Genomic DNA, 144,179 nt, shown 5'->3' with positions numbered 1-144,179 from the left:
TTACAGGGGTGATCTGTTTTCCCAGGAGACTGAGGCCACCTTAGCTGCTCTGTCAAAAAAGCCATTATGTGATCACAAAATCAGAAACCAGAGGGGACTAAGATTTCCCCAGTTGCCTGTGTTAACTTCTCCAGAAAAAGACAATTAATTAGCTAGTGTGCTCTCTTCTCTCTCTCTCTCTCTCTCTCTTCTCTCTCTCTCTGGCTTTTCTTGCAATAATTGGTTCATCAATGCATAACAATTAGAAGCTCCATGTTGCCCCAGAAAGGAGAAAACCAGCCCTGGTAACTGAACTGAGAGAAGGTCAAACATCCCTGACTCAAAGATTAGCCACATCACCACTTACAAGGTCATAGAGAAAACTCAAATAGCCTACTTTTCCTTTAAGAATATCAAGGAGGGCCTCCCTGGTGGCGCAGCTGGTTGAACACAGCACTGTGGGGCTGTCTGCAGCCTCTGCAGCACCGTTCTGATCCCTGCTGGCCTCGGAGCAATCCATATGGTGCGGCAGACCTCTCCTGTGTCGCCTGCTGCTCCCCTCAGCAGTGTATTTCGTCAGTCTGCATGTTCTGTTCCCTGCTCTGTCTCTGGTGAATGCTCTCACCCCCTGCATCTCTGACCTGTACCCCAATTCTTGTATAAAAATAAATTTTAAAAAAGTTTTTAAAAAATAAATAAAAAATAAAAAGCACAACACGAAGTTATGTTTTCCTCTAAGTTTACCTCTGAGTGAAGGAGGAGGGTGCAGGGCAACTGGGTGATCTGGAAAAGTGTTTTCTCTTCAAAGACTCCGCCAAGTGTCATCAGTTTCCTCATCTAACAGATGAAGAGAGAAAAACCCACTTGACAGTACAGAAAATGGGGTGGAGTCTGAATTTGGTACCATATCTTGCATCCAGGATCTTTGGCTACTTGTTAGCGATTTGGTTTGGACAAGGACACCGAAGCTCTATGCTTTTGGTTTCCTTGCCCATGTACATGTGTAAATTACATGATAATCAATACAAAGCTGAGAGCACCCTGTGGTCCCCAAAACAAGGTCACTGGAATTTTGTCAGTGAATGAGCTCTAGCTCTGCTTCCTAGAAGTGGTCCCTCAGGGCGATAGGTTAGCTTTGCCTGTTGAGAGGCCTCAGAGAGACCCTGACTCCTCACCTTAACTAAGGCAGGGGAAAGAATCAAGTCCATTGGCTATAAAATATATACGTCTCAATATCAATACTATTGTTCTCCTGCCACCCACTCCAGCCAAGTTCCACATGGAAATTTCTATTTCCAGACTCTTGCAAGTTCTTTGGAGTATTGACAGTAAGACTGGTGGCTGTAAACACTTTCAGAGAACAGGTTGTGTTTTGCCTGGCCTGTGTATGGTAGACTGGAAGCCTGATTGGTAAGAGCAGGGGTATGCAGGTATGGAGATGGAGGTGGCGGTAGAAGTGTTTAAGAGGATCAATAAGGAGGAAACACTGAGCCAATGAATGATGCCCTGAACAAACTCTATCCCTGACATCTTTACAGACTCTACCCCCATCTCCATGCTTATGATAGCTCAGGCACTGAGGACTACAACTCCCAGCATGCTATGAACCTGATTTCCTTAACAGGGGGACACTGGGAACTGGGGCAGAGTTAAGCGGCCATACTTGATTTATAACTGAATGCCTGATCTTGGGCTCTTGCTTTCCTGGCTTTGACTTGCAACCTGGTACTGTTGGAAGAAGACACATGGAGGAGGACATGTAGAGATACTACAGAGATGTGGGTGAGAGACATGTGGAGAGGCTGCTCTTGATCCTTGCAGAGACAATTGTAGCTGTTATTTTGACGTGGTATATTATAAATTTTAGTTTCTCTTTCTGTTCCAACTCTGGTCCTATCTTAACCCCTTTCTTGTGGTTCCCTGCCAGAAGGGTACTTTAGATTTGTGGCAAGCTTTCAGCCTGAGTCTGGTTGATTGGGCATTTACCCCTGAAGGGAGGGGTAATTTTTGGAGTTGCATTGGGAAACTATTGTTTGAAATCCTTTGTTCTCTCTCTCTTTCTTTATACCAATTCTAATAAAAATCTATCACATTGAGAGCCTGCTTCCTTTCCCTTTGTGTATGTAGATGGCTAAATCTCTTTTAGAGAATGGACTCCTTAGCAATTTGGGGTCCTTGGGTACCCCTCAGTCACATGCTTACAGATGGATTAGAGCAAGGACAGTCAGAGTGGACACTGTTTCTGGATGTGGCCTACTCCAACAGATTCTTTGTTGATGCTGTTTTGCAGTTACTGGCTGTCATTCTCAATAGCATTCATAATAGCCTTATGTTCACTGTCTCCTAGCTTTGCCATGAAATTTTGCTGCAGGCAGAAATCTGGCATGTGATGTCTCAAGCCAAGAAGTTTTTTCTTTTTCCCTTTGGATCACAGTCATTTAGTCAAGGTCTAGGTCAACTTAGATCTAGGAAAGTTATGTCAAAGTAGAACCCTATCCTCCAATCTTCTGGAGGTGAGTTCTAGCACCAGAAACAGCTTTTCCTTGATGTCCTCAACTCTCCCTATGGGAGTTAGCCTTAAGGAGCTTCTTCTACAGCGTCTCCTGAGCACGTTGTTATTCTCTTATGAATGGCAGACATCACTACCTTCCTCTTGGCATCATTTCCTTTTATTTATTCTGTGCCCAGAACTGCCCTGGGAACTAGTGAGACTTGCAGTAGAGACAAACACCTTCTATATAATAAAGAAAGCATAGAAAAAGGAGAGGGGAGAATGAGGAATGCTTGAAGTACTTAAACCTCATATATAATGAGTAATAAATTTACATTTTACTAGCAAAATTTAAGAAATTAAAATGAAATATAAATTTTTTTCAGTGCAGAACTGCAAATCTTGCATTTTAGCATTTGATCAAAGGAAGCACATGGACGAAATGAGAGTGTTTTAAATACAAGGGATAGTACTTTGATTAGAATTAAATTTACTGATAAAAAAGGGCAAGATTTAGTAAAATCAATGCTTTTTGATTAAAGTTTAATTTAGCTCACTGTCTATTCATTTATTTATCCATCAATATTATCAAATGTCTACTATGTGCCAAGTTCTCATTTAGAAAATGTTACAATGTTCTTTGTTTTGTTTATACATGCACTGGGTACAGTCAGAAGTGCGGGAGGGTGAGAGAATTCACCAGAGCCAGAGCGGGGAGCAGAGCAGGCAGAAGGACCGAAGTACACTGCTGAGGGGAGCAGCGGGCGGCAGGAGAGGTCTGCGCGCCATGTGGAGCCCTCCTCTGGTGGCCGGGGAGCAGCCGGGAATCGAACCGGTGCTGCAGAGGCTGCGGGCAGCTTCGCAACCCAGCGCTCAACCACTGCGCCACCGGGGAGGCCCCGTTACAATGTTCTTTTCAAAGTTCTCCTGGGTAATCATGTTGTTTTACATTGTTAAAGCATTTTATAAATGCAATCCTTAACCTTGAAAACTCATTCTCTTGACATTTAAAACTTTTTCCTTTGTACGAAGCTAGAAACACTAGAGATCCACAATGCCAGAAACTAGATTGTATCACTAGGACTAGAGTTGGAACTCTTTGCCTTGACTGTCTGAGGACTATGGTGGAGGGCATGGAAGAAGAGACATTTTACTATGTACCCATTATAGACCAGATGCTTTGCAAAAAATAATCCCATTTAACTTGAATTCTCATAACCCACAGGTGAGTACGATTTCCACCTTGCAGTTCAAAATGTAAATGAGTCCTAGAGGGATGATGATATCTTTCCAAAGACAAATAACCAGTAGGTCTTGGCATCAATAACCCTCACCACCTTCTAACACATCATTTCATCAATACATAATTTTACTGAGTGCTGACCGAGTACGAGGCACAGTTCTAGACACTAAGGACATAAAGGTGAATCAAACAAAGTCTGTTCTCTTGGTATTTCCAATGTGGTGGTAGAGAAGGCAGTTAACAAACATGGGAGGAGATGTTGGGCAGTGGTGGGGAGATGAAGAAAAGCGAAGCAGGGGAAGGGGATGGAGAAGGTGATGGGTAAGGGGGACTGTCATTCTCAAGCATCTGTCCCTTGAGTGTCAGGCATGTCTCCGTAGCCTGTGCCATGTTGCCGGTCTTTCCCTGGATGAGGAGAGAATATGCGAAAGTGACTGTGGGCACAGGAATGTGCCCCTGCAAGCCCGGGAAGACTAGGAGCCAGGGCATTGAAGAGTGAGGAGGAATAAGGAGACTCCAGTCCCCAAAATGTGTGTTCCTGGGGCTTCAGTCCATTATGTTCTCTTTCTACTCTTGAAAGAGCTCTGGGTGTACCCAGTCTTTCTCATCCAGGCCATGACCTTTGCCTCATCCTCTACTTCCAGGTCTGATAAGAAGAGGTAGATAACACCTCACCTCCCTCCAATCCCCTCAGATGACACCATTTCCTGTGACCTGGCTTTATCTCCTTCATAATGCACACATCTTGTATTTCAATCCTCCGGGGCACATTGTGACCAGATAAATTTTTCTAAACAAAATTAGCTGATTTTGCATTTGTATTATATTTTAATAGACTGTCACTATGCCTTCATGCTGAAGTGCCCCAGGACTTTTCTTATCTTTGCATTTACTTTGGTGATCTCATCCATTTTCAAGGTATTAAATACATTTATAAATAGATAACTTTCAAATTTATTTTCCATGCAGATGGCCTCTTTGCCTATCTTTCTTTTGCACTGGAAAATCTAATAGCTATCTCAAAATGAAGACAGTAGGTCGAAATCTTGCTTTCCATCTGTTATCTTCTCCACTTAACATTTCCCCAGATGCTCAGGACAATAAACAGGGGGCAAGGCCTCAACCGTTACCATCTTTTATTCTTAACCCAGAAAAGGGTTGATTTACCTTCAAATAAATCCAGAATTTAGCCTTTTCTCATTATTTCCTCTGCTACCACTCTGACTTAAGACACTATCACCTGCTGCTTTGGCTATTCTAATAGTCTTTTAAACCTTTCTTCCTTTGATCTACTCTGAACTCAGCATCCAGAGTAAACTTACTTAAAAGTGTCCAAGCCTAACTGTAATCTCCACGAACAGGGGAGGTTCCAGATTCCCTGCCCCACCTAATGAAGGGTATCTCTGAGAAGCAAGGAGAAGCTAGAGAAGACTTGGAGGAGATATGTGGAGGAGACATATGGAGAAGCACCTGCTTGCTTCTCAGCTTTGGACTTGCACCAGGCACTTGGTGGGGGGACATGGAAGAAATACATGGGTGAGAGACACATGGGGTGGCTGATGACTGCAGCCTTTAACTTGACTTGTACTTTGATTTTGCTCCTTTCATCCCACACTTTCTTTCCTTAGACTCTTGGCAAATTTTTGGGCCTCAGAAGCCCCACTTAGGGCCAACCCTGTTTGGCTGGGCATTCATCCACATGGGTATATTTTATCGAGAAACTTTTTTTCTCTTCTATTGGTATCCACATTAATCTATTAAAGTTCTTTCACACTAAGAGTATACTTTGTCTTTATGCAGCAGATGACAGAACCCATTTAGAGCATGCATATTTGGGGGGCCCAGGAAGCCCCTCAGATTACCCACCTAACACAACGGAGTGGATCAGAAAAATGTGGCATACATATATACGCTATGGAAACTCCTCAGCTATGAAAAAGGATGGACTCTTGCCACTGTGACAGCATCACAGTGCTTAGCATTATCGAGAGCGTAATGCTAAGTGAGGTGAGTCAGAAGGAGAAAGACAAATGCAGGATGGTCCCATTTATTTGTGCTATAGAGAAACAAAACAAACGGATAATAAACTCTTAACATCTGACTGCAAACAGCAACCAGAAGAGAAGAGCCCAATGGAACATGGTGGAGTACAATTGGGGCGCTGGTGGTGGGCTGGGTGTGAAAATACACATTCTCAGAGCTTGAAACCTATAACCCCTAAAGATATAATGATGTAAACTAACTTTACTTCAATAAACATAATTTGGATAAGATAAAGCAAATACATTCTCCATTGGCTCCCATCTCTCTCAGAGGAGGCAAACTGGAAACCCTGCTCTCTTCAGCTCTGCTTCTCTGAAAGCAAAACAAAACAGCAAACCCTGCCAGTCTGGGCCCTTCCCTTTTGCTCTCCTCCCTCCCTGGTGGGAGCGTCCGTCCACAGCAGCTGATATTTCCAAAACCACACCCTGGCTGCAGAATTACCCGCACAGTTAATCAGCGGGTCCTACTAAAGTTGGTCAAGGTTAGATATGGTAGGAAATCTTCCCCAGATTTCTGCCTCTAGCCCTGGAAGATAAGACCCACCAAGCTCTCTGAGGAGAGATTGTCCCTCAGTCTCCACCCTTATAGGAATCCCCACCCTGCCCCAGAGCCCACACCCACTGGAAACGCCTGTTTGTTTCAATAACATTTCACCCTGCAGCTTTCTTCTCCTTGGCCCTTGAACGACTTTTTCTTTTTTTCCCTTTAAGAAAACTAAGTCCATTTTAATTTTATGGGCTTGACAGAACTAGGACAATAGGACAATGTTTGCTCAGATCAAATTTTTTTGTGCGAATTTTTTTGGCAGAATCAGTGTTTGCAAGAAGCAGATAAAACTTGACTGTTAGAGAACCTCGCCATAGCAAGCAGCTGCCTGCCAGCAAATCTCCAGTTAACAACAGAGCTGGAGTCATTGTTAGCCAGGTAGGAGAGATGGGGGAAGAGAAAGCCCGAGAGCTTCCTTGTTAGGCTCTAAATGAATTGGTTGTTTAGCAATTACTGCCAGACAGCAGATCTGGGTACATGAGCTCGCTAAAGATAACATCTCAACTTGGTTTGCCCTCCTTACACAACACGGGTGCAAATGCATCCAGGAGGCCCCATGGCCCCCAGATATTTTATTCACCTCACACTCGGAGGAGTTCACTGACTGGAATTCAATAGAAACTGTTCTCTGTGTGAAAGTAATTTCAGAAAGTAATCTAGTTTATGGAAATGAAAGGCATCAAAACACAAAAAAACACTGTTTCTCTACAAGTGCTTTGCCTCAAATATTTGACATGGAAATTTGTATAATCCCTCTGGGGGGCACGTGGGTTTCACCAGTGTTAACATCTTTTGAAATGAATTTCACAAATGTTTATTTGCCATGCCGGGCTGACAAATAATTTAGAATATGGAGGCATCTTACTGGAATCAAAGTTAATGATATGGATCTCAGATGATTGTGGAGGTTAAAAGATGCGAATTTTAATTGGGTGTTGGGGGTGACGTCATTTTCAAATACTGCCCCGTGGGGGAGGGAAGAGGCTAAGGTGTTGCTTCTCTGCTTTGGGCTCCCCAACCTCCTTGCACCTCAGAAATGACAACGGATCATCCTCTGCCACATTCTGCTTCATTTCTCACACAGAAAACATGTCTTACTGCACCTTCCTTGTGCGAAAGGAATGGGAAGAAGCTGAAGCAACAGACAGATTCAAGAAATAGAATCAGTGCAGGTCAAAAGAGGGAAGCTTATGTTTTCCATCATCTGCTGGACTTGAGTGCCCATGGAACCCCTCTTTCCTTCCTTTGGGAGAGCACTGGCTTGGTATTTTAGAGCCCCCTCTCCCCCCCTGTGGTCCTGGAGAGTCCCTTTCTTTCATGTAGAGGCCCTCAAGCCTCCATGATGAGGGTTCCCTGGAGCCACCGTCCCTGGTCAGAGATTTAGAGAGGGCATAACCTCAGGGCCCAACCAGTGGCTCAAGGAGCCCTGTTGTGTGGCAGGTCAGCAGCCTGGCTGAGACTCCCTGGTAGGGGAGAAGCAGAGCCAGTTGCAGATCAAGGTCTGCTGCTCCCTGGCTCAGAATCTTTCCTGCCCTGCTGTCACCCTTCTGAGCCTCCATGATCACTAAATGTTGACGGCAGTACTAGGCCAGAGAGAGCCCTGCTGGAGCCAGGAGCCATGAACCTTATATAAGACCTACAGCAGGAGGTATACAGAACCCCCCCAAATCTGTGCCTGGGACAGTGGGGTTCTGCTACAACACCTTCCTCCCCACACGCTCTGCTGACTTGTGTCCTTGTTATAGGACAGGGAAAAGGGTCAGCCCAAACCCCGCAAACCTGCCTATTCTAAATGGGTTCTGCCATCCGCCGCATCAACACAAAACATAGGAGACTTTAATGAAAAGGAACTTTAATAAAACTAGGAAACAATACAGGTGAGGCAAAGAATCTAGTTTCTAAATGAAGCACCCAAAGTTACCCGTCCCCTCGTGGGTAAAAGTCCATCCAAATGGGATTGGCCCAGAACAAGGCCCCAAAGCCTGCTACAAGTCTAAAGCATCTTCCAGTGGGAACCCACAGAAAAGGGTCACAAACAACTGGACAAGCCCGGAAGGAAAAGAGCAAAATCAACATCAAGATAAAAGCTGCCATTGTCACCTCCCCACGGGTCTCACCCACATCTGTGTCACCCAGTCCACGACCAAAAGACAAGCGCAGTTTCTTCACGTGTCTCTAGGCTCCATGTGCCTCCTCCAGGTCTCCTGGCTCCATCCTGCTTCCTTCCTTCCTCAGTCTCTTCTCCAGCTTCTCCTCTTCCTGCTCAGCTCCACCCTCCCTTGGGTGGGGCAGGGAACCTGGAACTTCCCCCTTTCCTGGGGACCACCCTGTTACATCCTGACCTCCATCCTGCTGTCTGTGAGATACCTCCTTTTGGAAGTCTCAAGAGCATCTCAGCTTTCACTGCTCCTCTTCCAGAATTTCTATCTCTGTTCATGATTCCAGTCATCAAACCTCAAACCTCAGCACGGCCACTGACTCGTATCTCCACCTTTCTCTACCTCCAGTCACTTGCTGAATTCTCTTGACTCTACCTGGTGGTAGTATTCTATCTACTGGTATTTTACAACAGAGCAGAATGGACATGGTAATTTTTCAATTGGTGAAACTATCCTATGCATTGCACATCCTTTCTGACCCTTGCCCTCCAAATGTCAGTTATGCCCTCCAGTCACTGTGATCAGAATCATCTCTAGACAGTCCCAAATGTCCCCCAGGCATCACGCCATCCACATTCAGAAACATGGATGCTTTCCTTCTGGTTTTCTTGTCAATACCCTGGATCCTGACAATTTTCACCTGAGATGTTGCATTTCAGATGATCTAATTGGCCTCCCTTCTAATCTTACCTTTCCCCAATCCATTATGCACAAAGCTGGTAAGTAATGTCTCTAAAGCATAGCTCTGGTCACATTACTCCCTTTTCTTTACTTCTTTTTAATTAAAAAATATTTTATTTTATATAATTCTTACATCATTTTTCATTTTTGCACAATGTATGCATATTCATTTCGGTTATATTTCCCATACAATTACACCCCCCCCCCTTATTTTGACCCTAGGCCTTCCTCTCCCTGGCCCTCCCCCTCCCCCCGTGGTGTGTCTCTGGTTTATAGTTGCTTGTTGATTTTGATTTTTACTTTGCATTGATTAGTCTTTTTCCTGGTCCCTTTTTTAGGTTTTCTAAATTCCTGCTATGAGTGAGACCATCCAGTATTTTTCTTTTTCTTTCTGACTTATTTCGCTGAGCATGATCCCTTCTAGATACATCCATGTTGCTGCAAACTGCATGTGTTTATCTTTTTTGAATGCTGAGTAATATTCCATGGTGTATATGTACCACATCTTCTTGATCCAGTCATCTATTTTTGGGCATTTGGGTTGTTTCCATAGCTTAGCTATTGTAAACAGTGCTGCTATAAACATAGGGGTGCATGTGCCCCTTGGAATTACTGTTTGTGTCATTTGGGTAAATACCTAGGAGAGGAATAGTACATTACTCCCTTTTCAAAACATTTGGTGGCTCTTTACTGCCTATATAATAAAATCAATCTCCTTGGCCTTGAGTTCAAAATTCTTCACAAACTGGCCTTAATAACCCTTATCCTCTGCTGCTTCCTTTTCAAGGTCTGATGTCCCCAAAGGAATGGTGAGGGACTGAGTGAATTTTTGGTCAGATTGTTGGTGTCTTCCTGAAAATAAGAGCTAACAGAGGATTATTTATAAGTTCTCAGGTTAACCAATGCTACAGCAAAAGCTGCTACAAACGAAGTAGCTTTAGACATCAACTGTCTTTATTTATATTATAAATCCCTAGGTCAGCAATTTTGACAGGGTGCTCCCGGGTGATCCTTTTGTTCCATGTGGTGTCAACTGTGGTATTTGGTGGTTATTAGTTGGTGGCTGGTCTGGCCTGGAGGATCCAAGATGGCTTCTTTGCAGTGCTGGCTCCTCAGTGCAGATAGCTGCAGTTTGGGTTCCACTGGTCTCCTCTCCTTCTCCATGGAGTCTCCAGACTCTCCATGTGCTCTCCCCAGAAAGTGGAATATCTTCTGTGGTGGCTCACAGCTGTAGGGAAGGAGGCAGAAACCACTAGTCCTCTTAAATGCTGGACCCAGAACTGTCAGAGAAACACAGAGCTGCCTAGATTCAAGGGAGTGGGGTCTAGGAGAGGAGCATTAAGAACTGACCACTGACTCCAGTCCTCCACAAGAGGGGAGATTAGACTGTGTGGAGGATGTAAGAGCCCAGGTGTCAATCTTTGACTTCTCCTTTTACAACACTACAAGTTTCTTTCACACATTGTCGGTGTAGCCCTGAAATGGAAGCACCTCACTTCTGCCCTTATTCTATCTCTCTTCTCTATATTGTCTCCCTTAATCTGACCTATTCTCACCCCCTGCTCTGGAAAAGCTTTAATCATGGCCACATCCAGGACCACAAGCAGCTCTGTCCGATAGAAATATAATGTGAGCCCAGATAAGTCACTTCAAATTTCCTTGTAGTTTTAGTAAAAAGTAAAAGAAACAGGTGGAATTGATTGTATATCTTATTTGAACCAAATGTAAATGTATGAAGACGTGATCATTTAACATACAATCACCAAATTAAATTACTGAGGTATTTCACATTCTTTTCTTTGAATGTGAAGTCTTCGAAGTCCAGTGTGTATTCTGTCCATAGTGTGTGTACATTCATTTCAGTCCTGTCCTGACGCCGCATGACAAGTGCTCAGTAGCCACACGTGGCTTGTGGAGACCATGTTGTTCGGTATGGTCTAATGGTCCAAAGTGCTGTCACAGTTCTCTGCACCAACGCCCAACCCAAACATCCCCACCAAAAAGAAAAAAAAAAAAATGCCCTGCAAATGAGCTCATGCTAGAGAAAACGCTCAGTCATCCTAGAAGGCAAGAAGCTACTCAAGGATGTGTTACAGAGAGGAATTGTTACAGAGAATCTCCTCCATAGAAAGGAGAGGTTCCATGCTCCCTGCCTCACCTGAGGAAGATAGAGCTGTGGGGTGAGGGGAAGACTAGGAAGAAGACTTGGAGGCACTTGGAGCAAAGACTCCTGACAAAGAAGTCCTGCTTGCTTCTCAGCTTTGGACTTGCCCCAGGGACTTGGGGGACATGGAGGAGACACATGGTAAGAGATAGGTGGGGGGCTGACAATGGCAGCTTTTATCTTGATTTGTGCTTTGATTTTGCTTCTTTCATCCCAGACTTGTTTGGTGTCTTCTGCCCCTTTCCTATGGTTCCCCTCCAGAAGGTACCTTAGACTTGTGGGAAGATTTCTGGCCTCAGTGTCCTTGCTTTAAGCCAACCCTGTTTGGCTGAGCATTTTCCCACAAGGGGATGTTTATTGAGAAACTGTTATCCTTCCTTCTCTTCTCTCTCTATGCACATGAATCTATTAAAGTTTCTTCACATTGACAGTATGCTTTGTCTTTAGGCGCTGGATGGCAGAACCCATTTAGACCGTGCAAGTTTGGAGGTCCTGGGGTATCCCTCATTCTTCCTGATTACAGATTTATGGATGAAGGAGACCCCCCCGTTGTCACTTTGGTGGGGGTAGAACATAGTGAGATCTATTGGTACATTTTCCTGCAAGGTGCAGATGCACGGCCTTCTTCATGATTGTCTTTCCAAGTCAGGCCCTCAGTCAATCTTAAGCAAAACACCGTATAAAAATTCAGATTTGCTAAGGAGTTGAGTGACTATTTAATTAATATGAGTCTACTTTATCAAAGGATTTGCATCAGAATTGCTGAGGCCTCAGTATTTCTCTTGTGTATTTAAAATACACACATTTATTTTTATTTATTTATTTTAAAAAATTTATTATTTTTTTAAAAAGATCTATTTATTTATTTATACAAGCACTGGGTACAGTCAGAAGCATGGGAGGGTGAGAGGATTCACCAGAGCCAGAGCGGGGAGCAGAACAGGCAGACTGAGGAAGTACACTGCTGAGGGGAGCAGCGGGCGGCAGGAGAGGTCTGCACGCCATGTGGGACCCTCGCTGATGGCCGGGGATCGAACCGGCGCTGCAGAGGCTGCGGGCAGCTTCGCAGCCCAGCGCTCAACCGCTGTGCCACCGGGGAGGCCCACACACACATTTATTTTTAAAAGATTTCATCACCTTCTACCAACATCACTGACTGAAACAAATTATTCCCAGACACAAAGGCTTCCTGTAAGTTGAGTTTGAGGATGAACACGACCACAGAGAGGAAATACTCACAGAGTTAGAGCTGCAGGACAACGTCAAGCTCATAGAAGTCAGCAAGGCAGACAGGTGGGCCCTCACTTCTCAGGGGGACAGTATGGGGGCCTGCCTGCCACAGCCCCGTGCGGTCCCAGGCCTCTTCTCTACCCCTTTCTTCAGGCAGCTGCTCCCAGTACTCCTGCAGTCTCAGAGCAGGGACTCTGCTATCTCTTACAACACAGAGGGCAGCTGTGGATTATCTGTGGGCCCCCTTCAGTACTCTGAGATTCACCTGGGCCCCCCTTATGAGCTGATTGGTCTAGAGTGTGCACCCGACCTGATGTGAATCCCTTCTGGGATTTCATGTTTAGGAAACCAGGAATTCTTCTGTGGGTCCTTATGGTGGCTGGAGCTGTACAAAGGAGCTTGTGGGTCTTGTTTTTTTCATCAGGCAAGAGCACAGAGCTGCTGCTCTCAGGGGAGCAGAGGTGAGAAGACAGCATCTGAGTACCTCATTGCAGTTGAGTCTAAAGTGCAGCTTTGGGTCCTCAGTTGTTCAACTCTCTCGTGGTTTCCATGGCACCACATAACCCTGTATTAATGTATCTTTCTGCAGAATGAGTGTGTCTTGGCTTCTCTCACTTGTAAGGCTAGTGTCATAGTAACATGCATGGGCATGAAACCAGGGCATTTGCATAGGGGCCTGTCCTTAGGAGGGCACTGTGCTTGGTTTAATGTCTGGGGCTACCATCTTGAAATTCTTAACTTCTGAATAAGGGGCCCTGCATTTTCATCTTGTATTGGGCTCCACAAAATATGTAACTGAATACGGTTAGTCCCTCCTTAGCCATAATTTCCTCAGCTTCAGTTGACAGTGGGTAACTGAGTCTATCATATATTATATACAATGAGATATTTGGGAGACCAAATTCACGTAATTTTCACTACAGTGGTCTGTTATTGTTATTACTATTAATCTGTGACTGTACTTGATTTATAAATTAAGCATCATCATACGTATGTATGTATAGGAAAGATCACGTTAAATGTGGGGATGGATACTCCCCACAGTTTCAGGATTCCATTGGGGGGGTCTATTATAAAGCTTCATTTCAAAAGAGGAGGGAATTGAGACTGAGATGAAATAATTCATTTAAAGTTCCAGAGGGGGCCTCCCCGGTGGCCTAAGGGTTAAGTCTCAACGCTATCACCATTAAGGCCTGAGTTTGATCCCCAGCCAGGGAGCTGACACACATATGGCGCAGCAGATCTCTCCTGTGTCGCCTGCTGCTCCCCTCAGCAGTGTATTTCAGTAAGTCTACTGTTCTGCTCCCCAGTCTGTCTCTGATGAATCCTCTCTCACACACACCCCTTCCCCCAGCTCCTCTGGCTTACACTTGTTCTTCTAGGCAAAAATAAATTTTAAAAAATTTAATTAAAAAAAGTAGTTGCAGAGCTGGGCACAAAATCCATTTTCAGTCTACCAAATTCTGGAAATTTGCATTTCCAGAATGGGACTGAGAAACTGCAAAAAACAGGCGAAAGGGGAGGAGAGAATTTTATTTCTGTTGCTTCTTCTATGACACAGTCACTCCTGAACCCCAGACCTTAATGGCCATTGTTTTGCTTCTCAATTTTTCTATGAATAAGTAGGAGAAAGGGTAGATAGAAAAAGGTTAGCTGGTGTCACAGACCAATTGTTCTGAGAGAAGGGCACATTTGCCATGTCGCCAAAGCTGACCTCATTTCCCAATTTCCCAAAGACCCAATTTCCCCAGCTGCTTTGTTGACATAGCAACAGTGACTTCTGAAAGGGTTGTTATAATATTAATATGTATTTCATGGTGGGCTTGCCCTGTGTTCTTCTCTAACCTTGTGATCCAGGTCTGAAAAGAGGTGCTTTTGGCATCTGGCCACTGAAAATGAGAAACGCAAGCCCCAGTTCTCCGAGTGGGATGAGAAGGAGCAGGTGCCTCCCCAGCACTTTCAGACAATGGGTAGAAAGGTGGGGTACCCCGGCCCCCCAGGCTTCTCAGCCTTCCCCAGGGTGAAGGGGCTGACTATGGAGATATTTTAAGTAAAAGCTGCACCTTGGGATACATTTCCATCCTCCTACTACTCGGGGTGTTAAATGTAGCACCTGTGAGCCATTGTGCAGCGAATCAATTATACCTCGGGCCCAGTGATAAGAATTCTTCCCCCTGAGCTCCATTTTCAAAAGGCTTCAAAAGGCCTCCCACCTCTTTCCCTTTTTCCAATGCAAATGAGCAACATTCAGGAAATTTGCATGCCAAATTCCAACAAGGGTTTCTAGCGAGTAAATGGTCATATTTATTAGTAATAGCGGTAGTAGATGAGTAAGAAGTATTTAATAAATGTATGTTGAATATGTGGCATTTCTATAGCACTTAACAGTTTTCAAAGCTTTTTATCCCCCTCCTATTACATCATTTATTTGGTTCTTAAACAAGCAAACAAACAAACCTCAAAGCCTCGTGATGAGGATGGAGGGGAATTATCCTCATTTTCCTGATGAAGAAAGTAAGGCTCCAGAAAGATTTTATCTTGTCCAATGTCACATAACTGATGCATCAGTGTCAGAGCCACGGTGAGAAGATGAGCTACCTCCTAGCTAGGGCTACTTTCTGCTGCACTACACTGCCTCATGTTTTTCTTTCTTTCTTTTTTTTTTTTAAAGATTTATTTATTCATGCATACAAGAACCCGGGTACAAGCCAGATGCATGGGAGGGTGAGAGGATTCACCAGAGAGAGAGCGGGGGAACAGAACAGGCAGACTGATGAAATACCACTGAGGGGAGCAGCGGGCGAGACAGGAGAGGTCTGCTGCGCCATGTGGGATTCTTACTGGCCTGCTGGTATCGAACCTGCACTACAGAGGCTGTGGACAGCTTCACAGGACTGTGCTTAACCTGCTGTGCCACCAGGGGAGGCCCCCTGCCTCAATTTTACAGAAGGAACTGGGGGACAAAGCTGGAGCTGCAGTACATGATGGCAGGAAAGTGCAATCCATAATAACTAAAATGCCAAAGGCTTCCTGTGTGTCTGCCACGGCTATTAACTCATTACTTACACTAAACTTTTTCATTTAGGATAATTGTAGATCCCCATGTAATTGGAGGAAATGAAGAGCATCTGTCATTGTGGGGACATCGTGCAGCAATAGAACAATTTCATAACTGGGATACTGACACTGACAGTCGAGCTACACAGTAATTCCGTCACCCAGGGTCCCTCAAATTTTGTCCTTTTACAGCCATAGGCACTTCCCTTTCATTTCCACCCTTCCTTAACCCTTGGCAACCACTAATCTGCTCTCCATTTCTATAAATTTGTCATTTCCAGGATGTTATTTAAATGCAATTATACAGCATGTCATCTTTAGTGGGGTTTTTTTTTTACCACTTAGTATAACTATCTGGACATTCATCCAAGCTGTTGCATGTATTGGAGTGCATTCCTCTTTACTGTTGAGTAGTGTTCCCTGGTAAGGACCCACCACAGTTTGTGTAACTATTATGTACCTGTGGGAGGAATGCTGTGCTATTTCCACTTCAGGGATCTCATGAATGAAGCTTCTATAAATATCCATGCACAAGTTTGTGTGTGAACATAGAATTTCATTTCTCTGGGATAAATGCTCAGCAGTGTGTGATAACTGCATGTTTAGTTTTCTTAAGCAATTGCCAAACTATTTTCCATTCCTACCAGCAATGTATGAACAATCTACTTTCTCCACATCCTCACCAACATTTGGTGTTATCATTTTTTATTTCAGTCTTTCTGATAGGTGTGCACTGATGTTTCATTGTAGTTTTATTTTGCATTTTCCTAACGACATTAGTCATCTTTTTGTGTGCTTATTTATCATTTGTATATCCTTTTCGAAGATGAAATATCTCTTCATGTCTTTAGCCCATTTTTCTGTTGGATTGTTTTAATTGTTGAGTTATTGAATTTTATTTAAATTTTTATTTTTTATGAAGACATCTTTATTGAACACCATGATCAGACATTTAGCAATCAATGGCATAGATACAAAAAAAATTATTAAATCCCTTTGTTGGAATATTTTGTTTTCCACAGAACAGAAACTAAATAGCTTGTTCTTCAATGAGTCACAAATACAGTCCTTGAGTTTTTTGCCCATACACGTGAGTATTGTCTAAAACATGTCTTTGTAGCTGTGAGTCCCTGCCACCCCTGTGCTTGGCTCAGTTCACAAATCTGTTGTGACCTGTAGCTTCCCTGTCACTTCCCTGACTCTCCTCTCCTGCTAAGCTTTGTTTCCTGGCAGTTAATTAAAACCTTCTGTTACTGCCATAGCTATGGCTGCTGCTGGAACCACCACAGCCAACTTGGTTCATGGTTTGGCAAAGTATTGGGCTCCACTACCATAGGGGCCAGAGTTTCAGCCTCTAAAGTTTCCTCCTTTTTTTTTTTTTTAAGAATTTATTTATTTATACAAGCACTGGGTATAGTCAGAAGCATGGGAGGGTGAGAGAATTTATCAGAGCCAGAGCGGAAAGCAGAGCAGGCAGACTGACGAAGTACACTGCTGAGGGGAGCAGCGGGCGGCAGGAGAGGTCTGTGCGCCATGTGCCATCACCACAACTGCCACCAAAGCAACCTGGACCACTGAAGTTTCCTCCATGACCACAGTGGTCATTCCCACCAAAACGACCTCCATGACCACCACCAAATTTCCAGAACCACTTTGACCTCTTTGGCTAGATGAAGCACTGGCCAAATCTAGCTTAGATGGGGCTTGCCTTACTTCACAGTTGTAGTGATTCATAGTACGGTATTTCTGAAAACAATCTTGTCTATAGAATCATGGTCATCAAAAACAAAGCCTCTCCTTTTGCCCCTGCCTCAATCAATCATGATTTTAATTACTTCAGTTTTCCCATAGTGCTCAAAATAATCTCTTAGGCGATGTTTTTTTAGTGTCTCTTCAATGCAACCAAAGAAAATCTTTTTCATAGTTAAGTGAGCATTGGGGTCTTTGAGGATCTTCTCTTGACACAGCCTCTTTGGTTCCATAGATCTTCCATCCACCAGTGTGGCCCTGCATTCACTGCTGCATCCACTTCCTCCACCGTGACATATGGGACAAACCCAAAGCCTCTGGATGGTTTGGTGTTTGCCTCTCTCCTACCACACAATCCATGAGCATTCCCCATGGCTCAAAATGGCTTCCCACATGCTAATCATTTATTTCAAATCATAAACCTTTGACAAAGAGCTTTTGTAACTGTTTCAGCTCTCTCTACTCCCTTAGATGTGATAGTGGTGCAAGGGGAGACTTTTGCAATGCTTACTCGATGGCATCTACAGGCAGAAAGGAGTAATCTAACTAATGTAACTGAGTTTGAGTAGGATAAGCATTAGGTCGTCTTTGAAGCCATCTGGTCCTGGCCTTTTGTTCTTAGGGATACATTTTATTACTCTTTTAATTTCTGTATTTAGTATTGTACTGTTGTTTAGAAGAATTTTGTTTTGTCGCCACATATTTTGTTTTATTCCAGGATTCTTCCTGTGACTAATTTCTAGCTTTACTCCATTGTGATATGAGAAGATGCTTGATATAACTCCTATTTTCCTACATTTTCTGAGACATGTTCTGTGTCCCAGCATATGATCTATTCTGGAGAATGTTCCACATACAATTGAGAAGAAAGTATATTCATTTCTTAGGGGACGGAAAGCTCTGTAAATGTCCCTTCAGTTCATCTGGCCCAATATATCATTTAGTGCTTTTATTTTGTTGTTAATTTTCTATTTGGATGATCTAACCTTTCATGCCAGAGGTGTGCTGATGTCTTCGACAACAAATGTATTTTTGTCAATATGTTGTCTTAGGCCTGTTCATATTTGCTTTATATAACTAGGTGCCCCTGTGGTAAGTATATAAATATTAATGACAATTACATTTTCTTAATTGTCCCCTTGATCATTATGCAGTGTCGAACTTAGTCCCAGATTACCTTTTTCGACTGAAAATCTAGTTTATCAGGTATGAGAACAGAGGTTCCTGCTTTTTCCACTGCTACTGGTTTGAAGCATCTTGCTCTAATCTTTCAGTTTACCTTTGTCTTTCAGTTTTAAATGGATTTTTTGCAAACAAAGTATAGATGGTTAAAAAATTTTTTTTTAAGATTTAGGGCCTCCCCAGGTGGCGCAGCGGTTGAGCGCTGGGCTGCAAAGCTGCCCGCAGCCTCTGCAGTGCCGGTTCAATCCCCGGTCACTGGGTGAGAGTCCCACATGGCACACAGACCTCTCCTGCCGCCCGCTGCTCCCCTCAGCAGTGTACTTCGTCTGTCTGCCTGTTCTGCTTCCTGTTCTGGCTCTGGTGAATTCTCTCACCCTCCCGTGCTTCTGACTGTATCCAGTGCTTGTATAAATAAATAAAAATAAATCTTAAAAAAATTTATTTATTTATGCATATAAGAGTTGGGGTACAGTCCAGAGATGCAGGGGGTGAGAGGATTCACCAGAGACAGAACAGGGAACAGGACAGACAGATTGACCGAAGTACACTGCTGAGGGGAGCAGCGGGCGAGTCAGGAGAGGTCTGCTGTGCAAGGTGGGTTGCTCCCTGGCCAACCGTGGATCGACCTCGTGCTGCAGAGGCTGCAGATTGCTTCACAGTGTGGTGCTTAACCCCTTGCACCACCCGGGAGGGCCAATTGCTGAAAATTTTTAACCTAACTTGTCATTCTGTGTCTTTTAATTGGTGGGTTCAGGCCATCTACATTTAGGGTGATTACTGATAAATCCTGTTTATTAGCAATCATTCTGGTTTTTGATTATTTTATCTTTCTTTTTCCATTTTGTTGTTTTAAAATCTTTGTCTGATAGGGCCTCTATTTCTGTATCTTTGATATATGTCCCAGAGCTTCCATTCTTCTCTTTTTGCTTTTCCATCTTGTGTTCAGCTATCCTTTGCTCCCTAGGCACATGTGTTGCTTTATTGCCTTTTTTTGTTGAGGTTCTATGGGTTTAGTTTTTTGTTTTCTTCTCTTCTTTCATTACCTTAGTGTGAGATAGGGAGGCTAGGGCTTAAAATACTCAGTCTCAGTCTTGTTGAAGAATGAAGGTGGTCACCTCTGCTTCCTCTCCCTTCTTTCCACAGCCAGCTCCTTCAGTGCTCTAGTTAATAGAGGGGGCTGTGTGCTTAGATAGGATTCTAAATGGTGACTAAAATTGTCTTTCTCCTTTTCTCTGATGAGTAATGAAAAGTTGGATAATCACTACATTAGCAATCCAGAATGAGCTGCTCTTTGATTTCTGTGTCAATTTCCAAGAATCAAAAATGTTGATATTTGTTGTCTTCTTAATCTTCAAATCACCTGGTGTAGACTTATGGTTTATTTGCAAACATCCATCACATCTTAAAACAACCTAATCTTATCCCACTGCTCTTCTGACACCCTCACTGGTCTGGGCTGGGTGGAGTAATGTAGATGTCCCCACACCATCCATATCTGGTTTAACTGTCCTGCCCCAGGCCATAAGAAGATCACATATCTCCATTCACTTGCAACTGGATGGGCCATATGACTAATGGGCCATGAGCAGAACTCACAAGTGTCACTCCATGATTCAGCATTAGATTATTGCAAGATACTCCACCACTCTTCCTCTGTCACAGTGACTGTGGAAGGATGTTTGGACATGCAGAGGCTCACGATATTTCTGGGCCAACTCCTGGAGATCACCATCCTTGAAAATCTCTGCATTCACAGATTTCACACAAAGCAAGAAATAAACCTTTGTTGTGTGAAACCACCAAGACTTATTTCTTACCAGAGCATAAGTTGGCTTAGGCTATTACCCTACTCTAGATATGAGGTGAGAGATCAAGTGTAATGGGAGGGGTGTTGTAAAATGTTTCAGCTCTCCTAAAAGATAGTATCTATTTTTCTTCAGATTTTTCATCTGGGCATGAGGCCTGGACTGTCTGCTATGACTATCTCACTCCCAGCCCAAGGGCAGAGCTAACACTTCAGATGGCAGAGTTTAAAAAAGAACTTGTTCCCTGGATGGTATCTTTGAGCTTCTGAATCAATCAGCCCTGGAACTCACTGAACCTCTTTTCTTTCTATTATAGGTGATAATAAATCTCTTTATTGTCCAAATTTGTTTGATTTGGAGTTTCTATTACTTAAAACCAAAAGCATCCCAACTGGTAAATCATTGTAAGATTAGACTTACTGCAGTTTGGGTAAACTACTACTCTTGTAGCAGAGACATTGCTAAAAGTGCAATGACTCATCTTATTAAATGGGAAATAAAGTTTAAAATAAGATGATGTGGGCCTCCCCAGTGGTGCAGAGGTTGAGCGCTGGGTTGCGAAGCTGCCCGCAGCCTCTGCAGCGCCGGTTCGATCCCCGGCTGCTCCCCGGCCACCAGAGGAGGGTCCCACATGGCGCGCAGACCTCTCCTGCCGCCCGCTGCTCCCCTCAGCAGTGTACTTCGGTCCTTCTGCCTGCTCTGCTCCCCGCTCTGGCTCTGGTGAATTCTCTCACCCTCCTGCGCTTCTGACTATACCCAGTGCATGTATAAACAAACAAACAAACAAACAAACAAACAAATAAATAAAACACGCCTCTATAAAAAAATAAAATAAGATGATGTACAAACTTGCAATTGTTCTAAATGCTTTACAGTAATTAAGTCTTTACGATCGTACTTAGTTGCAGGGATGCACACAGAGGTACAGAATCTTCTTGGCTGCAGGGTGGTGTTCATTCATAGAGCAATTGTCTCTCCTAGAGGTCCTGCCTCCTGGCCTGCATGGCTCAACATCTTGCAAATGGAATATATATTCTGCAGAGAAAATTCATCTCAGTGGCACAGAATATTTCAGATGGAGGATAAGATTAGAAATTGTTGGCATCCTGGGATACCTGTTTAGATGAGTTTCTCTTATTGGCACAAGCTTCCTAAAATGGCTTATTCTTTTATAATGGGAAATCCAGGTAAAATATGTGCCTTATCACTCCAGCTCTGAATGGTCCAAAAAACTCACAGAAAAGACTTGACATACTTTGACATGATTCCCTTACAAAGCCCCTAGAAGACTCTTAGGGGCAGATCCAAGTTATACCCAAAGGATCATCTGGGAAGGCAGAATTAAGGGATCAAGATGGGACCAGCAACTCATTGTCCAGAGCAAGGAACAACAATGATAACAGAAGGGGCACAGCAGAAAGAGTGTGTGCAATGACCAGTGTTCTTTGTGGATAGGAGGTAGTAATCATGACAGTTTGTTTCTTTTGTCTTACCCTAAGAATTAACTTAATTCTGTTTTATTATTTTTGTGCTGTATTATGTTTGTATTTGGGGGGACATAAGTGGAATTTAAGTGGAGCAAATAGTTAACTATGATAGGTAAATGAAACAGCCATGGTTCTCTTGCATTCACTCACTCACCTATTTATTGATCCATCAAAAAAATATATATCAAATACCTACTGAAGCCCCGTCAAGACAGTACACATACGAAAACGGAAAGAATAGTCGCTGTTTCTCAATTCAATGTGTGTGTAGGGGTGTCAAATGAGGAGGCCACACACTCTAACACAACAGTACCATGGGCGACTGTGCCTGAGTAGCTGTGAGGGATAAGAGGAAGAACACTGTCTCGACAGAGCCCCACACACATAAACTCCACCCATGGACATGCACCATCTTAGTCTTAGTCTCCCTTAGATTAAGGGAGACTTCTTAAGCTAGAGGGAGGAGAACGGTTTGGGGGTGGTGGGTAGTAGTGGAGGAGAAGACCCACAAGTCTGCCTCAGGTCATCAACTACCTGGGGAGAGCCTGAAGAAAGAAGTCCAGAGTCCCTGTGGGAAAGAGGAGAGAAGCACCAAGGCGAATCTCTCAGCTGTTCTCAGGAGGCCTCCTTTTAGGAGGAGCTCAACTGAAGATGCTTACTTCAGCTCAACTGAAGGCAGGAGGGCATTGAACATCAAGGAGGGGTGGACTGACAAGCTTCTGAGAGGTCTGAGAAGCCTGAATCCTTAGCATATTTTCAGAAGTAACACCACATTGCACACTCAGGCCATTACGCATGTTTGAAACATAAGATGTGTTTCCCCAGAAGGCGAGGCCAGTTTCTATAAAGATTGGTCACGATGAATAGCCTTCTCATTGCTTCACCAAACTTGGGTTTCATTGGAATTGAGTTACACCATTGCTGCTTTGAACATACAATACTCCTCAGCTGGGAGCGAACACGCCACCTCTGTGGCCGTAACTCTGCACTATAATAGAACAACTGTCAGAACCACTAGGCATCAGTTCTGACTCCTCTTTCCTTATTGGTGTTGGAAAATACCTTAGATGTTTAAAAATAAATACCCAAGTGTTTTATCCCAGAAGACAGACACAGCTTGGAATTCCTCAAGCAACCTGGGCCCCACATAACCCAACTTGGCTCCTTTTTGCACAGGCCAATCTATCCATATGCATGACTTACAACTTCACAACCACAAGAGGATAAAAGACAGAAAAACAAAATAAAACAGTTAAAAATTTTCAGTCATAGATTTAATTAGAGGTACAATTTCTCGTGTGCTTGCTGTGTGCCTGCCCCATGCATCACAGTCTCCTTACTATACCCTTACAGCAAAGGCACGATGAAGGTGCTGTTTCCCCATTGTTAATCCAGAAAACTTAGTAAAGCAAGTTACCCAAGATCACACAGTGAAAGGGAAGGGCCAAGACTCACATTTAGGTCTGATTCTGAAGCCCAAGCTTTCGATATTCAATTGGGTCAAAATAATGGATGAACAGAATAAAAATATCCCCCATAAAAACATCTCTCCAGAAGAGTTAAGTTGTTTCTAATCATTTGCCAAAATTGCTCTGGGTTCTTGGCTTCTTGGGCAGACATGGTACCCTTTCTTCTGGATTGTTCTGCAAAACCAGGCCACCTCCTTCCCCAAACCACAGCCAATTAGTCCTACACACGCTTGCTAATTAGGACATGTTATTCAGGCCTTTTTAGAGGCAGGGGGAATGATGGGGCCAGTGGGCCATGAAATATCTTCCTTCCATGAATATTCCTCACTGGGGCTGAAGACTATTCTTGGCTGCCCAGGGCTGGGAACATAGTAATGTTTCTGAGCCGAGAGGAGAGACTTTTTCTTCTTTTTTGACTCTAAAGGATGTTTGATTGCATCCCGTGGTGCTGAGAGGAGACAGGACTGGGTAGATTAGTTGTCAATTTTGACTTTCCTCTATGTCAGGCTATGGAATGATTGATTTGCTTCTCTTTATTACAGAGACTTCCTCTCTCACACACATGGATGCCTACTGAACCCTTCAGAGGCCACTTGTCAAGTAAAATGAGGCACTTGAAAACAACTGAATGAACTCTCTCTCTCTTTTTAAATTTTTAATTGATTCTTTCATTTTGTCCCTTGCTGGTAGTGGGTGACAGCATTTTAAATGCACACCTTTTCTCCATTATTCCCTCTTACCTGCTTGCGGGGGCTTTCACCTCCTCCTTGTGGAGTAGAATCAATAGTCTGTTATTCTCTGTCATTTGTGCAAACAGTGTTTTTTTTTTTTTTTAAATAAAAGAAAATAATGTCAGGAGTTCTGCTGTCTACACAAATCAACAAAAATGAGAAACAAGAAGTGGATTACTACCCAAATCCTTTTTGTTCTAAATTGTAATCAACTATATTGGATGCGAGGTTTGTCCATTTAAAAAATTTAATAATAGGTTTTGGTCCTGTTGGTTCTATAAAAAGGGCATTTATAAATATTAATATGGAATACCAGGGAAAGAACAATACATAACAATAATGAGAATCACAAAATCCCATCACATTTGACACTGTCATATCACCAGCTTAGGGATTAGCAGGTTAACCTTAGAGTTAAAAATACTGCTTCATGATTAAAAAAAAGAACTCAATAAAAAAGCTTCTTGTTGTATTATATATTCTTTTTTGCTTCCTTATTTTTCTTCAGGTTATGGGATCACTGCTTCAATTAACATTTTTGGGGAGAGCAAGCTTAAGGGAAGGAGGTAGGTCAACTTATCTGCATTCTTTCTTGCCCAAGTCCTGCTGAGCTTGGCTTTTGTCTAATTCTAACCCCTGACACTGCTTGAGTCAAAGGCCTGGTGACTAATATCTCCCATTTTAGTTAGGGGTTTTTATCCACCCGGAGCCCATTTTAAATGATAAAGTTACCCAAGGTGTCAGTTTTCACCAGTATTTCTAAATACATCTAGTAAAAATGCAGCAATTTTATAGAAAATCCAAGCTATTGAGATCTAATCACTGCTTAAGCTGTGGTTTTATTCAAATCTGGATCACCAATATGGCTTAAGATGTAAATGAAGTGCAAGACAGAAATAAAGCAAGAAAATCTGCGATGGCCTTTTTCTCTGCTATTTGATGCCAGGGCCCTTATCAGTCAATTAATGCAGCTAAACTTCAGTGGCAGCATCACCGTAACAGCCCCAATCGCTGCTGTCCTCCTCCAGCCTCAGCCAAACAAAACACACTTTCAGTAGCTTTAATAGGAAACGGAAAAAAGGTCAAAATAGACAGGCTTTGCCAAATAAATCCCAAAGATCCATTCTAATTTCCACCCATGGATCTTTTAAGTCATCCTGGATGCTCTTTATGATACGTTGATCCACACTTAGTTTCATTAAAACTTTGTGACTTGGTATTTTTCAACCTGATAGCTTCACTAAACTAGTTCTCAGAGTGTTCGCTAAGCCGCTATGCATAAAACTACTTTGCTGTCATGGTGGCTTCTAATATCACCTAAACGCAGGCAGTGGCAGTTCTGGAAATGAACCTGATCTACATGCATTCCATCTGAGCTTGGGAATTACTTTGCTTTTGCTTTTACTGGATGTCTTATGAGGAAAAGGTGCTGTCCTCTGCAGCCCCCACCCTAAACTCTCCTGAAACCAAATGCTAAATTATCTACCACCCTGTATTTGTTCTGGAAGAAATTTCTACAGAACACGACTTTTATCTGCTAAGGTTTCCAACTGGGATTAACAGATGCTAAAACATTTGGGGAGGAGGGAGGGAGGGAGGGACCGGTAGAAAAGAAGAGAATTAAAATTAAGGCCTCTCCCAACAATGGCATGGCAAATACAGAACATTCAGGTGAAAGTAAAAGAGCAAGAGTTTTCTAAGACAGGAACACCATGTACCTGACTTTACTGACATGAATTTTTTTAAATGGTAAGAGAGGAAATAAAAAAAAAAAAAACCAACAACAAAAACCAAAGGTGAAAACAAACCACTTAGGGCTTTTGGCTATCCTGAAAATTACTTCCGAGCTGGCTGGGTCTCCCTTGCTGATTAGTGCCCCCTCTGCTCCCCTCTGCCCTGATCTGACAGAAGCCTTTATTTCTTTATCAATTGCTGTGGTCAGTATACATTACTGCAGTCAACAGATCTACTGGCAAAGGGTTTCAAAAGAGGTGGAGATCATTTTTCTAGGGGAAAAGGGGATTAAACATAAAATAAATAAATCAGAAGGCAGAACAACAGATTCCCAGTCCAAGCTGAGCCTGCAGTTGTCAGGTTTTCAAGTTAAAATGGCACCCTCAAAGTTCTACCCAACATGACAAGCGGACAGCCTTGCTCAGCACCCACTTACAGGGGTACAGGGTGGGAAGCCAGTCCTCATGCTAGCTGACCGTGCCTTCATTTAAGCTTTATCTCAAGCTGTGGGAAGTATAGGCTAAGATTTGACACCAGGCCTGTATATTTATAAACTGTTAGGTCTTGTGATAGAATCAAACTGGATTGGAAACCTGACTCTATAGGCAACTGGCTATGAGAACTTGGGTACCTTTTCCAAGTCTCAATTTCTTCTTCGATAAATTGAGAAGACAGTAACACCCTCAGAACAGATTAGAGGAGATGACGTATGTGAAGCACCCAGTTTGGTGCCTGGCACGTTCTTGATGCTTACTACACAACAGTTAATATGATCAGATTTATTATTGTTGTATTACAATTTTGTGAGAACTGAGAACTGAACTAGGTCTACTGAACAAAACACATCCTGAAGCCTCACTTCAACCTACACTTGGTAGGGCTGTTGAAAGTCTCCCACTGAACCCAAATACACCTAGGGTCTCCCTATCACTTGGGAAGAAAGACTATTTCATTCTACTCTCTATCCATTACCCAACCCCAGATTGCGTGTTGTGGAAAGATATGACAAGCATGGGTAGGACTGAGTCCCCGGAATACTGGGGGAAACAACAAGGCCTTAGGAGAACCCTTAGCACAGGATGTGGGCTGTGCGTGGGCTGTGGCACCATGGCTCTTCCACAGCCCTCCCAAGATGGCCGCCTTGCTCTGCCTACGACCCCACTGGCCCACAGCTGAAGAATATGCTCAGTTCTGCTTACCTTGTTAAGAATCTTTAAACTCTGGGAACCTCCTCAGAGAAGTGAAGCCTTGTGCTGAGAAACTGATGCATACACAGGAAAGAGGGGTACAGGAGGAAGCAGCCCTGGGTGTGTTTCTTGTAATCTGGAAGAATTTGGCTGAGGTACGGTAGCTTCAGGTTTCCAGAGAAGTATGCTGATCACCTTCATTATACATGAGAAATGGATTAGTCACTTCATTGCTGATGACATCAAAAAGTTTCAGACAGCCCAGGGTGCCCAGAGAGTTTTCAAAAAGGAGTGGTTTCAAAGAGCACTGAGTAGCAAGGTCAGGGACTCCTGTCCCTAGTTCGTCACAGACCTCACCTGACCTCACCTCTGAACCTTAGTGTCCATGTCACCTATTGTCCAAGAGGTGAGTGTTCTGTCTAGTTTTGAAGACAGAATTCAAGTAGCAATGGTTGACACCATTAACAGATGTTATCTCTGAAGGGTGAGATTATAGGGAGCATTTTCATTACCCATTTTGAACATTTCTGTTTGATTAAAATAATTCTTTTCAACAACACATTTATGTCACATTTACAATACAAGCTTTTCACTGAAAATGACACTAAAGTAAAGGGCTAGGATTGATATTCTAGCCCAGGAAATAGTGGCTACAGGCTGCAGAGGTAATCAGGCAGAGCCACAATGTGGGGCAGGTGAGGAGGAAGTTTCTGGGATCAGGAGCACCAAGAGATCTTAGCACCCAGATAATCAGATAAAACTGGACCTAGAAAATCCAGATCCTACCAAGACCTGCTTCTCACAGTGAATAATCATAGGACTAACCTGGCTCCCTCCAAGTCTGCTGGTCCTTTCAAACCTCTCCTGGTATCATAAAATGAGATTCTTGGGAAGAAAGGGAGCAAGTGGGACTGGTAGCGGCCCTGCCATCACTCTTGGCTTAGAGAATGACCCCTGTTGCTCAGGCCAGTATGTAGGATGATTCTTTCGGCAAAGGTTGTTTGCACTTTGCAAACTACAGCCCTGCCTCCTGGTAGCTTTAGTTTATACTCAGGGTCTGATAGATTGTACAGGATTTTTCTCACCCAAGGTAATCGCCCTGGACACCCCTGCCCTTATCCCCAATTTATGCTCATGTCCCTTTGCCAAAAGGTCACCAAATGGTTTAGATGAGTAGCTCTGCATATCAAACCTGGGCAGCCTATCAGAGTCACCTGACTTGTGAGTTAATAACACAAATTCCAGAATCTCATTTCAGGAGGATCTGGTTCAATAGGACATAGAAATATGATTTATTATGATGCACTCCAGGTATTTCGGTGCCACTGTGACACATTAAAGGATGATTTCTTTAGGGCTTCCTCAGTGCCTGAAAACACAATCTCTCACAGACAGATGAACCTACATGCTCACTCTTACCTGCTAGCATACCATGTGCAGGTGGGTGATGGGTGATGGTGGGAACTCCACCTGGGGCCACTAGAGTTGGCTGCCTCTCCTAGCCCATGCACAATCACTGCTTCCCCTCTCTGCTCTCCCTGCTACCCAAGGGCAAGTTAATGCAGATGGAACAAACCGCCAAAACCAAGAAAAGCTCCACATGAAGCACTCTTGGCTTAGGAGATTTCAGAGTCCAATTTGCCACCAGTATCCAAACTGGCTTTTGATTATGTTGATGATAGAGACTGTAAACAAAAGTCTTTCTTTACTAATTAATTCCTTTCGAAGAGCTCTAAAGATCTTTAATTACACAGTTTGAAAAGCAGCAGTTACCCGATCGGGCTGATCAGCCTGTGCACTTCTCTCTCTGCCCACCTGAACGGAGCATTTTCTTGTTTTCCTTGCTTCACACATCTAGGATGGGCTTGCAATAAATCCTGTCTACTAAACGCCTGAAAAAAGTGCTCTGATGTCAGGTATAAAGAATGCCACCTACAGCTTAATGTTTGAAAAAAATTCCGAAGGCTGCAAACAATGAAGGTTTTTGTCTTCTCAAGGCCCAGTAAGCAATGGAGTGGAAATGCTACTTCCATCTGTAATCTACAAATGAAATTAAAGTTGTTGAAAGACACAGGGTAAACCATAAGTCTTTGTTTCTCTGCAGAACAGGAAAAAAATTTAAAGCACTAAATGTTTTAGCAGATTTACTAAATTTCCAATTAACTCATGAAATCTATGATTGCAGCAGAACTCTGAGAGGGCAGTGTCTCTCTTCCCTTCCTTCCTCGTCTCCCTACACACATATATTAGTAAACCAAACTATGTCCCTCCATATTTGCCTTATTCTGATCTACCTGCAGGGAAATTGAGGCATAGAGTGGGGCACACAGGCTTGAACAAGAAATAAGGCCAGCTCAGCAGTGATTTGGGGGCACTGCCTCGGCCAGCCTTTGGGAAAAAATAGCAACTTGCCCCTCCTGAGGGTTTCAGGGTCCCCTAGCCAGCAGAGGTAGCCGGGCCAGAAAGGCATCAGGAGCTGGTCGTGGGGAGGGAGTCAGATCTGCTATACAAGAGCACCCTCTGCCAGTTGGCATAGAGGGCTGGCTGGAGAGGCCTGTGGCCCAGAGTCCGGGGAAAGGGCACGGGACCCTGCGCACAAAACCGGCAGGGCTGGGGGCCAGGCAGGAGATTCTATCTTCAGAACTAGACAGAACACTCACCTCTTGAACAATAGCTGGAGCAAGCAGGGGCGATGCTGATTTTCCAAGGGCTCTCCATGTTAATCCGCCCCACCAAATCCAGCCACCAGGAGCCTGAATGGTCCTCCAGACACCCATTCAGGAGAAAATGACGGGTGATTTTTGCCCTTGTCTCCCGAGATCTCCGGTGAGCACCGCTGCTCTGGCTGACATGTGTTTGTAAAGATAAAGCACCAGCTACTTTGGGGGCCCTCCCAGGCTATTACAAAGAGCAAATGGTGCCAACTCAGGCCCTGCATGGCTTTTTAGAATTGAGCTGTTAATTTTTTTATACGCACCTCTTTCTGAAAAGGATTTGAAGCAACTTACAATAAAGGCAAACACAATAAGGTTATTCAAGTAAAATTAGAAAAGTAAAGCCATGGAAATGAGGAAGAAGCAAGCTCTGATTATGAAGTATAATAGAGTTATTGTAATTTAGCATCACATCAGGTTCTGAGCTTCCTGGTAGCCAGGGCAAAAGAGGATACCCAACTAGATAGTCCATACAGTCTACTAAGGAAGGAAGTAGAACAATTTTCCAAGAGAGGATCCCCTCGCCCCTGCCCCCAGAATTAAGTTTCTTTTAGGAGACTTTGCATAGAAACTCTGAAAACATCATACGGTGTATGTAGCAATCTTCTTATATGGCAAATGCAGAGGTTATTCTGATATAGCTATTTATTGCTATGATCTTTGGCATTTGTCAAGGACATACATCAATCACAATTCAATAAAGGTATATCTTAACAGGAGAAAACAAAGTGGGAAGTAACTAGGCAAATATGATTCAGTTTTTAGCTTCTTGGTTGTTTCATTCATTCATTAATACATTAGATACGTATTTAGTGCCTCCTAAATGACAGGCTCTAGATGTGAGGGATAGAGCATTAAACAAGCAGGCAATATACTGCTCTGGGATTTGATCTGACCTGATACCAAGAAAGAACTCAACATTCTGAGAGGGGTATAGCAAGCAAATTCTCTTTAGCTTAGTTGTTGTGTAAGGGCAGGTATGACATATAGGATGAGTTCAGATATAAATCTCAGAAATCCCAACTCAGATGGACTCAAACAAAATGCAGTGTGACTTCTTTGGTTCATCGCTCACACTGTTTTCTCTATGCTATACCACCTTTCACTACTGTCTCCATCCTTGGCCTGATCAAATGTGGTGCAGTAGTTCTGGGAGTCACAAAGATAGGACAACCTTCAGACCAAGGTAAACTATTTCCTTTTGTGGATTTCACTTAGGATGGAGGAAATTTCTCTTAAGCCTATTCCTCTTTTGAGTCACTGACTCAAAATACATGCCCACCGCTGATCCAGTCTTGGCAGGGGCATAAAGTTACCCTTATACCAATCAAGCCACCTTGGTGGGGCTAGAGCTGCTTCCCCTGTAGTACTTGGCCAGGGAGGGCACTTGAGCAAAAACTTACCCAAATTAGATAAGAAAAGGGACACAAGGTAAATGGATGTTGGAGTAGTCGGCTAACAAGCATTTTGGTCTTTTAATGACAACTCCCTGGGATGTTAAGATTATTGTTGATGGATTGTCATCAAGGCCATAGAAACAGCTTGGTTTCCTCAGTAAAAGAACATCCTTCCTATTTGTCTTATTTCTTGAGTCAGACTTGACATGTCCTATATAAACCAACACTACTGCAAATTAATTAAAATAAATATACATAACAGCACTCTCCTGTTTATCACCTCCTTTGATTTCCTATCACCTACAATATGTTAAAAATCTTAGAAATAACATATAACAATGAAACATTTAAGTATATTTTTAATAATTATGTACAAGATCTACAAGAGAAAAGTAAAAAAAAAGAAAACTAATGAAAGAAATCAAAGATCTAAATGAATGGAGAGATAGTCCATGCTCATGGATAAGAAAACTCAATATTGTTAAAATGTCAGCTATTCTCATTTGGATCTATAAACTAAATGCAATTCCAATAAAAATCCCAGCTAGTTATTTTGTGACTATTAGTAAATTTTTTAGAGGGTATACATGGAAAGGAAAAAAACCCAAAAGAGTTAATATAACATTGAAGGCAAATGAAATTGAGAGATTGATCCAACTTAACTTCAAAACTTACCATTAACTGCAGTAAACTGATAAAGTGTGATACTGATAAAAGAATAGACAAACAGATCAGTGTACAGAATAGGCCCACATAAACAGACTCAAATTTAGTCAACTGCTCTTTAATGAAAGAACACAAGTAATTCAGCAAAGAAAGTACACTTTTTCAACAAATGGTACTAGAACAACTGGACATCCAATTGCTAAAACATGAATATAAACACAGCTTTATACTATTCACAAAAATTAACTAAAGTGAGTAATTGATCAAAATGTAAAAAGTAAACCTATGAATCTTTTTTTTTTTCTTTTTTTCTTTTTTTTTTTTTATTAGATAATAAATTTTATTGTTATATTCCCCATACAATTGCAGCGCCCCCATTCTGACCCCAATCCCTCCCCTCCCGCCCCTGCCCCCCTAAAAGTGTCTCTGGTTCATAGTTTTTTGTTGATTTTGATTTTCACTTTCTTATAGTTATTCATTTTCCTGGTCCCTTATTTAAGTTTTCTAGATTCCTGCTATGAGTGAGACCATCCGGTATTTTTCTTTTTCTTTTTGGCTTATTTCGCTGAGCATGATCTTTTTGAAGGTACATAGGAGAAAATCTAGGTAAACTTGAGTTAGGTGATGACTTTTTTGATACAACATCAATTGATGGTGATAAGAAAAAATTGATAAGCTGAACTTTAATGAAATTAAGAACTTCTGCTCTGCAAAAGACACTATTAAGAGAATGAAGAAACAAGTTACAGAATGGGAGGAAATACTTGTACAACACATATCTGATAGAGGACTTATATCTAAAACACACAAAGAATTCTTAAAACATAAAATAAACAACTATATTTAAAAAAATGGGCTTTCTTTTCGCGGAAGACGCGGGCGCGGTAGCGTCGGAGCTGTAGCTCGCCGGCTCCTGTTCCTGACTCACCGCTGTTCTCTCTCGCCGAGGAACAAGTCGGTCAGGAAGCCGCTCCGCAGCCATGGCTTTTAAAGATACCGGAAAGACACCCGTGGAACCGGAGGTGGCGATTCACCGAATTCGAATTACTCTAACCAGCCGCAACGTGAAATCTTTGGAGAAGGTGTGTGCCGACTTGATCAGAGGTGCAAAAGATAAGAACCTCAAAGTTAAAGGACCTGTTCGCATGCCTACCAAGACTCTCAGAATCACTACAAGGAAAACTCCATGTGGTGAAGGTTCTAAGACTTGGGATCGTTTTCAGATGAGGATCCACAAGCGACTCATTGACTTGCACAGTCCTTCTGAGATTGTTAAACAGATTACTTCCATCAGCATTGAACCAGGAGTTGAGGTTGAAGTCACCATTGCAGATGCTTAAGTCAGCCTTTTTAATAAAGTGATCATCACTTGTTAAAAAAAAAAAAAATGGGCAAAAGATATGAACAGACACCTCCCCAAAGAAGATATACAGATAGCAAATAAGCATATGAAAGGATGATCAACATCATATGTCATTAGGGAATTGCAAATTAAAACATGACAAACACCTATTAGAATGGCTAAACACTGACAACACCAAATGCTGATGAGGATGTAGAGCAACAGGAACTCTTACTCATTGCTGGTAAATGCAAAATGTATAGACACTTTACAAGTTTCTAACAATGCTAAACATAGTCTTATCAGATGATTTAGCAATTGTGTTCAACTAACTTACCCAAATTAGTTGAAAATTTATGTCTACACAGAACCCTGCCTTATTCATAATTGCCGTAACTTGGTAACAACCAAGATATCCTTCAGTAGGTGAAAAAATAAACTAAGCACATGCATGCAGTGGAATATTATGAAATAGAATGAATATTGTGAAAATAAATGAGTTATCAAGTCATGAAAATACATGCAGTAATCCTAAATCCATATTGCTAAATGAAAGAAGTCAGTCTGAAAAGGTCACTGTATAATTCCATCTATTTGACATTCCAGAACAGACAAAACTATAGAGACAGTAGATAGATTGGTGATTGTCAGAATTTCCAGGGGAGGTAGGGAAGAATGAAAACGTAGAGCAAAGGGGATTTTTAGGGCAGTGAATCTGCCCATTACCATACTATAATGGGGGATATAGGACATTATAACAAAACTTAGAGAATGTACACCATCGAGCATGAATTAAGGCAAACTATGGATTTCAGTTAATAATAATGTATCAATATTGGTTCACCAAAATTGTAGGGGGAAATGTGTGGGTTGGAGTGAGAGGTGGGAAGAGGGGTAGTGTGTATTGCTCTATACTTTCCACCCAATTTTTCTGTAAACCTATTAATTGTTCTTTAAAAGTCTATTAATTTATTTTTTTTTTTTTTTTTTTTTTTTTTTTTTTTTATAGAGGCATGCTTTATTTGTTTGCTGGTTTCTTTGTTTGTTTTGTTTATACATGCACTGGGTATAGTCAGAAGCGTGGGAGGGCGAGAGAATTCACCAGAGCCAGAGCGGGGAGCAGAGCAGGCAGAAGGACCGAAGTACACTGCTGAGGGGAGCAGCGGGCGGCAGGAGAGGTCTGCGCGCCATGTGGGACCCTCCTCTGGTGGCCGGGGAGCAGCCGGGGATCGAACCGGCGCCGCAGAGGCCGCGCGCAGCTTCGCAACCCAGCGCTCAACCGCTGCGCCACCGGGGAGGCCCAAAAGTCTATTAATTTAAAAAAATCTCTAGCATGACATGAAAAACTCCTCACCATCAAGACAATACCATGCCCCCCAACCTTAGTTCCTCAAATCCTTGCTATATGTCCTTTGCACTTTTGAACTTTTTGTTGTTCTTAAACATGCTATGTCATATTTTTTAATCTATGCCATTGCACTTTGCTTCTTTACACATTGACTGGCAAATTCCTATTCATTAAAGGATATATTACTTGCATGCCTACTAGGTGTCAGTTTTAGAGAAATCCAGTCTATTAGACAACATCTCAAACAATGATTATAAATATTTTACTAAAGTATTCAGGTTCATTTAACTAGCTGTTAGAATTATCCTCAGAGTTACAGAGCGAATTCTGGAAGTTTCCCTATTTCTTCAGATGGTGATGTTACCACTGATGGTAGAGGGATGAAATGTGTCTTGGAGTATCAACTACCATGTATATTACCAATGTATGTTCCCCTGTAAGTAGGGTTCCCATGCTACAGGGTAGACATGAGGCTCAGGGAAGTTCAGGAATTTGGATTTTGCCAAACTAAAACATGGCAGAGTTGGTATCAAATTCAGGGCTTAGAAGAACAAAATTCCTACCACCTGCTGGTGGTGGAGCCCAGAACATAGCCCCAGTAGGGCGCTCATTCCAGGATGGAGGCTAGGCTATCCAAAATGCCAATCTGAAATCCAACAGGATACGGTCATGAAGAAAAGGTCTGAAAAGATCTTCTAATCCCATGAATAAAGGGAGACACTGGGTTCAGCCTCATCAAAGCCTCAGTGTGTCAGAGGGTGGCTGCTTTAGTTTTTCTACTACAGTATCCTCTCCACTTAGCACAGTGCCTGATCCAGAACACAGCATTTAACTATCTGCTAACCAGGTGAAAACAAACATCCCTAGAGGTATCAGATACTCCTTTTAAGGCATTTCTACCTGCACTATTTCTAATGTGCAGATGAGCCCCAAGAATGGTGGTGGACAGAATTCACAACTCTCATGCTATGACGAAGCAGTCAGGACCAGAACCCAAGGTACGTTGGGGCTCAGTCCAGAGTGCTTTCCTGTGTCTTGGGGCCACCCTAGAATAAGGAAAGGCTGAGTGAGTGGGGAAGGTTAAGGGAAGGGAGCTAATATTTACTGAGCACCTGCTGTTGTATCATCTAATTGAATGCCATTCGATATGGGGGTGGACACCAACATTTCCATTTTAGAGATAAAGAAACTGAAGCTCATCAAAGTAGTCACTCCCTAAGACCACAGAGTTAACAGGTACCAGAGCCTGGATTCAAACTCAATTCCACTGGATCCAAAAGTCATGAGTTTTTTTGTTTGTTTGTTTGATATCAAGGCACCACCCAGTTTTCTAAATTGAGAGACTGTGAAAAAGTTCTCTGAAATAAGTCTCATTTTTGGAAGGGAAACTGGCTTTCTGCTGCTATTTAAGTAAAATGAGGCAGCAGGCATGCTCCAGGCTCTGCGGGGTCAGTGGAGAGCAGATGACTGATGCTGCCTTCAGCCAAGGGAGGGTGGGAGGCTAGTCTCTACACGCTCCGTCTCTGCTCCCATGGGTATTGGCCTGCGACTTGGATCCCTTTCTGGAAGCCATCTTTTAAGTCAAATGTTGGTCATTTACACCCTGGCCTTGGAGGTGATGGCGATAAGAGTTGCAAGCCCAGAAACCACTGTTTTCATTTTTAATGAAGAGATTCTATCTGATCTGGAGCAGCCTGGGGCCATGATATTTGACTAAACATGAGAAGTACTATTAGAAGAGTGGTGAGTTCATCCATTTTGCTCCAAGAGGCGAAACCATGACTGAGGTACAAAAGAGCAAACTGCAGCTCACAAGTGAAAGGAAGTTCAAAGTCAAATCAAATCATGGTGGAAGCGCCAGTCGTGATGTGGTGTTCCCCAAGACAGTCCACCCTCATCCCCCTAAGTCTTCACATTCCTGTCCACTTGTCAGGCAGGTAGGAAAGGAGTAACTGGGTATCATGGCCCAAGTTCTCTAAGTCAGTGCTGTGGGATAGCTCACTGCTGACCCTCTCCTGGGGTGCAGTGTGCCATTCCAGGGAAGCCAAAGTGAGGGAGAAGTGGGGGTTGGCAGGGTAGCTGGGAGAGAAACATGGGGAGTATATCGAGCTGCCCAGAACTTTGTAGCAGGTAGAGCCAATGGCAGAGAGAGACTGTGTGAAGATTGTGTCTTAGAAATTCTCCAGGAGAACAAGAGAATGAACCCTTGAGTTCCCTCCCAACCCTATCTCCCACGGCCAGTCCACCCGTGAGGCTGGCTTCCCTGCACTGTGGTTGTGTGCGTCTTCTAGGCTCCGAGCAGCCACCGGGGAAGCCAGGGCCCCTGAAGTGACAATCTGGCCAGTGGGCTTCTGCATTTGTTCCCATAGTGGCAGCAGCAGTGACCTGGTCCTGGGGCCCTGGGGATGGTCAAGTTGGCACTAGGGTTCTCTGACCAGAAAGCAAGGCAAGCGCCCAGTGATACACAAAGTTCACCCTGTGTTCTGAATGAGAACTCACCTGAGAAAAACAAACAGGCCATCTCAGAATAAGGGAAGGGAGGGAATGAGAGTGAGAGAAGAATCACTGCTAGACCTGGGATGTGTGAGTTGTAACAGCAAAGGAATTAGAATGAGCGCTTAGGATGCATTTATGACGTCATTTAATTCCCACAAACCCCTATGGAGTAAATATGACCCACATTTTACAAATGAAGAAACTGAGGCTCAGAGAGGCTAAATGACCACCTCAAGACCCATTGAGTAAATTTGAAGGGAGGATCCTCCCACTCCTGACTTCCCGCCTCACGCCAGCTCCTCACCCTGACTGGCACTCAGGAAGAACATGACCAGCACAAGGCCTTAGGGCTGGAGTGGGCAGGCCCATCTCATCAGCCAGGGTAGTGTGCCCTAAAGGGAGCAGGCAGCTAGGGCAGTGCCACATGAAGCGTGTTGGGCAACAGACTGAGTGAGGCGTGTTTGAAGGCTCAGTGTGGTTCACTGACCTCCCCTAGAAACATCTACGCTTACAATAAAAATTACATATTTCATTCTGAATGTACAGGTAGAGAACTGTGGGTGGTTTTCTGTTGATTTCCAAAGGGAAAGAAATAGGGCTATAGCTAGAAAGCAGTACTGAGTGTTTGGAAGTGGGAACCATGGAACTGTGGGGTGCGGGGGTGTCCTGCTTGTGGCTGGCAGATGAAAGGGAAGAAGGCAGTGTCCAGTTTGGCATGCACAGGGCAGGGCATGAAGGGCCTGAGGGCAGTGGGCCAGCGCTGGAAACCACAGGCAACCCTGCACTTGGCCTGGAGTTATGAGGAAGGGCAGCAGCATACGGTGATTAAATAGGGAAACAGTGTTGTGACACTGAGGTCTCCTTTTTGTGAGGTTTTATCTAATTCCACCCAGGACACACAGAGCGGTGATGGGAGGTGACTTTGTGTTGGGGACTGCCAATTACCACTGGCCCCTCAGGGTACCTGGTACCAGAGATTCCAAAGGGATCACATGCATTTGTCTGCCACTCTAACCTCAGGCTCCTATGGACAGTATCTGCAGTTTGGAAAGATGGAGGAAGATGAAATATCACCTCCCTCTCCAAATTAGAGATAAACTGAAGATCAAGCCCAAGTTAACAGGACATAAAAGGGAGACTCTGCTCCTTGGCTGCCTTGGGCGGGAGTGAAGAGGGCCTGGCAGTTGTTGCTCTGGCCAAAGCCCAGCCTGGGAAATGCTGTCCTATATCTTGGGAGGTGGTTGGGACAGAGAATCCAGGGGGTGTTGGCAACAGGAAGCTACTAAGCCATCTCAGAAGTCATCTTCCAGGTCTGGGTGGAGGCGTCCTAGGAGGGGAAGTAGGCTAAGGATGGAGGGGCTCTCAGTGCACGTTTAGCATTTGACTGCCATATGGAAGGCTAAACAGCACCCAGGGGGACCTCAAGAACAAATACAAAGGAGAGGTCTTCCTATCCCAGCACAAGGCCCACTAGCTGATGCCTCCACCAGCCACTCCACGCTGTCTCCTCGCCATGGTAGCCCTCACTCTTGCTCATGAGGCCTGCATACCCCCCTTGGCCCTGGACACACACACACACACACACACACACACACCCCTTCCTTCAGGTTGTGCCTTTGCCAACGCTAGTCTCTCAGCCTGGGACACCTTACCTTCTCTCTGGCTTAGCTAAGCCTGGATCATTCTGATCCTGCCTTCCTCTATAAAGTCCTCCATTTCCTCTGAATCCGGGACAATGTGCTGCTGCAGGCTCATGGGGCAAGAACAGCCAGGATAGCCTTTACTGGGCTACAAGTTCCCGTTGACCAGCCTGAGTATAGTACTTGACTGGAAACTCTTCAGGGCCGGACTCTGCCAGGTCCACTAAGCATCCAGCTTCTGGTATGGAGCCCGCTCGTTGGTTGACAAGTGGACACTGAAAGAAACAAATATGTAAACAAAGGCCATTCATAATTCAAGTCACTGCATTTATGTTACTAGGTTTTTTTTTTTTTAAAGATTTATTTATTTATGCATACAAGAGCTGGGGTGCAGGCCAGAGGTGTGGGAGGTGAGAAGATTCACCAGAGACAGAGCGGGGAATAGAACAGGCAGACTGACTGAAATACACTGCTGAGGGGAGTAATGGGCATGACAGGAGAGGTCTGCTGCACCATGTGGGTTGCTCCCCTGGCCAGCCGGGGATCAAACTTGTGCTGCAGTGACTGGCCATAGCTTGATAGCACTGTCTTTAACCACTGCGCCACCAGGGAGGTCCCTGTTACTAGGCTTGAAAAGGGTAACACAAACTCACTTGATGTTTAATCATAGTTCAGAAGAGGGGCGGGAGGAGCTTGGGATAAATTCATGGAAGCTTGCCTTGGTTCCAGGAAACTTCAGGTGAGTGACAAAGTGGTTAAGGAAGGAAAGGTTTTGGGGGAGGCTGAGCAGAATTAGGCTACCCCCAGTGGAAAATAATCTTGGAGAGTGATGAAAAGACACCAGAAAAGGTAGCTTGGAGGCTACAGATATTTGGCCAGAGAATTTGGCTTTTATTTCACAGGTAGGGTTTGGATAGAGGAGTGACACCACGATAATGGCGTGCGAGGAAGATGAGTTTGGTGTTTTGCAGGATCACGTAGAGGCAGGGAGGCTGGTTGGGAGGTACAGCAATTGTACATATAACATAGATGAGGGGATAATCATAGAAAATGATAACTGAGTGCTATTACAGGTTACATTGCTGCCTCAACTCTTCACCTACCCCCATCTCCGTAACAGAATTACATGTTCACAGCTTTTCATGATCTCACAAGGCAGAATGTACTTCCCCAATTCTTGACTTTGAGCATGGCCATGTAATTTGCTTTCACAGATGGATTTTCATGTATGGAATGTCAGCAGGAGCTAGAACTAATGCAGGTTGGGAGAGGTGGCTTTGTTGATTTCTGCCATTGCAATGAGAAGAATACATTTTGCTGCTCCCAGAATAAGATGTCGGGAGTCAAGTCCAGCTGCACCCAACCTAGATCAACTGAACTTTACTTATAGACTGTCAGCAAGGCACAGATTCTTGCTGGGGATATAGTGATAGAGAAAGGGACCAGAAGGGGGACAGGGGGAGCAAGAGAAAGAGAGAGGGAATGAGACAATAATAGAGACAAGAACTGAAAGAGCCAAGTCCAAAAGAAGGCAGCCAGCCCAGGATTCCAGGTGGGGAGAGGGTTCATTTGTGGTGGGAAATGTGTTCAGATATGAAGAAGGGGAAGCGAAGCACAGAAGCAGGTAGGTCTACTTGTGAGGAAGGGAGAAATCCTTTCCAGTGACTTCCATTTTCTCAACTAAATAGAGATAACCAAGAGGTGGAGAAAAGGGGACAAGAGTTTGGAGGAGAGAAGAAAGCTTGTGATGGCTGTCTTAGAGAGTGTTAAGAGCCTATTGAAGGTTTGCGGTTTCTAGAATACACCCACTTTTCTTTGTTCCCACTGCCATTTACCTAGCTCAGGCCCCATCGTAACTTCTACATGGTTGCAGCCACCTCCAATTGGTTTCTCTTCTGTCTTGCCTCTACTTCCAGTCAATTGGTGTCACCTCGATCACTGTAAATTCACATGGCATCACATCCCAATTTAAAATGCTTCTAATAGTTTCCTACTACTCTCAAGATACAATCCAAACTCTTAATGTGGTCCTTAGATCTTTGATGAGCTGGTTCACGGTCACTCACAGCTTCATTTCTTGCTACTTCCACATCAAATTCTGCATTTCGACCTCCAGAATTAGTTCAAGTTCCTTGAAGGTGCCATGCTCTTTCCCCGGTGTGAGGCTCTTCCTGAAACACTCTTTCTCTTCCTGCTCTAGTCCCTTCCTCTTATCTACATGGCTAATGCTCCTCCTTCCTCTCTCAGCCCAGTTGCCGCTCCAGGTAGTTTTCCTTGACATTCTCCCACTTTGAGTCTGCATAACCTGCTATGTTCCACTTATTAAAGCAGTTACCACACTGCAGTGTAATTATTTCTTCTAGTAATTCCACTTCTGGGTATTTATCCAAAGAAAAGGAAAGTACTAACTTGAAATCTTAGCTGTGCCCCCATGTACATTTCAGGATTGCTCACAATACTCAAATACAGAAACCACCTAAGTGTCCACAGATGAATAAATGTATAAAGAAAATCTTTCTCTCTCTCTCTCTCTCTCTCTCTCTCACACACACACACACACACACACAAATATTACTTAGCCATTAAAAAAGAAAGAAGTCTTGGGGCCTCCCCGGTGGTGCAGCGGGTTGAGCGCAGCGCTGTGAAGCTGTCCACAGCCTCTGCTGCATGGGTTTGATTCCCGGCTGGTCAGGGAGATTCCCACATGGCGCGACAGACCTCTCTTGTCATGCCTGCTGCTCCCCTCAGCAGTGTATTTCAGTCTGTCTGCTTGTTCTGCTCCCCACTCTGTCTCTGGTGAATCCTCTCACCCCCCTGCACCTCTGGCCTGTAGCCCAGCTATTGTATAAATAAAAAAATAAATCTTAAACGAAAAAAAGAAAGAAGTCTTGCCACCTGTGCCATCATGAATGGACCTTGAGTATGATCTTATTTATATGTGGGACTCTTGGAAAAAAACCCTGCGCTCATACATAGAGAACAGATTGGTGGTTGCCAGAGGTGGGTGTTGGTTGGCCAAAATAGATGAAGGGGCTCAAAGGTAAAAGCTTCCAGTTAAAAAATAAATGTTATGGCAATAAATATACAACATTAGTTATAATTAATATTATAATTAATAATACTATCTCACTATTTGAAAGTTGCTAAGAATATATCTTAAAAATTCTCATCACAAGAAAAAAATTTGTAATTAGTGTGATCATGAGTGTTAACTCGACTTTTTGTGGTCATCAAGTTGCAGTATATAGAAATATTGCGTCATTATGTTGTACACCCAAAACTAATAGGTCAACTGTATCTCAATTTAAAAAATAATGTGATTGCTTCTCTACTTCTCTTTGGCCCTCATAAAACTATAAATCCCTTAAAGTACTACAGCTATGTTTTTCATATTACTTCATAGTAGATATTTGAAAAATAACTGTTAAGTAAGTAAATGAAAAGATTAAAACAGTTAATGTCTCTGCTGAAGGTCACAAGTAACTCAAAGCTTGAGACCAGTGACTCTGCTTCCCCTCAAGGCACCATGCGATTGAACGCTACGCTGGGGGCACGTAGGACCACATTCTGCATAGCCATCGGCACTCAGTTACCTGTTTGGTGCTTTGGTTCTCAGTTGGATTTCTGACTTTCCAAGGTAAATTGCATGAGGCTTTGTGAGGGCTCCCTGCAGGATAATCTCCACTGTCTTTCTGTTGCTATCCACTGCCTTTCTCTTCCGCAATCTGTGGTCTCTGTTATTCAGCCACAGGTTATGCATTTCTTTACATGGCCTTCCAGTTCGTGAAAGCTTTGGGACCGTGTATATATTGTAGTCTCTTGGGTCATTTGATTTTGAGTTCCCAGAGGTCTTTTTTTAAGCTTTTCTTTTCTTGTAGCATAAATAAGTGTCCTGGTTCCAATATTTGATGGCATCTCCTTCACTGCCTTCCAGCAGCTTCCCAAGGAGGTACCGCCACTTGGGACAACACCCAAGTTGTCCTAACACGGTTTCTCAATGACAACAGAAAAGTAGAAGCTCTGCTTTCTATTTTGCACTTCTTTCCCATTCCTTTTCTTTTTGGAAGCATGTTGATTCTATCGCTATTCACACAGACCTAATTCCTGCAGACAAGTCTTGGCCACTTTACATCTTTAACCCATTTAATTGATAACAGAATCATTTCCCACATTCAGTCATCACAGCAGGAAAGTCCGCACTATCTTCTGACATTAGTCAGTTTATAAGATCAGCAAAAGCTCCCTTTTCTTTTTTGATCCATGTTCCAATCATTCACCCATTTATATGCTGTAGATGTCACATTGGTACACTGTATTGTAGAGGGATGGCTAATTTCTCTAATTCTAGAGGAAATTAAAGAATTCCCATCCCCCTTTATTTTGTGTCAACCTATAAACTCTGGCTGGGACAGTCCTGCATTACTGATTTGCCCATTTCTAAATGGGTACTTATTTTTGGTTCAAAAACAATTTGCTCTCATTCAGTTTGGAAACAAACTTTTTTCCCAAAAAAGTGCTTTTTTGGATTTCGCCTTAGTTGAAGCATAGCAGATTCGGTGTAATGAAGATCCACATTTACTCCAACTCCAACTGCCTTTTAGACTGCCTTCTCTACTGCAGAGGCTGAGAAATGGAAACTGTATCTCCCCTTGCAGCCAGGGTCCCAGTTGTGAGATGGTTCAGTCATTCAGACATATGTGGATTGGAAGGCGGGAGGGAGACACAGCCTTCCTCTCTGTTCTTTCTGATGGCAGGCACAGTCAGGTACATCTTTGTGTATGTTGAAAGCAGTGGTAGGTAGGTCAGCTATTTGCTGATGTGGATTCTTACAGGCACTTGGGTGATCTTGGTTATAGTAAATGCAGGGGATTTCCTCATTCTGGTGTCTTCCTGAGGGTGGCCATGGTGTCTCGGTTCTGGAGTTGGGGGCAGGAACAGTAGCTTCACTTGAGCAGTTTCCTGGTTGTCTAAGGCCACAGCTCTGTTGGTGGTGGATTCTATAGAACAGAACTGAGAGTCATCCTGGAAAGATTAAACTTAGAACCTATCTCTTTAGCATGCCCCAATTCCACCCCAGCCCCTGGTAATTCTGTAAGCTCTCCTGGTAATTCTGTAAGCCAAATGACAAGTTCTGTGCAAACTAGAAGGAATGGACTCTAGTCTTTGCAATAGGACCCTGACTGATGGACCATGGGAGTAGTTATCCACAACATTAAGCATCATTTTTAATTAGGAAGGTTTTAAAGCAAAAGAAGTCATCTGAGAGGCAAGGTTTAGGCTTTTTATTGGCAGCTGCAGCTATTTAGGAACTAAATGAGGAGACTTACCTCATTTAGTTTGGGTGCACATACAACTTTTTGCAACAATATCACCAATAGGGTCATGAGGGATGGATGGGAGGCAAAATTCTGGAGGCCCTAACTTTCACATTGAACTTGAACTCATCCTAAAACTCAATCTCAAATGTTTAAGCCTGCCACTCAAATTCTTCTGCTACAATCTGTCTAAAGACAAATGACTTCTCCTCCTTCTCTCCCAGTTCTTTCTCTTCCCTTTCTTCCCCTTGTGTTGGTGTCCTTCATCACCACCGCATACATACCACCTCACATGCACACAAGGGAGGAGTTTATTTGTAAAGAAACAGTGTGATAGAAACAATCAATAAAAGTTTCAGGAAGAAGAGATAACAAGAGCTACAGTAGAGTACATCCCTGGGAGGAAGGGCCATTATTAATTTTGAAAAGCATAAGCAGTAGAAAGCAATTTACATAGCAGAATAACAAAAACAAGCCTAGAAATTGGGTTGCTAGAGTGTGAATGAGGGGTACCCAGTGACCCAAACTGTTGAGAGGTGCATGCCCTGAAAAGGATTCAGTCATCTGCATACACAAAGGCAAAGGAAGGATACACTTAAGTGTGAAAGATTTTTTAAAAATTGGTGTACACAGAGAGAGGAAAGGATTTCAAATAACAGCTTACCAATAAAATTCCAAAAGATAACCATTCCCTCATGGGCAAATGCACAGTCAAACAGATTCAGCCCAAAGCAGAGCCATTGAGGCCAGAAAGCGTGCCACCAGTCTGAGGTGTCTTCTGGCAGGGAACCATAAGAAATAGCTTAGGCAGGTCCCAGAGAGCTGGGATAGAAGGAGAAAAATATAACAAAACTCAAAATATAACACATAATTCAAGATGAAGTCAAGATAATGGCTGCCATTCTCTCTGCCAAGAACCCAGAGCAGCCTCCCCACGCCTCTCACCCCTTTGTCTCTTCCAAATCTCTCTTTCAAGTGTCTCTACGTGTCTTTCCTCCACTTGTCTTCTTCTAAGTCTTCCCCAAGTTCCCGCCTTCATTCCACCTCCCTTTATATACCCAACTTCCCCGTATTCAGGAAGTCCAGTTCATAGCATGTTGGGATTTGTAATCCAGGGTAGTTGTGGGGGTGGGGGAAGTAGGAGGGGAATGGTGCCTTCCCTTCACAGAGGTATATCTGTACTAGCATGGTCACATAGGTCGACATTCCATTTCTCTACAATTTAAGTTTCGGCAATACTTGTTCAAGGTACAAAATTCAAAGTTAAAAGGGGCACACATTAAATATCCTGCCACTCCTGTGCCTGTGTTTCTGCTTCACCCCCAGAGGCCAGCTCCATGGTACTTCTTTCCTAGCTCAGTTTCCCAGGGGGCTCCTCTGATCTGGGAATTTTGTAGGAGCTTCCACAATGGGGGGTGTGTATGTGTGTGGGGCGGGGTGGTGGGTAGAGTTCCAGATGGAGAAGAGTCAGTGGAAGGGTGGGGCACCTGGAGGACCTCATCACAGGTGGACAGAACATCTTTGATTGTCCATTCCCAAATACTCAAATCTCAGGAGTAGCCTTTTCCTAAGCATTATTGTCTGTTAAGTCTTGTTATGTTGTGGTTTATTCCCACAGCTTTCCTTTCAGCTCCAAATTAGAGAGCTGATGGGTGAATGTTTATATATGCCATGTTGTTTTCCTTTCAGGTCCAAATGTGTGCATCTGGGGCAGGAGACTGCTTGTTTTTGTAAAACTAAGTGGGAATACCAAACTAAGTGGAAGATTATGGGAAGTTGCCCCATTAGGAGTTGGTACAAGAAAAACCTGTGCAAGTTAGAGAGAGCGAGAGAGAGACAGAGAGACAGAGAAAGAGAGAGCGAGAGGAACCTGAATAATCTTTTGCAATTTTGAGTGTGATATAGGATTCTCTTCCTTCTTAGCAATTCTGTGCCTCGTTCCTGTTAATATTTAAGGTCTGCTATGTCTCTTATTACGAGAATTAGCATCGGCAGCTTTCAAAATGACTTACCAGTTAACCCCTCCAGAAAGCTTCAGACATTATTCTTTTCTTCTCCAAATTTCCCATCTCTAAGCCTTCTAATTCTCCTTCAAATTTCCATCTGTAAAGTTAATACAATCCAATAAGAAAATAATGTGCTCTTGAGACACTGACATGCTCAGAGCCATTTTATCCTGCCCTAAAGCTTGGAAAGTTTGAATTTTCTTTAGGATAAAAAAGTAAGAAATAATAGAATAATTCACTGTACTGTAACAATTAAATCCAGCAATTTAACATTGTGTATTGGTAAATATAATGCTCCCAATATCCCAAAGTCTCCCATGTATTGAAAGACAAAAACAAAGTTATAAATCTAAACCTCCTATTCTGAACCACATTCCTAAATGTAAATAAGCATCCAAGCATGTTGCTACATATCTTTACAGAAGCAATTACAAACAAGCCTTATCAGTTGCTAAGTCACTGCTGCACACACGCTTATCTGCTATGCCCTCTACTGGATAGAGTACACAAGGCAAGTCGCATTAGTTCCCATTAATTTTTGGCATCATTTCTCTGCATCTGCTTTAGGAAAGCAAGGCGTGAAATTTATAGTAGCAGGTTTAATATTCCAACCAGCCAAAATTATTTTGCTACAAGGACTTACCTTTGGTGGAATATTTCAGGTTGGCTTTTTTTTTTTTTTAATTTTTAATACATAGATTGCGTCTCCCCTTGCAACCCACTGTCCAAACTCTCAAGCTGTCACCAAACTCAGCACGTGGCAGGAATAATTTCATGCAGAGTAAAATGTATTTAATTTCACATTCTGTAAGAATAATTACTTAGTATAATGCCACTTAAAATGTATTTCTATCTGCAAATGCTAATGAAGCTACAAAAACCTGAATCATCTTTGGAAAGAATGAAGGTATTAAGGGTGCTTCGCCTTCATGCCTCTTCTCCTGTAGTGACTGCCTGAAGAGAGAAACCAGACCAAGGGAATAATCCCAGACACATTCCTACCTGCTGTCTTCAAAGTGGGTGTGAGTCCAGTGGTTTGTGGAGAATTGAATCCCACAGACCTCTCCCCAACTTCCCCGAGATGCTGGAAAGAGAGCCCCGGGCTCCCTGGAGATGCCCAGCCCTCACCCGGGTTCATTGGACAGCTCTGGGAAGGGGCTCAGGCACAGAGCCAACAAGGACCACCTACCCTAACAGCAGGACTGGCTGCGAGCCTGTGGCCTTTGACCTTAAAGAGCTTGTCTCTTTGATCATTGGTGCGCCCAAGAAATAAAGGCCATTGTTCTATCTACTGCTCATCAGAAGGCTTAAAGCAGTTGACAAAGGACAAGGAGTAAAAGGGAAAGGAGTTCTTTACCTTTAAATTTTTTAAAATGCTTTTATTTTTGAAATAATTTTAGAATTATAGAAAAGTTGCAAAAACGGTACAGAGCTTCTTTACCCCACTTCATTTAATCTTATGTGACTGTAGTACGATTAAAACAAGAAGCCAACGTCAGTACAGTACTATTAACTGCACTACAGACTTTCATCCAGATTTCACCAGTGTTCCCACTAATAGGTTTCCTTTCCTACAGGAGCCAACCTGGGATCCCACGTTGCATTTAGCTACCAGGTCTCCAGATCCTTCCATCTGTGACAGACACTCTGTCATTCCTTGTAATTCACAATCGTGACACTTCAGATTACTGGTCAGGTATTTGACAGTGCATCCCTCAATTTGAGTTTGTGTGATGTTTTCTGGTCATTCACCTGAGGTTATACATTTCTGGCATGCGTACAGCAGCAGCACTGATCTCTCCGCACTGCTCTGTGGAAGTGGGGTCTGTTTTTCCAGCAATCAAGTCAAGCAGGGGCATGTGCTGAGGGCTATGGGCAGCGGCACGCTCAAGGAACCTGCTGGTGGTCTTCAAATCGCAGTGAACCTGAGAGCATTCGACAAGCTCTCTTACATTTCCTTCTTTCTCTGTGACCACGGTGGCAATGGGAGAATGAGGACATGTCTTTGTTATACACAGTGCTAGTGTTTTTCTTAATCTGGTGAGATCTGCAGAAGGACAAGCCAGAGCCCAGGAAGTCAGAGTGTTATGGATGATGGTGAGGAGGGTGTGGGGAGGGGGGGCTAACCTGGAAATGTGGTTCAGTGTAGCCCCTTGTTGATTCACCAGGGCTTTAGATAACCCGAGAATGAGATTCAGACATCTACAGGGGCTGGAAGCTTGTTCCTTTGTGTTGAGTGGGTGGTGTTAACATTTCTCAATCAGCTTTGTAACAATGAGGATGCAGGTTTGATGTCTTCGTGGGGTACAATGTAGTGGGATAAAGATCCTTGGGTAGGTTTTTAAGACTTGCTTGGCTTCTTCCCCTCTGGAATGGACATACTGGTCTGCCTGGTTCCCCCTCCCTCTGAAAACCTAGTACGAGCTCAGAAATGCTTATTGATTAATACAATTTTTAAAAATGTGAATAGGGCACTCATTTATAAAATATACTGCTGGATGCTCCACCCATGCTACTTGTAAATCTATGTGTCCATCCCCAGCAATGTTTTGAAGCCCCTCAGTAGACTCCAAGCTCCCTATCCTGGGGTGACCCCCCCTCTCTCAGAACCTGGAGAAGCTGTCTAGGGAGGAGGCTATTCTCTGAGAGGTCCCTGGAACCAAAGGAATCTACATTGTTTGGGGGAAGGATCCAATCAAACGTATAGGTGGCAAAATCCAAGTCTGGTGAGAGGAAGCAAATAGTGGTCATCTCAAAGACTCTGTCCAGGGGGTTTGGGGAAACCAGTAGTGAGAGGGAAGGGTGGTCATGTCCTTTCCCCCTAACAATGATAAGGGGGTTGCATGGAATGGATTTTATTCGTGTGTGTGTGTATGTTTGTGCACACACGCACGCACGTGCGTGCATATTCTTGGAGGTGTAGAGATGCTTCCCTTATTAATAGGGCTGATTTCACTTCTGCATCTGCTCGGTACTTCTTGGTTACTCTCTCATAATTGCCAGTTTTCCATGTCATTTAAATAACACATGATGTATGATTATCATTGTAATTTAAATTGAATCATCTAAATATTTCAGATGCATATTTAGTAAGAACTTTTTTTTTTATACAAGGGAGAAGCAAAGCAGCAAGACGCTCTGTATATTCAGTTGTAGAAACTCAATGAGAACTGTTTTACTATCATATTAATGAAAACAGTCAGCTGAGCAGTTGGGATGTACCAGGTACTAGTCAACACACTTTAGGTATCTCAACCTATTTCACCCTCACAGATACACCAAGCAGTATACCCCACCACAGAAATGAAATCAAGGCACACAGAAACTTGCCCAAGTCTTCCATCTAGTAAAGGGCAGAGCTGGAGTCTAGCTCTAACTCCTATACTTAGTGTTTCTAGTGTGATCTTGTTATGTGCTTTTTGGAGCAGCTTATAACATGGGAACGTGAGTAGGAGAGTGTGGAAGGATGGGGTTTCCATTCTCCGCTCTTGTAGGGATGAAATGAGCACACCAGGCACATATCCTAGTATGAGCCTCTTTATGCAGGCAATAAGAACTAGAGCTGTCCCTCCCTCTCTGGAGGTCATAGGGAATTTCTGCACACCATTACAAGAGCTTTCAGCGCAAGGTGACAGTGTTAAGGTATTAATTAAACCCAGCAACTCCATAATTAAGAAAAGGAACAGAGGTTCTCTATCTTACCAAAGTTTCAAGCAGGTCACATGTTTCACATCACATGACAGTATAAGCACAATTTTCATGAGATCCCATGGAACTGCTTTATTTTTTTATTTTTTTTTTTTTTTGCACAAAGAACTTCTTTTTTTTTTTTTTTTGTTTGTTTGTTTGTTTGTTTGTTTGGTTTATACATGCACTGGGTACAGTCAGAAGCGCGGGAGGGTGAGAGAATTCACCAGAGCCAGAGCGGGGAGCAGAGCAGGCAGAAGGACCGAAGTACACTGCTGAGGGGAGCAGCGGGCGGCAGGAGAGGTCTGCGCGCCATGTGGGACCCTCCTCCGGTGGCCGGGGAGCAGCTGGGGATCGAACCGGCGCCGCAGAGGCTGCGGGCAGCATCGCAACCCAACGCTCAACTGCTGCGCCACCGGGGAGGCCCAAAATAAAGTTCTATTTATGTGTATGGGCTCATATACTTCGCATAAATTAACTCACAGTTTCAACAGGTTCAGGCCCTTTAGCTCAACAATTTAATTGTACATAAGGGGACACGTGAAAGGAGAAAAGTGTTGTCACATAAATGCTAACCCTGTGAAATATAAGTCATCTTTACCAAATGTGCAGAGGCCATGCAGCATGGTTTATGTGGACATGTCAGAAGGATTCTTAGTCTAGTGACACCAAATTTATTTGCTTCCCAAAGATGAAGGGTCAAGTGACTAACTCAGATGGGAAATTTGGGTGATTTCAGATCATCAAAGTCCTTCAATGGATATTCAGTAGGAGTTGTTGTAATGACAGAGACTAGTGGTTGTAACAAAAGTTGTAATTGGGGCCTCTCCGGTGGCGCAGCGGGTTAAGCACAGTGCTGAGGGGCAGTGCGCAGCCTCTGCAGCACAGGTTTGATTCCCAGCCGGCCAGGGAGATACCCACATGGCGCAGCAGACCTCTCCTGTCTCGCATGATGCTCTCCTCAGCAGTATTTTTGGTCTGTCTGCCTGTTCTGCTTCCTACTCTGTCTCTGGTGAATTCTCTCACCCTCCCAAGCCTCTGGCCTGTACCCCACTTCTTGCATAAATAAATAAATCTTTAAAAAAAAGTCGTAATTGTTATTATATTTCTTACAACTCACACAGATGACTCAAGAGTCAAATCTGGAAGAAATTACTATCGTTTAAATGCTGAGCTGGTAGAGTTCATAATTAGGAAACCAGACATTTAGTCTTCAAAAAGGCTTCCACTCTACTGGACAATAATAATTTTTTTTAAAGATTTATTTATTATTTATTTATACAAGCACTGGGGTACAGTTAGACGTGCAGGAGAGTGAGAGAATTCACCAGAGCCAGAGCAGAGAGCAGAACAGGCAGACTGACGAAGTACACTGCTGAGGGGAGCAGCGGACGTGGCAGGAGAGGTCTGCGTGCCATGTGGGACCCTCACCGGCGGCTGGGATTGAACCAGCGCTGCAGAGGCTGCGGGCAGCTTTGCAGCCCAGAGCTCAACCGCTGCGCCACCACGGAGGCCCAATAATAAAATTTTTAATAGTGTGGCTGAACCAAATAGAACAATCATATACATTGCTTCTATATGGTCTTGGTTTCGGGGAGGTTAATTCCCAACTCAATGAATATTGCAGTGAAGCTGGGACACATTTCCTTCTATAAAACATAGAAACATGATCAAGTTTTGAATCCTTCTTAGGAGCGGTAAGAATATATGAGCTAGAACATTTTCCAAATTTAGCTTTCAGTAGCTGATTCAGCTGAAAAGTAATTTATGTTAATAAATTCCTGGAATACAAAGTGACTTTTTCTTATCACACTAAAACCTTTTAATTTGGATATACATTCCTAAACCCAGAATGTTTAGGAAAATCTCTGTCAAAAGCCAGGGATACAACTGGGGCGATCTAAAAGAGAAGGAAAACAAAGAAATTATATCCCAGTGATTTGGAGGAAGGGAAGAAAGATGTCCAGTGTAAAACTTTTAAGCAATTTCCTATAATTCTTGATTTCATACACCATTTATCTGTAGAAAAGTTTACCATAATTTTAATATGTCTGCATTATTTAGGGACTTTAAAGTGACATGGAGTTGATGGTAGAATAGCCAGGCTCACCTAGCTGTGATGCATACCAGATTGAGTTAAGAAGCTCATGGTCCAGTCCCAGCTCTGACTACGCACTCGTGTGATGACATTCACCAGACATTAACCAAGTCACTTGATGTAGGTCTCATATCTTCATTTCTCAAACTAGATTAGTCATGGTAGGTGATCGTGATCCTTTACTAACCTTTTTAAGAATTCAATAAACTTAGCTAAGTTCTCTTAAACCAGTGGCTATCAAATTATTTTTTTACTGTGACCCATGATAAGTACCCTTCCTATTATGACCTAGTATACATAGACTTAGATTTATGTGTATATGTTCTATATATCTCACACACTCACATACACAGAATATGGTGTATGATATACCCACACACACACACACATTCAATGAAACTGAGAGTTTCATGAAACAATACTTACCCTGTAACCTCAGAGGCGTTATAATATTTTCTATTCTATCTCCTAGAGAGGAAGCTGGTCAAATTCTACTACGCTGACTTCCGCCTGTGCATTGAGGAACTTGCTCCAGGTGAATATAGGTGAACTGTATAGGTTAATGGTTAAAAACCTGATCAATGAAAGAAACAAAAACCATGTAGATACCAGTCAACATATTGAAGGAATTTGCTATACTTTTAGTAAAAATCTATGACACACTTAAAAAAAAGGAACCACTAAGTATAATCACTCTGTCAGTGAACTGACCTTTTGTAAGTGCTATATAATTGGGCTTTGGGTTTTCATTCTTCCATTAGCTACTTTTTTTGAGAAACTTCCTCTCACCTGTCAGATGGACTTTTAACTCATCAGTCAAAGGAATCCTAGTGTTTTGATAAGTGGATCATCTTCCATTTACAAATAACTCCCTTTAAAGTTAATGCAGTTTTTGCTAGAGTGTTTTAAAATTACCCTTGATTTTTTAATATTAATCTTTAAAAACACTGTTAATACAATGATTATATGATGTTTTCATTCCACTTTGAAAACATATCTTGAGAAAAGATACTGTAAGACTCTAATTTTTGCATCTTTTACCCTGTCCTCAAATCCTCAGTGCATTCTCTGTTGTAATTTTTGAGGGAGTTATAGGGATTTCTTGTGTGTTAGATGATAGTCATTGGTCAAGGGTAATACATGGCTCACCCCGTGATCCTTTGGGTCTGATTTCCCAACAATATACTTTCTAATCACACATATCTTTGCATAGGATGACAATCACTGGTATTAAGGATGTTTCTAGTGGTTCAGTCATCTAGGAAATATTTCATTTAGATCAGTAAAATCTCAAAATATCTTCTTAAAAAAGTAACAGCACCAAACAACCCTTTTCAGGGACACTCCTAATAGAAGATGATTGTGGCTTGTTTGTGTACTTAAAAAAACAGGGCAAGAACTCCTTTTATTTTTATAATACATAATGAACTTAACGAATATGAAGATTATACTCCATCTATTATACTTTTGCTCTTGATACTACCAAAGACTTATAAAAAGTTGTAAACAATTAAAACTATGAACTATGTTTACTAGCTGTAAACAATTACAAACTATGTAAACTAGTAAACTATGTTTACTAGTTGTAAACAATTAAATCTAAATCTTAGATTTGCTATATTTCTATTGATCTTTTATTAGACCTTTGACATTATCCTCACTTAATGACAACTATGTACAAGGCCACTTGGGTGCTCTGTGAAGTTGGTTCACTGGGATGGGATTATGGCCCAATTATTTGCTATCATGTTTTTAATCTAGATTATTTGCCATGATGTTTTAGTCTTGACATCAGCTCAACCATACCAACTCAACTTTTCTAAAATCACCATATTATCCATATTACTAAAAATTAACCCTCACCAATAACACTAGGATCTGCAGAAAAGATCCAGCTTGCTCTGTTTACAGGTCAGTAATTGCTGGCTTTATGTTTACAGTTGTGGAACCCCTACCATTCCTTTCCCCACACCAGGTATCTTTCATTCAGACTGACATAAACTAATCTTTACCGTACATACAATTTTCAACAAATGTATGTTACATTATTGAAGCACAATCAGAATTATAATTTGCAGAAAAATCCCTTTCTCAAGATGTATTCCTATTAGTTTGCTTTCCTATATCCAGGTAAGCACATTGTTCTATTCCTAAAGCTTTTTTTATGCCATCCATGCTGATCCAAATCAAACAGACCTTTGGAGGGTACTGACAATGACGTCTTCATTGAATATGATCGCTGCTAAAGCTTTAGCTCCTTGTTTACTGTGTAATGCTGTGCCAAGATCTTGGCCTTTAGATGTTCCCAGAATCCCTGGAAACATTACTTATTTGTTCATAAGTATAAGCTTTAGAATCATTTTGCATCCACAACAAAATATGAGATTGAACAAAGTAGTGTGAATCTCTTGCTGGGCTGGATTTTTTTCTTTACCTAACCATAAGATGTCAAGCCAGTTAGAACAGAATTTTAAGTAATACCCTACTTCTGTGCATTTAAAAAATATACCGGAATTAAGATAGAGTAAACAGATTTGCTGTCATGGCATCCATTTTTTTTCAACCTTTGGTATCAATTTTCCCCTGAATATTAGAAGTATTAACATTGTTATGTTCTGTTGGATATTGGTGAGGACTATAATTAAGGACCCACATTGTTTGCTTAACTTTTAAAATACAAAATTTTAAAACTTTTCATTTCCTAGTCTGATGACTTAAGGAAATCATCAAGGAGTGATAAAATAGCCCTAACACTTGAAATGGGCTTTGTTTAAATAATATACAAGCTAAACATGGTTCCATCATCAGAAAATACTAAGAACATGGGTAGGAAAAAATACTTCACAATTTCTATTTGAAGATTTCTAAATCATATGCTAGTAATTGACTCCTATTTTGGCTTCATTTTCAATAACAGAACAAAAGCTTTGTTAAAATGGGTTCTATTCAAAAAGAGAAAAGAAGAAAGTCAATATCAAAAAACCTAGCATCCCTTGCATCAGAGGGAATAGGGCTTAGAAAACATGGCAGCCCCAATCCCCTTCTCCACTTGCCCTCTGGGGTGTGTGCCAGCCCTAGGGCCAGGCAGCAGGGCACTGCAGCATGTGGAGAGGCAGACAGTTTTGCTGGCTCCTATTTGCCCCTCAGGCTGAAGTCCAGGCAGAAGTTGGCTTTGTGGGGTTCCTGTCGTCATGCCAACCCCTGGCACTCCAGGGACACTGGTAGGAGAATGCTGGCCAAATCCTCCATGAGAAGTCACCTCCTTCACATTCTCTTCCGTGTCGGGGGGTTAGACTGAAGGAAAGCCCTTCTGTTAGATTTTATGGTGTTGATGCACTTGCCAAGGAAAAGTAAGAGAGACAAAAAGAAAGCAACTTGTCTCACACAATAGAAAGGAAATATTCTTCCAAGTAGTTGATCTGGGATTGAAGCCCAACATCCCCAAATCTCAGCTCAGTTTGCTGTTTCATTGACTGATAGATTTCAGAAATTTAAATAATTATGATCCCATCTACTTTGGGTCATCATATCATTGATTCCTCTGAGAGAGTGGTCCAAGCCATTGTTGCAGAAACACAGAATATCTATGCACCAGCTGACAGTGCTGTCAGTGCACAAAGCATAGTCAGACACAGATATAGGGCCACCGTGTAGACACAAATTGGTAAGCATATCTTCTCCCAAAAAGGCCGTCGTTTGCCTGAAATTCTTAAAACCATAAGTAGAAAACAATACGTTTAATAAGGTTCTTCCAACACCACATCTGATTATAGATGTTTAAATGAATATTCACATCCACATAGAGAGTTGTTCAGCAGCAAACACGATCATCTCACATCTGCACGCAATCTCTTCTCTGACCAATACAAATAATGCAATTCTAGAGAACGTTTATTTTTATTTTATTGCACATTTTTGTTTACTATGGTAAACAAAAGGAAAAGTAGGAATCATCATCTTCCATAATTTCTTTTAAATGGAGAAACTTAGACAATTTATCAATGCTTCCTTAAATTTTTACACCACACTGAACTCCAACAGGTTTTTGTTTTAAGGTAAACCAGGTTTTTGGTTCTTCCCTGTGGAGAAGTTACTTTCAAGTCAGTGAAAGTTCTTGGCCCATGATTAAAAGTCTTTGCCAATTAGTACTCAACAACTTCAATTCATTTTTTTCTGGTTCAAGATGAGTAGGAGCCTAATAAGGCTGTGATAAAAGGGCAAAAGGCACTGAGAGCCAAAAGCGGATTAATGAGCTCCTCCATTTATTTGTCTTCCTAACAGCTGAACTGTTACAACTATTGACACTCTTCAAAAGGTTCCGCTCTGAACCCTGTCCAGGCACTGCAGGCTCCAATGGACATCTTCAAATCCAGAGAATGGAGGGGCAAGAGCTTCCCCTGTGTGATGCCAAAACCAACAAAGCCCCATGGATCAGGTAATGAAACTTCAGCTTTCCCCCCTTTGAGATTTATTTACTGGCAGCTGACAAGGGGCAAATTCAGCTCGAATTGTGCAGTCAAGGCCCTGTCAAGCTTTTAGAGGCACCCTTGTCTTGAAGCACCTTCATGACTGGCATTTCACTCAAAAGCCCTCGGCACTGGTCCTTAACAGCTTATGACATCACAAAGGACACTCCAGACAGATGCCTACATGGCATCCTGCAGCATTTTAAAAGAGAATTAGTGGTTTTAATTATGGTCGTAGTATGAAAGGGAACCATGCAAGCTCCACAGGAGACCTTTGATCAGACCCTTTTGCTAGTACAATGCCACGGAACTGTGACTATTCCTGGTAAGGGGCCTTTTCTTGCTGAATGACTCACCAGTGATCTTTGAATGCAGACAAGCTTCTAGCCCTCCCTCTTCATTAGTGAGCATTTCTATACAGGAGCCTATATAGTGCTTGGAGTCTAGGAGCTATACAATTGGGGGGAAAAGAATCGCTACAGATTCTGGCCTCTACTTAGGAAGTGCTGAAGGACTCTGAGTGACTTTATTCATTAAAACAGGTTGCTATTAATTAACTGTCATAATAAAATAAAGAACTATTATTTGCATTTCTTACTCTGTTCTTTTTAGTAATATGTATAAAAGATGCTTGTAACAGAAATGAATTTATTGAACCACTTCCCCATCGTCCCCTCACCCCTGCCTGTCTTTGCATTTTGGCCACAGAAGTCTACTCATTATTTGGTCCAGATTTATGAGCCCAACCAGCAGTCAAACATAAATATAAAATTAATTAAGGGAGTACATAATCCTTTTCTCTTGTCAATCAGTTTATGTAGCTGAAAAAGAAAGCAAACTTGTTTGCTTTCTTTTTTTGTGAATTCAGAGAATTATCTAAGACAATAAAACTCCAACTTTTTTCAAAATATCACCCAAATGGTGTTTAGCTGGAGATGTGAAATTATGTAACAACCACAGTTAGTCAAAAAGGAAAAAAAAAACAAACAAAAACCCAAGTATTCTAACTTGAAATATAGCAATTAAAAAAAAAAAAAAAACAACAATATCGCTTTTGGGAAACATAAAATCTTGGGTCCTGTATTAATGTTTTAAGAATTTAACCTTCAAGACCAATCCAAATAAGAAGGGCCCTTAAGATTTATGCTCAGTATTTTCAGTATGAAAATAGTTTGCTCTCTTTAGAATGTAATCAAGCAGTTACCTGGTAAAGGACTGCAGAAGTAGGAAAATTTCTGGAATGATTCTTGCTCAAATACTAATTTGATAACATGGAAAAAAAAGGATTTGCATAAAACCCCCCTCTCAGTCACTAACCCCCCATGAAACAGTACTACTGTACTTATATCTGGGAGACAACTTAGTCTTCTATTTTTTCATAGCTTCTTTTCTTGGAGGAAAAACTTTTGGACTATGGAATTCTGGAAGCTGAATGCCAAGCAGGTTTTTCACATTTTGCTGTCTCAGACATTTTTCATATTTCTTAGAATTTGCAGTTCTTTTCTTAGGTGCTTTAGAGCAACTGAAATATCAGCCAGTTGTGGATCATACTGTGCTTTCTGAGTGTAGAGACGGAAATGTCTGATGGTTTCCGATAACAAGACTTCTGGGTCTGTACCTCGTTCTGGAAGGCGCAGCACCCGCTCGCAGGCGATGGCATAATTCTTGTGCCAATTCACTGGGTGCTCCTTTTGAAAATAGACAATCTCCTTATAAAGCTGGAAGACAGCAAAAATGTTGGTATCCCATTGTTATCCCTTGAGTTTTTTTTTTTTTTCCAAATAACAGAAAACACAGAGGAATAATAACACACACACACACACACACACACACATCCAAGCAGCCTACAGTAGAAATCTAATCGTTGCTAGGCCATGCAGAAAATGCAAGGATGTTACTGTAATTATTACAGTGGCAGGAGGCAAATATGCTTCATCTAAAACTGCTTCTGGGGCTTTTCGGATGTTGCAGAGGGAACCCTAAGACACACTGTGTCAGGACAAAATGCTCTTCCTCCCGAAAGATGTTCTGGGAAAGGGATTTAGTTCTAATTCATGGAAAGCTATTTACTCAACAGGCAGAAAGGTTGGGATTCTAAATTTAGCTGTTGGAGAAAAAAAATAGCTTTCTTTAGAAAACTGTATGGAAAAAGAACTTGAAGGAATTTAAATTTTGTCTAACATTTTTACATAAATTTCTCCCCACATTAAAAACAGCAATACAACAATAACAGAACTCAGACAAACATTATCGAATAGGCTGGGTATAAAAGAATTTGAGACATCCTTAAAATACAGTATTTAAAATCTTCACAGTATACCATAATTACAATTTTGATAGTTAAGACTTTGCCCACAGAATGGAGAATTTTGTTCTTCATCATCAGAGATAGTACTAACGGATAGAATTAGATTTTTATTTTAGCCTTAGAAATTTGGACATTGAGTTTTCCAAAGGGAAAACACTGAAATTTTATAAATAAATAAGAAAGCAGATACAAATCTATAAAATGGAAAATCACCTTGCTAATTTGGAAACTTCACAGCCTTCTTGGGGCTTGTCAAATTAGAGTCAGATCCTTAGGAATGCAAATTTTCCAGTGGATTCCACAAGAACATAGAGCAAGCAATGATGCTTTTTTCAGAACAAGTGCTGTACGAATCAGAACTGTATTCATCACATCACTGACTTGAAATGGACTCAATTCTCTTACCTATTTCCCAAACTCCTACTCCAGCGCAGACAAATGCCTATTAGCATCCCCATGAAAATTCCACAATCATGTTTGACATGTCATTTTGATATGATTAACCCTGTCGTCAAGCTATCTTTTATTTTTTTTTTATTTTTTTTTTATTTTTATTTATTTATACAAGCACTGGGTACAGTCAGAAGCGCGGGAGGGTGAGAGAATTCACCAGAGCCAGAGCGGGGAGCAGAGCAGGCAGAAGGACCGAAGCACACTGCTGAGGGGAGCAGCGGGCGGCAGGGGAGGTCTGCGCGCCATGTGGGACCCGCCTCCGGTGGCCGGGGAGCAGCCGGGGATCGAACCGGCGCCGCGGAGGCCACGGGCAGCTTCGCAACCCAGCACTCAACCGCTGCGCCACCGGGGAGGCCCCCGTCAAGCTATCTTTTAAAGCAATTTCTCCTAGTTTCCTTCATTCCATGCGTTAGAAAAAGTCACCTCACAGTTTGATATACCTTAAAGCTAGTAAGTCTGCCTCCTTCCCTTTTACTGTCTTGGTAAAATCTTCAAATTTTGTCCTCCTTTCCCCACTGCCCTTTTTCACTGTTGATTCCCTGTCTCCTGAGTGTCCCCCCGCACCCCCGCAGTAAGGAATGTATAAATGGCTTGGTGCTCCTTGGCACAGAATAGGCACTAAGAACTCCCCAAGCTCTCACATTCCCAGGTTTTCACCCTTGATCTCCCTGATGGATTGTCCTCCCTCTCCCCTCCCCAGTTTCCTCTCCCACCACCTGTCTGGTGCTCCTTCTGCTCGCTCAGGGTGACACTCCAGTGACACCTCCTCGGGACTCTTCCCTGTTCACAGCATCCTCTCCAGAAGTGGGGCTTCTCTCCCACACAGCACCTCTGCAAACCTCTGCTGTCACCAGACTGCACTTAACCAAGGCCTTTATCTTCCATCTCTCACTCTAGCCTGCCATCTCTTTGATAGCAAGTACAATGCTTGATTGCACCACAATATTTGGTATTAACTGGGCTGCACTCAATAAAAGCTCTGTAAGTGAATGAATTAACAAATAAGCAATGCACCCATGATCACAAAATTGAGGAGTAAAATTAGTCTATTCTGACTCAACACCATGCTATTCTTTCTTAGCTCTAAATAAGTGCCTTGGTGAAGTCAACCTACTGAGGCCTAGTGATAGCAGAAATATCCCAAATTGCTCACACCTTTGGTTTCAGGGCTCTGTTCTCCTTGGTCCTTGCCAAGATGTCTGATTCCTATATGGCAGGCTCCAAGATTATCTCTGCAGATATCTGAAGAGCCCAGTCCTATAATCGTAGCAGGGGCCTGTTAAAACAGTGCCTCTCCTCTGTATGTCCATTACCCATCAGAGAGGACCACAATGCTGTCTCAGTGTGGCTGGGTCTTCTTTGGTTTGACTTTCTGGGGTCATAGAAGACAGAGCCTTCTCGTGACCTTTATCTTTGTTTGTGAAATCTCAACCAGCTATGGCCCCATCAAAGGTAACCAGGGTCATGACTTCTGAGTAGAGGGCAACCTGTAAAAGGCTATTGCTGTTGTGGTAAATCACCACAAACGCAGTGGCTTAAAACAACACACATTTTTTATCTCACAGTCCTGAAGGTTAGATGCCATAACATCAAAGTTTTTGTAAAATGGCAGGGATGCTGTTGTTCTGGAGGCTCTAGAATCTTTTTTTTTTTTTTTTTTTTTGCCCTCTGCAGCTTCCAGAGGCCTCCTACACTCCTTAATATGTGACCTCTTCCTGCATCTTCCTGGCCAGCCATGTAGCTTCTTCAGATCTTTCTCTCTGACCTCTACTGACAATGTGGCATCTTCTTCTCTTATACTGACCCCTTCCTTTGCCCGTCCCCCACCCCCAACCTTGTAAAGACCCTTGTGATTACACTGGGCTCATGCAGATAATTCAGGATAACTGCCCCATCATATTTTAAAGTTACCTTTGCCATGTAAGGTCATATATTCACCAGTCCTAGAGATTGGGACACGGGCATCTTTAGGAGGGACATTATTTTGTCAACCACAACCATTTACTTTAGATATTATTTGTGACACATATAAGTAGTTTCCCATTTATACAGCTTTATAATGCCCAGACAAAGCTGGAAAGAAGAAAATCAAAACTCTACTATGATACAGACACCCTTTCTCCATCCCAAACAATCATCACCACCATCCCACCAAATACATTCCTTTATATTAAAGTATCACATACGTTGTATGCATGAGCGTAGAGCTGAGCTTTCACATTTGAAGGTATATTAGCAGATTCCGCCAGGCTGAATATGAAGAAGGGTGTTTTCATCCTAGGATGGGGGTGGGGCAGGGTGGGAAGTGTCATTTAAATCATGTTGTCAATTTCACAGTCAAAGTTAAATCTTCCAGACTTTTCCATTGATAAGAAACATATAGATCCCTTATTATATTGTTTCTGAAAGTCTTGTATTCATGGACATTTACTGTGAACCAAAGACAACCACTTATTCCCCCTACCATATCCGAATCTTTCAGAAAAAAGCTCATGCTCCTCATCACACCAGATGTATATTATTTTGACACCAGGAAGGGGAACTTGTTGAGTTTATCAGCCTTCCCTGAAGGTGCCCATCACAATAGCTCATACTATGTCTGTCCAGTTCTTCAAAGGTGGCTGGACTCCAACCACGTGGACTCATCCCAAAGTTTTCAACATAGCAGTTCAATCACTACCTGCCTGGATTATGGCCTGCTTTCTTTTTTTAAGTGACTTGTCTCCCAGCTTTCCCAAAATCACAATGAAGAATTGTGCAAACACATGACACATCCTTCACTAGATCTTCAAAACAAGTGTTCGTCTTTATTAACTAGAAAGGTAACTTGAAATATGCCACTGTCTGACTTTTCCAAAAATAGCACTGCACAAACTAGAGTATATTTAATCTTGTAAGTGCTATTCTAGTTGTATTTCTTGATAATTAAAAAAAAAACTCTTTAAACTTACATACACCCTATACACTATAATTGGATCCCAGTGAAGTACCTGCCCCAGAGTGGACACAAATACATTTTTGCTGAAGGAAGTACTTTGCATGTACTTGGTACATCTGTCTGTGCTACTTAAGACTCTACATTAACACTGGGGCCAAAGTCTGTTAGTGTTAGATATTTTGATTATTTTAAAATAATGACAGGGACCAAGAGTCAAGAACATCACCGCTAAGTGTTCTGCACAGGAACAGCAGGGACGTGTAACACCTAGCACATTCACATTCAAATCTCTTCCAACATGTCTGTCTGCTTCTTCAGTCTGTAAGCTGCTTGGGGGTAGAGACTATGTCATATTTATATGTTTGGCTTCCATGCCTAGCACGGTGCCCCACCTCAAGTCAGTATTCAATAGGTGCTTAAATAATTAACTACACATCACACATGGAGGACAGCAAGATCTGTTCAATCAGTGATACACTGGTGTGTTTGAAGCAGGAGAGCATGGGGGATACAAGTGTCCTAGAATCAGAGAGATGCTTGTTTTGGACTCTCGCTAGTAGCTATGTGGCCTCTCTGCCTTCAGTTTGTTCTCTTGTAAGATGGAGGTGATAGTAATTTACAGGTTGTTGTATAGATGCAACGAGATTATTCACAAATAATGATTTGTACAATGCTTCAAACAAAATAATTGCTTATTGACACAAAAATGCAGATTAGTCACCTTGCTTGCCACATCTCCTCATTGGCCACAGATTCCCAAGTAGAGAGATCAAACCTATAGTTACAAGAAAATGTAACATTATTCTGTCAGCTATATTTATTGATAGATAAGTAATCCCTGATTAATAATCACAACGGTTATGAAACAGGGTAGATTTTGATGTATTCATTAAATAATTAACTACATGTCACACATGGAGACAGACAGCAACTTCTGTTCAATCAGTGACACTGATTAAACTTATTATCCTAGAAAAGCTCAATCATTAGGAATTTGGGACTTTTGGTAAATGTGTTCTTGCTCTGCACAAGGAGTCCCAGTGTCTCATGGGAGCAAACAAAGGATTAGTGGAAGAGGCTGGAGGCATTTGGGGAGCCAACTGCTCTAGGAACTGTTAGTTGACAACAGGGCAGGGGTGAGGTCTGGGTCACTTTGGACATAGCTACCAGTAAGCCAGCTGGAGGGAAGTACACTGAAGGGAATTAGTTTGTAGAGAGGGGACTCCTGGCTTTGCAGGAGGGAAGAAGCTACTCAAAATATGCTGGTTAAGCCATTTGCTGGTTTTTTTCCTTTTTTGCAATTAAAATTTCTCTAATTGGACAGAATGGAGATAGTGAGTAATTGCTATATAATTGTGTGTTTCAGCTGTTCAGACAAGAGGTGCTTTTCTAACTTTCCCTTCTGATGTTCACAGAGCACTTTGATACAACCCACTTATCCATCGTGAGCAGGGGCACAATGAGCTCTGCTCACTCGCACTGATCCAAAAAAAACCTCTGTAGCATTTTTTTTCACATGATTTTACCTATTGTTCTTAAATGATCAGCAACAGGTTATCTAATCTTTAAATAATTCAAAATTTTAAACATAGGCTTTAGAGGCACATTTGTTTAGGTAGGGGCTCATTTTTCAAAAGGGAGAGAGAGTCAACCCTGGAGCAAAGCTTCAAGGAAGACTAATCACGCCCCAAACAACACTGCTGACAAACAGCTATGAAGAAAAGGTTGAATTCAAGTCCCAGCTTTCCTTAGAGAAGCAATCTGTCATTTTTTTTTTTTTTGGGGGGGGGGTGCTTTCCCATATCACTTTATTTTTTTTTAATTTTATTTTTTTATGTATTTTTTGCATCATTGTTTATTTTTAAACAATGTTTGCTCCCCCACCCACCCCAGGTGTAGTCCCCATAGAATTTCCTTCACTAATGCACCCGTGCACTATCACCTCAGTCCCCTGTGCTCCTCCCTCCCTCCCTCTGTTCCCTCTCCCTCCTCCTCCCCTGCAGGATATCTGATTTATAATTGTCTGTTTGTTTTTGTTTTGTTGTGTTTTGTATTGTTATTATTATTTTCCCCTGATGTCTTATTATTAATGTTATTTGCTGCCCACAGCCTATCAAAACAGAAAGAGAATGTATCTTTCCTCCGGTTTGAAGGACAATGGAGAAGAGGAAGGGAAGACTTGGTCGAGTGACATGCAGCACTTGAGGCCAGCAACTGCCACTTGCTGCTCTTGTAATGCTACCCTGTCCACCATCCTGTATCTTACACTCTAAAAGTGGAAGAATCCCATTGTCCTTCAAACCTGAGGAAAGGTACATTCTCTTTCTGTTTTGATAGGCTGTGGGCAGCAAATAACATTAATAATTAATAAAAATTAAGATCCCCCAATTAAAGATCCCCAATTAAAAAGCATCTCAAAATTTAGTAAGTTTTTTAGGCTCACAAAACAGTCGTACTCCATGAAAAATATACTGCTCTTCATACCTTCCATATTCCTCAGTCCAGTTATAGATATTTCTGGTAAGTTTAATCCATTCCTCAGGGTTGAATACAATCTCTGAAGGAACTAATTTGTCACAAGAACCCCATGGCCACAGTGCATAATTCTTCTTCCAGGTTGGATCCCCTTCATGAATTCCTATGCAAACAAACGTTTCTTTCCTATTGGAAACAGAAAAAAAAAAACATTTAAAACTTAAAGTTCTAAATGTTAAGTAAATTTAATGTCCTAAGGGTCACTTTTGATTACTTAAACATCTATAAACCATTTGTAAACATTTTCATTTACTTAAAATCTTTCTTAAATAGACTGTTTAACAGCTATATTAGTCTGAAAAAGTTAATTTGGGCTTTTAAGGCTTCAACATTTTGTTCATACCAACATTATCACGCTATGCTATCATTCATCTGTTTCATGTTTAAGGCACCACCTGAAACCCTCTCTGAAAGACTGTAACAGCAGGGATTATGCCCACACGTCTGCAGCTCATAGAGTTGTTGGGACATATTAGATATTGAATATTTACCAAATAAATGTAGGATGAACGGCCCCAGGCAGAATTAATTGCCTCATCCATGTTCCTAGAACACTTGCCTTATGTGGTCAGCCAAAGCATCCATTCAGTAAACACATACTGAACATTTGCTGTGTCTCACACTTCACGAGACTGTGCTAGCCTAATGCCTATCCTATCCTATTATGGCTAGCTACACTCACATTTAGGTACACACGACTAGACTGTGGTCTACTTGAATTTGGAACTGAGTTTCATTTTATTGCCAGGACCTAGTGTATAAGCTGGAATGCAGCAGTCAAAGAACATTTGCAGGGTTGAATTAAATAATTCATAAAAAGTATCTATTTGGCAATATTAATGGTTCTTAATATTTATTCCAAAATAGAACATTTAAATATTACTCTACAAGCTCATATATACCCATTATTTTCATTATTACTTCATGAACCATAGTAAACTTCAGGCTCTAAATACCAAAAGAGCCATATTATTATGTTCTTAGTAAAGGATAATTTACCTTTGGGATTTACAAGGAATTTCTGCAGTTCCCTTTATAGGAGAATAGAAATTATGAAAAAAGTTTTTCTTCATGCTCTGGACCATTCTAAGCATTTCATGGACAGGAGAAATGTTCAACACTATACCATTGAAAGAGTTATTTATTCTTGACCTTGATCATTCTTGAATAATTTTATGTTCTCAAGTACAGAATTCTTATGTTATCTCAACCTGCATAACTGTAGGTGTTTTTCTTATTTATAAAAAGTGTTTTATCCTTTATATTAAAAAAAATCCTTAAGCTATTTTTATATAGTGATTATTCCTGGAAAACATTTGCTTTTACACTTAAAAGGAGGCCATGGTGTTGATGGGAGGGGGGGCTATAATTGCTTCTGATCCACCTGCAATGATTTCAAGTAGGCAGGCACATCTCCAATTTCTCTGAATTGTACTAAGATCTTATTTGCTATTCTTGCTAATCTGTCTTTAGTTTTCCTTTACTCAGAACAATAACATTTATTTCTGCCTGGCCTCATTTATGCACAGATATTCAATTTAATTACAAAGATAATCTCACCAGTGACGGGGAAATAGGTGTAGAAAATTGGTCTTTTGGATGAAGCACAGCTGTACATAAACAATTTTAGAAGAGCTTAAGATTTTTAGAAAAGCTATTATATGAAAAGAATGCTTACTGTTTATTTATTTCAAGAAAATGATAAAGATTAAATGTGACCATTCCACTAGGTAATATTCCTTCCACAGGATTCCACCGGTTCCCAGGAAAGTTGACACCTGGCAAATGTTTTGCCATCTTGGGTAAATACCACTCGTAAGTCATCATCTGTCAGCGAAATAACATATGATGCCATCCTTTTAATATATTTCTTAAAAAAGAGTCAAGTTTATCAATGAAAAGCTCTAAAATGTGAATATGCTATATATATAATTATAGGAACATAACTGAAAAACACATACAAGTGTAACCAAGGTGTGTGGCACAGACCACTCCTCCATGACTCGAATCTTGGATTTCACGTCGTAAGCTATGACTATCATCAGTGACATCAGTACTGAGTCTCATTTTCCCTCCATTCCTCTGGCAGACTACCCAGAAGGACCTTTTCCCCTTCCAGTATCTAGAACATGTGTACCCAACTTTCAGAACCAGCTTAAACATCATTTCCTCATTTAACTAGAAATGACTAATTTTAATCTAGGTGTACACTGTAAGTACTCAAAATGTACAAAATTGGATTGTAATACCTAATAATTTCAGTTCTTGGGGATAGTAGCATGAATTATATATCCACTATAAACTATGATATAATATTCCTCATTTAATTCTCATAATAACCTCACTGAATGAGAATAATGAGAATAATTATACTGTCGATAACCTATTCAATAGTCAGTGCCTTCCTGTTTCTCACTAACATTGCCCCGACTTTGATCAGGTAGCCCAGGTAGTGACATGCTCCTTCTCCTTATCTATGAATAGTTTGGGATGGGGGCATGTGACATAGTGCTGGTTAGTGGGGCTACAGTGGAGAGGTGCTGAGGGTTACTCCCAATGCTTGAGGATGTGATATTTGCAGCAACTGGGTATCCATCAGTTCAAGAGACCACAGGAGCTGCCCCAGAACACTGGCTTCATTGAACTGCTTGTATTATCAAACCTAAAATCCTATCTCCAGACTACTTATTATATTAGGAAAAAATTCCACAATTTAAATCACTCTTTAGTCAGGTATTTGTTTCTTGCATTCAAAAGCATCCTAATTTGTATGACAATCATTTCCATTGATTTGAAAGGAAAAGTCACCATCCCCATGTCACATATGTAGACTTGAACTGAGGGCTGAAATTCATGCTTCTCAACTACACTAGCTGCCATCCCAAATAGTATTTAAAATTACAGTGTGATACTATAATATCAATAAATAATCTAGCATTGGTTAGAAGCTGGACTGACAATCAAATTAATCTGTGTAAATGATGTAAATGCAAAGTGCTTACAGAAATAGGTGTCATTTGCAAATTGTCTTATATGTCTAAGTCTGTTCATACAGTTTTCTCTGAAAAATTCTAACTATTCAGTAATTCAACAAAATTTATAAAAAGTACTATGCTTAATAATGTGCTTAAACTAGCCATAATTTTTTTAAGATTAAGAATTTCTCTTTTCTTGATGATATCAGATAGATTTGTTCACTTTAAGTATTTATGGTTTACATAATAAGTCTTATAAATTAAATATATTGTTCAGTTCCAGAAGATTATTCTAATAGACCTAGAAATTTTCACAAGTCTTCTACAAATACATTTTTGTCCTGAGATTAACAAAGGTTACACAAAAATTTTGTAGCAGATTCACGGTTAATGACTTCTATCTTGAAAGAAGTTTTTACTTACTTGTAGTATGACTTATTTTATAGTCAACCTTATTTTTTATTATAATCCCTGGACCAGCGGGCAGTGTTAATTTGAATGGTTAAGTTGGCTAAATGTAAAAGAACAATTTAAAAATAAATATACAATCCAATATTTTCATGATTTGTCATGTGAACTAGAAACTTGGGATATTATTTGAATTTAACATGAAACTCATTAATACTTAAAACGTTCAGAATAAATGAGAAAGAAGCAACACTCATATCTTATAATAGTAGTTAAAATAAAAGAATGTGGGCCTCCCCAGTGGCGCAGCGGTTGAGTGCTGGGTTGCGAAGCTGTCCACGGTCTCTGCGGTGCCGGTTCGATCCCCGGCTGCTCCCTGGCCACCGGAGGAGGGTCCCACATGGCGCTCAGACCTCTCCTGCCGCCCGCTGCTCCCCTCAGCAGTGTACTTCGGTCCTTCTGCCTGCTCTGCTCCCTGCTCTGGCTCTGGTGAATTCTCTCACCCTCCGGCGCTTCTGACTCTACCCAGTGTATGTATAAACAAAACAAACAAACAAATTAAATAAATAAATAAATAAATAAAAGCATGCCTCTATAAAATTAAAAAAAATAAATAAATAAAAATAAAAAAAATAAAATAAAATAAAATAAAAGAATGTGGTATATATTCTACCTATCATGAAAACTGTACCTATCACTGTAAAAAATAGTTTAAAGACATGTTATTAAATGATAAAAATGTTATAAAAATATTACTATATTTTAAGTATATGTTTTAAGTACTTACTTCCTGATCCACTAATGAAATATCTGGCCTCAGTCCCTCGCAATAATGCATGTAACGGATAGAATTCCCTGGCAAGTCACCTCTGAGTAATATAATTGCATCATGAGGCATAGAGGCTAGGAGATTCTTTGCAAATTTACTGATCACGTAGTTGGTCCTTTGGTCACAAGTGCTAAATAAAACAATCAAAACATTAAAATATCAACAGTTTGTTACAGTTTTAATAAGAAAGGGTTTATTTCCAAACTATTCCTTTCCCATAATACAATCTACATTGAGTGTTTCAAATTATTCTCATTTATAACTTCTGAGAAAATACATGTATCTGAAAAAGGAACACTATCATCTAAAACAAAAGGAACTAATTCTATGGCTTAAAAATATTTGCATATTGCTTTCCTTTCAGATTGTACTCAAGTTCTTTTTTTCCAAAAACCTTATCCAATTAAACTAAGTAGGAGTAAATTTTCTGATTCCACTAGGAATTTAAGGTAATTTCATGTTACTGCCCTTTAGTCCAAAGAGATTTTCAAAAATGCAAAAGGAAATCTGCCAATAACTGTCATAAATTTATATGACATTTGTATGACTCTCTTTCATGCAGAGGTTGATCTTTTCTACTACATCCCTGTACCACAGGTTCTTGTCTAGGCAGAGGAATCACTGGGGAATGAGACAAATAAGAAAGAAAATTTGATGAGTTTTTTCCTCTCTCCAGACACTATTTGCCTTTGACAAAGCAGTAAAAGGTTTTTCAATGATGAAGTGGACTTTCTAACTTCAAAGAATAACTGGAAAGAATTCTAAGCACTTCCCAAGCAAAGAGGAAAAGACTAGAAGGGTAAAAGTATTAAAATATGGATCAAAGTCTTTCCTGTTATTATAAGGCCCACTGCATGTAACAGAGGTGAGAAACACAAGTAAAGGTGAACCAGTGGGTGGGTTAGTAACACTAAACAAACACTTCTAGGAATAAAACATTACCCTTGCCTTTACAATTGATGCAATTGCTTCTTACTATGATTCCCTACTTTACAGGGAGAGGACTCATATTTGGCCACCCAGCAAAGTTGTTATCTAATCCATTAACCTGGGGCAAGCAAAAGAATCAAAAGAAAAAAACCCATCCAGCCAGTACAGGCATCCTTGCTGTTGAATCTGGATTGCCCTACAGAATAACTGAGAGGCCTCCTTGGGGGTGTAGGGTTAAGTCACAGTGCTATCATATTATCACCGCTATGGCCTGAGATCGATCCCCGGCCAGGAAGCTAACCCACATGGTGCAGCAGACCTCTCCTGTCTTGCCCACTGCTCCCCTCAGCAGTGTATTTCATTTCAGTCTGCCTGTTCTGTTCCCCACTCTGTCTCTGGTGAATCCTCTCACCCCCCACATCTCTGCCCTATACCCCAGTTCTTTTTTGTATAAATAAATTAATCTTTTTTTTTTAAGACTAATCAAGATAAAAGTCTAATAAAGTAAAAAAAAAAAAAAAGGTTGGGAAACATAGTGTTGGCTTTGCAAACCCTTCTCAGGCTAGCTATGGATTGTGTCTGGGATGTGCATCCTCCTCCTACCAGGCCTCCTGGTGACATAGCCTTTTAACATTGCCTCTATCCTGCTATAATACACAATGTCGGTTTTTAAAGTTAAGTTGGAAAAGAAATTTTACCTTTTGAAATCAATCAACTTATGAAATCAACCAGTCACGTCTCAGTATAACAAAACTTCAGTGGTCTCTTTACTGCTGTAATACTGACTCAATATCGCTGGAAATAATGCACTATCATCTAAAACTAGGACATCTTTTGTGTTAGGCTGAAATTTGTATTTTATTGGGTATTAGTTTTGAAAAGTACATTAATACTAATAAAGCACAAGGGCTGAGATACTTGTATGACTTTAATTATTTAAGAATAATTAATATTTAAACTACAGAATCAACCAGGTAAGAGTCAGATATTACTCCAACAGAGGAACACACAAAAAGGCCCAAATGACTTAAATGGCATATCTACTCCAGATTCTACAAAGTATACCTAGGGTTCCTTAGAGGAAAATATACACATAGTCTGCATGCACTGCCCTATCCCTTGTTGGCCATACCCTGAAAATACATATCACTCATGCTGAGATTTGGTTCAAAAGTTTTAAGAAGCACCGCATCAGACCAAGCTATGTCACTTTGAACTAAAAGATGAAATAAAGTCCTAGAATCTTAATATTCAAATGTCTCTGACTCGGATGCAAACTTTTCACAACATTTGTGTTACCTGTAATTCGAATATATTTGGTAAGTTACAAAAAGAGTTGCCGAAAGCCATTCCAGACACTGAAGCCCACTGGTATTCAGCAGTCGATTACTCTCAGACACAAGTGCAGCCAAGCCTATGCCAGCTAGGACGGCCACCACTGCATTGCTCTGCATCCAGAATCGTTCTACCTGTGTGAGAGAGATGCAAACAGTGTGTCCAGTGGACTGGTTTACACTGTCAGTTAATTGGTTACTTGCATGTATTGTAAATACTATCATAAACACCTAGTTGCCCGACTGCTGTCATTCAGGTCTTATTAACCGACTTACCCCAGGTCACCTCTATGCATATTTTTTCCAATTTTCCAACATTTCCCAGTTTGACATGTCATTCTTTCCTTTGGACCTACCATTCTGCAACCCTCATGCTGCAGAATGAACTCCTGCAATGTGTGTGTTGGAAGAGAAATGCTTTGGCTTTGCTCCTAATGCTTCCTTGCTTGTGGAGAAGCTCTGCTAGGATAAAACGCCTGGCCCCTTCAATCCCCTCACTTATTTCTTCTGTGTCATATGGTCAGTTAGCGAGCTGGGACTGGGCCTGTATAATTCTCTTTGCCACTCTTTTTCTTTTGGATATGAGCTGCCCAAGGAAGCACTTATCCGGGGACAGATTTATGGTCCCAGTGGGGTGGGGCTAGGGTGAGAGAGGCCCACTCTGTGCAGTGGGTTAAGTCTGGCCATTTGGGGATACAGAGGTGGAAGTCCCCTTGCTCACAGATACAAACCACATTCTCCCACCCATTTTCTGGTTTATCTTGTTTCTCAATTGATTCAGAACTCAGGTGATCTAGTAGGGCATTACCGGTTAGGTCTTTTGAACACACACAAAAACATCTGGTTTCCATTGTTAAAAAGAGCTTCCTACATTTACAGAGTTTATGATACAAAGAGATCTCAAGAGGGGGCAGCTGGGGTCAAAAAGAAATGTGGTTGCTCTTTAACACAGGCCTGGGACTGGTAAGTTTAGAAATAAGGAAATGTGTTGGTAAGAACCCCTAATTACAACTCTATGTTTTTGCTAATTTACAAAATTCTAGGAGAAATGAGGTAGGTCCTATATTGGCAAGCACTCATATAAAGTGACTAACTTAATCTAACTTACATTCATTTTCTTATTTAACTAATGTACTAGTCAGTTAACATTGCATTTTTTTTCCTAAAAAGAGGCCTTCACCTTAGTAGTTCAGTAATTTAACTCTTAATTTATAACAGTGCATATACTATTTCTGAGATAATTTCCTCTTTTTACAAGATTCATGAAAGGTACATTTGTTAATTCTTTACAAACTTTCTGCTCAAAGAATATCTAAGGAAAACTTACCACACCCATGAAAAGAGGTTTTGAAATGTCTAAATTTGCCCTCCAACCAAAGAACAATGAATAAACACAAAGCATTCCAGTAAAAAGCCAGACTAATGAGGGATTCTGTGTGCTCCTATAAAAAAAATTCAAATAGGTCAAAGATTACTTACATGCATGAATATCAATAAATATCACAGTTTTTAAATTATAGAAAAAATATCTGAATCTATAAACTTCCCATTTTTTATGTGGAAACAAAGATCAGGTTTTTAACACCTAAATAGAAAGAGGTAACTAAAACATAGTAAACTATACATACTGTACTAGATACTATGGACAACTTAATTTGGGACTATACAGCAAAAGATAAAAAGTTAGAAGTTGAAGAAGTATAAAATATTAATCTTGTTAAATTTAAGATGTAATTAAATATGCAAAAACCAAAGACTAATTTCAAGCATCAAAATAACAAAGATTTAAAGATGACAAATCTCAATGTTGATGAGACTGCAGTATAGCACATTAGTACAAACTTCAAGGAAAGTTAGTTTAGTAATATAGATTGAGTGTTAAAAATATTCACATTCATCGATCCAATAATTTGAAAAGTAGGCCTAAATCTTTAAGCACTAACTAGAAATGTGGATAAAGATTAATGCATAGAAATGCTTTGGTATTACTTATAAAAGTGAAACAAGTGGAACCAACTTAAAGATTCCTCAAATAGGAGAGCATTTAAATGAATTCTCCTAGGACATAGTATGGAATGTTATATAAACATTTATTTTTTTTAAAGATTTATTTATTTATGCATACAAGAGCTGGGGTACAGGCCAGAGGTACAGGGGGTGAGAGGATTCACCAGGACAGAGAGGGCAACAGAACAGGCAGATTTTACTGCAATAGACTGCTGAGGGGAGCAGTGGGCAAGTCAGGAGAGGTCTGCTGCGGCATGTAGGTTGCTCCCTGGCTGGCTGGGGGATTGAACTCGTGCTGCAGTGGTTGTGGACAGCTTCATAGCTTGTGTCTTAACCCCTTGCGCCACCAAGGAGGCCCAGAATGCTATATAAACATTTAGATGATTTTAAGTATTTTCATGGTATGGGAAAATGCTCACAATATAATGTTAAGTGTTAAGGAAACAAAACTAAGAATGTATGTATATTAAGACATTACATAAAAATACACTCAACAGGCTAGAGAGTAAATGAAAAAATATAAATGAAGGTTAATAGTATAATTTTTTTTTAGGTTTACATTTATCATTGGAAATCTCCAATGAAGATAAATTCTTTTTATCTTCAGAAGAATTAAAATAGCTCTTTGCTTCTTTTGCAAAGAAACAATAATAATTGGCTGTGAGTAGAGTAAGGAGTCAAATCAGAAGTTTAAGACATCAAATGTTAGACAGTAACATACTGTTCAATATTTCAAAACCATTCATTTATAATTTTTAAAAAAGCAAGAAAGTAATACATATTAGCTCTAATAAAACTGGTTAGGGGAGTCATTTATTTGGAATACAAAATAATACAGGCAAGGTTCTACAATGACATTGAAAATATTAACTCAATTAATGAACAAAAAATAAGAGGAAAGGATTTATGTTACTCACTTTCTTGGTAAACATAGATTTGCCCAAACTGCAAGGGCTTGAATGTTGAATGAGAGTTCAGTCCTCATATTTGTTAGCTGAGAACTGAAAAAGACAAAGTAACTTCTTATTGGCAGAAAACAAATTTGGTTATTTCCAAGTAAAATGGTCTTTGTAGAGTACATAATTATGTACTTAACAATTTTCAGGACTGCAGTCAGATTTTTAAATAACTGTCTGCTTTAAATTTGAGGGGGAAAGTACTACAAGAAAGAGTTGAATATTCTGAGATGTTTACCAACTGTAACATTTGGTTACCAATATATAATTTGGGGTAGGCGTGGAACAAATAATTCTTATGTATTTGTGATAGTGTGGAATACTGTGTTGATCTTGTAAACCAATTTATATACTTGACTAGTTTGATAAGAAGTCACCTGAAATGGGTGTTTGAATTTTCTTTTGTTAGCAGTATAGTCATGGTCTCTAGTGATTCAGTTACTGAAAACAAAATTAAATCAAAAGTATTTTTTTTTTTTTGAGATGCAATCATGAAGAAAAAAAAGGGTAAAATAAATGATCTCCAACCATTCTTTTCTTGGTTATCTTCTTCCCTAAAAGGTTTCATTGTTTCCTATATTATTTGGTTCAAAATTATTTAAATAATCAGAGAAATGTATTTTTCCTATAATTAAACTAAATCCTTCCATTAACTTATAAGCATTTTCCAAGCATTATCTAAGTTCTAAAATAGCTTTAGTAGTCTCCAATTTTCTAAAAAAGAAATGACTCTACAAACCATCTCAGAGAACTTTCTTCTTCCTACCGGCAATTTTACTGGAGAAAATGTGATGCCACAATTATGGAAACCACACAATGTATATTTTACTAATGGGGACTCATCATTTATGAGAAGATAGCCTTACTCATTTTCAAATACACTTGAAAAATTGATTCCAGCATGAGGCCCATTTCAAACCATTCTTCAAAAGGAATGAAGTCAGTCTCAAAATTAATTCTTGGAGATCTGTTGCTTAAATGTAAGCTCTAAAACATGGTCACTGCCTAGGGTTAGATTCAATAATTTCCTTGTACAGGATTGCAATTTGGAGATATGCATGGGGAAAGAATTTAATTTGCTTGACTGGAAAAGGGTGGATGAGTAGGTGCCATCATATTGATGGATTTTCTAGTAAGTTAATTATGAGTTGCCTTTCTCAACACTCCTGTCTACCTGAAACAATTAAAGACTAGAAATTCTCTCTCTCAGTCAGAGTGCTAGGATGATGCTGCCATTCTACATTAAGATTTGGCTCCAACAAGTAGTGGGTGTAAGTGGTCATCCCTTTTGTCAAGCTTTTTTGGTTATACAATCTAACTGCTCTAGTTTTAATAAAGGAGACCTTTCATGTCCCCACAGCTGACTTTTATGCTTAACTAATAAAAGTTATCTGTGTGGTCTAGGATTACTCTTGAAAGGTCTTTGGGGTTCATGTGGGATTTACTATATACTAGACATCTGAGCGTGATAAGAACTCCAGAGGTAGGCAAAAGCGAGCAAGCAATGAGTCTTGCAGCATGGAGTGAAGCAGAAGAAAGTAAACGCCCAGAGACACTGGCAAAGCTGCCTTATCTTTAAAAGGAAATCAAGCTTCTTCCTACCTTTCCCCAACAAAAAAAGAAGGAGCTTAATTTAGATATCTCAGACATAGTAAAAAACTTTAAGATCAATTGTGAGAACCATCAAAGTATAATATAAGAATAACTGTCAGTAGGGAAATATTTCCAAGATATAGTATAAAATGAAGAACAGCAGGCTAATAAAACAGTATGCGCCATTATGAGTCTATTTTTTTTAAATAAAATATAAAAGATATTGGAAGGATATACCATAAATGTTAATAGATTAATAATAATGTTTATCTTCATAGGTTGAATGTTTAGGTAATTTAAATTTTATTTTTGCTTACCTATATTTTGTAAGTTTTCTATGACTATATACCATTTTTTTGAGTATGAAAAAAATGACATGTTTAGAAAGAAAAGAAGGATGGATGCAAGGAAGAAAGCAAGCTAGCAAGTAAATTATGAGGACTTATGAACCGCCTCACATGTAGAGTGGAAATATTATCCCCATATTTTTTAAATGATTTCAAATAGTCCTGAGAATTCTGAATTAATAATTAGTTAGGTGACAACTTTTGTGTTATAGAAATCTATTCTTCCCTGATTTTATATTGAAAATATTTAAATATTACAGGATTGTTATAGATATTTTTTAAGTTGTCCTACTCTGTGTAGGTTTTAAAGCAAACATCAACCCATTTTTCAAAGAACTCTAGGAGATAACACAGACAAAACAGATTTGCTTAAGCTGACTCTAATATGGCTGGATGTGAAAAATATGTAAGTCAAGAACAGAATTTAAAGACAACCTAAAAGTCTTGAAAGATTTAATAAATTAAACTCTGAAGAATTAAAAAAGAATAGCTCAATCCAATGTAACAAGAAAATAATTATTCTGATTATGCTAAATACAATGTTATAAAATGTTATAAAATGTATCTAACAGAAAGAAAATAAAATACCAAAACAAATAAGTTATTTATAAAGCAACAGTACATTGAGTAATTTTATATTCAACTTAAAGTTGAAACCTTTTAGTTTTACTGGTTCTACCCTGTTCATTGTTGTATTTATTGCTTACTTTAAACTTTATCATATCGAAGGAAATGATAGAAAATTTGACAGTGTACATAAAAAGCTGTTACTTATCCAGGTGAATATGATATACTGCTTCACAAAGAGATAAACTCAGAAATCCCTAAAATCATTTAAAGGAACTAATAGAGAATTCATTTAAAAAGAGTTTCAAATATTTATACTCACAACAATATTTTAGACATACTGGATCCTATTTCAGTTTTGGCCTAAAGATAAAAGAAAAAATTTATTTGGGCATGCCATGCATTAAAACTGTATTTTAACTATCTTGATTAAATATACAATGCAACATCTCCATTCAAAGACTTACTTCAGAGCCTTATTGATTTTTTTTTTAAAGATTTATTTATTTATACAAGCACTGGGTATAGTCAGAAGCACAGGAGGGTGAGAGAATTCACCAGAGGCAGAACGGGAACAGAGCAGGCAGACGGATGAAACACACTGCTGAGGGGAGCAGCGGGCACAGCGTGCCATGTGGGACCCTCGCCGGTGGCCAGGGATCGAACCAGCACTGCAGAGGCTGCAGGCAGCTTCGCAGCCCAGTGCTCAACAGTTGCGCCACCAGGGGAGGCCCATTATTGATTTTTTTTTTAACAGAAGTCAGTGAAAACTAAACATAGACATCCTTTAAGAAGAATTTCAGGGGCCTCCCTGGGGCACAAAGGATTAAGCACCACACTATGAAGCAATTCGCAGCCTCTGCAGCATAAGTTCGATCCCTGGCCAGCCAGGAGCAACCCACATGGAGCAGCAGACCTCTCCTGACTCGCCCGCTGCTCCCCTCAACAGTATACTTCAGTCAGTCTGCCTGTTCTGTTCCCCACTCTGTCTCTGGTGAATCTTCTCACCCCTTGCATCTCTGGCCTGTACTCCAGCTCTTGTATGCAAAAATAAATCAATCTTTTTTTTTTTTTTTTTTTTTTGCGGGACCCTCGCCAGTGCCCGGGGATCGAACTGGCACTACAGAGGCTGCAGGCAGCCTCGCAACCCAGCACTCAACCACTGCGTCACCAGGGGAGGCCCAAATAAATCAATCTTAAAAAAAAAAAAGAATTTCAGAGATAATAAAAAATTAAACTATGCCAGTAGAAATGATTAACACATTAATGAATTAATAGACATTACACTTCTGTTATAGCCACTCTTAAGCTATTTTTTGTACTTTGATTAGAGTTCATTATCCATTTGTTAGTGTATTTCATAATTATGTATGAATTGTGCAAACTCCAAATCTGGAATGGCCCTCAAACAATATTTTTTGGGGAAACCAATATAAATAAACTACAGCATAAATTGCAACTAAGTTAAAAAAGTCATAATTATCATCTTATTAATCTATTTTATTATGAAATATATCCTACATAAAAACAACATATGTAAAATAATATATATAAGTTGAGGGGATAAAGAGTTTTTTAAAAATCAGTAGATACATCATTCATTTAAGAATAGGAATTTAAGGGAAATCATCACAGTAAATGCCTTTGTCATCCCTCAGTGGTATTATCTTGAATTGTATGTTAATTATTCCCCTACTTTGTAAACACATTTAGTTTTACTACTTTTATCTGTATCCACAAGCAATGGATTATTAAATTTTTGCATGTTTTAGAATTTTGTACCAATTTTGTATATAATGTATACTCTTCTGAGATTGCCTTCTTAAGATACAAAAAAGTACAAACCATGAAAGAAAAATCTGATAAAAAATAAATTAAATTAAAATAAAAACCATCTGTTTATCACTTCCTTTTTCAGATAACTTTTACTGTAAGCACATGTAGTAGATTCTCCTAGTTTATGTCTTAGGGAAAGCAAGGCTCTTTGGAACACACTGTTTCATTTAGTGACATCATATTTAGGAAGTATTCACAGATAGGTCTTATACTCATACTAAATAGAATGCTGTTCATCAAAAAAATGTGATTTGATCAAGACAATTAAAAATGTTTAGGTTTTTGGAGACCAGCAAGATGGCAGCAGAGTGAAGACGGAGGCACACCTCTTCTACATATTCACAACCAAATTCAAATTATGATAAAACTAGGATACCATATGGCGCAGCAGACCTTTCCTGTCGCGCCTGCTGCTCCCCTCAGCAGTGCATTTCAGTCAATCTGCCTGTTCTGCTCCCCACTCTGCCTCTAGTGAATCCTCTCACCTCCCCCCTCCCCTGCCACATCTCTGGCCTGTACCCCAGCTCTTGTATGCATTAAAAAAAAACTAGGACACCAGTTTCTGAAACATAAATTGATTACTACTGTATACATCAGGGGCAACAGCAGAAAGGGATAGACAAAACTGTAACTGAACTGTGTTTGCAGCAACACTAGGCAGTGCAGCCAGGAGAGGGAGGGGAACTGCTGTGCCAAGTTTCTGCTGCTGTTAAGTCAAGGGCACCCATCACTACAGGGACTTTATAAACAGGGCACTACATTGGAGGGGAGGTGCACAGAGTTGCTGTGCAAGACAGAGAATGAGGTCGGAGAACTCTAGGAATAAGGGTGCAGAGTGATGATACTGGTTTGAGCCTGAGGCTCCCTACTAGAACAGCTGGAATCTGCAGCTTTTGGGTGAGCCAGATTGGATCCTCATAGAAGAGGCTAGGTTTGAGGTCTAAGGCTCTGATATGCGAAACACCTACCTAGCTGCCACCTGGGGCCAAAACCCAGACAACCACTGAATGCTCTCACTGAGTTGAGATGGTAGCACCTGGATCTTAATAACAGGAACAAGTGCCCCAGGGTAAGGCTCCATCCTCAAGCAGCAAGTATTTTTCATCTTTATTCAAAATATTTTTAATCATAGACCAAGAGCCAAGAGTGATACCCAGCACTAACAAGATGGAAATGTGTCAACTGATGGCAGCAGAGCCTTTCTAATGCTTGTTATCCAGAAAAATATATCTGGGGTATACAACAGTATAAGGTCAGATGAAGTGATTTCAATCTTTTCCAATGTATGTTAAATGCCCATTCCAAGGGGCAAATCTGTCATATAAATAACTGAATGGGAATTCTATCTATTGTCAATGATAAATGGTGATTTTATTTTTTTCAACTAAGGTTCAGGCTAAAGTTTTGTCACTTATTTCCCAAAAAAGGCATTTTTTTTTAAAAAAATTATAAATTTTATTTTTATATTCCCCATACAATTGCAACCCCCTTATTTTGACCCCAATCCCTCCCCTCCCACCCTCTACCCCCCATAGAGTGTCTCTGGTTCATAGTTTTTTGTTGATTTTGATTTTCACTTTCTTATAGTTATTCTTTTTCCTGGTCCCTTATTTAAGTTTTCTAGATTCCTGCTATGAGTGAGACCATCCGGTATTTTTCTTTTTCTTTCTGGCTTATTTCACTGAGCATGATCCCTTCCAGTGCCACCCATGTTGCTGCAAATTGCATGTGTTTATCTTTAAAAAAAAAGGTTTTTAAATACATACTTACCAGACTGAATGTTCCATATTCTTCCCTGAGAAAATGCGTCAAAAATCCTAGCAATGTTGTCTGGTCTCCCCAGGTCCAACGGGCTTGGTTGAGATAGGATGAGATAGGAAGGTAGACATAGGGCAGCAAACCCATGGAGAAGTACACACTCAGCTTCAACAAAGAGCCCAGGGTAAGTTCCTGCATCAGAGACAAATGTGTTGCATGAAAATGTTTTTTGTAGTCAGTTCATCCTGGAACTTCAAGAACACATCAAGGAAAATATCAAATATGTTTACTCAGAGTTGATCTCTCAATTTATATTAAGTCACCACAGAATACTAAGTTAAACCTTCCAGTAATCTATGGATTACTAGAAAATTGCATCAGCCTGAACACCTGTGCATGGCAGGTGAAATCTGAATGAAGCAAATAACATTAGCAAAGACTCAAGAGTATCGTGTTTATTCCATCTTTCACATCAACTCATGCCATGACATGCAGTATTGTACAGCCAGGACAGCCCACTTTGAAGTGACTGAGTGGGCTGGTTTTGAATATGCCCACAATGTTGTTCTAACACTAATTCACTTCACTACCCTTGTCAGGGATAGACTTATACTATATGCTCTATTACAATTATACACTGACAATATGATTTGTTCTGTAAGGATTTTGAACATTTCATGGGAATACTTGGCATAAATGAAACTAGCTTTTAAATAACCTCTTAATTTATCCAAATGTTCCTCCCCCCTCACTTTACATGTAGGATGGAATACTAAAAGAAATGTGTTGTTGTATGTAATTATATTGGCTTATGAGAATTTACTTCTCATCTGCATATTTCTAAAACAAAGGATATTGAGAAGGTTTTATAATAATTAAGTCCAAAAGAATATGGGATGCTAGGAAGATTCAAATAGTGGTTGCTTTAGTGATTGGAAAAGAGGGTTTCTTATAAATCTCATAATTGGAAGTTGTCAATGTTTCCTTTATATAAAAGGAAAATTGTACGTGCCAATGAATACAAGAACCAAGGTTTATAGTCACCAGAACAAGCAGCTGACTTAAATTAGCATTTTTAATAAATATTCTTAATTGATAATGGAATATTTTTATTACAGCGCTAACTCGCGTTGAAATTCCTAAAGTGGTGAGAAGCATAAAAATGATGGCATGAAGACAGTGTAAGAATAGTCAAAGAACATGCCTTTGCTAGTCTTAAAAGTATTTTTAAAGAAAGTAAATATTTAAATTATGGTAATTTCTGTATATTATAAACTTCAATTTAGAATGGCTAGATGCAATTGCTGCAAAATTTTCCTTTTCAAGCGGGAAATAAATGGGAAGACAATCACAGAAGTGCTATTTCAGACTGAAGGAGACTGGTCTGAGTCCCTGGTGCCCATATATTAGAATCACTTGGGGAGTCTTAAAAACAGTGATGTCTGGACCTCACTCCAGATCAATTAAATCAAAATTACTTTAGGGTAGGATCAATAAACATGTACATACACAAGCACATATACACTTATATACACACCTATACATTAATATATGCATACATACACACTTTCAAAATGCTTCCCACATAATTTAAGTGAGTGACTAGGGTTGCAGCCAACTGACTCAGGGTTTCCTGTTCTGCTTCAGATCACCCGAACAGTGTGAGTCAACTACCTTGTCACTTTATTTTCCCCCCTGGGGTCTCTGCTATTTAAATAGTGGAAATCGAAGGTGCTTGGAAGAGGTATACTTTCCCATATTTCATCATTCACTAGGTAGCTGACCTAAGTACAGGGCACTGAGGTTCTCAGATAAGACCTCCAACTTGTTACTTTGAGTCTTGCATGTTTTCTACAAAATATATAGCTCTCCTTTCAATCAACTAACTCAACGTGTCTCCTTTTAGGTTCTTACCTGAGAATGCACCTATCTGATATTTGCAAGTACCTTTTCTGATGTCAGAAGCATGGTTAAAAAGCCTGGTTACAGCATCAAAATGGCAGCAAAGATTATTCTTGACAGTCTTCCTCACAAAAAAAGACTAAAGAGCAACTACCCATAGATAAGACACCCAAGAATCCAGGGGTGAGGTTGAAGCATGGAGAAAAGAGACTAGGAGGTCAAAGTTGGCTCCATCATCCCTCTGCCAGGCCAGCCAAGCTATTCAATCCAAGAAGGCAGCCCTGGGTTTATGATCTTTCTGGCGGCAAAAGAGTCCAAGTCAGGAATCTAGCTCCTCCAACACTGCAGGGTGCTCCCCTGAAAGCCCACCTGGGTCTCCCCTCATGGGGACTAATTCAAGGGGTTCAGCCACTGGGGATCAGATAGAGATGTAGAATACTATTCAGCTTTGAGAAAAAAGACATACTGCCATTTGCAATAACATAAGGGAAACTGGATGTCATCATGCTAGATGAAGTCAGTCAGAAGACAGAGAAAGACAAATACTGTATGATCTCAATTATACATAGAATCAAAAAAACTTAATTCCTAGGAACAGAGAGTAGATTGGTGGTGTCCAGAGGTGGGGAGAGGGCAGGAGACAGCTAAGGGAAATAAGTGAAAGTAGTTACAGGATACAGAATAAGATGAGCAACTTCTGGGAATCTAATGTCTAGCATGGTGACCGTAGTTAATGACATACTATAGTATATTTGAAAGACTCCAAGAGAATAAATCATAAAAGTTCTCAACAGGGCCTCCCTGGGTGGTGCAAGTGGTTAAGCACCACACTATGAAGCAAATCCGCAGCCTCTGCAGCACGAGTTCAATCCCTAGCCGGCCAGGGAGCTACCGACATGGCGCAGCAGACCTCTCCTGACTTGCCCACTGCTCCCCTCAGCAGTGTACTTCGGTCAATCTGCCTGTTCTGTTCCCCACTCTGTCTCTGGCCTGTACCAGAGACACGCCCCACCCCCCACATCTCTGGCCTGTACCCCAGCTCTTGTATGCATAAATAAATAAATCTTTAAAAAAAAAGTTCTCAACATACACACAACTGTAACTGTCATTATAGTAATCATTTTGTAGTATATACATATATTAATTCATCACATTGTACATTTGAAAATTACACAATGCTAAATGTCAATAATATCTTCACAAATTGGGGGGAGGCAGGACAGAGAAAAACGAAGTTGGGTCGGGGGGAAGAAGCTGGTCTAAGTGGCGTGATCTCTAGCAACCTATCAACTCAAATGAGAAATATGATGGTCCCCTCAGACTTTATTGTATTCCATAGAAAAGTCTTTGTTAAGTTATCCTTTTTAATGTTATATCTACATTTTTTATCAAGTGCTTATATAATAAAAGACCATATAGAGCACTTTCTGTATTCTCTATGAAATCACTATTAAAGATACCGCCTGTTACGTTGTTCAACTCTCCCTTACAAAGGTCTTATATGACTGACTCGACAATTCAGTTCTAAGAAAAATTTGATCTTTCCTGTTAACTGTTATGGTTTCCTTTTATTGATTTTCTAAAATACATAATTAAAATTTTATAATCGCCAATTTACCCTTTTTGTTTTGCTGCCAATTGCCTAAAACTTTGGTATAATTATTTTACTATTTCTATGTATTAATTTTATTATGTGTATTTTTTTATAATTCTGGTTATAGCTAGGTATAAGTAACCTATAATAAAATGATAGAAAAATGTAGCTGAAGTATAATTAACAAATTAGTAATAAAATGACTCCAGCACTGCTTTGTATAGAGACTGTTTTATTCTCTGGGAGAAAGACTGACAGAATAAAGAGTTCTCTTTCCAATCATCACACAGGAAGCTGTGTGTAACTCAGCTCCTTGCCTTCTCTTGTATCTGCATCTCCCAATGCCTAACAAAGTCATTTTCCCATGTTATTTAATACTCCCATTTATATGAATAATCATTTTTTATTTCAGAGAAAGGCAAAGTAAAAATAAATACTTTTTAATTCTAGGAAAATCTGTTCTGAGAATACAGAACTGTTATTTGTAAAAGATTTTATTATTTGCTTCACAACATCTGTGGTGGTGAGTTTTATTGAGAACTGAACCTTTAGTATCTACAGTAGCCTCTGAAACCAAGCAGGCACTCAACAAACAGTTGGATGAATAAAAAAGTATTACTAATAATGCACGAGCCCCTCTCTTAAAAATGTGTGATAAAACAATTAAGGAAATTTGCTTTTGTTGTTTTAAGTCCTCTTAGCCTATTTTCATGAAGGTGTTGCTTAGAATCAGTAAGAACATTATGAAACAGACCAGATGCCACTGCAATCAATACTGCATAATTTTTGTAAATCCTATTTTTTTTTTTAAGTCAGTGTTGTTAGGGCCTAAGGTTATTTATGCTCTATATAAAACTCAATAAATAAATACATCCCTATGTTTTCTAATGCCAAAAATAGTATATTAAGCTTAAATACTACAAATTTTCATTTTTATAAAATTAAAAAACCTACCTTCTCTTTTAAAAGTCGAAAGAGAACCCATGGTATTATGCACAAAACATAGAGTACTATTGTGTGTTGATTACATAAGCTAAGGCCACAGCAGAAAGCACCAATTTTAGCTATCTGAAAATAAATAAAGGAAAAAAAAAACTAAGTTAAAAATTCACCTAAAACTCTAAGGAAGCACAAGAGTAAAAATCTATTTCTTATATAAAAACCAAGCATTTGTACCACTGGTTCAGCTAAAAATCAACCTCTGACATGCTAGTAGTCATTTTTTAATATTTATCATTTTTAATGAAGATTTTCCCATTCTTATCATTGCAGTTTGATCTTAAATGACTATCTTCACACAAGTTTTAGAAAGTCTTGCATGATGACTAGATAACTCCTAACAGCAATAAGATATTGTATGATTCTTATTCAAGTAAAATACACAAATGAAAGCCAGCAATTCTATCTACTTCACTTTTCTATTAATTTAAAGAAATATAACACTTTATTCAGAAACATGGTTCACCACAGGAGGTATGTTTGCTTTTTTGAGCATGTATTAGTGTCTTAATGAAAACGTTCATTTTAAACAAAAAATAAACTCTAATAGCATCACAGATATGTTCAGGAAAACCACAGATTAACCACTGTTCTTTTGTTTCCGTACTCTTTAACACAAGGTTGCCCATCCTAAGATGAGTGGGTACTTTCCAGATTGTAAACTGTAACCACTTAGAAGACAGGATTCCTTCACATCCCAAGTGATTCTGATGATAGTGTTACCTTAAACTTCATTGAAATCTTTTCTGAACCACTTTGTCTTTACATTTGATTCTCGTTTCAGTTTAAAAAATTACATATTTTTTTACCTTTTTTTGCAATCACACAGTAAGTCAATGTACCATAATGACATATAGTTACATGTAACTAAAGGTGGTCAGTCTAAAGCTTGGAATCTTATGATCTCTCTCACTCACACAAATACACACGCACATGCACGCGCACACACACACACATAATGGAATTAACCAGTGCGTCTTGTCTCTCTCATAGGACTCAAAGGGGGATTTCATAATGCTCTCATTCTCCAAACAACTTCTTAACTCTGAGGAGGAACAGAAGTCCCATGTTTTATGTTGGTTATCATGGTTCACAGCATAAGAACTGAGGCTATATTCTCTCTCAACATGCCTAGATTACCTTGACAGTAATCAGAATGGATAAAACAGCATCTAAACCAAAGCTAAAAAAGAAATACAGCATCTGTCTAAAAATTAAAACAAAAAGTGATTTCACTTTGATCAAAATAGGTTACCTTTGATCTTTCTTTTGCAGTTGCTGCCTCCTCAAAATGTACAGTAAGAGCCATAAGCAGCCCCACAAACAGATTGTTTAAGCTAAAAACCTCTGCTGCAATGGACCACTGCCATGTTAGACGAGAAAATGAAAACACCCCCGCAGCAAGGATTCCTCCAGCATATGAGCCAGAAAGCCTGCAAATACAGATAACATGAAATCTTCTTTCCCAATAAAAAGAACCGACTTTATTTTCCTTTTTATAAACTGTAGCAGCAGAAATTATGACAGTCACCAAGCACTATCCCAATACATTATATGGTTGATACATTACTTCATGTAATAATTTCTTTCAACAGATTTTAATTAGAAAGAGTATATATTAACCTATTAACAAACAAATGAACAAACCTATTTGGTATCCAATGGATGGAAAGAGGTTTCGTTCTCAGACGTAACCTCTAGGATTCAGGCCAGTTCAGAAAGCCTGAAGAGATAGTAGCTAGAGAGATAACAAACCTGTGTGATTTTTCTTGTTATATCCACCAAGAAGACAGTAGGTCTGGAGAAGACGGAAATAGGTTTAATTATAAAAATTAATAAAATGGCAAAATATCTATTCAGGAACACTCATTCTCACTTCTTGTGGAATGTCTGGTGTAGGAACTTTCTACTTCTAGTCCCAACCAATATGGCAAAGAATGCCCTGGTCATGATATGTGATGGTTTTAACATCCTGCAAATTGTTCTTAGTTTCAGATGATCTCTTTACACAAAGTTGAAGTTTAAAATGATGTATGTTTTCAAAAAGAGTTATGGGAACATGAATTTGGTGAACACAAAAAGAATCAAATGGTGGTATGCTTGGAAACAATTTCTCACCCCCAAATGCCAACAAGAGTCATACATTTCAAATAAAAAATCTAAATTCCAATGTAGAGATGTGATCTGAGACTGGCAATGTGCTTGAATATACTAAAATATATCAACCAAAACAACTGCCTATTTTTAATTGTGAAAATTAAAAGTTATCAAATATCTAATTCTAATAATTATTATGAAATTCAGAAGACATCACTGTATCCAATAACCATAATATTATATGATTCTAAATAAGAATTTTTTAACAATATTGTTTTGCATGAAAACTTATAAAGTAATTCTATGGCTTTCAATCAACTATTACAGAAAAAAAAAAACTTCAATATCACCAAACCTTTTTTCCTGGAGGTTCTCTAAATAATTTATTTCTAATTTTTTTCTTTCCCCTATAAAACCATTAATTTTCTATTTTTTTATGAGTTCCCCATTCTCCCAGTGATCCTGATTCAACAAAGTTAAGTCATTTCTTCCTTCCAAATTATTTTCCAAATGCCTTTCAATTTATATACATACAGCCTTAGACTCAATTATTTTAATATTTTTCCAGTTTGTTTTCTGATGGCCAACATATTCTGCAAAAAACACCATCAGATTAAACTTCTTAAAACATACTCTTTGATTACTCAACTACCACATTTAAGGACTCTTCACTGTTGTAGGAAAAATTATAAATGAGTCAGCTTGGTATTCCAGTTCCCAATAACCTGGGTGCCAACTAGCCATTAATTACCACCATTATCATCTCCATCAAGCAACAGGGTTCCTTGAAATTCCCTAATAAGATATGCCTATTCCTAGCATCATATCTTTGCTATACCCTCTCTATTCTTTCCTATTTATTCAAACTTGACTTTTCCCCCAAATTTCTCTTTAATTCCCAGGCTTCTATCCTATCTCAGAACATCTATCGCATTTATTTGCCCATAAGGAGTTAAACTTCATTTATATTAGAAGCATCAAGTCCCAAGCACAGAAAGGGAACAGTGAGTAAAAAAACTAAAGTATTAATAACACTTTTGAAGAAACACCTGAGATTCATCAGTTAATAAATATTACTTTGGGCCTCCCCGGTGGCGCAGCGGTTGAGCGCTGGGTTGCGAAGCTGCCTGCGGCCTCTGCCACGCCAGTTCGATCCCCGGCTGCTCCACGGCCACCGGAGGAGGGTCCCACATGGCGCGCAGACCTCTCCTGCCGCCCGCTGCTCCCCTCAGCAGTGTACTTCAGTCCTTCTGCCTGCTCTGCTCCCCGCTCTGGCTCTGGTGAATTCTCTCACCCTCCCGCGCCTATGACTGTACCCAGTGCATGTATAAACAAAACAAAACAAACAAACAAACAAACAAACAAATAAATAAATAAATAACATGCCTCTATAAAATAAAAATAAAAATAAAAATAAATAAATAAATAAATAAATATTACTTTGGAAAGTCAGTATAAGATACATAAATTCTTTCCTCCTTAAAATATAAATTAGCATCCTTGGAGAGATGACTGATTCCAGGGCTGGTGTAGCTCAGGTATAAAATGAATCTGAAACATCTTGTGCCAGGAAGTAAACAAGTGCTCTAAGAATGACTGGGATATAACAAAAGGACACAGGAGCCAGCTTGAGGGGGCTCTCACTGGCCAAATCAAGGATAATTAAAGCATCAAAAATTATAGTAACAGTCTGCAATCCAATGTGTAAATAAGAATCTCTGATGCTACAGTTATATAAATACAAAAATGGGAGAGAAGAGAAACTCCATAGAAAGTCAACTAATCACTAATTACTATAAAAGAAATGAAGGAATTAGAAATTACCACTTGGCGGGCCTCCCTGGTGGTGCAAGGGGTTAAGCATCACACTATAAAGCAATCCGCAGCCTCTGCAGCACAAGTTCGATGCCCGGCCGGTGAGGGAGCAACCCACAAGGCGCAGCAGACCTCTCCTGATTCACCCGCTGCTTCCCTCAGCATTGTACTTCGGTCAATCTGCCTGTTCTGTCCCCCACTCTGTCTCTGGTGAATCCTCTCACCCCCTGCATCTCTGGCCTGTACCCCAGCTCTTGTATGTGTACCTAAATAAAATAAATCTTTAAAAAAACGGCTATGACAACAAAATAAAAGGTATAATCAGGATTTTCCTCTGCTATGAAAGACAATATTGCAACAGTTGCCAAAATCTGAATTAATTCTATAGATAATGATGTTGTATCAATGACAATATTCTGATTTTAGCACCACACTGTGAATATGTAAGAAAATGTTTTTGTTTTTAATCAAGATATCCTGAATCATTTGAGGTTATCATGTCTGCAGCCTGAATCATGTCTGCAGCCTCCTGCTAAATGCTAAATAGAAAACAAATCATTACACAAAGACACAGTTAAGGATAAAGCAAATGTGGTAAAATATTAACATTTGGTTCCCAGTCACAAAAAGTGGGCTATTCCTTCAAGTTTTCTATAAATCTGAAATTAAGTTGAAATAAAAAATTGAAAGACATGAATCAACATTCCTGAGAAAACAATCTGCAAATTACTTTTTGTTTGTTTGTTTGCCTGGCACATGTCAGGTATTATTCTAAATGCTTCCTTCTATTTATTCATTTAATTTTTACTATAACACTTTATCACAATAACCCTTCGTTTGTAAAATGAAGAAACCAAAGCCCATAGGTGACAATTTTTCCAAGGTCCTAAGGTAACTAAGTGGTAGAAATAAATTCAAACTGTTAGTCTAGCTATTTAGTGCCATTATTTTAGTTTTAATGCTAAATAATGTATTCTAGATTAATATTAAATTGCACTTTTATTTGGTTAAATGTGTACCTCTTAGAATGAAGGGTAGAATAAAATGAAAGTTTTGTCAATTATTTGTATTATTAGGCAGTATGTTTTATCTAAACAACACACTACCAGTTTTAATTGCATTCAGTTATCTCTAAAGACTCGTTTTAACCTATTTTTTGAAAGGGCAATTAGTCAAAGTTTAAAACCACCAAACAGTTAATTAAAGAGAACTGAGAAGAAAGTCCTGATATGTATGAATCCTCAGGAAGAAAACTCATGACTCATAATCTACATTGATTTTTTAACACACATTATTATGCTCAGGAAGACATGCTAAGTGTTTGGATTGCTGACATTATTGGAATTATGTTAACTGCTTTTTCAAATATTTCATATGGTTTTAAAAATTGAAGTAAGAAAAAATTATCAACTTTAGTGAGACAAAATTTATCCAGATCACCTTAAACTATTATAGTCACATACATTAGCATTTTATTGAAGATTAATCATACATCAGCAAGGTCTACAATCTGAATTCTCACCGCTACTTGCACACAAGATCAGGAAGGTTTTGCTCTTTTACCTGATTTTCCTTGGTATCAGAGAAATAATTTGTGAGTCTACTGAGTTAAGATTATAGAAGAGGGGCCTCCCTGGTGGTGCAAGGTGTTGTGTGCCAGCACTATGAAGCTATCCGCAGCCACTGCACCATGAGTTCAATCCCCCACCAGGGAGGTGACCCTACATGGCGCAGCAGACCTCTCCTGTCTCGCCTGCTGCTCTCCTCAGCAGTGTATTTCAGCCAATCTGCCTGTTCTGTTCCCCGTTCTGTCTCTGGTGAATCTTCTCACCCCCCACAACTCTGGCCTGCACCTCAGCTCTTGTATGCATACATAAATAAATCTTAAAAAATAATTATAGAAGAGAAAGTAAGCAACTGATTATAAAACCAGTAATGAAATCAAACCAATAGTCTTCATTATTTATTCATCTTAAATAAACTTGCTTAGAAATCAAACTAGGCCTATAGGACGTATACTCCTAGTATAAATTGAAAACAAAAGATTAGTGGAATTTTCTTTTCTTTCTTTCTTTTGGGTAGTGTGGGGGTGGAGCTGCTCAACATCCAGCTTAAGAGGCACAATCCCTTTGTATTATACATTGAAAATACAAGATACTTATTTGTTCAGCCTCTCTTGCAGTTAGAACATGGGCATGCCATCTAGACTTTGTCAGTGACAAAGTACCTGCTCTTTTCTGAATGAAAAAATTGTGAGACAAGCAGCAGGAATGGAGACAGAATCATTAGAAAGAGCCGATGGCCTTTATGCATCATTTCCACAAACAACAATGGCAGCACTATTGGGGGCAACGCTCACAATCCAGGTCAGAGTCAGTGGTATAACATGGGGTGTTTGGTGCCAATAGTGATGGTCTCCTTTGAACACACCTGCCTAAGACTGGATTTTTCCCATTCAGGGTCTGGTATTCCAGACCTGCTAGAAATTCTGCAAGCTCTCCAACTTCCTTTTCTTTCTTTTTTTTCCAATTCTAGACTTGAATGTTTCCTTTTGTAATAAAAAAAAAAAAATCTTTACTATAGAGATATCATTTATGTACCATACAATTCACTCATTTAAAGTGTATGACTACATGTTTTTAGCACAGATTCACAGATATGTACAACCATCAATATAGTCAAATTTACAACATTTTCATCACCTATCCCCATAAGCTATCATCATCACCCTCCTATCCCCAACCCCAGGCTTAAACACAAACCCGTCTACTTTCTGTCTTGACAGATTTCCCTCTTCTGGGCTTCTGTATGAATGGAATCATATCATTGGTGGACTTAAGTGACTGGCTTCTTTAACTTAGCATAACATTTCAAGGTTCATTCAACTTGTAGTATGTATCAGTATTTCATTTTTTTTAAATGGACAAATGGATATACCACATTTTGCTGATCCATTTTCCACTGATAGACATTCAGTTTGTTTCCATATTTTGGCTACTGCAAAAAATATTTCTTTAAATATTTGCGTACAAGTTTTTATGTGTATATATGTTTTCATTTCACTAAGGTATATACCTAGGAGTGGAACTGCTGGATCATACAGCAACTCTATGTTTAATCACATGATTGTTTTTTCAAAGTGGCTGCACAATTTTATATTCTCAGCAGTAGTGAATGAAGGTTCTGATTTTGCCACAACTTTTGGAAAATTTTTCTGACTTTTTGATACTAGCCATCTTTGGGTGGAAAGTGTTATCTCACTGAGGTTTTGATTTGCATTTCCATAAAAGCTAGTGATGTTGAACCTCTTTTCATGTGCTTATTCGCCATTTGTTTATCTACCTAGGAGAAATGTTATTTCAGACCATTGCCCATTTTAAAGATGGATTTAATTTTTTTTTCATTATTGAATAATAGAGTTCTTCTCCTTTAACTACATTTCTTTTCGGCTAAACATAGTCAGAGTCAGATGCTTGCAACTAAGAACTCTGACTGAAATATATTGCCTTCCCTCTTTATTATTTCTATTAAGTTTGCAAAGGAACTGTGTGAGGGAATTCTAAAAATAAATGATGAAAGTGGCTTAGTTCTGTGGAAAACAGAAGAGACAGTAGTATACCCCAAAGCAGAAAGTTTTGTGTACATTCATATACAGGATATGTAGAATATGAAGCATATTGGAGGGCTCATACTATTTATGTTTTTCATAAAATATTTTATATAAGCTAAGCCTCTGAATTTCTTTGACTTCAACAGCCTTTTACAAATCAAGCTGTAAAATGTCTTTTAAGATGCACTTTTTTTTTTTTTTTACACATTTGCCTTTAAAAGTTTGCTTTATGGTAAGTTTCAGAATTAATCAACATTTACTAACAATGTCCACAAGCTGAGGAGAGATACCTGTAAGAATTTATAGTAAGCAAAGAATGCTGGGCATATTACCTGAGCAGTACTTTGAGCATGCTTCATTTCACCTTAATGAGACAGAAATAAATGAATATAAAACAAGCCGAGGTGTCCAAATGATTCCATGAAGGCAAGTCTGAGAGGCGTGGCAAGGCCCAAATTAGCTTCACATTGTCCACCTGTGGCCTCTACCCTCTGTTGTCTCCTGGCACTGTGTGCCACAGCACCAATGACCATGTCACTCAAACACAGAAGGCATTTGGGACCTACGCTGATGACTCCTGGGGACACACTACTGAGTTGACATCTGGGGAGCCCACATCTCTTGGGCTCTCCTTCAATGGCTCCAGGTCTTCTGTGTTTTCTATGAATAGCTCCTCTTCTCCCAATACCTTCTCCAGAGTCAGTGTTTCCTAAGATTTACTCTCAGGCAACTGCTCTTCTCCACTAAAACCGCCTGGTGGTTTTATCCACTATCTTGCTTTCAATTGCCAACCATAAACTGAAAAATCCAAAACTGCCTCCAGCACTGGTGGCTCTCCCTTGGTTTTGGGCTTCAGTATCTCTGACGGACAGTTGCATACCTCAAACCAAAGCCACTCGGACCTGGCTGTCCCACAGAAGCGCAATGCCATCTTGTGGGAAATTAACTTCTCTTCCTCTTCCCTGAAATGATTCCTGCTCAGTATTCCCCATCTTAGTGAGTTTCATTATATGTCTAGTTTGGAGATTTGAGTCAAGAGACCTGTCATCGGCAAAGCTGTCCTACCTCTCTCCCTGTCAAATAGATCACATTCTACCAAATTTACTTCATAACATTTTAAAAAATGGATCCTCTTCCCTCTACCCACACCAGCACTGCCGCTCTGCCCTCAGCAGCAGCTCAGGCTCACACCAACACAGTGGCCTGGCAGGCTGGCTGCCTCACTAGGCCCACCAAAGGCACCACAGCCAGGGTTCTGAAGCTTACCTGATCTTGCACTTTTCTGCCTGCAATCCTTTAATGAAGCCTCTCTGATTATCAGACATTCAAGTTCCTCTTCACAACAGACAAGAGCTTTAGTAACTAATCTCAGCCTCCATGTCACTTCATTTTTTGGACACAGCCCATCTCAAACTCTGTGTTTGAACAAGAGAGACGACTGACTGTCAGCCCCTGTGCTTACCTGTGGCTTCTCCACCTCCACGTTTCTTGGCTCTTGGTTTCTCTCAGTGTGGGACGCCGCTTTGCCTTCACTTGGTCGACCCCACTTATGGTTTACAACTCAGCATGGGGACCACCTTTCTATGTGTCCCCCAAAGTACTTTCACTAAACCGTTCTCCAGTCTCACTAAATTAAGCATATTAAATGAGTACTGAATACAGATTTTCTATTTATTTATATAAAAAAGACGCAACCTTGGGTTCTAGAACATGTTAAGTGTAACTTAATCAAAACATAGTAAGGAAACAAGATCTGAGCAACTTAAAATCCTTTCAAGTATTATAAAGCCAGCAGAATTATTTTTGGACTACAGATAACAATAACACTGTCTAGCTATGTCAGTGTATTATCAGTATATTTTTAAAATTCAGGGTGTATCATTTCATATGTGTGTGTGGCCCTAGAAAAGCAATTTGATTTTTAAAAACTACATGTTTTCACATTATGTATATATATATATATATATATATACACACACGCATATATTTAAGACATACGTTATCTTTAGTTTTTAACACTCTCCAAGTAGTAACAGCTAATTATCTCAGGCTAAGTTCAATCATTTTCAAATAAAGCTTTGTAAAATGACTTATGCCACTTTTAAGAAATTCAGTGTTTTTTAAAGTGCAATAAATTGACAGAAAATATGTTTTGGTGTTGGGGTAAATTTTGCTTGCTTTGAAAACCATGTGCTTTGTCACTGCTTCATTTATTGTTATAAAAACTCTTAATAGCCAATGATATTAAGGGAAAACTAAAGGATTCATTTTTGTTTGTTGCATTTTAAATAAAGGAATATGCAAATGAATATATTTCACAGAAACTAAAGAGTAATCATTTCATCCTTTTGTACTTCAACTCAAGTGTCTGAATATTATTTTGGCAAAAGCACAGAAATAATAATTTACTTAAAATCATTTCTATATTATTGGATTTTTTTCCTATCAAATATTTCAAAGAAAATAATATAATACACAATTTCAGTTGCTCATATTGTCTTTCACATACTGATATATAAAGAAAGTCCCTTATATTTTCTCAGATTTTTGTGAAATTTTAAACAAAATATCTCATATTTTACATCTTACATCTTATTGAACTAAATATCAACAAACCTTCCCTATCAATAAGTCACTGCACATTAAGACATTAAAATGTGCAAAAGGCTTACCTAGGTAATACTGCAAAAATCTCAGACATGAATATGTCTGAAGACAAATTTAGTTTTTAACTTTAAAACAAACTAGGTGATTAAGCAAGCACTTTTATTATTTATTTACTTATGAGTTCTTAAAAAAGGTATTTTCCTACAAACTTACAGAACTCCTAGAGCCTCCAATCAATGCACTATCTGTTTTGACTACTGGGGCCTGTATTATCTTAGGAGTCTGGACAATTATAATCCCTCTCAATGAAGGGTACCCCAGAATGAGGGATTAGACAAGTTAGTTTTAATCTCTTTGGGGGAATATTTCTAACCATAAATACACTCTACACATTTTTTTCCCTGAAAATTCTATATACACACTTAAAATTTTTATTGGCAGAGTTAAATTACATAAACAGAATGAAACAGTATTCTTAAATCTTCCTGCATGTAATTATTATTAAATAAATTGGTAGCCCAAATTTCTGGCTAAGTAATATTTATTTTAAAAATATATGGAAGGAATGTCTAATCTGACATTAGTATGTAAGCATTAGTTTTAAATAAAATTGCTCTGAGTACACAAAAAAAGTTGGTTGTACCATTCATGAAGTCAAATGTATGCATGAACTATAAACATAAGGATTTCTCAAATAGGACAAAACAACTGTTAGCTACTCATATAAGTGATGATTTTTCTTTCAAATGAAAATGACATAATCAAAAATACCACGGTGTTGTCACTTGGTAATCCAGGAATCTTAATTTCCTCTCAACTACACTTAATGTGCTAAAGTGACATCGTAAAACCAGGTCATGCATACATTTGACTTCATGAATGGTACAACCAACTTTTTTTGTGTACTCAGAGCAATTTTATTTAAAACTGATGAAAGTATGACAACTAAATTTTAGAAAAAAGAGAAATTCAAATGAGGTTTTGAATGAAATGAGAACTCTTTTCACCAGAACTCATTAAATTGCAAAATCACCTAAACTAGTTTCCATTTTAAATTAAGAACACCTTGTCATAAATTGAAAAAAATGTTTTCTACTCCCTATCTATTTCTAATAGAGCCTCATAGAAGGAGACCAAGAGACATTTCTTCAAGTGAAATATGTATTTTTGAAATCTAACCTAATTTACAGAAAGATAATGTCTAAATGGGCTAGGATTCCACACTTTAAACACCATTGCTGTGATACCTAATAACACAGCCATGATACTGCAAGTTAGTCACATTATCAATTCAAATAATCAAAATTTTTTACAAAAATCTTCAAGCTATTGGAGAGGTATGCTCAATTTTCTGAGATCTCACATGAAGGGAATAAGCAATGAAAAGATGGTTCAAAATCATCTAAAAGTCATTGAAGTCATATATGTCATACATATATTTTATATATTACATATAAAATACAAATTTAATGTATTTACATCTTTCTAATTGCTGTTTTATTTGGGTTAACACTAAACTCAGGTGATTACCATTCCAGGTAATTCCAGGTAACCATTCCAGTGGTTAGTAAGTAAGGAAAGTTATACAAAGCACATGATAGATACCATGGGAAGGTGGTGAAGGGTTTAAAATTCCACCCAGATAATGTAAAGGACAGAGATTCTCCACTTAGATAATGACTATGAAATGCTATTCAGAGCATCCTCACAAATGTGAGGGTCAGAATCCTATGGGTAAAACACAACTGCCTTCATTTTGGTTCACAAAATCCTCGAACCTAGATAAGGCTCCTGAGAAAGGAACTGATTGTGCAGTAGTTTTCTCACAGATGGAATACTATTCATCTGTTGACACAATGGATAAATCGGGAGGTTACAATTTACACCACTGACACAGGTTTGCTACTGATGATAAGGTATATTTTTCTTTCCGCTACACGGTATTTGATTTTCATGTGTAGTCACATGTTTGTCTAACCCTCAATCAAAAGGCAAATAAGAGAAACCTGAAATTCTTTCAGAACACACATTTGACGTGCCTCATAAAATTCATGAATGTATTTGTCTTCAGTGTCACTTGCATGCAAAGAACCCAGCATGGCAGGCACACTACCCTCTTCCTACACTGAAAACTCCTGTACTTGAAGGAAGTGGAATCAAGCAGGGAGGGCACAGTGCAATACCTGAGCATTATTGCTAAATAAATCACTATTAGTGTTGCCTCACACTGATGACTTAGAAAGTGCAATAGGTTACAGGGAAACCAGGATACAATCAAGAGCAGAATGACCACCCCCCACTCTCCCAAGTTGTTAATCTTTCAGGGTCTTGTTCATGAAAATTATATAAGTGCTCCTTTCTGACTCATTCACATAATCAACACCCACATATTTATCCCTTCACTGCGCCTGGAAATGGTCAAACTGAACATCCACTCTCTTCCAGTGGATGTTCACTTTCTGCAAATACGTATTGAGCATCTAATATGTGCCAGGTGCTCTGTGGGCAAATTATAGCCAATGGCCATTTAAAGAGTAGTAGAATCAAAGTCATTAGTAGAATCAAGTTTAGCTCTAATGAACATAAATCAACAATTTGGGACACAGTCCAATAAAGTTATATTTCTAAGCCATTACTGCCACACTTAAAAAATGCAAAATATTCCATCTTTAAAAGTTTGCACATAAGCCCTTTTCCCCACAATTTGTAAAAATTGTCAGTCCATACAAGACCCTACCAAAGTTAGTTCTATTTTTTGAGATTCAGTCTAAGGAGAACTGTTTCAACTCTGAATTTTCAGCTACAAAAATATCAACTACAAGTACACTAAAAGGAAAAGTACCAAATATTAGTCCTGATTTAAAACCACTAACTAAAATTGGGCAAAAAAAAAAAATTGAAAAACCTTCACAAAGGAAAAAAGCACCATGGAAATGGAGGGGATAGTTATGAATAGCTTCCATAGCCTACTTTAAAATAACATCCAAATTAAAGGTTTTCATCAATCTTGTCTGAAATGTTTAAAAATCACACAAACTCTCAAGTCACCACTGATAGTGTTTTGTTTTCAGTAGCAAAACTAAAGTTGGTTAAAAGTTTATTCCAGCATATAATTCTCAAAGGTCCTGGCCAAGACACAGCAACACACTAAATCCTTTTTAGCTGAAAACTTAGGAGACACTGCATAATTTCTAAAATGTTAAGCTATTAGAGGTATATGAAGTAACTTAAAAAATCCAAATAACTAAATCCAGCAGAATGCAGGTATTAAACTACTTTCATTAGCAACACTGACCAACTCAATATACAAGAAATTTAATATTAAATAGTGTTATTATGCAATTATGAGGTATCTCTCAATTCAACTCATTAACAATGTTTTCTATTTTCACACCTTTGAAAGGCAGTAAGTCTATGAGTTATGATCTATAATTTTATTTGTCGTTTTAAGAAATACATGCATTTGTTATGATAGCCATAATGACTGGTGACTAGTTCCAGTGGCAAAATCTCGGCAGGAAACAGATTTAGCAATTTAAATGTTTTATAAGTTTTTGTAATTGAGGAAACTTTTCATAATCTGACATTTGTTAAAACCACTTATTAGAAATTATGCAGCACAGTAGCTGTGGAAATATGAGCTAGCTTCACAATTATAAAGTCAGCCTATGTAGCCCTTCCCTATTGTATATAGTGGCATAAACCCCACGGCGGCCTATCAGCTAACTGGCAGGCAGGGGGCTGCTCTATTCAAAGTGAGAGATACAAGCTGCAGGGCAAAAACCTGGCAGCTCCCATCTGACCCCACAATCCCCTACTGGTGACAGCTCCAAGCTCCATGGCAAATTAGGCCTTCTCATATTACAATTGGAGAAGACAGATTCCATTAGCAGTATCTGAAATTGAGTGGAGAGCTGCACTGTTATCAGACTTGACTCATAAGCACTGCTATTAATCAGAGCTATGATAGCATTTATATATTTCAAGCTATCTGCTGCCGCTGTGATATTCTGCTACAAAGGGTTGATGGGACTTAGGAAAGTGAACAATAGAGCTTTCTGGGAAAAGCAGAGTAAATCAAGAAAGTCTATGACTTCCGCACATTCTGAAGGGATTGTGGTTTACATAAATTTTCTCCCAATTGGAGATTGAGCTCTTCCTCATCTTACACATGGGATTTAGTTGTCACTCAATGGTAACAGCTGTGAAAAGGTGAAGCGGCCCACCGCTCAGAATATTGCCTTCGCTTTTAAAGCAATTAACCCATGAACAGGAGGATACCTGGTGATATCAAAGGGATTAGGCCAGGCAGTGCATTATTAACATTTCCTTGAACTAATTCTAACTCTGACTAGCTGTCAGAAAAGACTCTACAGTCTTAAGACAGAGTTTTTGCCCTGCTTTTTTCCCTTCAAAATGAAGTGCTGCTATTTGAGTGTAATGTGTCCCTCTACTTATAAGAAAATGCAAATGAACCAAGCTCTTAATATGCTTAACCAGTCTGAGTTGATGCAATTTTAATACAAGTGTGAGAGAAATATATGATCAATTAAGCAGGGATCAAGACAGATATTCTCCTGAATGGAAATTAATGCTCCAGTACTTTCCATTCTTATTCAACTACAAAAACTTGGTGACTATTTGTTACTTATGCATAGTTACCTCTGAAATTAGGAAGATCTTCACATTATTCTCTATGGCAATAATCTAAAATACTCTTTGAGCTGGAAAATCCAGATGTCCCTTAAGCAGGAGATTCTACATTCTCTAAGGTATGGCATTTTAATTTTCTCTTCTTTATTGAATGGGCTTTTAGCTGAGACTTTAAGAAGAGTAGATGCAGTACTCAGAATCAAGTGTGTTTTCCAAAAGTTAAGTCAAATTAATTTTTAGCACCTGCAAAATGTTTAGAAATATATAGTTTATGAAAAATAAAATACTACACAAATAAAATACTGGCACAAAACGATCTGCAGGGTGGTATCTAAACGGTACTAAAATTAGCTATTATATTATTACTAAAATTGGCTATAAGTTGTCTGTGGCAAGTAGGCATAACTTCAACATACCTTCAATTATCATCAAAGTTCATATACTCTAGGTAACCTCCTTGCCATTAAGAGAAATGATTTCTTACTGTACAACGTTAATGGTGTTAGAAGGTTTGTTATGCAAAAAACAGTGCCTTTTAGGAAAAAAAATCTGAAAACCTTTAACAGTGGTTTTGTTTCACTTTCCTTAAAAGCTGAATGTTGATGATAAAAACTAAAATTGTTTTACTCTTGGTTCATATGAATGCTCAACAAATACTTTTGAATGAATTCTCCTTTAGTTCCATTTGGCCCAAACAGTTCGAAAAGGATAAGCTCTCAAGCCTATCAAGCACACGTCCCCTGACCTGTAACTACAAAATAATTGATAGAAGATATGTCCTCATCTGAGGTCATAAACAACTTAAATCTGCCTGAGGTGAAGAATTTCTATGTAATGCTATCAACATACTCCATTCTCTCTTCATGACATCAAAACACAGGACATGTAAGCACACTGATGTTTAATGACAGTGATTTCAGTATTCCTTCTAGTTGGATATTTCTTAGAAAATAAGTTTGAAATTCAAGTAGTAAGTAATGCTAAATGGTGTTCACATGAGTGACTTGCATTATCTATAACTTTCTTATTTTGTATTAGTAGGATTTGTGGATTTCAAATACGATACTTTAAATACCATACTATCAAACTTAAAAATCATTTACTTCAATTGCCCTTAAAAGATAAAATCCCAGTTCCTATAAACCACTAACTGTATTACAGACTCTTGAGTGCACAGATGTACGCATTAATAAAATGAATGCTATTTCATATAAGCGAAATGTATTAAACTCCCATAACATAATGCATGCTTAAAAATATCCCTGAAGGGGACATTACATAAATAAGTACATACAGAATCGACAGCCACAATCTTACTATTTTTAATTCAATAAACTAGAGTGACACATACAGCTTTCAATGTGCTGTTTTACTCATAGGCTTGCTACATTAGGGCAGAGCAAATATAAATGAGTTCTTGCCAACCATTAGGAAAGATTGACAAAAAATGCAGTGTTAATGACATCTTACGGCTTTTAAAAGCAAGAGAAAGATGCAAGGAAAGCAAAAATTACATAGTAATTGGAAACAACGAATAAATTGTTCTTTCAATCTAAGTCATGTTTACTGAAAAAAATGGAGCTTTTTACATCAACACATTTAAACAGAAATTTGCTTTTGAAATACAATCTTTGTTTAAAAGGTACAGAAGGTCTTTATGTCCACCCCAAGAGCTAAATATAGTGAATGCTATGTGAACAATTACCTGAAAAAAAACCTAAACCTGTTAAAAGAATTAATTTACTGCACACCAGTCAGCACTAATCCTTCATGTACAGTAATGTTCTCTTAAGTGATGGAGGAAAAGAAAGAATAAAACTGTTTCCTGGATCAAAACCCTTCAATATTCAACAACAAAATGGAATGATGATTTGGCCTGTAAATGATTATAGTAGTGAAATGTCTCCTAAACAAATTCTGATAAAGGAGTCAACCTGTAAAGGAATACATTTACTGTACGCTGGGACTGAAAAAAAGCCGTCACTGTAATGGCTGGACAAAAACTGTGTCCTGCTGTTGGGTTTATATTCACAGAAGAAAGGTTTTAAAGGTTAAGTTCAGGTCATACAACAAATGAAATTGTAACAAGCCAGCTGACATTGTATAATGTCTTCTTCCACTCAATCAATAGGCTACTGTTAGTCCTATTACCATAGAGATGGCTTGCTCGTTCCTGAAGGGTGTCTATTGTTTGACAAAACAGATTTGCCACTTGAACTAGGTTGTTCCCAAAGGACGTGTACCTTATCAATTATTTGTATTCAAAATAATGAAGTATTTTCATATTAAAATGTATGAAAGAGATAATATCATTAGATTCCTTTTTTGAAAGAAAGCAACTTTTTCAAAGTGCTATGCTACTAAAACCCCTCAAATATGAAGTTTAGTCATATTAGGAGTTTTAATTTAAAGCATGTGTCAGCAAGTATACAAATTTGTCATTAAGAATGTATATTTTTAAAAAAAAGATCACAGGCTAGTGTGCTAATCTAAAACCCATTACAATAATAAGCGTAATAATGAATAAGTTATTTTAAAACATGGACAACTTCGAGGAAAATTATTGCCCAAAGCTATTTGGGTTTGTAAAGATAAAGATTTTAATATATGATTTTTTATAGAGATTTTCATGTGGAATGGCATTAATAATTAATACAATGAAAAAACATTAGAAATTAATCACTTTATTTATTTGCGTAAGAGCTATTTATATCCACATAGTATTTAAATACATGTATATGTTATAGAAGTGATCTTCTAAAATATAGTTGAGCTATCAAAATAAATACAAGTATTAGTTTTTATTAAATGTCTGTCTTAAAATGTCTTGTGAAAATTAGTAACTCATATATTCAATACAGAATGGATAAGTTCTAAATTTCAGCCTAGATATTTAGAAATAAAAAAGATCACTTTTTCTTGCAATGGAAATAATGATAGTCTTAATATAAATAATTCAGAAAAAATAATTCTAATAAAATTACTCCAATTATTTGGGAAAAAGTATTGATAACACTGATCACTCCAAACAAAGATGTTATTTCAAACATTTCATGCTTAAAGATTCGGCTATCATTGAGAAGCTGTTTAAGACTTAAATAGAAATAAATTAAATAATATAACTAAAAATTTAGTAGATAAAAAACAATTATAATATTTGAATCTGAAGACTTTGCATAAGTAGATATAAAAGTAAGCTTTAGAGTCATAATTATGTTAACTTTTTCCTTTCTATAAGGAATTCAAAGGGAATTTAGAAAGAATTTAGTAAAAGGGTAATACTCTGAATAACACAAATAAAAACATTCGTCTCTGGAATGATATCTGAAATTGTTTGAATTATATCTCTTTACATGAAAAGAAGTATTTGTTTTTACAATAAAATCTGTAATCGTCTTTGAATGTTGTGTTTTAATTTGGTTTCCCTTTTGCAGGAATAATTTGTATTTTTCACTACAAATGAGTTTACCAATATCCTGACCTAGTGACCCATTTTTTAAAAGCAAGGTAGCCTGTCAAACTAAGAAAGGCTCCCATCAATGAAGGAAGTAGGATCTAATTTGCTTACCTTCTCTACAGCTATAATGGAACAAAGTGAAACCTTAACTAAAACCACATCCCAAATTGATTTCCTTAGTTAATAGCCTTGTTTCAAAAAGTATACAACATGTGCATATTTAGAATACCAAAATAATTAGGCATTAGCTCTGGATCTGATGGGCAGGTGCCCATCAGCAACAGTGTGAGTAATTGAATGATATTTACTATTTGCCAAAAGATGAACTTCATATTGTTGAATTAAACTGGCCCATCTGCATCTTCATAAAATGACAAACCTCATTAGTTCTGCCTGACCAGAGAATTGTGATAATGAACCGGTGACACCTTCGCTCCATTGTATGAAGCAGAACCAACTGTGTAATCATTTGAGGGGTCAAATGCATATGAAATTACTGTAAATTAAGAAAGTGAAATCACATGAGTGATTAGGAAAGCCATTCAAGAAACAAAGGATCCCCCCCTCAATGTATGTACTTGGGCCCTAAGAAAGTGACATTTCCAATTAGTCAAAATTATGTTAGCTAATAAACTACTTTACCTGAAAACGGTGAAAAAAAGTAATGATGCAGCTACCGCTCCAAATAAGCCACACAGAAGATTGACTCGGTAGGCAACAGAGCCAAAAGGAAACAGTATAATTGCCAGTTTAGCCACCAGAGTAAACAAAGGATAGCCAGGAGGATGGGCAACCTACAGAAAAATTAGCAAACAGTTAGAAGGTTTTCATCTGGTAAAGGAAGAGTCCAGCTGGCTTTAATTGAAAAGTAGCTCTTTTCTCAGGCAAGTCTAAAGATTTAAGTGCCAATGACTAAATGTTTGTGTAGTGGTTTTCTATTGTAATCCTCTTGTACCAATACAAATAAATATTTTCCTTAGTGGATTTGGCGGCGTCTATCGCATGGTGTGTCACTTAGAGAAAGGGTGACATATTTCATTGTCAGTTCTTAAGCAGTTTGTTCTCTGGGTTCACAGTACATTAGGGTCATTTCAAAGGCTATTGAAAAAGAGCAGGTTCTGAAATATCGTGTTGGTTAGAAAGTTGAAAGACCACACTGCTATCGGATTACCGCCATGCTGACAGTCCTAAGGTCTTGCCTAAAGGGATCATGCACCATAATAAAGTTTATTAAATAATAAACTTATTAAAACTGTTAACCCGATTTATTTTATTCTCCACAGCTTATACAAAATTTAGGGTGATAATAAGCCAGCTACTGTATATATAGTAAAGGCTTTGCTTTATAATTTAGTTTAATTGGATTTATAACTTAAAGTAAATTGTCACGTACTGTACTTATAAGTTACTAAAAACGGGGGTTTGAAAATAAATTAATCTACTTTATGCCATGCTTAATTAAACTTTCTTAATTCCTAAAACTGTTAATGAGAGCATTGATTAAACAATAAAACTAATACTTACTCCAAGCTCATGTGCGGCTGTGATCAGTTCCCCTGTGAAAAAATAATGTAAAACCAATAATTACTATTAGAAAATGACACTCCTCCAAAGTTTTCAAAATCCAAATGCTTGCACTGGGGTTTTGCATTAATTTGACTGGATAAAACTGCAAATCTGCAGAGATTTACCAGCATGAAATAGTCTAAGAATATTTTCTCCCTTAGGTCTTACTAAACAAACTGTCTTTGATAATTTTTAATAACGGGTCAGTGGAAACACAGGTGAATTTCAATTTTTAAAAAAATGTTTTCCATCCTGAAGTTGCATATACCTGCAAATATCTAAAAACTGTTAAGGAATATTAGTGTAAGATGCTGAATTATCCCTTAAGAATTTAGTACAAAACTGTATATAAAGATGTACTCTTAAACGTAAAATCTGAGGTTTGGACACTCCATAAAATGTGTCATACTGCCTTAAATTGGCATTTGAATACCCTTTCTACATTATTTAGGTTGGGCATTATTAAATAATTGCCAAATATTTATTGGCTCCAGGTTATTTTATAGAACTTACAGGGTAAACTACCATAACACACTTTCCAAATTATTATTTACATATCCCGTGATAGTTCTTCACCATTGGCAGTTATTTATAAAATAGTAAGATTTTGTTAAGTGATTATTTATAAAATGTTAAGATGTTGTTAAAAATATCCTATTTTGTTAAGATTTTATGTACCCAGAGCACAGGAACTGTTTGACTCACCCCTGTACACCATAATACAATAGAATGAAGAACTCAATCCATAATAATGATTTATTAGAGTTACTGGTACCTATTAGGAAATATACTAATATCCATTCCCTATCTTTTAATACATATCAACACTCTTAATTTTTACTGTCCGCCCCAGTCACAATTTAGACCTTTACTCTTTCTGGCCTAGACTACAGCAATATCTCTGACCAATCTACTATAATCATCTTCATAATGAACTTATTACTGCTAGCTCCCCTCCCAGAGGGAGGGATCCATCATGTAAGCAGTCATTCACCTAAGAAAGGGGTGTTCGAGCAGGAGTGCAAACTGGTCCCACTACTATGGAAAGCTGTGTGGAGATTTCTAAACCCTCTCAATGGTTGATCTCTGCTTACTGAATGAAGTTCGTCCTTCATCGTGACATACAAGCACTCTATGGCTCTGAGGACCCTTTGTTGGACTTATATCCATGGAATCTATGCACACCACAGGCAAATCTGATTACCACAGTTCCCCTGGAATGGTACCTCTTATCATTTTTTTTTTTTTGGCACCTCTTATCACTCATTTTCTCACCCAACATCCTCTCCTAAATCCTTCAAGGCCTAGTTCAATTGCCATCTTCTCATTGACACATTTCCTTAAACACACTCCTTCCTGTCTCCCCCATCAGAATTAGTCTACCCCATCAGAATTAATCGCTATTTCCTCCTCCATAGAACCTGTTTGAACTTCCCCATTTAGCACTTAGACTGTCTTGCATTCTGGTTAGTGTTTTCAAGTCTGGTATTTCCCTAAGTTGAAAATACTAGCCTATCTGTTTCAGGATTCTAGCAAGATATCACCTCTACCTCCTCTGGCTACAACAAAGAATCTAAGTGCTGCAGAGGTTCACGAAGGCTTACCACTGTCATCTTTGCTGCTCAGACACCCCTTTCTTAGGTGAATGACTGCTTGCATGATGGAAGCCCCATAAAGATACCCAGAGACAGATATTGCTCGCTTCAGTCAAATACTTAAGGACATTTTTTTTTCTGGATACATGTGAATAAAAAATGTCCTTAAGTATTTGACTGAAGCGAGCAATATGTGTCTTTGGGTGTCTTTATGGGGCTTCCATCATGTAAGCAGTCATTCACCTAAGAAAGGGGTGTTCGAGCAGGAGTGCAAACTGGTCCCACTACTATGGAAAGCTGTGTGGAGATTTCTAAACCTGCTAAAGATGGAACTTCCATATGATCCAGCAATTCCACTCCTAGGTATTTACCCAAAGGACACAGAAACATTAATTCAAAAAGGCACCTGCACCCCTATGTTTACAGCAGCACTATTTACAATAGCTAAGCTATGGAAACAACCCAAATGCCCAAAAACAGATGACTGGATCAAGAAGATGTGGTACATATATACCATGGAATATTACTAAGCAATCAAAAAAGATAAACATGCAATTTGCAGCAAAACGGATGGAGCTAGCAGGGATCATGCTCAGCGAAATAAGCCAGAAAGAAAAGGAAAAATACCAGATGGTCTCACTCATAGCAGGAATTTAGAAAACCTAAAAAAGGGACCAGGAAAAAGACTAATTATAATAAAGTAAAAATCAAAATCAACAAGCAACTATAAACCAGAGACACACACTATGGGGGCGGGGAGGAGTGAGTAGGATCAAAACAAGGAGGAGTGGGAATTGTATGGGGACTGTAACCAAGATAAAAATGCATACATTATGCAAAAATGAAAAATGATATAAAAATATATAAAATTTAAAAAGTAATAATAAATTTTAAAAAACTGGAAAAAAATAAAAATCTTTAGAATTGGTCAAGGATACCTTATAGTTTTACTCTAGAATGGGTTATGGCTTCAGTCCCAAATTGTTTCAAACAGTTTTTCATTTTTTTATTTCTGTAGGTTTAATAAAGCACAATGAAGATCAAAATTTCAAGGTTACTCTCCTCCACTTAAAATACTCATTATTATACTTAACATTAATAGCGTGTTGTTTCTTTTAACCATTAAAAAGCAAATATAAATTCTTGTTCTTTGCTGGAGTTCTGTTGGTATAAAGGTAAATCTGGAATTTGACAAACTTCCATAAACAACTCTTACCAAATGTTAAGATAAAATTCAATAGAAAAGATACTATTCAAAGCCAATATGTATATCCTTGATAGAGAGCTACAGAGAAATATTACTGTAAAACTGGATGTGGTAAAGGAGAAGGTGAGTAGTGCAAAAAAAAAAAAGCTACTAATTCCTTGCTTTACCCCAACCCTTTACTTTCGGGGTTCCACAATCTAATTCTACTACTATCTGCATCAGCATTACCTGCTTTTTAAAAATGAAGATTCCTTACTCATATCCCAAACCTATCCATACAATGACCCTCTGGGATTGGGGCACAGCTTTTCCAGGCAATTCTGAAGTACATTCAAGTTTGAGAATCTTTTTTTCTCACCTGGGACATGAATGGGTAGCAAGTTGAGATTGCTAGCAGAAGTTTAACTTGTACAAAACCCAGCTCCCTTCACATTATTCTCTTGATAGTAATCGGACAAATATATTGTTTTGTTAAAGCTATTAAAGGCAGTATCCTTAAAACATAAACACATTTTCCCCAAGAATAACAAATAGGATTCTCTTAGAAAGGACCATAAACTACTCATACGCATGAATCAACTAGATATATCTAGTGTTGTAAAAATAATTTTGGTGAAATCACCCAATGTGATGGACTTAGGGAGTATAATTTATGATTTATCAGGAAGAATAACAAATGCTCTATTTTGGTTTTGAGTTGCATTCTGTTTATTGATATATCTCATTAATACATTCAAGGAAAACAGTACATTCAACATATAAACAAAATTATTAAAGATATAAATTAAACAGATTTTACCGCCAGCACGTGGAAAAGCTTTTTTTCAATCCCCAAAAAGGAATCTAAAAATATTAGAGCAACCACTATTTGGCATCAAACTAAACAAACTGGAACACTTAAAGAAGTTTGGTAACTGAAAGTGAATAACTTTTTTTTCTTTAAAAAGATAGTATTAATAAAAACAAGGCAACAAGAGATTTTAAATACTTTTTACATATGTGATGAATTTAACAAAGAATTTTGTGACATTCTTTGACAAAGAGTAGAGGTAAAGACAACATGGTCTCAGGTCAATCTACTTGGATTTTTTCCTTGACTGCCCCTACTTTTCAGTTGAGTGATTCTGGACACAATTTAGCTTTAGTTTTGTTGTTAATAAAAAGAAAATACTGCTAGTACCTCCTAATAGGACAGTAGCTGGAAGGATTAAAACCATAATCCATGTAACGTACTTGTGGCTGCCTGGCACATAGCACATGCTCAGTTAAGTGCTAATTATTCATCTCACCCCCATATTTCACACTCAAACAACTGTAATAAGTAATTACCAATATTTCCTTTTGCCCCCACTCTGGCCAGTACAGGACTACTGAATCTGTGAGTAATGCTCTCCAATGTCAAAATGCTCACAACTATAAAGTTATTTCTATTATTTAATATAAACCTGGGTAACATGTAAGTCCATTCCCCAATGTATTAATTAAAGAGATTTTGCTATTTGTTCAACAGGACCTGGAACAATAAAGGTAATGACCTGAAAGTAGAACATCAGGGGTTCTCATTGTGGCAGGCAGCCTTCAAGATGGCTCCCATGGTCCCCAACTCCTGGTATTCTACTCCCCTTATTTTCATTGTGTATCCTCTCCCCTGAGGGGGGCTGGATTTATTGACTAACTTCCAAGAACAAAACCTTGCAGTAACATTTCACTTTCCAGATAAGATCAAATGACAGAGGTGTCAAAAAGAGGTGCCATCTCTCCGAGTGAAATCAGTTTACTGCGGGGACCCACACAGCAAGAATGGGATTAAGTTTAGAAGCAAAATACTCCCCAATTTGAGCCTTGAGAGGACTGCAGTTCCAGCCCACACAGTGACAGCAACGCCCTGAGTAAGAGCACTCTGCTAAAGTGCACTCTGAAGCCTGATCCACAGAAAATGAGGCAATAAACATTTGTTTTTAGCTACTGAATTTGATGTGTTGATATACAGCAACACTAACAAACACACTCGGTTTCCTCAACCTGCAGATTCACCACCTTCAGTCACAGCATCATTTTGACATCAGTGGCTGTTATTTAGCATTATTGGAATGGGTACTGGATTTTGTTTCTTCTAAACACATGACAACTATTCATGATTTAAATGGCCCATAAGTCTATTCTTTTCTTTTTAATAGAAGCAGTTTGCTTTAAGCTGCTCCTGGCTCCCCCTCTTCAAATGTTCTCCCCCAAATATCTGAAGTATCATCCTGACTAGCGATTCTGAAGGAGCACATACCCATCATCCGCTATCAATCACACATTCCTCTCTCTCCAATAATGTATCCCCACTGAACATGTAGCTGTGTGTTCAGTAAATTGTGCAATCTCTGCCCGCACTAATACTCTCCACACTGGTTCACCACGACTGTTAATCCCTTTGTCCGGAACACAATACGAACTCATTAAGTAGAATTTGTGGACCACAAAAGAATGCAAAAGCAGAAACTCAGATCCAGAAAAGTGATGTGGGGACGTCCCAGTAAGCCCCGACCAGACAGCTCAGAACTGAGCAACCAGAGCTACAAGAACGGAAAGAGGAGCTGGTTCCGCAACGCAGGGCCCGCAGCTGGGCACAGGCCCGGAAGGGGGGCGCGCCCTGGCCAAGCCCCGGGAGGACGGTGAAGCAGGGGGTGGGGGCCCTGAGAGTACTTTACCCGAGTCTCCCCCCGGCACCGAGGGGGGCAGCGTGAGGGTGAACACGGCGGCCACAGCGGCGAACACGGCGACGCCGCCGCGCAAGCCCCCGGAGCGCCGCGGCCCCACTCGGGCTGCCCGCCCCCGGGCCGGGCCCCTGCTGTCGCCATGGACACCCATGGGCCAGTGGGACTCGGGAAAGCGGGTGCGCGGGGCCCAAGGGCCCCGGGGCCGCACAGAGCTTCCCGGGCGCGAGGCGAGCGGAGTCTCGGGGCGGCCGCAGCGGCTTCCGGGTCGGGGCTCCGCGGGTCGGACCGCACCTTTCTCCGCCAGAGCAGGGGGGGGAAGCGCCAGAAGAGCCAGGCCCTGGGAGTTCTCGTGCAGAAAGCTATGGTTTGAGGTTTACACACTTAAAAGAGAAAAACTACAAGCTTTAAAACCATGGAGAAAGCCCTCCCTTAAGAACAAGCTTAGGCACAGGGCCGCCGTCTTTATGGCTACTCCCCCCCTCTCTTCACGCCTACTTGGTCGGGCCTGACAGAGAAGGAAGCAGGGTTGAAGAGCGGGGGTGAGGAAGAGCTGCTTCTGCCCCCTATGGTGCGGGGTGGAACTACACAAAAGAACCCAAAAGTGAAAGAAACCCATAAAAGAAACCCATAAAAGAACCCAAATGTGGAGCCTAAAAACTGAAAACGAGGGGAAGTGTGTGATGAGTGCGTGCTAAATAAGCCTGGATTACATTGTATTTAGTACCATGATTACATTGTATTTAGTACCATGATTACATTGTATTTAGTACCATGATTACATTGTATTAGTATACATTGTATACTACATTGTATATACAATCGTATATACATTGTATTTAGTACATTGTATTTAGTACCATGATTACAAGAGTGTGTGCTAATTATTAAGTCGTTGAGTCATTTTTCAGAGAGATTAAAATAAAGTCTTTTTCTGTTTTGTTTTGTTTTTCTTATGGCATGAGGAAAACTTGGTTGATGAACTAGGAAACTTGAGTTTCTGCATTAATACAAATAAAACACACTATGATAAAGATATCTCCTAGTTTAATGAAGAAGAGGGTTTTTTTTTTTTTTGGTAGATCTTTAACCACTAAGTGGGAAATAAGATGGAGACACTGTTCTTTCCAATTAGCAGCAGTGCAATAAAAAATAGGGACTCTTCCCCACATAGCAGGTTCTTAGGAAGATATTAAAGCTTACTGTAAGGACAGGAATGGGCACAGTGCAGGTTTTCTGATCCCATGCAGACAGGGTAGAGGAGGAGTCAGAATCCTCACTGGCTTTTGCAGGTCTTTTATTGGGGTTCACCAGGCATATGGCAGGCAGGGGTGCTGGGGGGCCCGGAGGCTGGCAGTCCTCCCACCCCCCAGCAAATCCGCACTCTCTCTGGGCTCTCTGATGTTCTCTGCTTCTGCTTCTTTGCTTCTCTCATCAACTTCTTTCTCAGCTTCTGCTGGCGTCCCCGTGAGGCCGCCCTTAAAAGCAGTCTTAGCTCAGCTGAATCCCATCTACCTATGCCCACACCCTACTCCAGGTGCCCGCCATCAGGCATGCATTCAGGACAAGGATCCATCATCTATCCTGATGGCGGGAGGGCAAAAAAGCCTGACATTTTCTTTACCCTACATTTATCTTATACATTATAACAAATATTCTAGAGGGGTAGGGGAGGAGAGCAACCTCTGAGGAATGCATCTCAAAATACACTGAAAAGCAATGACATTTTAAAATGTGTGACAGGCAATCTAACAGAGACGCGGTGTTTCAAGTGTGGTGTAACTAACGTACACCTATATTATTATACAGATACACATGGTATACTTAGATACATAGGTGTATACACAGATTTTTTTTTTTACTATAAGGAACATCAGAAAGTCCTCATCACAGATATTAGGATAATGTTAATTACCTTTGGGGATGAGAGAGAGCTGTGAAGGGAGGAATACGGAGCATTAGAGTGCTGTCAATGTTCCTAAGGAGGTGGCTACACGGATATTTCATTTATAATTACTACTTATAAATGTTTTGTACATTTTCTATCTATATGACACAGCTCACCTTTTTTTAAAAAGCAGATTGGAAGAATGATTATGGAACAGTTATCTAATGGACAGTTTTGTAATGAATGCTACCCAAAATATTACCCTGAGTTGGCATGAGATAATTCAGGAATTTTCCTGCAATTTTTTAGTTCCATGTAATATAAGTGATTGTATGGAGATGTTTTATCCTCAAGGAAAATAGATTCCAGCATGAAATTAAATTTCCTTTCAAAATCTCTTCTGGTGAGAATATTATTCTCAATGGTAAAAAGCTGAAGGTCTTTCCTTTAAGGTCAGGAACAAGACAAGGATGTCCTCTCTCACCACTGCTCTTCAATACAATACTGGAGGTCCTAGCCAGGGCAATAAGACAAGAGAAAGACATACAAGGAATCCATATAGGGAAAGAAGAAGTAAAACTATCACTATTTGCAGACGATATGATAATATACGTAGAGAACTCTTAAAAACTCCACAGAAAAACTACTCAAAATAATCAACCAGTTCAGTGAAGTAGCGGGATACAAAATCAACACACAAAAATCAGTAACCTTCCTATACACAATCAATCTGAAGAAGAAATCAAGAAAACCATCCCTTTTATAACTGAAACAAAAAAAAAATCAAATACTTGGGAATAAACTTAACAAAAGAGGTGAAAGACCTATACAAAGAAAATTATAAAACACTGTTAAAAGAAATAGATGAAGAAACAAATAAATAGAAAGACATCCCCTGCTCATGGAAGATGGACCTTTTGGTAGGTCCATCCTACCAAAAGCAATATACACATTCAATGCTATTCCAATAAAAATCTCAATGACATTCTTCAAAGAAATAGAACAAATACTGATGAAATTCATTTGGAACCACACGCACAAAAAAAAAAAAAAAAAAAAAAAAAAAAAACCCAAAAAAAAAACCACGAATAGCCAAAGCCCTACTGATGAAAACAAAGAAGAAAGGAGGTATCACACTTCTAAACTTCAAGCTATACTACAAAGCCATAATAATTACAACAGTTTGGTACTGGAACAAAAACAGACTCACAGACCAATGGAACCACATAGGAACCCAGAAATAAAACCACACTTAAATGGACAACTGATCTTTGACAAAGGAACAAAGAATATACAATGGAACATGGACAGTTTGTTCAATAAATGGTGCTAGGAAAACTGGGCCACCACAGGCAAAAAAATGAAACTAGACCACTACCTTTCACCATGCACAAAAATCAACTCAAAATGGATGAAGGAAATGGACATAAGACCTGAAACCATAAAATATATAGAAGAAAGTATTGGTAAAACACTACAAGACATACATTGCAATAACATCCTTAAAGACTCATCACCCAAAGCAAAGAAAGTCAAGGAAAAGATAAACACCTGGGATTACATCAAACTGAACAGCTTCTGCACAGCAAAAGAGACATTAACCAAAACAGAGAGACACCCCACTGACTGGGAAAAAATCTTTGTATTCCAGTCAACTAATAAGGGACTGATCACAAAGATATACAAAGAACTCACACGACTCAAAAAAAAAAAAAAAAAAAAAAACCAAAATAAATAATCCTGTCAAGAAATGGGCAAAAGAACTTAAAAGACATTTCTCCAAAGAGGAAATGCAAATGGCCAACAGCCATATGAAAAAATGTTCAACATCCCTTATCATCAGGGAAATGCAAATTAAAACCACATTGAGATACCACCTTACACCAGTAAGAATGGCACAGATCAAAAAAACAAGCAACAACAAATGTTGGCGAGGATGTGGTGGAAAAGGAACTCTCCTGCATTGTTGGCGGGAGTGCAAACTGGTCCAACCATTATGGAAAGCTGTCTGGAGTTTCCTCAGTCTACTAAAAATGGAGCTACCATATGACCCAGCAATTCCACTCCTAGGGATCTACCGAAAGGACACAAAAACATTGATTCAAAAGAACACCTGTACACCTATGTTTATTGCAGCACTATTTACAATAGGTAAAACCTGAAAACAACCCAAATGCCCAAAAATAGATGACTGGATCAAGAAGATGTGGCATATATACACAATGGAATATTACTCAGCAATCAAAAAAGGTTTCATAAATTCATGCAGCAACGTGGATGGAACTAGAAGGAATCATGCTCAGTGAAATAAGCCAGAAGGAAAAAGAAAAATATCAGATGGTTTCGCTTATAGCAGGAATATAGGGGAACCAAATAAGACATCAGTGTAAAAAAAAAATAACAGTACAAAACACAACAAAGCAAAAACAGACAATTATAAATCAGAGACATCCTGCAGGGGAGGAGGAGGGAGAGGGATCAGAGGGAGGGAGGGAGGAGCACAGGGGACTGAGGTGATGGTGCACGGGTGCATTGGTGAAGGAAACTCTATGGGGACTACAGCTGAGGGGGTGGGGGGAAGCAAATATTGTTTCAAAATGAAAAATGATGTAAAAATTTTAAAAATTAATTAAAAAATCAAAATAAAAAAATCTCTTCTGATGATGTGAGAGAATAGACTACTAAACTCCCTTCTGAAATCAATTTACTTCTTGAGAATAAATTTTGTGAATTAAGCTCTAGATCTTTGCCAAAAAATAATTTGGTCTCATTGTCTGGTGCCTGTCATTGGTCTTCAAAGTTTTAATGAACCCGTATTTTAAAATAAAACTCTAAGATATCATGTGAAAAGGGGTATTAAAGATGAAAAAGTCGGGCCTCCCTGGTGGCACAAGGGGTTAAGATGCAACCTATGAAGCTAACTGCAGCCACTGCAACACAAGCTTGATCTCCGGCCAGGGAGTAACCCACAGGGTGCAGCAGACCTCTCCTGACTTGCCCTCTGCTCCCCTCAGCAGTGTACTTCAGTCAATCTACCTGTTCTGTTCCCCACTCTGGCTCTGGTGAATTCTCTCACCCCCCACACCTCTGGCCTGTACCCCAGCTCTTGTATGCATAAATAAATTAAAAAAAAAAACAAAAAACTAAAACAACAATTTCAAAAATAGAAGTGGAGGTGAGGATTGTAGCAATGAAGCAAATCTTCATTCTGTCGGGACTCAATAATGTTAAATTGATAAATCAAAAGATCTGTCTAGTAGCCTATTTAGAGAAGTAATCACAAGAAAAACTAAAATCAGAAATGGTTAAAAGTGGTTGAAGAAGGGAGAAGGATGGGAAATGTTGCTTTCATACAAATTGTTCTGTACTAGTCTATATTTTGCCATGTGTGTTGTATTACTTTGATAAATAGAAAAATCTTTGTAAATGAGCAAACAAGAATGATAAAAAGCTAAACCAGAGCTTTTTAAAATGATAATTACAAGTATATGAAAAGCCTGAAACATAGGAGCTATATGAATGTTTATTCTAATAAATTAGTTATTTCCTGGGTTAATTGCATTTTTAAAATTCTGTTATGGAGCCATTCTATATCCATATTAGTGAACTTAAATTTTGATGTCTTGAAAATCTTTGTTCTAGTTATATGGGGTGTGTGTGTGTGTGTAAAAACCACCCCAAAACTTGCTGGCATACAACAACAACCACTCATTATACTTACAATTTAGTGAGTCAGACAAGTGGACAGTCTCAGCTGGAAGATTCTTCTGCTTCATGTGGCATAGACTAAGGTCACTTGCTCATATTCAGCTGGCAGATGGTCTGCAAAGTTCAAAATGTCTGGGGATGGCTGAATTGCTGGGTTTAGCTGTACTTAAACTTATTACCTGCTTAACTTTCCCAGAGACATATAAGAGGCAAGGTCAGAAGTTACAAACAGTTTTTGTAATGGTCTAGAAGATCCAAAATGTTGTTTCTGCTATATTCCATTAGTCAGACCAGTTACAAAAGCCAACCCAGATCAAGGGAGAATTAAACTCCATCTATAGGAGAGTATTAAAGACTCTTTAGCCATCTTTAATCTATACACCCTCCAATAAGACCCTCGACACAAATATATATGGTACAAACATGACTTTTTTTTTTTTTTTGCGCTGACAATACTTTATTTGCATAACTGTAACAAACTATTTTCTAGAGTGAGGTTTTTTTTTTTTTTTGACTCTTATTATAAATTTTATTTTTATATTCCCCATACAATTGCAAGCCCCTTATTTTGACCCCAAGCCCTCCCCTCCTGCCCCCTACCCCAACAATTATGACTTTTTTGTCTGAGCAAAGGAAACACATATTAGGCAGGATGACTGGGAAATTCAAACCATTAATGCAATGAACAGTTAGGGGGGAAGTGACCCAACACAGGAGAATCTAATAACAAATACTATGGTAGAACTGTCTCAAAATCTGATGAACTTGATTTTGAATATTTCAGCTGGAGTTTTAAATGGTTCATTCTATTTTCAAAGTCTTTTTGTTCTAATTCAGGTACACAGTAAGCACTCAAAAGTTATTTGATGATTGATGGTAGAAGTTGTAGAGGGGATATCAAACTTTGCCAATTATTTTCAGAAAAACCATATCCAAACCATCCACCCTAAGAAAATTCTCTCATAAACCAGATTTGAGAGATGAATCAAATGATGATGGGTATTTAAGAGGCTTATGACTGAACAGAGTAATTTAGAAAGTAATTGTGAACTTTAGATATTAAACATATTCATAATAGCTTCAGGAACAGAGTGTGTTAAAGAATCTACTAATTATCTCTGTGGCCATGAATAAGTTCTTTAACTTCTTGGGCTCTCGGATTCCTCATTTGAAAAATGGTAGGTTTAGCTGAAAAATAAGTCAAATAATTTAAAGAATAAAACTTCGCTCAATGTGAGCCACATAAATATTAGCCCTCATTATTATTGTTGTCATCAAAGTAACACTCCACAATCTGATTTTGAAATAGGACAAGTAAAACATTTTTTCTATTTCCATTTCAAGGTTAATTAATTAGAAATGAAACTATGTGAGAGAAGTCATTCATTTAGAACCCAGTGAGATCTGGAAAGACCCCCTTTTTTCAGATGCTTAGTCAGAGAGAGTTAGATAAAACCCCAATGCTATGCTCTGTGCAAGTCCACACGCGGGTAAAGCCTCACATGAGGACTCCCTCAAAAGGTAGCTGCATCCTAGGGATCTTGAGTAAGGAAACAAGGTGGTAAGATGGAGCCTCCTAAAGAATGCAAGGTCTGGCTACAACTGGAATGTAAGTATAGTGGCAGGAATACACGGTGCAGGATCTCTATGACCCTGTGTAGACAGGTGAAGGAGTCCTGGAGCCCTCAGAGGCTTTTTCACAGTTTTATTGGGATTTTACCAGCTACACGTCAGGCAGCTACCTGCCAGCCTCCCAGCCCCCGGCAAGTCTTCACTCTGGGGTCTCTGGCTTTCTCTCATGGTCTAGTTCTTTCTCTGCTGGTTCTCTTCCAGTCTCTCACTTCTGGTGGTTCCGTTCCTGCTCCCTGGCTTGTTCTCCTTCTTGTGGTTCCATTCCTCTGGTGTCGCATGACGCCACCCTTATGGGCACAGTCTCTCAGCCCAGGTGAACCCACCTACACATGTCCACACCCTACTCCAGGCGCCCGCCATCAGGCATGCATTCAGGACCGCAGGGTTCCGTCATCTATTCTAATGGCAGGAGGGCAGAAAAGCCTGATACTTTTACCTTACCCTACACATGCAATAGCCCAGATTCTAGATCCTAAATTAAAATTGAATCAGAATCAGAACAAGCACACATGGACATATTTTTTTCAAGTTAATATTCATTGAACTACCATATGCCAGACATTTCATCAAATGCATTAGGTAAATTATAGAGTGGCAGTTGAGACCATGGATTCTGAGCCCACCTACCTGGGTTAGAGTCCTGCCTCCGGCTGCAAAATGTGTGTAGAGGCAGGACTGGACACAGTGCAGGTTTCCTGATCCCATGCAGACCGGGTAAAGGAGGAGTCAGAGTCCTCAGTGGTTTTGCAGGTTTTTTATTGGGGTTCACCAGGCATGTGGCAGGCAGGGGTGCTGGCTGGGGGGCTGGGAGGCTGGCAGGCCTCCCAGCCCCCAGCAAGTCTTCACTCTATCTGAGCTCTCTGGAGTTCGTTCTGCCGCTTCTCGGCTTCTCTTTCGGCTTCGGCTTCTACTGCTGCTGCTGGCGTCCCCGTGACGCCGCCCTTAAAAGCCCAGTATTAGCCCAGGTGAATCCCATCTACCTATGCCCACACCCTACTCCAGGTGCCCGCCATCAGGCATGCATTCAGGACAAGGATCCATCATCTATCCTGATGGCGGGAGGGCAGAAAAGCCTGACATTTTCTTTACCCTACAATATGTTACAATGCTGACAACACTGCCTACTGCATCATGCCACTCACAGAATGTTCCAAGAACCCTGTGAGCTAGAAGCTACTTTATTCCCACTTAATGAATGGGGGAAGAGAGCTGTGGAAGGATTGGGAAGCTGGTCCAAGTCACAGCCAGTGAGATGCAGAGCAGGAACCTCAGGGCCACACATTAATCACTAGAGGCAGATATCACTGCTGTGTCCCTTGCTTTGACATTCAGTCCTTGAGTTGGTTTCTGATGTGCTCTTGTCTTGGTGTAGGGTTAGCCTCTGAGTGAATGTGTGCATGTGTAGGCTGTGAAGGTGGATGAGGTGGGTGGGGCTGGATTCATCCTATAAGTGACTTCAGCTGTGGGGATCACGGAGGCTGGAAGGCAGGAGCCAAAGAGTTCAGAATAGAGTGTAGCTCGCGGGGAAAGAGAGAGCCTAGGATGTAGGGGGCGCAGAGGTTTGTATCTAAGGTTACCATGCAAAGAAGTGTGGCATGAAACCCTCTAGCAAGGTGTGAGAAGGTAATAGCAGAGATTGGGGTGAACTAAGAGACATGTCATTAAGCACGGTATAGGATAAATCGTTTTCAGGCTTTTCTGCCCTCCCACCGTTAGGATTGCCCTGCCTGATGGGGCACCTGCATTGTCACATTGTTGTAAGCTGTGTTGTTTACTTCTGTGGGCCATGGGAGCAGTATTGAGATACACCTAAAGAGAAGCAGAGGCAGGAGACAGAAGTGGAAGAGAGGCAGGAGGGAGAAGGGGAGAAAGAAAACCAGAGATGTGCAGGGTAAAGACTTGCGGGGGGGCTTGGAGGCCTCCTGGCCACCCCCACACCCCTGCATGCCATGTACCTGGTTGTTGCTCTACATGTAAAAGCTCCATAAAAGCCTGAGAAAGCTGCCAAGGGCTCCAGAACTCCTTTACCCAGTGTAGGGTAAGGCAAAAGTGTATCAGGTTTTTCTGCCCTTCCACCATGATTGATGATGGATCCTTGCGGTCCTGAACGCATGCCTGATGGCGGGCACCTGGAATAGGGTGTGGGCATAGGTAGATAGGATTCACCTTGGCTAAGACTGGGCTTATAAGGGCTTATAAGACTGGGCTTGTCAAGGACGCCAGCAGAAGAACAGAAGCAGAACCATGAGAAGAAAAGAGAAGCAGAGACCACAAGAGAAGGCCAGAGAGCTCAGGAAGAGTGAAGACTTGCTGGGGGCTGGGAGGCCTGCCAGCCTCCCGGCACCCCTTGCCAGCCATGTACCTGGTAAATCCCAATAAAAGCCTGAAAAGCCACGAAGGGCTCCAGGACTTCTCCTTAACCTATCTGCATAGGTCACAGAGATCCTGCTCTGTGTCCTCCTGTCCCTAACACCCGGTCTGCTAGGATCATCAGAAAACCTGCTCCATCCCTATCCTGCCACTACACAGGGTGAGAAAAGAGGCATGTTAAAGATACATCAAGTTAAAGAGCTGCACAGCAAAAGAGACAATAACCAAAACAAAGAGAAACCCCACCGACTGGGAGAAAATTTTTGCACACAACACTAATGATAAAGGACTGATCACAAAAATCTGCAAAGAGCTGATGAGACTCAACAACAACAAAGAAAATAATCCAGTCAAAAAATGGGCAGAAGAGCTAAAAAGAAACTTCTCCAAAGAGGAAACACAAATGGCCAACAGGCATATGAAAAAATGTTCAACATCACTTGTAATCAGGGAAATGCAAATCAAAACTACCATGAGATACCATCTCACACCAGTGAGAATGGCACATATTAAAAAAACTAGCAACAACAAATGTTGGTGAGGTTGTAGAGAAAAAGGAACTCTCCTGCACTGCTGGTGGGAGTGCAAACTGGTCCAACCACTATGGAGAGCTGTGTGGAGATTCCTCAACCTACTAAAGATAGAGCTTCCATATGATCCAGTAATTCCACTCCTAGGTATTTACCCAAAGGGCACTTGCACCCCTATGTTTATAGCAGCACTATTTATAATAGCTAAGCTTTGGAAACAACCCAAATGCCCAAAAATAGATGACTGGATCAAGAAGATGTGGTACATATACACCATGGAATATTACTCAGCAATCAAAAAAGATAAACACATGCAATTTGCAGCAACATGGATGGAGCTTGAAGGGATCATGCTCAGTGAAATAAGCCAGAAAGAAAAAGAAAAATACCAGATGGTCTCACTCATAGCGGAATCTAGAAAACCTAAATAAGGGACCAGGAAAAAGAATAACTATAAGAAAGAAAAAATCAAATCAACAAACAACTATAAACCAGAGACACACTATGGGGTGGGGAAAGGAGAGATTGGGGTCAAAATAAGGGGGGTGCAATTGTATGGGGAATATAAAAATAAAAATTTATTAAAAAAAAAAATCAAACGTTGCCAGTTTCCTAACGTAGTAGTTTTTAAGCCTGGCTGACCATCAGAAATATTTGGTGGTGGGGCCTCCCTAATAGCGCAGGGGTTAAAGTCTCAGTGCTATCAAGCTATCACCAGCCACTGCGGCATGAGTTCTGCCCCTAGCCAGGGAGCTGACCCACATGGCACAGCAGTCCTCTCCTGTCTCACCCACTGCTCCCCTCAGCAGTGTACTTCAGTAGATCTCATTCTGTTCTCCCCATTCTGTCTCTGGTGAATCCTCTCACCCTCACACCTCTGGCCTGTACCCCAGCTCTTGTATGTGTAAATAAATAAATAAATAAATAAATCTTTTAAAAAATATCTGGAGCCTTTTAAAAATGAGAATTCGTGGCTCCCCTTGGAGATGCTAATTTAGTAGAATCAGGTAGCTCCTCTGGCTGCCCTCAAAGCTTCCTACGTGACCTTGTTGACCAGCTGGTTTGGGACCCACTGACCTAAAGTTACAGCCTCTCATCTTTGATATAAGAAAGACCAAGGAGATTAAATATCTCCCCATAACCACACAGCTAGCGGATGGCAGAACTGAACTGGGCTTTGGTCCAATGTTCTTTCCACAAGAATCTACATTCCTGTCACTGTATTAAATGGGCAAATACTTATATACGCTCCCCAACATAAAAACATTTATGCTTTGGAATGAGATTATGAAGTGGTGTTCAGCATTATAGCTATGTAACCATAGTTATGCATGATTCACTCTGTCACAATCTCTTTCCAACTTCACAGTGTGTGGTTCCATCCCCCAGTGGAGTGTGACTCAGAAGTGGGAACTGTTACAGGGCAGGGAAAGGGGCACCCCAGAACCCCCAAACCTGCCTGCTCTGAATAGATTTTGCCATCTGCTACATCAAGACATAACATACTCTAGTGCAAGATCTTTCATGGGAAGGGACTTTAATATGATTAGTGTGCAATACAGAAAAGGGGAAGAATAAAGTTTCCAATTCAAGCACCCCAAAGTTACCCATCCCCATGTGGGTAAATGTCCAGCCAAACAGGATTGGCCCAATGCAGGGCCTCTAAGGCCGGAAAGCCTGCCACAAGTCTAAAGCACCTCCTGGTGGGAACCCATAGAAAAGGTTCAGAAACAGCCAGACAAATGTGGAAGGAAAAGAGCAAAATCAAAATCAAGATAAAAGCTGCCATTAACCTCCCCACGGGTCTCTCACCCACATCTGTTTCACCCAGTCCAGGACCAAGAAGCAAGTGCAGCTTCTTCACATGTCTCTCTGCTCCAGGTGCCTCCTCCAGGTCTCCTTCTGGTTTTCCATCCTGCTTCCTCCCTTCTTTAGTCTCCTCTCCAGCTTCTTCTCCCTGCTCAGCCCCACCTTCCCTCCGGTAAGGCAGGGAACCTGGAACCCTCTCCTTTTCCTGGGGACTACCCTGTTACAGAACCATATGTATTTTTTATTTCTTTATCTCCCACAGCACACTTAACAAATGTCAATTAAACAATTGCAATGTTTTGTGGGTTTTTTTTTAAGCAACATGATCAGTGGTGAAGGCTCAATGGTGCAGTGGTGCTGCAGGAGGCCTTGATGCCCCAGCCAGATAAGACACTGGCAAGCACCGAAGCCAAAGGGCCTCACACCGTGGGGCTGAAGATTCCTTGTGCCTCACACCGTGAGGTTGAAGATGTAACATTCCTTCACTTTCTGTTCTTGGTCATAAATAAGAAAAAATTTCCCAAAAAGTACATTAGGCACTATATTATATGCATCAGTATATTGCAAATAAACGGCATGGAAAATTAAAAACTAATTATTAAACAATTTGGCCTACTTGACAATGAAAGACAACTTATTGAATATGCCTGACAAGCATTACAATACAATAATCATAGCAGGTCCTTCTATTTTGTTTTCTCTTGAAGTTTCTTGGGAAAGTTTTTAATATAAAGCTATTTGAGTTAAGGAATTTCTAGGTAGAAAAAGTTCTGATAGCTGAACTGCAGCTGGTCTCCGGCTAAAGGTCATGTGAATAGAATAGTCCTTTGATGCTTAGGCTTTAGCTGATAGGGATGCACTGGCGTTTATTCACTGTTTTAAATAATTGTCTGAATGAAAAAATAAGTAGCTTTAATGTTAGGTTTGGTTTATTATCTGTTAACCTTGAAAGCTGCCGTCTAGCTGAGACCTGTAGGGGCCAGTAGTCTATGGGAAACATAATATACTAATTGTTTATGCTTTACACATGATAATGTATTCTCTTATTATTATTACTAATAATGAATAAATAAAGACCTGCTGAGTCTCTCGGCAAAAAATACTAACACCTCACCAAGTGTCAGTGTCTCCTCATTCTACCTCATCCCCTTCCCCTCAGCCCTTAAGTTTTCAGTTCTTTCGTTTTCGCCTAGGCCGTCTCATCCTTTCAGGAACCCCTGACAAGACGTTTTGCTGGAGGCTGGTCCCCGGCACAGTAGGAAAACATTTATTTTTGTGCAAATCTCAGAATTTTCTTTCTTTTCCAGTCTATCAAATCTTTATTGCTTTGAAATGACAGGATATTTGTTGACTAATATAAATGCAAGAAGGAACTATCCACAACTTTCTTTTTGTAGGCAGTTTTGGCAAATTGCTTGAGTAAACCATCTTCAGATGAACTGATTGATTAATGCACTTAGCTTGACCAATTCTCTGCCTGAGTTAATAGCACTGATTTTCACTTTGGGGTAGCAATATGCCAATTCAGCCCCACATCACCTATCTTTCACAATAAAGGAAACTGAGGTCCAGAAAACTTGCATAAACCTCCTTGATCACACCATGCACACATGAGGAGTGTGGGGTCCATGCTTTTTCCCCAGCAGGATCACGCTGCTGCCTGAGTGAGAAGATGACTGGGTTTGCATTGGTTTTTCCTACTCAGAGTGTCTGTAATCACTTGGGCATGGAGACTGAACAAACTTCAAGAGAACAAGAGTAGAGTCAAGGTCAACTTGGGGCCTTTGTCATTGCATAAATCCCCTCCCTGGCTGTGTTCAGTATTCTCTGCCATGCCCAAAGACCTGGTATTTAGGGGCTCCTGGTTCTGACTGAACGTTGGGATCGCAGGAGGGACAGATAGCACTTGTGCCCAGGAGGCTTAGGGTTCTTCAGTGGCTGGCTCTAGGGAGTTTCTGGAAGGAGAATATGAAAGGACTGGTAGCTCAGCAACCACAGCAGGACAACGGTGTCCCCAGTGGGCCACATGGGTGGAAGCTGGAGGGGCCACTCCTTACAGGACTTGGCTTAAAGCTGCACTTAGACAGCCAATGCATGGCTTTTATTTAGGACCTACTTTTCTTTGGTAAGCCTTTGAAAGAGGCTAAGAGGAAATTATTGGGGCGGGGGTCTGAGCTATCTTTTGTATATTGTGCAAAAGAAATCTTTAACCGAAGAGCATTCACTGTGGTCCAGCTGACAGGGGGCTGGAATGCTGTCTGCCCCAAATCCAACCAAGCTTTGTAGGAATAACAGAGCAGTGGGTCCTTACACCAGAGGTTAGATACCTATGAGGGTCCCTCCAGGGACAGAGGAAGCCTGGCACACTGGGCAACCTCAGATGGCTCTCTGGGCTGTGGCCCCCTCGAGGGCCCATCTGCTTTAAGGTGACCCACAGAGCTGGGCCTCCATCTGTCCAGCCACACACTTCTGTGAAATAGCCTTGGGCTACCTTCCTGTCAAAAGGAGAATGTGAGCCCCAGAGGTTGAGGTCGCTGAACTCTGAGCAGAGTCACAGTAGACACCTCTGGAGACCAGCGATCTAGCTGTGAGGATCTGTGCAGACCTTGCTGGAGTGATAAGAGCTGACACCTGGGGAGGGAAGTGATGTCCTGTGAGGTCTGAAGGACAGGACCCCTCCCCCTCACCCCAGGATGTGCACTTTGACATGTGGGCTATTTGGAACCAAGGTCAACCGAAGCCCTGCAGGTTGAGAAGAAACGTCCACTACTCCCTTAAGTACCCAGAAAAATAAAAATGAGGGGCATTACTCTGACTGCGTGTTATCTCCAGAGAAAGCCTTACTATCAGAGACACGGTCTATAGGGCAGGGCAAACATGTAAATACCAGAAAGCATCTGATTTTTTTTTCCCACAAAGTCACCCTTTCCTGATGATGTGAGGCTCTCTCTCCTTGAAGTTCTGAACCCCATCCCATTTCTTAGCTTAGGATAAAACCCCTTCCTTTGTCCCATTTACTTTAGAGTTTATGTCCATGGAGTTTTGCCATATGTAATTAATTAGCTTTTTCTTCTACTAATCTATCCAGTGTTAATTTGATAGTTTGACCAGCCTGAGAGGAGGGTAAGGAAAAATCTGTCTGCTTCTATAGGTTTGAAGCTTTTTAAAAGCCCAAGAGCAAAAAGGACTGTGGGTACCTGAGGGGCCATCAGACTGGGAGAGTCTCAGTGGCCTGCTTTCTGCTGGGGAGGGCAGAGAGGGACGTGGTAAATGGGCCAGCATCAAACTGTGTGCTCCAGCAGGACCAGCTCACAGAGCAGCTAGAGACTGTGGCTCTCATCCCTCTCCAGGGGGCCCAAAGTGGGGTGGGGGGAGGGTCTTTAGTCAGGGCTTGAGACAAGGGCACAGAAACTTAGGGGTTAATTCTTCCCAAGTCACCTGGGAGTCGCCCTCATCAGACATCCATACACTGGGACCACAGCCACACATATTGTATAAACAAAGTGAAAGAGTTGTTGCCTGCAAATACAGCTTGCGGGTGGAAGGGGAAAGCATAATTTCTTACCACTCCATGGGAAGTAAGTGGAGCTAATTCAAACACACAAAAAAATAAACGCCCCCAAATCATGGTCAGTCTGTGAGTATTGACGCTGGAGTCTTCAGTTCTACCTTAATCAGATCCATAAACATAATCCAGTCTCATCACCAAGACACTTAAGGGGACACTCTTGTAATTGATGTAAAGATTTTTTTCTAGGCTTTTCATCCATCTACCTTGCCAACCAGCTAAAGAAAAACATTCCAGATCTAATGGCACGAGAGCACACTCTAGTGGTGGTAAAGCAAAGCAAACACTTCCAAACTGCAGAATATTGACTGCCAGCAAGCAGGAGATAACAACTCCTTATTTGGGCAAGAGGGGAGGCTTGCTTCAAACCAGCAAAAGAAATGAATAGAACATCAGATGATGTCTCCAAGTGTTATAATTCCCCTCTCAGCATAAGGCAAATTCTATTTTATTCTATGCTCACTGCCAAGGGCAAACAAACAAGAATTATTAAAAATCGTAAAACAATCTAAAATAGCATCCTACCCACTGAGGTTTGAGGAAAGCTTTTGTTCCTTCTTTTCTTCTTAAATCCGAGCCATAGTCAGACTTTCCTCCGGGATTCTGTTTAAAGAAGGGAGAGGAAGCCGATAATGGATATAATACCTAAAACAAACTCCCTTCAGCCATGACAGTTATTACAAACTTGAGTGAGTACCATTATTGTGGATAAATAAAAACAATGGACCAGAACCAATTTTACATAAAGAAATATCCTTCAGTTTGTTGCCAGTCTTGGTGAAGACCTTCCCCTGGTCTGTCCAGGGATGGTTACTGTAAACTCAGAGGTGTATATCAGGTTAAAGGCAGCACTCCTAGCAAAGCTCACACATTTATTAACCAAGCAACAACGTTGCCATCTTGTGTGTGTGCCGTTACACCCAAGGAAATATAGTCACTTGATTTGAAATGAAAATTACACTCTTAAAATCAAATGAACACAAACTGTAAGAAAAAAGTCCAATGACACATACATAAAAAAATAAACTTTTTTTTAAAAGCCAGAAGCTTTGTGTTCTATTGTGTTTAGACTTAAAATATGGAACTATTTAGAAAGAATTAAAGAGATTATGTTTATTTGATTTCAAGTTATCTCAGCAAGAAGCACATTTTTCATACCTCTTTGGAAGAACAGCAGGTCAAATGACACATTTGTGAGTGACTGTTTGAAATATTTCAGCCACGCTGCAGGGTCCACCTGACCTGAGCGCCAGAGATTCAGGGAACAAAGGCTTGTGTTTTAAATGTTTCTTTAAGAGCCTTTCTGGGAGTAGCGGAGAGATGCGGGAAGCTGTCACAGGCCTGGCTTTTATTTTTATCCTATGACACTAATCAGTTTAATTATATTTCTAACCTATGACTTCAGCTCACAATTAATTTTCTCAAATGCAAACATATAACATAATTTTGCAATTTGACAAAAATAATAGTTTGTTTCAAAGTCACCCTGACCTTTCAACTCCAAAGTTTCTCAATCTGTGCAAATCCATTCCTTTCTGGGTGTGGGTTTTGTTTTTGAACCTGTTTTTTAACTCTTCATGCTTAAATAAGGAGCAGGACAGGTTTGTTGAAGAGCAGATCTAGGATCTGAGCAGGCAATTCACTTTATTACTTGACAAAATAAAAATCATACACTCATGTAAGGTTCACTGGGACTGTGGTTCCCTTATTAAATGGAATAATTAATATTACAAGTGTCTGAAGATCATGCTTAAGAGGGCTTCACTGAACACTCCCGAGAGTAATTACTCCAGAGAGCTGAACACAACCCCCCGTGCAACTCAATACCAGGGCTTGAGAGTTAAATGTTCAGCCCCTTAGAACTACACACCTGTGTTTGGAGCCTTATTAAAAAAAAATTCTCCCATCCCCAGTTAAAAGGATAAATTGCCATGGCGTAGATAAAAATACCAGAACCTGAACTGAACATTGTTTGACCTCCTCGCTAACCTGATACTTCCCTTACTGATTTCCTCCTTGCTCCCCTTTCTTCACCTCTGAAGGGTAAATGGTTTTCAGGCAATTCTGCCCTCCCATCATTAGGATTGCCCTGCCTGATGGGGCACCTGCAGTTTGTACATTGTTGCAAACTGTCTTGCTTACTTCTGTGGGCCGTGGGAGGAGCATTGAGTTAGTCACCAAGAGGAGCAGAACCAAGAGAAGCAGAAGCAGGAGACAGAAGGGGTGAAAGAAGGCCAGAGAAGCCAAGTGAAGACTTGCCTGGGGTCTGGAGGCCTCCTGGCCTCCTGGCCCCGGGCATCCCTGCCTGCCTTGTACCCGTTTGCCACACTACATGTAACAGCTCAATAAAAGCCTGAGAAACCCACCGCGGGCTCCAGGACTCCTTCTTTACTCGTCAGCCAGATCAGAAAACCTGCTCAATGGCCCTTCCTGCCTCTACAACCTCCTTTGCTCCAGGCTTTCATAAGCGAGAGAAAAATGGATTTTACTTCCCAAATGCCAGAATTGCTGGTGCAGAACGTAACTAAATATCAGCAGCTGTGCCAGGGCACCTGGGGCCATAGAAGGAAACCTGACAAAGGACTTAGTTATGAATAAGATCCCCTTCTCTGCTCATCTTGGTTTCACGTACTTTAAGGAAAGCAGAGAGAATTGCATCTGTGCTGCAAAAAAAGAGTATATGGGAGAAATTCATAGGTAAAGTAGGATAAAACAGATGTTCCTAAAGCAATAAAATGAGACAGGAGTAATGCCAATATTGCTCTTAACCACTGCTTCTCAAACCTCAATGCATAACTGATCGTGGGGGGGGGGGGGTCGTTTAGGGGCAGATTCTGAATCAGTAGGTCTGGATGGGACCTGACAGTCTGCACTTCTAACAAGCCCACACAGGATGTTGGGGAAGCTACTTGAGCAACACATTTTAAATAATAAGGGGTTAGAGCAATTCACTGCCATTCCAGCCCTGCGCCCCCACCTACAACACTGCTGCAAACTAGTTTCATTTCCTATTTGCTATTCAGCTAGAGAGTCCCCGAAGACAAGAAGACAAGCACTTTGTATGTCCCTCAGCTAGAAGCTCAAAGCTCTCCCTGCCCTTATCAGAACAAGAGAGGAAGTATTAATAATCACAAGGCAGCCCTTTCTAAGGGCAGTGCTCCCATGAGGACAGAGACTTAGGTTCAAGGTCGATGATGTGATATTGTTTTATGAAGAATACATGAAAAGATGATCTCATGTCCCTTTCTACCTTCCCTGACAGTATTGGAAAGGATGGTGCTATTTTTCCAGGGAGGCGGCAGTTATAGAGGAAAAGATTGGGTCTGGAGGCAACCAGATTGGAAAGGCCATCTGGGAGCTTGCTTGATTTAATTTTGACGTTAGCTGACTTACTCCCCAAAATGAGATGAGCATACCTGCCGGCAAGTTCATCTTAAGGATGAGGAGGGACCCAAGGGAAGCACCTGCACAGTGTTCGAGGATAGCAGTTGCTCAATAAATGCTGTATGAAACCAATCCTCCTTTAGGGCTTGCTCTAAGCCAGAGGTTTTCAACTTGGCCAGCTGCTCACTAGAATCACCTGAGGGAGCTCTGAAAAATCCTCATCTTCCCCACCCCACCCCCAGGTCACACCCAAGACAACTAAAAGATAACCTCTGAAGAGGTAAGTGGGGCCATTTTTAAAGACCCCAGGTGGTCCCAAGGTTTAGTCTAGGATGATAGAGTCACTAGTATAAGTGTCACTAAGGATAAGCTGATGCTAATGATAGGCATCCGTTAATTAGCCTCTCCCAGGGGTGGTGTGGAGGGGAGAGGAGGGTGAGAGACTTCCACCCCCCCCAGGCACACCCCCAAGGTTTGTCTTCCTTCTTTTTGCCCCTGCAGGGAGAGCAATCTGCCAGCCCTCAGTGCTAATCAGTTTCTTCCTGGTTATAGATCTGCCTGGGACAGGACGGCAGCCCAGCACCATCTCCCAGGATAGCTGAGCTCCCACTATTTATCTGTGTTTTTTGGTTATCTGCCTTTTCCTTTTACCAGTAGGGATTACTTTATTATTATCACTCACATTGTAGGGTAAAGAAAATATCAGGCTTTTCTGCCCTCCCGCCATCAGGATAGATGATGGATCCTTGTCCTGAATGCATGCCTGATGGCGGACACCTGGAATAGGGTGTGGGCATAGGTAGATGGGATTCAGCTGAGTTAAGACTGTGCTTTTAAGGGCGGCGTCACGGGGACGCCAGCAGCAGCACCAGTAGCAGCAGTAGAAGCAGAAGCCGAAGCCGAAGCCGAAAGAGAAGCCAAGAAGCAGCAGAACGAACGCTAGAGAGCCCAGATAGAGTGAAGACTTGCTGGGGGCTGGGAGGCCTGCCAGCCTCCCAGCCCCCCAGCCAGCACCCCTGCCTGCCATATGCCTGGTGAACCCCAAACTAAAAAAACCTGCAAAACTACTGAGGACTCTGGCTCCTCCTTTACCCAGTCTGCATGGGATCAGAAAACCTGCACTGGTGTCCTGTCCTGCCCCTACACACATGTTCTGGGGTTTCACCAACCAGCAAAACCTAATGTTGGTAACATGAATAATAAAACAGCCACCAGATAAAGCTCTCGCGCCAATATTCAGCTCCTCGGAGAACTTATGCCACAGGTGTGTCTGATGTTTCCTGGGGGCACCTCATGTGTGTTCTTAAACTCAGGCAGTCAACTCCATCCCCCTCTGTCACATGGAACCTATAAGATCAAGCTGCCTCAAAGGACTGTGAATAATAAATAACAGGCATAAAGAACAAGCCTGGTGCTTGGAACAGGGTATGTGCTCAATAAATGGGGTTTTTATAATTAATAGATGGTACCTGCCTGGCTCAGTGCCCCTTGCCAGGCACCTCTGCTTTGCTGAGCACCGCTTCCCCTTCCTGATGCTGCTATTTTTTCCCCTCCAGGTGTCTCTCTCAGGGTGTTCCTGTCATTGTCTAATGCCAACAGAGATTTGTGGCCAAGTTGGGCAGAGTCCCAGGTTTGGGTGACACATTCTGTGCCATAGATCCTGGTTAGTAAGGCTTGCATGGCAAAGTCTCTGTCTTTACTTTCTACCTTTTCTCCCACTGACTCAGACATAAATCCGCCCCCCTGTACTCAGTAGTGATCTGCCCTTTATTCCTGAAAAGTTGCTCTGGGTCAGTTTGCCAGCCCGACTCCTCCTTTATGCCCCTGGTGGGCCAGCTGCAGTGGGTCATTAGACATTGCAGGGCACACTGGATTTCTGCAGAGAACATGGCTCATACCCAGTGCTGGGAGATGCATGTGCTCACCTACCACGAGAGGGCCAGAGGCACAGATACAGGTACATACAGGTGCACGGCCACCTGTGCACATTCCCTCCTCTGCTGACTGAGCAACAATTACTGTGCACCTATTAGGTCATTTAGTAGGTAATGGATGCTGGACCCAGCCCTCCCTCATTATATTTGTGGTTGAGCACTTGGCTGCGAAGCTGCCTGCAGCCTCTGCAGCGCCAGTTCTATCCCCGGCCGCCTGCGAGGGTACCACATGGCGCGCAGAACTTTCCTGCCGCCCGCTGCTCCTCTCAGCAGTGTACTTTGGTCTTTCTGCCTGTTCTGCTCCCAGCTCTGGCTCTGGTGAATTCTCTCACCCTCCCATGCTTCTGACTGTACCCAATGCTTGTATAAATAAATAAATAAATCTTTAAAAAACAAAAACAAAAAACCTATAGACTGACATGGCTATAGAAGATCATAGAAGAAATAGATACTCTGAGTCAGCTTAACAAGTGTTCGTCAAAAAGATTTTATAGAGGGCCTCCCTGGTGGCACAAGGGGTTAAGACGCAACCTATGAAGCTGTCCATAGCCTCTGCAGCACGAGTTCGATACCCCCACCGGTCAGAGAGCAACACACATGGCAGAGCAGACCTCTCCTGACTTGCCCGCTGCTCCCCTCAGCAGTGTATTTCAGTCCATCTGCCTGTTCTGTTCCCCACTCTGTCTCTGGTGAATCCTCTCATCCCCCGCACACCTCTGGCCTGTACCCCAGCTCTTGTATGCATGCATAAATAAATAATAAATCTTTAAAATAAAATAAAATATTTTATAGATGAGATGAATTAAGAGCACATTTGAAAGAAGAGTATGTTGTTGGAAGAAAGGCAGGTGATAGGAGTGGTCCCACCCCAAGTGCTGGCAAAATGGAAATGCAATGCCTAGAGAGAATCTGAAACACTAAAACCAACTTGAAGTTAGTCCACTACCAATATCCTGTGCATCAGCAATACTAAACCACAGGACTACTGGGAAGAGGCCTTTACTACCTATGTTCCTACAAAACACTATGAGCTGGGTGCTTTTCATTTATTCTCAGAGAAATGGATAATCTTTTTGTCTTAAGTATTTGACCTCTCTAATCTGCCAAAGTAAGATTTGTATTTTTGACCTAGCACCTCATAGCATTCCTAATACTCAGATGCTCTGGGGGTTCTTTCTTCAAAGCACAGTGTCTGGCGAAAGTTAGGTCATTGTTCCAATTTAGAATGAAAATGGGGACCAGAGAGAATCATGAATATAAATAATATTGGGGGGACAGGCTGTGGGTCTAGAACCCTAGGATTCTGACTGCAGTCTTTATTTCTATGACTCTCTTATATAAAACCACTGTCTGTCCCAAAATTTGTCAGCCCATAGTTTCATGGAGAGCTAGAATACAGATCCCATGTGGGCAGGGGTCTTGGCTCTGTACTGCTCGCTGATGTACCCAAAGCGTAATGATAAGCACTTGACCAGAGGAAATGCTCAATAAATATTTGTTGTGTCAGGGGAAAAGAAAGAGTTCAAGGGATTCAAGTAGAGATTAAAGGCTTTTTTTTGGCTGATGCAAATCTGAAGCGGAAGACTTGGAAACTCTCCTGGAAGCAGTATTGGGGTAGGAGACCCTGTGGTCTGTCCAGTTTGCAATTTTCTTTATCTCTAACTGCTGCAAAATTTGCCTTATAGCAAACAGTTGGAGATTGCTCTGGGTTGTCATGACTCTGGCTTGGGATCACTGGAGGAATTTCATCTGTGTAACTGTGAGAACAGCTCTTTCAAGAGTCATTTTTGTAAGCTTGGGGTTACCTGTTAATCAAGATTCATGGAAAAGTGGGGGGGATAACAAAAGGGGGATAGAGGAGAAAAAATAAAAGAGAAAAATGAGGATAGAACCAAGGAAAATGAGGTTTTATTTACACCCTTTAATAGATAAATGAGTAAATGAATGAATGGAAAACTGCTTTTCTCTCCCCCAGCCATGCCTCTGCACTTGGAAAATTGCTAGAAATATTTAAGTCATGTTATTATTATTATTATTATTATTATTATTATTATTATTATTATTATTGGATACACACATATATCCAAAGCAGCTGCTACAGAATGTCCCCCAAAGAGCTCTGATTTCACATAGGAGATTTGTTACTGCCTTAGTTCCCAATGCCTCTGTTTTAGCAGTCATGGTAAATTAAAGTCAGATTCACCAGAGGCATTTTAACATTTCTTGAGTGATGAGATCAGGATTTGGGGTCCCCACTGAACACTTCAAACATATAGGCAAAGAGAGCAAATCAGCCAAGTTCCACCAAGTTTTAAATCCAGTCTTATTCTGTGCTTCTTTGTAACTTTGATCTGTAACTTTGTAACTGGAGGCACAGCCTGAACTACTAATCTGGGCCCATCATCTTGGAAATGTGTGTCCTGTTCATAGGAGATGCTGAGAAAGAAGGGGCAGCTAGATCAGGCGGGGACTACATTACTCAGAGAAAAACACCTCAGAGGCATCCCTGGCATCAGGTCGGCATTGCTACTTTTAATAGTAATGATCCTTCACATCGTATTTTAAAGGTATTTGATTTATAATTAGGACTATGCTTGAATTGAGGATTGAGGAAGGGTAAGAGATTAAGGCAAAATGCAACTTGACTTCTTAGGAGGATCTGAGACCACATCATCCTTTCTTTCTGAATGAATCTTCACTTATAAATTTCCTATTCAATAGTGTTGGAGTCAGCTTGCTGTGGTTCACCAGAGGAGTGAAATGTGAACATCTCTCTCACATCTCACTTTCAAAGATGGCTTGGTAGATTAAAATCAACCATGTGGGAGTGTTCATAGAGATTGGTGACAACTACAAGTCAGGCTCCCTCAGCCCAAGAGTTGGTTTTTACAGGCACACCACTGCTCAGTCCATCATTCATGAACCAGCTTAATACCCATTTTCTTATAAAGGTTGAAATGGCTACTCCAGAGCCTCCCTGGTGGTGCAAGGGGTTAAGCACAGCACTGTGAAGCTATCTGCAGCCTCTGCAGCACGAGTTCGATCCCCAGCTGGCCAGGGAGCTACCCACATGGTGTAGCAGACCTCTCTTGTCTTGCCTGCTGCTCCCCTCAGCAGTGTATTTTAGTAGATCTACCTGTTCTTTTCCTCACTCTCTCTCTGGTGAATCCTCTCACCCCTGCACCTCTGGCCTGTACCTCAGTTCATTGTAATGTGACTTACCTTGTTGACCTCAATGTTATTTTCTTCACAGTCCACCATTCAACCTTTTATGTAAATTCACCTTGTAGATTGTTAGCTCCCTGAAGGCAGGAACAGTGTATTATGCATCAATAAACCCCACGGGGTTTGTCAGAATGAAAACACTTGGCAGGTGCTGAAAGTTAAATGCTTTAAAGAAATGAGTTACTGAGAAAAATTAGGTGTTGGAACAACCTAAGCAGTTGAATGGGAAATGAGATATTTTGAAATGTGTAAAACTACATTTTTGGAAATCAGTTAAAATAATCATAGAGCTGTATGTAATGCCACTTCCAATTTCCTGATGATTGAAGTGGGCTGTGGATTTTGGAGTCTTTGGCATGCCCTTTGTGCTGTTCACAGCATTAGCTGTGAAGTCTGAAAGTCAAATGTGTTATGTGCTCATGGCAGACGTCCTTCTGTACTGCAGTTAGACACATTCAAATGCAGGGAAACGAAATCTGTCACAAGGTACTCTTTTTAACCTACTGCCTCACTAATCAGTTCTTAAATGGCCATCAAATCATTCCTCTGCATCAAATCTTTCTCTTTCTTCTCTCTGTTCTCCCCCACCCTCTTATTTTCGGTGTTCAACCAGTGCATTCTATTAGTTTTTTTATTTCTCCAGAATGGCCTATTTACTCTTGTTATTGGGGCAGGGTGGGGTAAAGAAAGTACTGGAGACTAGGCCTGAGCTGGATGACCTGGGCCTATTTCCCCACCTGTCCTTCCTATCAGCTCCTCAGGTTCCTATGAGCTAATTCTGGACTCATGAAAAAATTATGTAAGTCATAATCTGTATTACCTACACAACTTCACATACAGTCATTTGGGGTCTAAACGCTTTTGGGGTCAGTCTACATCTTAATACCGAGAACAAAAGCCCCAAACGTAATGTACCACATTATGGTACACATGTTTTTAAATATTTGTTTTAACGCTAATGTCAGATTATTTTTAGGGCCTAATCCATTCTGTTGATTGGACATAGTATAAGTGGAAGGATAAAGATTTCTATCCCTACATTAACACATTTTATGGGCTGCAAAGCTATTTTTTCTCCACTAATACATAAGGTCATGAACTAATAGAATCCTCACTTTCTGAGGGTTTCATTTAGCTTAAAAACAGTTTTAGAAAAGATTAATCTTCAGAATAGGCTAGTAGAAATACTGGGTAAATAAGACATCTGAGTTTTATGAAATAGTGCTCTCAAACTGTTTGTTTGTTCCTCAAAACATTTATGTTAAATGGAGTAGAAGTAAATGCTAAGAAGCACTCTGCTCAAAGCTATTTATATAAATGTGCTCTCACAGATTAAAATTAAGTGTCTTGAGGCATTCTCCCAAAAAACAAACACAAAGATTAAAAGGAAAGACTTTTGAATCTCTTCATTTCCTCCCCCAACCACCAAATGACTACGATCACTATCTTATGGCCATAAATGGTTGTAATATTATATGATTTATTGCTACTGATTTTATTGTTTGGTTCATTTTCCCCTCTATCACATGAAATTTCTCTGTGCATCTGTTTTTACATTAGAAATTATAATGTTATGGATTAAAAAAAGCAAGATAAGAATATAATTATCACTCTGAGGTAGTCCCCTTCTCTTTAAGCTCAGTTACTATCAATCTCCTACCTGACACTAAAGAATAGTTTTTTCTGTCTTCTCCTTGTTTCCCCCCCTTATTTCCAGTGTTCAATCAGCGCATTCTACTAGTTTTTTGTTTCTCCAGAATGGCCTATTTACTCTTGTTATTGGGGCAGGGTAGGATAAAGAAAGTGCTGGAGAGTAGGCCTGAGCTGGATGACCTGGGCCTTTTTCCCCACCTGTCCTTCCTATCAGCTCCTCAGGTTCCTGTGAGCTAATTCTGGACTCATGACATTGGACCAACTAGAGTCCCTCTCTCAAGAAAATCTGAATCCAGCTCTCTCTTTACTTGGTATGTATGTTCTGAATTATATCAGGATGAATAAATACATTGCAAACTTTTTGCATCCTAAGTAAGAAAGGGTTTCTGTAACCTGAAATCCTAAAATAGATAGAAGGAAAGAGGCAATAAACTCCATGACATTGGCCTTACAAATGTCTTTGGGGACTTGACTCCAATAGCAAGAGAAACAAAGGCAAATATCCACAAATGGGACTATGCAAAGCTAAAGAGCTCCTGTGTAGTGGGAAAAAGAAAAAAAAAACTTCATTAAAATGAAAAGTTGAAAAGCTACCCTGCTGAATAGGAGAAAATATTTGTACATCATACGTCTGACAAGGGGTTAATATTAAGATATATAAAGAACTGGTGTTACTCAGCTACAAAAATAGACAAATAAACCAATTAAAAATGGGCAGAAGATCTAAATAGACACATCTCAAAGGAGGGATACAATGGCGAATGGGCACATGCAAAAAGACATTCTTTATCACCTATTATTTGGGAAGTGCAAATCAACACTGTGATATCACCTAATGTTATATATGTGTATACACTGGTTAGGGAGATGTGGAGAAAAGTAACTTTCTTTACACTATCAGGTGAATGTAGGTTGGTTCAGTATCTATGGAAAATAGTTGGAGGTTCTTCAAAAACTTAAAAATAAATCTGTCATCTGATCCAGCACTTCCACTCCTAGGTATCTATTCAAAGATTATGAACTCGAGAGAATATATGCACTCCAGTGTTCATTGCAGCACTATCCATTATAGCCAAAATACGGAAACTACCTACGTGCCCAAAGAGGGGGTGACTGAAGCAAGAGGTTGTGTTATAGACACACAATGGAATACCCCTCCATTATAAATAAGACAGAATCTTGCCATTTGCAACAACATGGACTACACGGGGTTGGGGGTAGGTTAAGTGAAATAAGTCAGAAAGAAAAAGACAGGGGCCTCCCTGGTGGCACATGGGGTTATACGTCAGCATTATGAGGTAATCCACAGCTACTACAGCATGAGTTCAATCCCCGGCCAGGGAACTGACCCACATGGTGCAGCAGACCTCTCCAGTCTCACCCGCTGCTCCTCTCAGCATGTATTTCAGTCAGTCTGCCTGTTCTGTTCCCCTCTCTGTCTCTGGTGAATCCTCTCACCCCCCACACCTCTGGCCTGTACCCCAGTTCTTGTATGCATAAGTGAATAAGTCTTAAAAAAAAATTATATTTGTTCCAGGAGGCACTCACTAAACACTAGGTTTTAGTTTTCAAGGAAAAGGAAACTTTTTTTAAAGTCATTTTCCCCAATGAGACATTGGAGATAAAGGCATCCTTGTGCTCTGTCAAAGTGATTTCTCTTTGAGTTGCAGATAGCACAGGTTTTCTCTCTTCTGTCCCTAACACATCTCTTAGCTGTCCTGTCATCTCCACCCCCACATCTAGGGGCATTTTCTTTCCTCTGGTCCTGTTGGGCTTTCTGTATGTAGTGTTGCCACAATCAAAACCATCCTCACAGAGCTACCTGAGGGCTCTTTCCAAAACAGAAATTTTATTATGTTATTCCACTTTTGAATACCCTTCAACATTTAAGCCCTAGATACTTAAAAAGCCAATCAAGGCCTTGGTCTCTTTTGAAAGCAAAAAGCATCCCTGAAGCGGAACATTAACTATGCACAGAACAAAGATCAGACAACTTCCCTCATGATCATGACTGACACAGACACAGACAAGGACACTTTACAACCACACAGATTACTAAAATGCCCCCTTTCCCAGCAACAGGGACAATTTTACCACTGATGCTACTGGCCTCTCTTTAATCCTTCAATTCCTAGATAAAATTATTAAATCTCCAATTGCTGAATTGCCCCTGTTCTTGACAGCATTCCACCTAGAATGGGCCCCGCACTTTCTTAAACTCCCAAATCCTATAAAGAGCACCCCCACATCCCAACTCCCTCTTACAGGCCTGCTCCTCACCACAAAACTTCTGTTGTTCACCTTCTCTTACTGTAAGCTGAATAAACTTACCTTTTTTGTCTACGAGTAGATTATCAATAGTTTTGGTTCTCTGGTTTTAACATCCGTCCCCGCTTCCAGGTTACACTGCAGTCATAGCAAGACCACCACATGCAGTTTCCCAAACACGCATCTTCTAGTACATGCAGTTCCCCTAGCTTTCAGGACCCAATCTATTTTTTAGAAGTCTTTTTCCACTTTGAAAACAATCCTGTTTTTCAAAATGCAACTCACATGTCAACTTATGTGTAACACATCCAAGAACCTAGTATTTCCTTGGGTCACATTCCCATTGTCTTGTTTTACCTGTGAGCTAGAGACCGTGATAAAAGGCTCCACATCTGTGGACATGATTGAAATCAGAGAAGACCAGATGTAAGTTCTGACTTCGGCCATGCTTAACCTTAAGAAACACACTTATTACTCAAATCAAGGCTGAACTGGCAAATGCCATTCCCACCAACTAATTCCATTTAATCATCACTACCCACTGATATTTAAGAAGCAGTCCTGAAGCCAACTACACACATATTAACAGTCCTGGGGCTTAGAACAACACATCATTTTCTTTTTTGGCACTTAATAGAATAATGCCGAAGATTGTCAAATAAATCACGTTCATTTCCTTTGCATCTTTGCTTCTCTAGTTTATAAACTGGGTCTTGGTCAATTTCATTTATTCTGTAGCATAGTTGCAAAACATTTATGAAGAACTGACTTAAGAAAGCCAGCAGAGGGGCTGAGGATTGGATCTAGATCATAATCGTCAGGCTCTATCCTGATTCCTCAAGCAAGTCAGAGGGTCTCTATCTGGAAATTTGTAATAATACCATCTTCCTCTGTGGGTTAACGGGATGGGATGAATAGACTTTCTAAAGTATAGTTCTCAACCTATGATGCACATTAGAATTACCTCTGGAGATTTTAAAACACACCTATGCACGTGTTCTACCCCCTCTTAAACTCTAGCAGGGGGCTGGGGCATCAGTAACTTAAAAAAGTTTTATAGGTGATTCTAATTCATAGTCAGGGCTGAGCAGCATTCATTTGGATCTAAGTAGGAAAGTTCCTCTTAAAACAACGCATTTCCCAGCACTGGGGAATGGATTTTAAGACAAGCATGGGAATCTATACCTAATAGACTCCAAGTACACTTTCTTTCACAAGAAGACTCTTCCAATCTAAAAGGAAGCAATATCAGGTAGATTCACTATGATATTTGCTGCTGTAGAAATTTAAAACACTAACAAATTTGGATATATATAAACAGATCAGGGAATATTGAAATGAAATGAGGCCAGAAGCTAATTATATGGAAATATTTCTATTTGCACATTTCTCCAGAAGGCAAAGTAGAGACTGCAACCAATATATCTATACAAGTGACAAGAATATTAAGTTTTCTATCATTCCCCTATACACTAGCTTTCTCAGCATGCATTCTGTCCCAGTTCTTGTGAAGGTGAGAATAATATCAAACTCATTAATTGTCTACATTTTAGATACGATAAGACTTTAGTGGATGGTGTTAATTAAACTACAAAACAACTCCTCTTGCTGTGGTGTGCATTCCAAGTTAGAGCAATTAATTCACTCACTTAAACTGATCAAGATTTAATTACCATCACTCTGTGCAATTACTCCATAATTAAAGTAATTTGGTTCATTCCACTTGCTGACAGTGTCATTGAACAGCCATTCACAGAACCAAAAGAAGTGATAATTAACTTAAAGAATAGCTCAGGGCAGTTTTACCCAGACAAGTTCACAGTTATTCCTAAAATACCCAGAATGAGGTAAGGTGTGGAGAGAAAACACTGGGAGAATTTTAAAACAAAAATAATGATAAAATTAAAAAAACACAATAGGGGGTTTTTCTCTCCCAAATTAAAGTCCCTAGCAATTTAAGTGATTGTGGTAGCCATCGTTATAACCTAACCATAAATTAGTGTCATGGGCAAAACAAACAGAACTTGAAAAAAAATTAAGCACTTAAATATTGGTTTGGGCTAATCACTGTGGGGGATTAGTGCCTACTTGGGGGTTGGTTGGTGTGGGACAAAATATACTGATACAAAAAGAGCATTCAGAATCTTCAGAGAAGAATGGAAAAGGTGTTTAAGATTTGCAAAACTCAAGTTTGAAAGATGTTTAGGGAGCCATACACTTTCAGAAGCCATGGAAATGAACAGCTGTCTCTGCTTACATGCAGAATCATTGCTTGACGAGCAGCTAACTGACTAGTTCTCCAACAGGAGACACAGAGATTAGCTCAGGAATTCTGACGGCACATTACTGAAGGGTTAAGTTGTGTGACTTGTCCTCCACCACAGGTTTAGAGAGCAGAGGAACTGGGATTGGAACTTTCATCTCCTCAGAAGGTGCACTCAGTGGCAAATTAAATTGAACTAAACAGAATTGAATGAAATTGAACTTCTAGGAAAGGACCAGATGGAATCTAAAATAGCCTCCCCATTAAAGGGCAAAAATGAATCAAAATACACAAGCAAGGGCAGATCTGCTGGGATTTAGGGATAATTGGGAATATTTTCTAAAGCCCTGCTTCTAAGGAAATTATTCAGATGCAACAGCTTTCCATTACCCTCTGAGGAAAACACTAGCTTTTGAAGGTGGCCCTTTTAGTGTCTATCTAGAGAATATGACATCTGAGGCAGCTTCTCCTGGTTCCTGTGCTTGGAGTTGGGGTGAAGGAAAGGAGAATTACATCCTCTTGCCCTTTCACAACATTCTTTCAAGAAAACTGACTGTTTCTCCCTTTAACATTATATCCTATGGAGCCAGTGAAAGATGCCAAGGGTCTGGCTATCTTTCAGGTATAATCTTCATGCATGGTCCATAGTGATAGAATTGCTTCAGAACCAAGCCCTGCCCAGAAATCGTGCTATCCATTTGTTCACCACTATACTAATAAGGAAATTAGTTGGACTGAACAGTTCCCTTCAAATACTTAGAACTAGGAAGTGAGAAGACTTTCCAGAGATCACCAGTTTCAGCTGGTATCAGACCTGGTACTAGATTCCTGTCACAAATCTGCGTAGACCTGTGGGTCTGCTAAACTTAAGCAGCCTGTTCGGTTGCCATTATGGTTACCTGCAGTTCTGCATTCCTATACGAGGTCAGAACTGCTCTTCAGAGGGGGCTTCCCTGGTGGCGCAGCGGTTGAGCGCTGGGTTGCGAAGCTGCCCGCAGCCTCTGCAGCGCCGGTTCGATCCCTAGCTGCTCCCCGGCCGATCCCTAGCTGCTCCCCGGCCACCAGAGGAGGGTCCCACATGGCGCGCAGACCTCTCCTGCCGCCCGCTGCTCCCCTCAGCAGTGTACTTCGGTCCTTCTGCCCGCTCTGGCTCGGTGTACCCAGTGCTTGTATAAATAAATAAATAAATAAATCTTTAAAAAAAAAAAAAAAAGAACTGCTCTTCAGAACCAGTCAATCAGCCATAGGAGCCAATGTTTACAAGGTGCCTTTCATATCACTCAAGAGCAGAAAGCTTGATGACTCTGGGAAGGGTGTGCATCAAGAGGTATGACCAGGGGCCTCACCTGGTGGTGCAGGCGATTGACTTGCAGAGCTGTGGAGCTGTCTGCAGGCTCTGCAGGGTGGGTTCCATCCTGGCCAGCTGGCGAGATACCCACATGGCACGGCAGACCTCTCCTGTCTCGCCTGCTGCTCCCCTCAGCAGAGTACTTCGGTTGATCTGCCTGTTCTGTTCCCCACTCTGTCTCTGAATCCTCTCACCCTCCCACACATCTGGCCTGTATCCCTGTTCTTATATATGCATGAATAAATAAATCTTAAAAAAATAAAGAGAGAGAGAGATGCCGGGAATGCCCAGGGGGCTAATGTTGGATGAATAAACTTACTCCCAACTCATACATCATGAGGTATGGCTGGGAATGCTCGGGGCGGTGGGGGAGGGGGGGTTTGAGGACCAATGTATGACAAGGGACCCCAGAAACTGATCAGTAGAATGCCTTGTTGATGAGATTAGAACCATGGCCAGGGGTCTGGGGTATGGTTTCGATTACAACACTTGGTCGTTTAAGCAGATAATTATCCGGTCAGCAGACTCATGTCCCCCTGAAACCCTAGGTGACAAAAACACATTCTTTAGTTTCACCCATCTTTTCTCCTTGTCCTTCTACCCCACGTAACTGATGCTGTATGATTATTCTATCAATAGAAAGACCAGGATCTTGCTTGTTCAGCAGCATCCTGCATTATGTTTCCTACTCCACGACTCCCGTGTCTTTGTCAGTGTGGTATTGCCCAACACAACAGAGCCCAGGCTCTTTTCACTGGGCAATGACCAGTGCAATCTATGGCATGAAAGACTATTAATCACACATAAAATTTTCTCCAGTAGGATATTTCCAAGCATAATTAGAAAAACTAGTTTAATACGTTGCTCAGCTTTCTCTCTTAGAAAAATTCCTTCTGAAATTCTTTTTTTCTTGATTCCATTTGAATATCTTAGAAAGGGCATGGTGTCAAAATATCATCTAAGGGGTAAAAGGTGTATACCCTCAGAGGACTTTGACTCATAAATTAGCAAGTCACCTATATGTTAGTAAGGGTGTTATTTCCTGAATAATGAAAAAGAGCACAAGAGTCATCTATGTAATGATAAAACCTATTTAGAAAGCAGATAATTTCAAAATGGTGACCATCTTAGAACTGTGTAGTTAAATGTGAATATTGAAATCAGCCTGACAACATAGTCTGCCTTATCATAAGAAAATAGATGCCACAGGCCAGGTGGTTAAATAGTGGCAGAGTTAGAACTACCCAAGTCTCCTGACTCATTCAGGAAGCAGTGAGGGTCCAAACCTTTCTCATCACAGATATTTGAAGAACATAACACTTGGGAGTTTTCCAAGGAAATCTGCCTAAGCAGATGATTAGAGCTGTTGACATGTCCCAAGATCTGCAGGGTGGGTCAGTAAGTTGGAGAGCCACTGGTGTGCTTGAGTGTGAAGGCGAGCGGGCTTGAGACCCAGGGAGTGCTGATGTTGGAATTTGAGTCTGAGGATAGAAAAAAAGCCAATGTCTCAGTTCAAAGGTCTTCAGGTTTGAATTCCCTCTTACTCAGGTTAGGGTCTGTCTTGTGTTCTATCTATGCCATCAGCTGACTGGGTAAGGTCTACCACATTATGTAGGACAATCTGGTTTATTCAGTTTACTCATCCTAATACTTAACTGTTAATTTCATTCAAAGTTTCTCTCAAAAAATATTCAAACTAATATTTGATCAAATATCTGGGCACCTCAGGGCCCAGTTAAGTTGATGCATAAAATTAACTATCGTGCCTTCTGAGATCTCCTCCACTCAAACTCCTATGATATAAAATCCTACTTATCACTAGTTTACAGGTGAAATCCCTTTTGCAAGCAAATGCAGAGATTTCTGTCTCCTTAGTCATTCCCTAAGTGCAGGAAGCCTGACAATTGCAACAAGGGAGGAGCCTATGAAGGACAGTGGAACCAGGAATGGAGTAGCCTGAGTCTGAGTAGGCTTCTTGTCTGTGTTACTCATCTGTGTAAACAGATGAAAAGCAGGAAGTTATTTCCTTCACCTCTTCATAGTAGAAATTAAGTAATAAATATTATTAAATTGAAAGATATAAAATGAGTAGAAATTGGATAGGTTAGAAAAACCATTTCAAAATATGAAGCAGGATATAAAATCAACCAGTTCAGTAGGATGAGAAGTTAGAGCAGGAAAATGTTGGAAAGTCTGACCACTAATGGCCCCTGAGATGTGCAATTTGTGAGACACATTCTGGAGCAAATATTTACAATGAAAGTTAGAAGAAAAAGGGCCTCCCCGGTGGCGCAGCGGTTGAGCGCTGGGTTGCGAAGCTGCCCGCGGCCTCTGCGGCGCCGGTTCGATCCCCGGCTGCTCCCCGGCCACCGGAGGAGGATCCCACATGGTGCGCAGACCTCTCCTGCCACCCGCTGCTCCCCTCAGCAGTGTACTTCAGCCCTTCTGCCTGCTCTGCTCCCCGCTCTGGCTCTGGCGAATTCTCTCACCCTCCCGCGCTTCTGACTGTACCCAGTGCATGTATAAACAAAACAAACAAATATAATAAATAAATAAATAAAAACATGCCTCTATAAAAAAAAAAAAAGAAAAAAAAAGAAAGTTAGAAGAAAAAATTGCTCAGTTATTTTTCTACTGATTATATGTTGAAATAACACAATATTGGAAACATTGGACTCATATTAACATTACCATTAATTTCATTTGTTTTAACTTTTTAATTGTGGCTACCAGCAAATTTCAAACTACATGTATGACTTGCATCAGGAAGCATTTCTATGGAATGTTGGCAAAAGGCTTAATGAAGTAGAAAGTGATGGAAATTTGAAATGAGAAGAGGATTCATGAGGGGAATGATATGTTCACTTGGGAACATATATGTACATTTTAGAAAAACATATATAAGAGTT

General features: G+C 40.3%; 2 protein-coding genes across 5 annotated transcripts; one reads left to right on the top strand and one right to left on the bottom strand.

Moving 5' to 3' along the window:
• Positions 1–32,574: 32,574 nt before the first annotated feature.
• LOC119239125 (40S ribosomal protein S20) lies at positions 32,575–33,096 on the top strand. The gene has a single exon (XM_037503409.2). The coding sequence runs from the start codon at positions 32,695–32,697 to the stop codon at positions 33,052–33,054; it is 360 nt and encodes a 119-aa protein (XP_037359306.1). The 5' UTR covers positions 32,575–32,694; the 3' UTR covers positions 33,055–33,096.
• A 5,297-nt stretch (positions 33,097–38,393) lies between these two features.
• TMEM260 (transmembrane protein 260) lies at positions 38,394–109,924 on the bottom strand. Of its 4 annotated transcripts, XR_008550101.1 has the most exons (20): positions 109,685–109,924; positions 104,145–104,176; positions 103,263–103,414; positions 85,637–85,814; positions 84,337–84,450; positions 79,899–80,078; positions 76,615–76,655; positions 73,747–73,830; positions 72,150–72,264; positions 70,788–70,957; positions 68,517–68,688; positions 66,025–66,173; positions 64,296–64,472; positions 62,533–62,586; positions 61,060–61,150; positions 52,073–52,220; positions 45,868–45,958; positions 44,520–44,677; positions 42,134–43,537; positions 38,394–38,815 (listed from the first exon to the last, which is right to left on the bottom strand). XR_008550101.1 is itself a non-coding variant. In XM_037503408.2 (16 exons), exons 1-16 carry the CDS (start codon positions 109,842–109,844, stop codon positions 57,576–57,578), a joined length of 2,124 nt encoding a protein of 707 aa, XP_037359305.1. In that variant the 5' UTR covers positions 109,845–109,924; the 3' UTR covers positions 53,510–57,575. The 4 variants fall into 4 exon arrangements, 1 of the variants encoding a protein (XP_037359305.1); XR_008550103.1 differs by lacking the exon at positions 42,134–43,537 and having other exon boundaries at positions 38,553–38,815; XR_008550104.1 differs by lacking the exons at positions 38,394–38,815; positions 42,134–43,537; positions 44,520–44,677; positions 45,868–45,958 and adding an exon at positions 51,338–51,448.
• Positions 109,925–144,179: the final 34,255 nt, after the last annotated feature.

The sequence above is a fragment of the Talpa occidentalis genome, unplaced genomic scaffold, assembly GCF_014898055.3.
Source record: "Talpa occidentalis isolate TD23 unplaced genomic scaffold, MPIMG_talOcc4v2.1 talOcc4.11, whole genome shotgun sequence".
Taxonomy (NCBI): Eukaryota; Metazoa; Chordata; class Mammalia; order Eulipotyphla; family Talpidae; genus Talpa; species Talpa occidentalis.
Note: the sequence above shows the minus strand (reverse complement) of the source record. Positions and strands in the feature narration are given on the sequence as shown.

Bases quoted from the DNA above. Each gene is read 5' to 3' on its own strand.
- LOC119239125 (XM_037503409.2), top strand. From the start codon at position 32,695: ATGGCTTTTAAAGATACCGGAAAGACACCCGTGGAACCGGAGGTGGCG.
- TMEM260 (XM_037503408.2), bottom strand. From the start codon at position 109,844: ATGGGTGTCCATGGCGACAGCAGGGGCCCGGCCCGGGGGCGGGCAGCC. The intron at 68,689-70,787 runs GTAACACAAATG...TGTTTTATTTAG, and splicing joins CAAATATATTCGAATTACAG to CACTTGTGACCAAAGGACCA. The intron at 66,174-68,516 runs GTAAGTACTTAA...TTTCGCTGACAG, and splicing joins TTTCATTAGTGGATCAGGAA to ATGATGACTTACGAGTGGTA.